At 40.8% G+C, this 144,179-nt stretch overlaps 1 protein-coding gene across 2 annotated transcripts; it reads left to right on the top strand.

Moving 5' to 3' along the window:
• The first annotated feature begins 42,766 nt into the window (after window positions 1-42,766).
• On the top strand, window positions 42,767-119,777 carry TOX3 (TOX high mobility group box family member 3). Of its 2 annotated transcripts, XM_087940686.1 has the most exons (8): window positions 43,092-43,382; window positions 57,230-57,268; window positions 96,186-96,245; window positions 104,664-104,921; window positions 112,118-112,387; window positions 114,195-114,422; window positions 116,270-116,350; window positions 117,859-119,777. In XM_087940686.1, exons 3-8 carry the CDS (start codon window positions 96,201-96,203, stop codon window positions 118,564-118,566), a joined length of 1,590 nt encoding a protein of 529 aa, XP_087796812.1. In that variant the 5' UTR covers window positions 43,092-43,382; window positions 57,230-57,268; window positions 96,186-96,200; the 3' UTR covers window positions 118,567-119,777. The 2 variants fall into 2 exon arrangements, with proteins under 2 accessions (XP_026569812.2, XP_087796812.1); XM_026714027.2 differs by lacking the exon at window positions 57,230-57,268 and having other exon boundaries at window positions 42,767-43,382.
• The last annotated feature ends 24,402 nt before the right edge of the window (window positions 119,778-144,179 follow it).

Genomic DNA, 144,179 nt, shown 5'->3' with positions numbered 1-144,179 from the left:
TGGATTTAGAATCCATATTTCTCTAAGGTCGGATCCTTTGTTCATTTCCTTGAATGGACACACGAGATGTGAACATTTATGACACCAAAAACTTAGCTATGAAGCAGGGGTCTCCAACCTTGGCAACTTTCAGACTTGTGGACTTTGGTTCCAGAATTCCTCAGCCAGCCATGCTAGCTGGGGAATTCTGGGAGTTGAAGTCCTTAAGTCTTAAATTTGCCAAGGTTGGACACCATGCTGGGAAGGGAATTCTGGGAGTTGAAGTCCACAAGTCCAGAGCCCTCTGCTTTAAAGCATCTCCACTAGTGGTTGTCCAGTCTCTCCTTAAATATATCCATCAAAGATAACTTTTTTTGAACTATTACCATCTGGCAGACGGTACAGAATAATAAAAACAAGGACAAATAGGCTGAAAAAAGGCTTCTATCCCAGGGCAGGAGCTCTTTTGAATTCTGCTGTATAGTGCAGTGTCGGTGCGGTGTCGGGGGTTTTCGGTTCAATAGGTGGAGGGTGAAGGATGTGTGTTTGTATTTATTTTCATGGTCATGGTCATGATGTGCACTGAAGATGGTGTTTGATTTCGTTGTACGAGGTGCAATGACAATAAAGTAAAGTAAAGTAAACTAGAGGGATGGATGTACCGCTTCCCATGATCCTTGATTCTTCTATTTAATTGCTGTTTTTTTTAGTTAGGAAGCTATTCCTACTGTTCAACTTGGATCTATCTTTCTGTAACTTAAGATTATTATTGTATATTCAGCATTCCAGTGTCTGAGAGGAGAATTGTTCAATGAATAATGAATGAAATAAATAATCAAATCCAATCTGAAGGCTTGAAACCACATAGAGATTTCTCCAATCTTGAAGACAAAGTCATTACACCGTAAAGTTTCAGAGTTAAGCATCAACTCCATTTGGCACGCCTTGTAGATTCAAATCTGATTATTCAGCATTCGCCCAGGCTGGACTGCTATGCCGAATACATTTTTTAAAGGCTGGCTTTCATTTGTATCTCCCTTTCTATCAAAGCCGTGCATTTTATGATTGGATTTTACAGAATTTGAAATTTCATACACGGAAAAGACCCTTGGTTTGGGAGGTGTTGGTCCATATCTTCAATATGTGTTTTTAAAATGCAGGGTGTCCATTGAAGAAAAGCATTTTTGGAGGGAGAGAGAGAGCGAGGGAGAGGGAGACAGAGGGGGAGAGAGAGGGAGACAGAGAGGGAGAAAGAGAGAGGGGGGAGAGGGAGTGGGAGGGAAGAGAGAGGAGAAAGAGAGGGGAGAAAGCGAGAGGGTGGAGGGAGAGAGGAGAGAAAGAGTGGGAGAGAGGAGAAAAAAGAGAGGGTGGAGAGAGGGGGAGAGGGAGAGAGAGGGAGACGGAGAGAGAGGCAGAGGGAAGAAAGAGAGAGAGGAGAAAGAGAGAGGGTGGAGAGGAAGAGGGAGAGGGAGAGAGAAAGATGGAGAGAGAGAGTGAAAGGGGAAAAAGAGAGAGAGTGGGATAGGGAGTGGGAGAGGAGAGAGAGGAGAAAGGGGAGAAAAAAAGAGGGTGGAGGGAGAGAAGAAGAGAGTGGGAGAGAGGAGAAAGAGAGAGGGGGAGTAGGAGAGAGTGGGAGATGGAGAGGGAGAGGGGAGAGAGAGAGGGAGAGAGGAGAGAGAGGGAGAGAGAGAGAGAGAGAGAGAGAGAAGGCAATTGTAAACCAAAGGACTTATGTTCCCCTATACTGTTCCATGGTAAAGATTTCCTCTGCTGGTATTTAATATTCTTCCTCTCTACCTGCTCCTAGATTTATATGTCAGATAACCAGTAAAAAGAGGCGCACAAATATATCATGCTAAAAATGCTATCAGACTGAAATTGTATCCGGAAGATCTTCTGACGGCTACAGTTAGCTTTAGTTCAGCCTAAAATACCCAGGAGGCCATCCAACTAAGATGAATGGTGCCTCTCCTAAAGCAGGAGAAAGAAATGGAACTTAATAACTTGGCTAGGCAAATTTGTCACAGGAGTCACTTGAAAGAGGGAGGGAGAGCAACGTCCCTCCGCGTCTCCAAAATATGTCCCAGTTCAGGGGGCGTGGGGGGGTAAATGTAGTGCTATTCTATGGCTTATGAAGCAGCTGCCAGTGTAGAAACAACATCCATGCTGCAGGAAGAAGGCATAGGGTTGCTGTCAGGCCATGAATCCTGATCATATCTTCTCTTGTGGTCACCACACTATAAAAAAAGATGTTGAGACTCTAGAAAGAGTGCAGAGAAGAGCAACCAGGATGATTAGAGGATGATTGGAGGCCAAAACATACAACAGGAACTGAGCCTGTCTAGTCTAGGGAAGAGAAGGACCAGGGGAGACGTGATAGCCGACTTCCAATATTTGAGGGGCTGCCACAGAGAGGAGGAAGGGGTCAAGCTATTCTCCAAAGCACCAGAAGGCCAGACAAGGAATAATGGATGGAAACGGACCAAGGAGAGATTCAACCTGGAAATAAGGAGGAATTTTCGGACAGCGAGAACAATCAACCCATGGAACAGAAGTTGCCTTCAGAAGTTGTGGGAGCTTCATCACTTGAGACTTTCAAGAAGAGACCGGACTGCCATCTGTCAGAAATGGTGTAGGGTCTCCCACTTGGGTGGGGGGGTTGGACTAGATGACCTATAAGGGTCCCTTCCAACTCTGTTAAACTGTAATTCTCTTTTGTTGGCTTTCCAATCTTGCTTGTGTTTCCTTTCTTCCAGGCAAAATATCCAAGCAATGGGTGGATAGATGGAAATCACTTTTTTTTTTTTTTGCCTTGCAGAGAATTATATCAGAAAATGATCAGCAGTTGCTCACGGGCTCCTTCGATATTAAATTTTGAACGAGGAAACCTGTAGTTTGTGATGTCCTATTTGTAGCTTGTATGGCTTGTCTTTCGTATCCAATATCCTTAATGTTGGGGTCAGTTTTACTGATGGTGAACTCTGCTGGTCTTTTGGAGGAGGAGGGCGTTGGAGAATAAAGACAATTAATGCCTTGTGTTTTCAATTCCATTTTGTGTGGAATCAGCAACTGACATATTAATTATAACAATCTGTTAAATGTATTTTACCTACCTGTTAATTACAGCAGGCCATTCTCATCCAGTTCTCTGGGTAGCTTATTAATTCCACCCAGATGGTTTGGCTTTGAGACTGCAGCACTGAGTGTTAAACGAATGAGTCACGTTGCCAAGCTACAGCAGCCCAAAGAAAAAGGAAGAGGGAAAGAAAAAGGAGAAAGAAAGAAGAAGAAAATAGAGAAGGAAGAGGAGGAGGAATGAAAACAAGTATCATAACTGAACGGGGCCAAAGGATGATTTATCGGTGAAGGAAGCCTTCCTATTGTTTGCACAACATAGTTATGTCTTCAAGCTCTGTCTATTTATTGCTTTTAGGAAATTATCATAATGTTGGAATTTGAGTTGTGTCATCAGTTCAATGGATAATTTTATTCTATCCTATCTCAGTACCATGGGACATGAGAGGTACAAAAATATTCATGACGTCTCATCCAATGTTATAATCTTAATTTAGTTTGGGTTGTTCTATGCTGGGTTGTTGCTCTTGAGTCTGATATATCACTCGTGATGAGAACATTGAGGTATTCATGCAAAATGACCAATAACCCAGATGTTTTGAAGGCAATAGGAAAATGTTTATTCAGACCCTTAGCGGATAGAAATCTTTTGGTGCCTCCAATGAAATGCTAACTTGCATTTCTTGGTTTTATATATGCATATAATATGATTTATGTATTCATTGATGGTGTGCTGTATTTTTGAATTCTGTGTCTTGGTCATGGACAATCAATAATCGATCTATATCTCCAGTCTAGTGTTTTCACTTTGGTGTGGAAGGAACTGGGCCAGTTTTGAACTCTGAGGCAGTCACTATCTCTTCGCTCTAAACTTAAAAGATGAGCCAACTTTTACCTATCAACCTATCTACCACGCAGAGCTGGCTGAAAGATGGGCAGCTATATAAATATTTTAAACAAGCAAACAAATAAATAAATAAACACTGGCCCACCGTGGTAGATTATGATCCTTCAGAGAACAGGCCCTTTATTCTATAGTAGGTTGGATCTGAATGATTATGCAACTATACCATTCGATGAAACACAAAACACTTTACATGACCCTAAAGTTCTTGTGTCAGATATAGAAGTTCCTGAACTAACCATTGAGACTCTCCTTTTTAAAACTCTTAACAGAATAACAGGGTTGGAAAAGACCTTGGAGGTCTTCTAATCGGATCATTTGCTCAGGCAGGAAACCCTATACCATTTCAGACAAATAGTTGTTCAATTTCTTCTCAAAAGTGTTGGAGCCCTCGCAACTTCTGGAGTTAAGTCATTCAGCTAATTCATTGTTCTCACTGTCAGGAAATTTCTCCTTAGTTCTAGGATGCTTCTTTCCAGGGGTGGGATTCAAATTTTTTAACAACCGGTTCTGTGGGTGTGGCTTAGGTGGTGGGCGTGGCTTGGTGGTCATGTGACTGGGTGGACGTGGCTTGGGGGTCCTGTTATTGGCTGGGCGTGGCCAACTCAATATCACTCACATAGAGGCACGCATCTCCTCGCCTGGCCTCTCATGACTGTGGGGAAGCTGCAACAGTCGTAAGTGTGAAAAATGGTCATAAGTCGCTTTTTTCAGTGCCATTGTAACTTTGAATGGTCCCTCCACACAAGCAAAGTACCAGCAAAGGAGGCAAAAAAAACTCTAGAGAAGTTCCCGAGACAGGAAGTCTAGTCCTGCCAAGAATGTAATAAGGGTTAACGGAGAGGCAGTTTCTGTAAGCAACACCAGAATGTTTCCTTCCTGCCTTCCTGACAGGATTAGTCCAGTAATTTCTTCTAACCACTGGTTCTCTGTACTGCTTAGAATGTTAACAACCGGTTCTAGCGAATAGGTGCGAACCGGTAGAATCCCACCCCTGCTTCTTTCCTTGATGAGTTTCCATCCGTTGCTTCTTGTCCTGCTTTCAGGTGCTTTGGAGAATAGCTTGACCCGCTCTTCTTTGGGGCAGCATCGGAACACTGCTGTCACCCCTAGTGCTCCTTTTCACTATAGACATATTCGGTTCCTGAAACTGTTCCTCATATGTTTTAGTCTCCACTCCCTTAATCGCCCTTGTTGTTCTTCACTGCACTCTTTAACAAAACCTCAGCCTCTTTTTTATATCTTGGTGACCAAAACTCAAATGAGTCTTCTTTGGACACAAATGAGATTTCATTAAATTCCCTTTTACCAACCCCAGTGAAGAGTGCCACAGATCTGTCAGGATGAAAGGAACAGGGAGCTGTCGGGTATTTTATACCCCGAAAAGCATGGTAGACCAAATAAAGATAATACATTCAGATTGTAGAGTGAATGAATTACAGCTCAGAGACATCCCTAAACCAACTCCTGAGTAAGTGCTCAACAAACACTACATGGTTAAGAAGAGACGGCTAGCTGGGGAATATAAAATCTTAAATGGTACTGGATGCGTCAGCCTGAGTTACCGTTTTTGGAATGACACAGATGTTAGGATAAGGAAGCGTAAATGGAAATTAAAGAGAAACAAATTTGGAACAGATGTGAGAAAGTGGTATGTTATTTATTTATTTCTTTAATCTATGCTGAGCACCACAATTGTGGGGAATGGCCTAAAAGAGGGAGGGCTGCAAAAAAAAACCCCTGTTAAGGCGAGGGGCGAAGGAATGATCAGATGGTATCATGAGGGAATTGAACAATGAGAGGGAAATGAGAGCCCATGAGGCAAATGGCTTGAATTTAATGTCTGTTATTGGGTATACAGAAAGAACTCTGCCGTTTTCCATTTACAAAATGGAATTGGTTTTTAGGGCTATCTAAGAAACTTTGTCACTACAAAAGGAAAAATGGAGTGAGATGGGATGGTTACCTAGGATCTGGTTAATCAAGGTAGTTTGGTCCATGTCACTTAATTTTCCAGAATAGTTTATGTACACACTTGTTAGAGGAATAATAACACGAGGGAGACCTCAATTCAGCCAGGCCTCTGTATTTCATTTCACCCCTTTAAATCACTGTCTTGTATTGTGGAATCTTCAGGCCACCAATAGTTCTGTCTGGAGCTTCTCCATGAATGGACTTCTTGGAAGGCCAAGGCAATTGGGCCTGAAGCCAGAGCCATAAACTCATGGTACAACCAACCAACCAAAGCAATTTGGACTGGAATTCCTGAAGTCGGTTGTTTAAAAAGTTGATAGCAGCAGCATAGTAGGGGGAAAAAAAACATTGGGTGCTCCGGAATTGGCCAAAGTCTTATTGTCTTATTATTACCAAGATTATTATTATTGTAGTCTTATTATTAGCAAGATTTGTGTGGAACCCTTCCTTTTCCTCTCTCCCTACCTCCCTTCCCTCCTCCTACCTACTGACTCACCCTATCTTCCTTCCTTCCTTCCTTCCTTCCTTCCTTCCTTCCTTCCTTCCTTCCTTCCTTCCTTCCTTCCTTCCTTCCTTCCTTCCTTCCTTCCTTCCTCCACCTGCTCATCCACTCTTCCTTCCTTCCTTCCTTCCTTCCTCCCTCCCTCCCTCCCTCCGTCTCTCTCTCCCTCGCTCCCTCCCTCCCCCCTCCCTCCCTCAACAAATTCAATTTAATTTCACTCATGGTCCTAAACAAGCCCAACAGCCCTGAGCATTGAGAAGCACATGGACCTATAAAGAACAGTACAATTGCACGTGATAACTGATATTTTTTTAAAAAAATGCATGTGTTTAGGTTTGGTTTATTTAATTTTACTAGAAAACCGTAGCCAATGGTGTTGAGCCAAATCTAGACCCAGATCGCCCCAAAATGAGCTCTCGATCCAGATGTCCCTGTTTTGAAGTTCTTGCACCTGGACAGTTTGGGTTTCCAACTTGACCTCTATGCCTGCCATCAAGGCTGCCTTCTTTCGTCCTGCCAAAAGGAGTTGAGGGGGGGGGAGCTTAAGTGGGCCCATATGGCGCTAAACAATTGGCAGCAAAGTCTCTTTGCCAGCCTTGTATTGGAACCCCGGTTGTATTTCAACGTTCACGGAATGGGTTGACTATTCACAGACTAGCCAAGTCCTGCCAGGAGCTGCTTAATCTATGAATTTACCTAATTATGTCCTGAAAGCGCCGGAAAAACTGCCGTGGGGTTTTCAGAGCGAGCCAAAATCCATATTTTGTCCAAAGTGGGACTCCATTCCCCCTTCTCAAATAGGAGGCATAGATCCTGCCTACAATGTACGTAAATTTCCTGGCTGGCTGTTTTGGTCTTACTTAGCTCGCTTACGCAGAAAAAAAGCCTTTGGTGTGCTAATAGGGACTTGCGTTGGAAGAACCCGCTTTGAAAAATGGTTGTGGCTCTGTTTTCCCTAATTTGGACTTATTCATGGAATGGCATGAGCATTAAGGTTCATTTGCCATAATGGTCTCAAAGCTTGAAGATCAAATGACATTCCTGTAAAATCCACCTAATCACCCGAGCCGTAATGGGGTGGTATTTTGAGCTCTGTTTGTTCTGTACTTGTTTCATTATGTATTTTTATTGGCTATTTCTACTTCCTTTTTTATTTTTTATTTTTTTTGCTTTTATCCCCTGTTGATAGAAGGCACTTAGCTATTTATGAGTCCTTCCAAGGGTGAGGTGTGTGATTTCCTGCTTGGAATGTTAAGCAAAAGATGGTTAATGACACATCTAACAAGGCAGATGGAGTAAAACTAAATGGGATGCTGTTAGAGAAATCGACGTGTCCTTTGCTTGACTGCGGGGAAAATGGCCCAAGGTTTGAGGCTACAACGTCTTGTTTTGGTAGGCAAGGAAGCCTGAATCACAACAGATCTGGCGTCATGCCTCTAACATGCGAAGTTTTCGGTCGTGTGGGCAACACCTTCTTTTGACATCACTGGTTTCAGAGTAACGTTAGATAAATAAACTTTCAAGTTCACGCAAAGTGACAGTACTGCTATATACAGATAGCCCTCGACATACAAGAGTTCATTTAGTTACAACAGTACTGGGGAAAAAAGGACTTATGGCCCTTTTCCACACTTATGACCCCATGATCATGTGTTAAACACTCAGATGCTTGATGGTTTTGTCCCACAATCAGGAGGCTGTGAGTTCAAACCTAGAGAAAGGCAGAGATTTCTCTCTCTGGGCTCTATGACAATTTATCTGCTGAATAAAACTCCGCATTGGCAACAGGAAAGTCATCCGGCCAATAAACATTCTGATCCATTCAGTTGCCCCAAGACTCCACCCCGAAAAGGATTATGGGGTCATTAAAAGGAGATGATGATGATTGACAACTGGCTCACATGTATGACGGTTGCAGAGTAATGGGTGCACAGTAACTTCTGACAAGCAAAATCAATGGGGAAGCCGGATTCACTTAACAGGCGTGTTACTAACTGGGCACCTGCAGTGATTCACTTAACGAACGTGCCAGGAAATGTTGTAAAACAGAGGGCTTAACCCATTTCTTGCTTAGCCACATAAATTTTGGGCTCAGTGATCGTCATAGGTTGAGCACTACCTCTGAGGCCACACTTGGAAAATTGCATCCAGTTCTGGTCACCACAATACCAAAGAGATGTTGAGAGAGGCTAGAAAGAGCGCAGAGAAGAACAACCAAGGTGATCAGAGGCCTGGAGGCTAAACTGTAGGATGGAAAAAAATGACAGAACTAGGTCTGTCTGATCCATGTTTGCTCTTTGCAGTTTACATCGGCATAAAAACACTGCACAGTCATGGCTTTTTAATAATTTCTTGTTGTCTGGTCCACTCTCTTAAATATGAGGACTGCTATTTATTTCTTTATTTATTGCTATTTATTTTAAACAGCATCTGTCTGAAACAACCATTCTGGCTGTCTGGGGGAAGCAGAAACCAATGGGCTTCTCTAGATAGAAAACCACAAGTTTGCAGGAAGAAGCACAAGGGAAGAAGATATCTCTAAAGAAATGAAAAGGTAATTGCAGGCTCAAATCTAGGCAGAGGAAGGGTAGGGAAGAGAGAGGCTGTAATCATGTCAGGCTGGATTTGCTGCTAATTAGCAGCCCTTGAAAAAATAAAATTAAAATGTGCCCATGAATAAAGATGACACACACACACACGTGTGTGTGTGTGTCTATGTGTGTAAAAGAGAGAATATGTGGGTACATACACGCAGATATATATACACTCAGTATGATGGGAAGATGATAGATAGATAGATAGATAGATAGATAGATAGATAGATAGATAGATATAGCAATAGCTAGATAGCTAGAAATAGCTAGATAAAGATGAAAGATAGACAGAAAGACAGATAGAAGATAGAGACAGCTAGATAAAGATGGATAAACAGATGATAGACAGACAGATTGATAGATGATAGATAGAAGTTAGAGATAGCAATAGCTAGATAGCTAGAGATAGATAAAGATGAAAGATAGATAGAAAGTCAGAGAGAATATAGAGACAGCTAGATAAAGATGGATAGATAGATGATAGACAGATAGATTGATAGATTATAGAAGATACAGATAGCAATAGCTAGCTAGCTAGAGAAAGAAAGATAAAGATGAAAGATAGATAGAAAGTTAGAGAGAAGATAGAGACAGCTAGATAAAGATGGATAGATAGATGATAGATAGACAGGCAGATAGATAGATAGTCAGAGAGAAGATAGAGATAGCTAGATATATATAGATAGATAGACAAACAGACAGACAGACAGATGCTCTTATGTAACATTACAAAAAGCAATTCATCTTAGGCAAGAGGCTAGCAGATTCAGCAAATCAGAATTTGTAAGGGAACAAATGTTAACATATAAAGCATTGTTTCTACAGTTTAGATCAAAATATACTGCAAATCAGCTGGAGAAAAAGAAGGAGAAAATTAGAAATCAATTATTTATCTATATTGTTTTTAAGGATATTTTTCTCTTCTTTTCACTCTCTTCTTTTTCCCTTTTCCTTTTAATATTTATAAACAATAACATAATGGAGGCTTTGTTGCTAAGCTGAAACATTCATATTTCCTTTCCCCCTTTTTAATATGATAAAAACAATTCAATGTATTTTGCTTGGTATCTTTTATTAATGTTATATTGAGCATCAGTTCTGCAATTGTAGTAACTATGCTTCTATAGGCATTATCTATTTTGGGAATATATTTCTGTTTTAAATTAAAACAGAAAACAAAAAACTGGAATTTGTATCTGAATATGCAGGATGCCTGCATGTTTTATTCAACACACAGCTTTTTTTAAGGGAATGCAATCACAATTTAAATATTATATCTATGTATTGCATATATAATGAACAAAGTGAGGCATTAGCTATCTCAAGCTCTCATTCCAAGGGAAAAAGAGAAGTTAAGAACTTCCTCCCTCCCTCCCTCTCATCTCTCTCCCCGCTCCTCCTCCTTTTCTTCCCTCTCTCGTCCCTCCCTCCCTTATCTCAAACTTCCTTCCTTCCTTCCTTCCTTCCTTCCTTCCTTCCTTCCTTCCTTCCTTCCTTCCTTCTTCTCATCTCCCTCCCCCTCCTCCTCCTTCTTTACCTCTCTCAATCCCTCCTTCCCTCCCTACCTCCCTTATCTCAATCTTCCTTCCTTCCTTCCTTCCTCTCATCTCTCCCCCTCCTCTCTTTTTCTTCCTCTCTCATCCCTCCTCCCTTATCTCAAACTTCCTTCTTCCTTCCTTCCTTCCTTCCTTCCTTCCTTCCTTCCTTCTTTCCTCTCTCTCTCCCCTCCTCCTCCTTCTTTACCTCTCTCAATCCCCTTCCCTCCCTACCTCCCTTATCTCAATCTTCCTTCCTTCCCTTCCTCTCATCTCTCTCCTCCTCCTTTTTCTCTGTCCCTTCCTTCAAACTTCCTTCCTTCCTTCCTTCCTTCCTTCCTTCCTTCCTTCCTTCCTTCCTTCCTTCCTTCCTTCCTTTCATCTCCCTACCTCCCCTCCTCCTCCTCCTTTACCTCTCTCAATCCCTCCTTCCCTCCCTACCTCCCTTATCTCAATCTTCCTTCCTTCCTTTCATCTCTCTCTCTCCCTTCCTTCCAGTTTATGTTTCATAAAACATATCTTCTGCTACTTTTATTGTTTTTCTTACTACCATGGTTACTAAGGGTAGTTTATTATCATTATGTAACCAAGCATATGTTCTCATTTTCAATGTAAAGCACAACACACTTTCATCTCTTTCTGTTTCATAGTTACTGAGCTAATAACAGGCAGTTAAAAAAATGAGTAAAAATGGATTCTGTTCTCATCTTGTTCCTGAAACTAATATTGATCTGCATTATACAAAGACATTTATAATAGAATAATCTCTCCTCAACTCTCCATGTTCTACCACAAAAGCTGTAGGGAAATCATTACTCTATATGCAGGTATATGCATGCATGAGACAATCTTTATTAAATTTATGTTTGTTTACCAGCCAGATCTGAGCGTATACAGAATTAACATCATTGCTCAATGAATACATGATAAAAGTTAGCTGAGAAAGTGGGAACTGTACATCGGAGAAGAAAAGAAATCATTTATTGGAAGTAGATTTATTGTGTTGAATACACGGCATTCACTTAAAGAAATATTTCTAGATTGGAGCCATGATGCATTCTTGAATTATGAAATTTATCTTCAGATAGTCTTTGACATACAAACAACCAACTGACTTGTACTACTGTAGTCCTTGAACTTGAGACTGTTGCAGCATCACCACAATCATATCAAAATTCATAGATAGACAGACAGACAGACAGATAATAGATAGATGGATGGTTAGATAGATAGATGATAGATGGATGATGGATGGATACATGATAGATAGATGGATAGGTGATAGATGTATAGTAGATAGATGAATAGATGGTAGATATATAGTTTGATAGATAGACAGATAGACAGATAGACAGACAGACAGACAGACAGATGATAGATAGATGATGGATGGATGGATAGATGATAGATGGATAGTAGATAGATGAATAGATGCATGATAGGTGATAGATAGATAGATAGATAGATAGATAGATAGATAGACAGACAGATGATAGATAGATGGATAGATAGATAAATAGATGATAGATAGACAGATGATAGATGGATGGATGGATAGATGTATAATAGATAGATAAATAGATACATGATAGATGATAGATAGATGATAGATAGATAGATAGATAGATAGATAGATAGATAGATAGATAGATAGATAGATAAGCTACACGGATGATAGGTTGGTGATAAATATATAAATAGATGATAGATGATGGATGGTTGGGTGGATAGATAGATGGATAGTAGATAGATAAATAGATGATAGATGGATAGTAGATAGATAAATAGATGATAGAAAGATAATAGATAGATGATGGATAGATGATAGATAAATAGATAGATGAACAGAGAGACAGATCTTGAAGCTCAGTTGAAGAAAACGCCAGGTTTATGAGTCTTCCTGGAGGAGTTATACTCCACAACCTCTCACTTTGCTGTAATTATAGGCAAAGATAATCACTTTAATTAGCTCTATGAGTAATCTTCATATCTTTCCTCTCCGATTTGGATCCTATATTAGCTGTACTACACCTTGTACTTGCAAAGCAGCTACGAGATTCCCTCCTATCTTGCTGTTTTAATTTTTCCCAGCTTTCCTTGCCTGCTGCCCACGATAAGCAGTTCAGAATCCATTCCTTTTGATACCTCAATAATTACTTGTATATTAATTGAGCGCTAATCCTTCCTTTCCAGTGTGCCTGCTAATTTGAAATGTACGTCTGTGTTATTATTGGTTTTCAGTTTTGCTGAGTGCTAAACAGAGCCAATAATGAAGCTTGTTTGCAGCCGTGCCATTATAAATGATGGCTTGTCAAAAACACACCTTCTAATGATGCAAAAAAGCCCAAACAACCCAGTATGTTTTCTTCCAGGATGTTTAATGAGTGTACAGTTTTCACGTGGTGGTGGAAGACTTTTAATGAACTCTGAGAAAATAAATATATCATCACAGCTCACTTGGCAAAGATTTCAGTCTCTGGTCCTACATAAGTTCTACTAGTTCTGTTTTAATTCAGTGGGACTTTTTCTTAGAAAGCGCTTTTCAGATTCATACATCTTACAATGTCTTCTATCTTTAATAGATTAACAGAGTTGGAAGGGACCTTGTAGGTCATCTAATCCAACCCCTAACCAAGCAGGAGACCCTACCTCATTTCTGACAAGGGGCAGTCCAGTCTCTGCTTGAAAGCTTCCAGTGATGAAGCTCCCACAACTTCTGAAGGCAACGTCTGCTCTCCCTGTCAGAAAATTTTTCCTTATTTCTAGGTTGAATCTCTTCTTGATCGGTTTCCATCCATTATTCCTCATCTGGCTTTTTGGTGCTTTGGAAAACGACCCTTTCCTCTCTGGGGCAGCCTTTCAAATATTGGAACACTCCTATCATGGCTTCCCCTGGTCCTTCTCTTCACTAGACTAGCCATGCCCAGGTCCTATCTTGTAGCTTACAAGATATAAGAAGATCTTCAATGTGAAAAAATAAATTGTTTCCCCAAACACCCCCCATTGCTATTTTGTTTTGCTATTTGTGGTCCTATCTGATTTTAAAAAATTGAGTTTGCAGGTAATCCTCGTTTAGTGACTGCCTCATTTAGTGAGATTTGCTATTACAAAAGTGACGGAAAAGTTACTTTGGGATCAGTGGTTGCTGTTACGACTTTCCCAGGTCTATCAAGCAAGGAAAAGATGAAGTCTGCTTACTTTTGAGTAGACCAAAATACAAACCTCTATCAAAATGTATGGAATAACGTCTCGATCCATTTGAATTGGCCAATTGATGTGATTTGAATAGAATCATTGATTCGGATCGGCCTGCTCCTTCATATGTACGCATACACTTGCATGCTCTAGCACACTACACATCGACACACAAAACAATCCCCCTTTTTGTGGGTTAGGAAACTCTGATAATGAGAACTTATTTGCTTATTCTTAATTTGTAGCTGGTGTAAGTAATTAAGAATGTGATTGTATTCCCCTCAGGCAAGAGCTAATGAAACTAAATACTCTTTCTTGCAGTACCTTTTCCAGATGAATTAGTTCAACTTATGTAGTCTTTATCTCTCTCTCTCTCTCACTTTCTCTTTCTCTCCCCTTCTCTCTCTCTCTCTCTCTCTCTCCCTCTCTCTCTCTCTTTCTTTGCATACACTCACATATTTGTGTTTGTCAGAGGTGGTATTCAGCAGGTTCTGACCAGTTCTGGAGAACTGATGGCAGAAATTTTGAGTAGTTTGGAGAACCGGCAAATACCACCTCTGGAGCTTTTTCAGTATCCTTCCCCTGCCACGCCCACCAAAGCCATGCCCACAGAACCGATAGTACAAAAAAAGTTGAATCCCACCACTGGTGTCTGTACATGTTTAATGATGTGTAGATTGTCAAATTGCTCTCAATTAATGCTGTAAAACTCCAAATTTTCCTTCTTCTCCAAATTTTCTGTATTCTTTGTTCCAATATTTGAGGGGCTGCCACAGAGAGGAAGGGATCAAGCTGTTTTCTAAAGCACCCGAAGGCCAGACAAGGAATAATGGATGGAAACTGAACAAGGAGAGATTCAACCTGGAAATAAGGAGAATTTTTCTGACAGTGACAACAATCAACAGAAATTGACTTTAGAAGTTGTGGGAGCTTCATCACTGGAAGCTTTCAAGAAGAGACTGGTCTGCCATTTGTCAGAAATGGTGTAGGGTTTCCTGCTTGGGCGAAGGGTTGGACTAGATGACCTACAAGATCCCTTCCAACTCTGTTAATCTGTTAAACATGTTTACAAATCTCATCTACAATACTGAAACTTCCCAAACCACCATCCTGAACCGAACAATGTTGCCTCTCAATCTCAATCATAGTTTTCCCATTCATTCCCATCCTTTAAGTATTTCTCTAGAAATTCTTCTATCACTATTTCCCACCATGCTTAAATTATATGTATTGGCTTGATTTAAAAAAAAAAACTAATTACAAAAGAGATATGCAAAATATTATATATAGTAGATCAAAATTAACTAAGGGTTATTAGACTAATTGAAGTCAATGAGTCTATTTCAGAAAAATTATTTTGAGGTTGGCAGCCTAAAGCAGTTAAGGGAACAAAGGAAATATTTAATAGTCTTTTCAGTTCCTGACTTGTGGATCTTTTACAGTTTAATTTACATTAAACACATTATTAAACAAAGAATTAAACCTGTGATTAATTCTGATTTATAATATGAAAAGTTGAACAGCGAATTGGAGAAAAATAAATGCCTTTTTAAAAACTTCTAGTATCCATCTATTTTAATGTGTCAGCTTCATGTCCAACTAAATATTATTAATAAGTCACCCTTTTTGTTAAAGTACCACACACCAGAACTGAAATGGACTTAGTCTTAGAAAGTAGCGGATAATGAAAAAAATCAGCTTTGAAATTCTCTGGCTTTTGTTTCTGAATTGACAATAGCATTTGTTTCTTCTGCTGGGTTTTTCTTGTTTCTAAGAGTTCCTCCTTATATCTTTGAGTCCCAGGAGCATCGATCTCAGAGTAAGAGAGGAAAGCTAGTCATTAGTAGTTACTCTTCCAAGAAAGAGTTGGATTTGCTCAACATCTGGAGATGCCACCATACCTGGAATCTGGAGCTAGCCCTGAATGTAGAGTTGCAAGGGACCTTGGAGGTCTCCTAGTCCAACTTCCTGCTCAAACAGGATGTCCAATATCATTCTGGACAATGGACTGTCCAGTCTCACCCATAACTTCCACAGGCAAGCTATTCCCTTAATTAATTGTTTACACTGTCGGGAAAGTTCTAGGTTGCTTCTCTCCTTGATTAGTTTCCATCCATTGCTTCTTGTCCTGCCTTCTGGGGCTCTTTGGAGAATAGCTGGACTGCCTCTTCTTTGGGGCAGCCCTTCAAGTACAGAAGCTATCATAGCACCCATAGTTCTTCTCTTCGTTAAACTAGACCGGTGATGGCGTACCTTTTTGTTGTGGTTTGTGAAAACCACATGCGTGTGTGTGCCAGCGCCCACAATGCAATGTGCCCCACCCCCTCGCACATACATGCGCAACACCCCGCCCCTTATTTGCATTGTGCATGCATGTGCCTCCCAGATGATTTTTGGCCTGTTTGCGGCCATTTTCTCCCTCCTAGAAGCTTAAGGGAAGCCTCTGCAGCCTCGGGAGGCCGAAAAATGGGCCTTCCGGAAATACTGGAAGAGCCCGTTTTCACCCTTCGGAGGGCCTCTGGAGCCTGGGGGAGGCCATTTTCTCTCTCCTGGAGGCTCGAGGGAAGCTTCTGGAGCCCCAGGAGGCTGAAAACAGGCCTGTTTCAGCACTTCTGGTATTTCCAGAAGGCCCATTTTTCAGCCTCCCGAGGCTGCAGAGGCTTGCCTTGAGCCTCTAGGAGGGAGAAAATGGCCGTAAACAGGCCAAAAATCATCTGGGAGGCTCACACATGCACAGTGCAGGTAAGTTTGGTTGCGGCTCGCATGCCCGCCCAAATGGCTCTGTGTGCCATCTGTGGCACGAGTGCTGTAGGTTCGCCATCACGGGACTAGACATGACTTAGTTGCCTCAATTGTTCATCATATGGTGTAGCCTCCAGACCCCTTATCAAATTTGTTGCCCTTGTCTGCACTCTTTCTAGAGTCTCAACATATTTTTAGTTGCGTGGCACCCTCATTCACTCTCCTACAGGCACTTTTACAATTATTATTTAGGCTTTGATCCCTTGGGTTCTGATCTAGGTCTATTGAAAATTGAGCACAATTCTCTTTGACTCATAACCAGATAAATAGAACTGGGCTTTCCTTTCATAGTCACAAAGCAGCGTAAGATCATCCTCCAGCCACAAGTTTAGAGAATCTGTGTATTAAAGATTAACTTGAATATTATGGAAGGGAGAAAAATTATAGCCACGAACATCTTAGCTTGAGAATGAATTACATTAACTTCATTTGTGGCTTAGAGGCATTCTCTTTGAAATGCTGAAATCTAATTCACGAACGATATGTTCCAGTATCATAATGATTTATATTCATCTTGGTAAGCTCTTCTATCCACAAGGAATTAAATTCCCAAGCCATCTCAAGGATTAAAACAATATCATCACTGTTAGGCCATTCTGATACCTTAATTGTTATTACAGTCTAACCTTAAATATTCAGCTGTCATTTTATAACCGTTTGAACGATGCTTTGAGGAAACAAGACGCCGGGCGGAATTTATTTTTTACGATCTTGTTTTTTGTGTGTGTGTTTTTTAAAAAAATATTATTATATTAGTGTTTTAAAAGCAGGGAAGCCAAAATGAGGTTTTTCGCCCCGGATTAAAAGCAAAACAGAAAGGGTGAAAACAAAAGAATTTATCTCCACTGATGTGGCTTGACACACGAACAAGAGACTGAACAGTTGCCATGGCAATAAATGTGCTGGACTTATATGCATGCATTTTCTGCTATAGGATTTTGATTAATGGCATTGACTAGGGAGCTGGAGAGGAGGAAGAAATGGAACACAATGGAAATGGACTGTAATGGATGGCCTCAGCCCTCTTAGTTGCATGGAGCATTTTGCAGCATTAAGGAAATGACATAAGAGTTGCTACTAGCCATATTCACACCGAGTTTGCAGAGAATGCCTTTGAACAAGTCGTCTACCAGATACGTCTCCCGAACCCACATTTTTCTCTTTTAAAAAATGCACTCCTTCAATCGGATGGATGAGAACCACTTTATAATGCCTCGGTAAGGCCACGCTTGGAATTGCATGCAGTTTTGGTCGCCATGATATAAAAAAAAGATGTTGAGACGCTAGAAAGAGTGCAGAGAAGAGCAATAAAGATGATTAGGGGACTGGAGGCTAAACCTATAAAGAACCATTGCTGGAATTGGGTAGGTCTGGTCTAGGGGAAAGAAGGACTAGGGGAGACATGATAGCAGTGCTCCAATATTTGAAGGGCTGCCCCAAAGAAGAAGCAGTCAAGCTACTCTCCAAAGCACCTGAAGGCAGGACAAGAAGCAACAGATGAAAACTAATCAAGGAGAGAAGCAACCTAGAACTAAGGAGGAATTTCCTGACAGTTAGAACAATTAATCAGTGGAACAACTTGCCTCCAGAAATTGTGGTTGCTCCAACACGGGAGGCTTTTAAGAAGAGATTGGATAGCCATTCATCTGATATGGAATCGGGTTTCCTGCTGGACTAGAAGATCTCCGAAGTCCCTTCCAACTCTGTTATTCTGTTCTAGAATTCTTTGGCTTGGCAGCCCACACCATTCAGTCTGAAAAGGCATCCCCTTGTGGATTTTCTCTTGGGATTTAAGAGAAATACCAATTATTGCAATTAGATTTATGTACCACTTTACAACACTCTCTGGGAGGTTTACAACAGGGTTTCCCACCTAAGCAGAGGATTGGAATAGAAGATCTCCAAGGTCCCCCTTCCAACTATGTTATTCAATTCTATTCTATCAGCAAGGGGGCCTGGCTTTGAACCACAACATTAGCACTGGACAACCCTGAATAGGATTCACACTGCGGGGACTCTCTGTGTAAATGGAGCATAGCATCCTCCCTTCCGTTTGACTGTAGGGTCCCATGTCAAGCACATCAATCCATCAATCAGAATAGAGCTGGAAGGGACCTTGGAGATCTTCTAGTCCAACCCCCTGCTCAAGCAGGAGACCCTGTACCATTTCAGACAATTTGTTGTCCAGTCTCTTCTTAAAAGCCTCCAGTGATGGCGCAACCACAATTTCTGAGGGGAAGTCATTCCACTGGTTAATTGTCTTCCCTGTTTGGAAGTTTCTCCTTCATTTCAGGTTGCTTTTTCTCCCTGATTAGTTTCCCTCCATTCTTTCTTCTCTTGCCTTCTGGTGCTTTGGAAAATAAATTTGGCCCCCTCTTCTTTGTGGCAGCCCCTCAAATTCTGGAATATTGCACATTGTGACCAGCTGTAAGCCGAGGGAATATACCAGTCCAGTATCTGATTTTTTAAAAATATAAATGATGTTTCCCTTCAATGGTTTGAGGGCTTAGATTTGAACATAGATCTTTTGAACATTTGTATTTTACTGTGTTCTAGTAATCTAGATGAAATGTTAGTATATATTGCTAACTCAATATATACTAACATATACATCATACTAACATATACTATATATGTTAGTATGATGTGCCGTATGCTAATTCCCCAAACTTGGCAACTTTAAGACTTGTGGACTTCAACTCGCAAAATTCTCCAGCCAGAGTTGGAGTCCACAAGCCTTAAAGTTTCCAAACTTGGAGACCTCTGTGTTAAATTAATAAACAAAGTACCATTTTCTCTTTAAGGTTTGATAGGATGTCCTGATATCCTATTTGGAAAGTATAGAACTTATTAAAACAACAGGTTTTAATGGGCTCCTATAAATGCCTTAATGGCACCATTCCAGCTGAGTTAATGAAGTTTGACTAATCATAACCAAATACATTTAAAGAAGAAAAAATGAACATGAATGCGCAGCTGCCATTTCGCTTACAAAACGTCCCTTCTTGATTTGCTAACAGGTATTTTACTCAGAAGTAACTATAGCTGGGATGCAAATATTTGTACTGGATGGGATTGGCAGCGCTTCAGTGTCAAAGGTACTTCCAAAATGGAGACATGAAGGTCTCACCTGGCCAGGTATAAGTTGCTTTCTGTAATGTAAACATCAGCGATGTAAAGATAAGCAATGTTTTTCTGTATCAAGGATAAACGAATCCAGGTATTTTTCAGAAAAAGCTGGCATTGAACTCATTCCCCATTGCTTAGAATTCATTAAAAAATGCTGGGTGTTTCAAAACAACAAGTAGTTTTACCATTATAATAAGCTCTTTAAGGAAATATTTCTCTCTTTTTCCCCACCTTTCTAAACAAAATAGTTTGGCCTTTCTTTCTTTCTTTCTTTCTTTCTTTCTTTCTTTCTTTCTTTCTTTCTTTCTTTCTTCCCTCCCTCCCTCCCTCCCTCCCTCCCTCCCTCCCTCCCTCCCATCTCCTTCCTTTTTCGCTCCCTCCCTCCTTCTCTCTCATGCCCTTCCTTCCTTCCTTCCTTCCTTCCTTCCTTCCTTCCTTCCTTCCTTCCTTCCTTCCTTCCTTCCTTCCTTCCTTCCTTCCTCTTTTTCACTCCTTCACTCCTTTCTTTCTTCTTTCCTTCCTTCCCCCAACAGCCTGTTTCATCTTATATTGGAAAAATACAATGTGACATCTGGAGAATAAATTGTTCAGTCAGCCAGAAATACGCCTTGTAAAAATTGCTTAGGTTTCTGTAACAAGATTATTTACTGCAACTGTTCACTGATAATACACTACATTTTTGAAATGGACCTTTTATGAATCACATCAAGGTCTGTGGAAATGTATTCAGTGCATTAATCTACAACAGTGCACATTTTATTCCTCTTCTGCGATGGAGTTGGAAAATCAAAACACTGAATGAGACATAGTTCTGTATAGCAAATATGGAGTACATGAGTTATAACTACTGTTTGCTTTTGCGTTTGTGATGTTTCATGCTAAATATTGTGGATATTTATTTAGCAAAATGTGACGGATTTGTTTCAGAAGCCTATAGAAGTCTGAGGTGTGACAGACACCGGCATTTATTTTGCCTAAATTAAAAGCGTGAGACTTCATACATATTCATATAAAAACAGAGGTTGAGACTCTGGAAAAAGTGCAGAGAAGAGCAACAAAGAAGATTAGGGGACTGGAGGCTAAAACCTATGAAGAATGGTTGCATGAATTGGGTAGGTCTAGTGAAAAGAAGGGGAGATATGACAGCAGTGTTATCCAATATTTGAGAGGCCACCACAAAGATGAAGAGGTCAACCTATTTTCCAAAGGCACCACAAGAAACAATGGATGGAAACTAGTCAAGGAAAGAAGCAACCTAGAACTAAGGAGAAATTTCCTAACGGTGAGAATAATCAACCAATGGAACAGCTTGCTTTCAGAAATTGCTTCGTCTTTGGAGGCTTTTAAGAAGAGATTGGACAGTCTCTTGCTTGAAAAGGAGTGTTGGGCTAGAAGACCTCTAAGGTCCCTTCCAACCCTGTTATTCAAATGTTATCCAAGTGTTTTTCGATGATCCTGATCCATCACAGCCACCAATGATGTCGACAATACATCAGATTTAAGAAGGAGATGCGACCACGTCAGTATTGACCTAGAGATCTTCAATCTCATTAAGATCTCTTCTGACAGTCTCAAAGACTGTGGAAAACCTAAACTTCTTCGTTTACTTCTTTATTTCTGGATCTCTTTGATATCTCAACAGATGAGATTGCTTAGAGATACTACCTCAATACACATCGGAAGTAACTGGATTACTGCAATGAACTCTACATGGGGCTACCCTTGAAGAGCAGTTAGAAACTGCAGGTGCGGGCAGCTTCAGATGGTGCAGAATGCATCTGTTCCAAATCGGCGTAGAGCTGGACTGCCAATTCTGGATCTCTAACTCCAGGGTCAACACTGTGCAATTTTTATTTTTTTTTAAATGCAGATGAAAGTTGGTCTTCTCTACTTGGAAAGGGAGACCTGCTCTGGATAACAATCCTGCCTATAGGAGGGGACTAGCTCTGAACTTTAAGTCTTTGAAGGCTTCAAAACAATTCTGGATTTTTCTGCAGAGGACACAAAGAAAGGTGGCCATTATTCTCCTGTTTCATTTTTGTTTGTTGTATTTTAGGATTTCTCTCCAGTGTTGGGAAAAGGTCTGGTTGGTTGCTTATGGCAGAGGCAAGAGGCAGGAGAAGAGAAGACCAGCAGCTGAGCATTCCGTACTTTTAGTACAATAAAATTGGTGTTCTTTTGGGGGGGAACTTTTGTTTTTATCCATCATGTTAGGGATTGTTGTGAGTGGATGTGATGATAGGGGGGAACATGGGGCCTTGGGAAATAAGAGGAAGAGATGCTGCCAAGGGAACGTTTGGATAAAAGGGGCAGGAGGAGCCACGGATGTTTAATGATCAGAGAAAGAAACCTAGAAAGGATCTGCCTCAACTTATCAGGCTGTAAAAAGTGATGGTGGGAGATTTGTACTTTCAGACTTGCAAAATTCTGTTAAGAGTAGCCCTTCAATGAAATAGAAGTAGCTCATCTTATCATATTAACAGAATAACAAGAATTGGAAGGGAACTTGTAGGTCATCTAGTCCAACCCCCCGCCCAAGCAGGAGACCCTACACCATTTCTGACAGATAGCTGTCGTGCTTCCTGTCTGATCGACTTGAGAGAATGACAGCTGCCTAGTGTCATTCTATGAGATAGGTTGCCATAAGTCAAGTAAGTAAGTAGGTAAGTAAGTAAGTAGATAAGTAAGTAAGTTAGTAAGTAACTAAGTAAGTAAATAAATTCTCTAGAGATTGCAAGATATTTTTTCATTGTTTAGTGGATCTGTCTGGGCTATTTGTGAATGCAATAGAAGAAAATGCAGATGTATTTTTAATGCTAGCATCATTTTCAGCACTTGGGAGCAATGTCTTAATTTGCCCTGAAATTGTGAAGAAACTCTTTTTTTTTAAAAAAAAAGGCATAAATATTAAACATACGCTTGTTACACATACGAAATGGCACTGACTGGAAAATTAGGAATAAACGTACAGAGAAAGTAAAAAGATTTGCTATTCAGGGCTTGACCACCTGAAACAATGCTACACACATCCAAAGTAATGAAATGAAATTTACTCTGAAATGAAATTTACGGGCTGTGAGAGATCGTCCTTTTGTTCTCTTCTTCCCCAAATATAGCTGAGCTGTTTTATCAGGTGCTCTTGAAGTCTGAAATTATGATAATAATAAAATCTGAAATTATAATAAATGGGAGACCTAGCAACTTGGAATTTGCTGCAAGAACAGAAAAGTGATTTTGCGTTGAAAAGGGCAATTTTTACAAGAGACATCAGAGGAATTAAATTTCATATTTTCTACCCAGGAGCTTGGGCTTCTATTCCTCTCTCAACCAAAGTTGGTACGTTCCCGATAGGAAATGCAAAATGTGGACTGTTAGCATGACTCACTTAAAGAAGGACATGCTATGAATTGCCAATGCAATGGATTAACATGGTGTCAGGATTCTGGCAGTTAACCCCATTTAAATCATGTGTCTCGAGCCAAACTTCCAAAACTTAAAAAGGATTTATTGGGAATTAAACTGTATGGCACTGCCTGGGAGTAGCCGACTCTGAGACACATCATTCATTGTCACCCTTGATCCTGGTTTTCCCCCACCCCCTAGGTGTATCGTATTCTCCAATGGGACACATCCATAGCCAAGAGTCATCAATCATACTCTCCAATTAGAATTTTGCGTGGCAGAAACTTCAGTGTGATGACCCGGAGCGTAACACCAACGTAACAAAACCCAAAATGTCAATAAATGTCCTTTAATCTCTCCAACTTGGCCCCACTGTTCAATAATTCTCAGTTGGAGTTAAAACTTACTCAAAAATAGTCTTCAAAAGAGAGCAATACAGTCCAAACTTAATGAGCAGATAGAGGTGAAATAAAAAACTAAAACAAACTACAGGGAAGGAATTTCCACAAGGGACCAGGATAAGTAATTACCAACTTCAAGGAGATAACAAGGCAAATTCCTTCATTGCAGTTCGTAAGCCAAGTTGTCTCCTTTTCTGTTCCTCCCTGCGTGTCCTAGGATGAAGAGGGGATGGCCCTGGTTCCTCCTCTGACTTCCCAGATGGCCTCTCCCCTTCCCCAGCCTCCTCCACAACCTCCAGAGCCACACATTCACTCCCTGTCGGCTGTTCTTCCTCTCCCTCAGAGTCTGATTCTAACAAGAGCATGACATTCAGTCACCTAGTTACTATCTTTGAAAACATTGATGGAAAGCACTTTTGGTTTGCCCTGCACTGCTCCCCCCTCCCTTTCTGTTGGCAACTCTAAAAGAACATAGAAATATTTTGACACATGGGTTATGAAACACAGGTAGTCCTCAAATTACAACCATTTGCTCAGCGACCCTGACTTATGATCATTTTTCACACTTATGACCGTTGCAGCATTCCCATGATCCCAAACCAAAATTCAGACCCTTGGCAAATGACTCGTGTTTATGATGGTTGCAGTGTCCTTCAGGTCATGCTGATCCCCTTTTGCAACCTTCTACACCCAGCAAAATCAACGAGGAAGCCAGATTTGCTGAATAGCTGTGTGGCTAACTTAAGAACTGCAGTGATTCACTTAACAACGGTGGCAAGAAAGGATGCAAAACGGGGCTAACATTCGCTTAACAAATGCCTCGCTTAGCAACAGACATTGCGGGCTCAATTGCTTTCGTAAGTTGAGGACTACAGGTATTAATGGTGGCAAGGTGTAGTGGTGTAGCACAGGGGTCTCCAATCTTGGCAACTTTAAACCTGGAGGACTTCAACTCCCAGAATTCCCCAGATAGCTTTGCTTTGGAACTCTGGGAGTTGAAGTCCTCCAGGTTTAAAGTTGCCAAGGTTGGAGACCCCTGGTGTAATAAGCTATCTCTGTCAGATTTTGGGAGGTAGAGAGAGAGACCCACAAAATGCAGAACTTTTAGAATGCAGAATTGTGTTAATTCAAGGAGCGGCTTGGAAAGGTGTTTTGCTCAAAATGTGATTGAACAAAGTGCTCCTTTGAAGCTTTGCATGCCCTTTGAATTTATTCTTCATGTCCTATATATTTTTATAGATATGTATATATTATATATTCCTGCCTGGGAAAATACATTCTCAAAGATTTTGCTGAGTTGTTTGACCCACCTTTGAGGTTTGGTTTTGAGAAAACAGCTGATGGTAACACATCCGGCTTTGAAAAATAATGTTTTTTTTTTGTTGTCGTTGTTTTGTTGTGTTGTGCTTCGTGTCACTTTGGATGCTGTTGTAGTATTATTATTTCCCTTTCTTATAGACCCCTTTGAAAGTTGCATGAGTGATAGAAATTTAAATATAAATAAAACACACAGTTGGCATTCACAGACCATTAGATCTTGGCTTCCCTTCCACCAGCCATCTGTCAAGATGGCATCCTGCCTTCTTGAGAAGGAGATGCCAACTTTAGGTGGGGAAACAATGGGGAGAGGAGGGGGACTCTCGTTTCAAGCTGGGGAGAAAGACGCATTTTGGGGGGTCAATATTCTCTCTGACCTTTCCTAGGTCCCAGGGAGGAAAAAGGTACACCACCACATACTTTTGCGTTTGGGCCGAACATTTACTGCGTCGCTTAAAAATAAGAGAGGTATAAAGCAGGGGTGGGCTTCAAAATTTTAGCTAAGTTGTCTGCTTGGTTGCTGGGTGGGCATGGCCATGGTGGGCGTGGCCTAGTTGGCCTCCTACACCACAGCGGAGGGGGTATTTTTGCTCTCTCTGGGCTCTGGAGGGTGAAAATTACCTCCTCGGGCTCCGGAGGCTCCCTGGAAGCCAGAAACAGGCCCATTTCCAGCCTTCCCAAACTTCTGGGTGGCCCATTTTTCACCCTCCCCAAGTGTCCATGCACACCCTGCACTTACCGGCATCCAAATTGGGCCACGTGGGGACTCCAGGGAGGGGTGGGTTGAGTTGGGTTGGGCGGGACCAGTTAGGAGTCGGATTTGGAGGTTTTTTTCTCTCCATACTGCACAGAATCTTAGCTAGGGAACTCTCCTGAACCCTGTGAACCCCCAGCGGTCCATCCCTGGTCTAAAGAAGTGCGAAGGATGAGGCTTCTGAGAGTCTGTAGGAAGACTGTGGTTGTCTTACTACAGGGAGCAAAAGTGAGCACCTCCGATGATTCGTCTTGCCCTGCCAAATTCACCATGAATTGGGACTGGGCCTTTGGAAGAGTCGGGCGTTGGTTTGAAAGGCAAGGGATCCAGATGGCCCTGGTCTTGGTACCTTTCTGGAAGGCCTTAAAAGCTTTTTTTCTAAGGCCTAGGGGCCAGGCAGGTAGTTGAGCCCAGCATCTGTGGGGTTTAGACGGTGAGACAATTTTTAGGGGTGAAAATATTATGAAATATTGTCTTTGGTGTTTTATGTACTCAGGGTGACAAAGTTGAGATGGGCAGTCATTTAAACTCTGTAAACTTTATAAACTATCTATCTATCTATCTATCTATCTATCTATCTATCTATCTATCTATCTATCTATCTATCGATCTATCTATCTATCTATCTATCTATCTATCTATCTATCTATCTATCTATCTATCCATCCATCCATCTATCTCTATCTATCTATCTATCTATCTATCTATCTATCCATCCATCCATCCATCCATCCATCCATCCATCCATCTATCTATCTATCTATCTATCTATCTATCTATCTATCTATCTATCATTCCATCTAATATACAGATAGTACATATTTATTTGTTCAATTTCTATAGCCACCCATCTCAATCAATGACTCTGCGTGGCTTACAATTCGAACAATATAGAATCATACACTCATTGAGTTGGAAGGCGTCTCGGAGGTCTTCTAGTCCAGCCCTCTGCTCAAGCAGAGACACTGTACCATTCCAGACAAATGGCCACCCAATATCTTCTTCAATACCTTCAGTGATGGAGCACCCACAACTTTTGGAGAGAAGCTTTTCTACTGATTGATTGTTCTCACTGTGAGGACATTTCTCTTTAGTACTAGGTTGGGTCTCTCCTTATTGATCTTCCATCTGTAACTTCTTGTCTTGCCCCCAGATGCTTTGGAGAGTAGGTTGACCCCCACTTCTCTGTGACAAGTCCCGGAAGACTGCTGTCATATCACCCCCGGTCCTTCTCTTTGTTAGACTAGACATGACCTGGAATCACCCTGATCTCAGGAAGGAAACCAGGGCTGGAAATGCCAGGATCTGAAGGCAGCGCCCCAACTACACCATCAACCATGGAGCTACAATTCCATCCTCTGTGTAACCCTCTGATATTGTCAGCAGAGAGCTTGCAATCCTTGTCATGTTCTTTCTTTGCACCCCCCTCCTGAATCCCTATCGAACCTGAAGCCAAGTAGATAAACAAATGAACAGCTGGCTCTTCAGGGTGTCACTCATCAATGAGAGCCGTGTGCCAATCGGGTACTGAAAAGGCCATCAACATAAACGAAGTAATATAAACCCTTGTTTTTCTCGATCTGCCTTCTGTTACTCTTAACTCTGCAGAGGATTGCTTCAGTTCCTCCCCTCTTTTGCCTACGCAAACTTGGTATTGCTCAGTATTATGACTTCATTCATCAGAGCTGGGAGGAAAAGAGATATCACAGTCCATTAAACCAATTTCTTTTCAGGGAGGAGCATTAATATCCCATAAACTGTATAGAAAAAGGGGTGGGAATGTTATGACTGGGGGGGCCGCACGTTTTATTTTATTTTTCTCCAAAGGTCTTAAGTCTTATACTTGTCCAACCACCTGGAATTTTTAGCTCAACGTATTTTGGGGAAGGGCCTGTCTTTGAGTAAAACAAAGGGCGTTGGATGAGGACTTGTTGGAGTGGAAAGGAGAAATCAATTAAATAAATATGTGAAGAAACAAGGCTGTAAGCAGCAGGAGGTGGGGCTATTGCATCTGCTTTGACTTTTCAAAGAGTAGTGAAGTGTATTCAAAAACCCTAAATTCATGTAATAGAATGATTGTACAAACAGCACATTGCTAAAGTTTGGCTATTTACTCTCAATATTTGTTAGTGTAATCTTGGAGGGATACCCTCCAAAAGAGAGATGGGGTGAGCATGTGGCCGTTGGGTAGAGTTACCAAGTCACCCTCTCCAGTTTAAAGTCTCTAATCCTCTGAAACTGATGTTGGAAATGTTTATATGATATTCTAAGGTAGGAGGTATCCAACCATGGCAATGGGAAGACTTGTGGACTTCAACTCCCAGAATTCCCCAGCTGGCATTGAATTCTGGAATTCATGGGAGTTGAACTCCACAAGCTTATAGATGGACACCCCTGTTCTAAAGTTTGAGATGGTGTAGTCCATGGGTGAACCTCAACATAGATCAAGAGTAGGTACTCCCGGATCTCTCAATTATTATTGTCAATCAAGAACATGGTTTCTATGCCATACTTTCTCCTGGCAGAGTCCAGGACACATTCCATACATTCACAATTTTCTTTTCTTTTTTTTCATCTTGTACCCATCAGTTGGACAATAATCGTCAGTTCCAGTCATCGAGGCCAATGAGAAGGTATTGCAGATTGAGGGCATGAGATGGCCTTTCCAAGATGCAGATTGTAAAATTTATTTAAAAATTACTATTTGCTGTAATGGTATTTCTCATTTACCTAACGGCATCTGAGAAGTTCTATGCTGCTTTCCAGTGGCTTGAACTGGTCGTAGTTCAGATGTAATTTCTAGCTACTTTCCATCCAAGATTCAATCACTCTGCATTTGAATTACTAATGTATAAAGCTTTTGTTTTTAGCTGATACAGAAGTAACTCTGTTAGTTCTAAAAAGTCTAGGTCAGAATAGTTTAAATATGGGTTTAATTAAATAAAAAAACTGTTTAAATATAGATGAAATCTGAAATTTAACTAACAGATTATTCCTGTGTTTTTTTCATTCTCAGAAGATACCTTAGCTCTCTTAAGAATCTTCTTTGTTGATTGTGCATCTTCTCGACTAATATCCAACCAGAAAACTGCCTCTTGTTTTTAGATTCAGGCATTTTCTTTAAAGTCAACATATTAGTTAGGCATATAAATCTGTTTATTGTAGCTTCAGAAATAGTGCCAGGGTATGAAGCATCTGGAGCTCCGGGGCAACTAAAAAACTAATTTGCAAATTTAAGAGATTTTGTTCTGCCTTTGTCAAATGTTTGCTAAATTTAACGGTTATCCATAAGATCATGTGTGGTGCTTTTTTAAAAGACCAATGTATGCAACACTGTTGGCTCCTGTTCTGCTAATCTAACCCTCCAATCTGCTACAAAGATTGATTTTGAAAAGCAGATAAAAAGACTGATGCAGTTCTGCTTAAGGGATCTGAACTAGTTACATGTAATTCAATTGAAGAATTCTAAGAATGTACATGAAAACAGAGTAGAATTTCTGCTGGAAGCAACTTTCTCTAGCTAAAAGAAAAGATAGTCCCCTTAACTCTTCAATATCCAACATGTAATTTACGTTATCTGCAGTGTTTCTCTGTAAACTATACCACAGGACCCAAGGGCTAACAGAGATATATTGCAATTCCAAAAATATATCTAATTGATATGTAGATGATGTCTGACATGACCCCACACTTAATTTAAATTAGAAATCATGTTAGTGTACGCATATACCCAACCATCTTAAATCTATTGTATTAACAGAATACGAGCTTGGCCACAGGTTATTTCTCTTCTGAACTATTTAAAGTTTGAAACCAAACCTGGAGAAAAGATATTTGGGAGAGCAGATAATATGGGAGGAGGTGTTCCCACATGCATCATGATGGCTTGTGTTGTGTATCTATGATCAGGATCGGAACAAACTGAGATTCCAAATTTCCAGAAACCTATTCATGTGCTTTCATAACCAAACATGGTCTTCGAAAGCTAGAGTAAATATGAACAGAAGGATGTCACCTAACACCAACTGCCATTATGACTAAATATATTCATTCATTAGCTTTAGGCCTTCGTGTCTGATTGGCAGGGAAATCTTGGTTATTTTTTTCCCCTTGTCACTTCTAGGGACGAATCCAACCAGTTGGTCTTTGTTGAAATGGAATGAGGATGGTGTTGGGCCAACACAAATGGGTGAGACTTTGCAACAGCCATTATTGAGCAGTAAGTGTGAAAGAGGAGTGAAAATGCAAAAAATAAAAATAATAAAAATGCAGAATTAGATGATTGAGACAGAGTCACCACGGGGAAGGGCTAGAATGATAATGTGATTCTCCACAACAGATTGTCATCCTGAACTTAGAAGGGTAGAAGTTTGATGTGTTGGTGTGAAGGAGAAGGCACTTTCAACCATATGAGCAGTCAAAGAAGCGAGTCTGAAGGAAATATTGTGAGAGTGTTGAGTGATAACAGTATAGCGTTGATAATAACTGGAGTAAAGATGGTTTCAATTTTTGCTTGCAAACAAACTACAATAACTTCTGTCTCTAAATGAATTTTCTTATTTTCTATTTTATTGGTGTAACATTTCATGTCAAAGATGAACTGTAGATAACCATTTTCCAGTCAGGCATTAAAAAAAAAAAAGTATTACTAGCCATTTTATTAAAAATTACAACTAAAGCTATTCGTCTATGGAGATTCTCAGTCCTCCAGGAGGTCATGGTTGTCCCAAAGGTGTTTTTTCAAGAGGCAACTGGACTTTCTGGGTGAGAAGCAAAATGTCTTCAAAGAAAAACTAGAAAGTCCACTTGCCTCTTGAAAAACCACCTTTGGGAGAACTACAGCCTTAAAAAAATAATAATAATAATACAAACTAAAAAAAAATAAAAGAAAAAAATTGATGGTACAGAGAAGAAAAAAGTAGAAAAGAAAAAAATGAGAATGTAGTAAAGAACAAGAAAAGAGATATATAATGAAATGATTTCTCTCTTCATTGCAACAAGAATGTATGATTTTAGTAAACTTACCAACTTCTCTTAAATGCAACAAATGATTTCTTCTTTGCACACCCCATCTCTTATCTATAAGCAAATCTTTAAAAACTTTATCAGTTCAATCCTGATAACCAAAAGTCCATTAAGAGTTCCCAGAGCTAACAACATATCTATTTTAACTTTGATCAAATAAACCAATTGTGTATTCCTTTCTTTTACTTTAAACAATCTTGATCCTAATCCTTTCCTTTAAATCTAGAACTTGATTCCTTTTCAATTTTTTTGCCTATTTTCACACACACACAAAAAATTTTAAAGCTTTAACAAGCCTCTTTTGTAAATCCAATATAGGAATGTTATCCAGGTCACGTTCTTGATTTGTAAATCCTTTGAACTATTAAGACATCAACACTTTTTTTCCTATCATAAATAGCTTGTCATTTTAAAATCCACTTTTAGATCCACCTCAAGTTTGTCTAGTAAAACATGTTCCTCTTCCATAGCAGAAAGAATATAGATTAAATACAACCCATCTATGGAGCCAGATATTCTTAAAATTAACATCTGGGTCCGTTGTTGTTTCTCTCAGTTCTATTCTCTTTGCATTTTTGCAATTATTTCTCTATGCCGCACCCTCAAGCTTTGTTGGTTACCTCTATCAATTTTTTTATGATACATTTCAAGTTTTTTGGAGTGGGGGGGAAATAGCTTTTAAATCTGTCTTAGTATTTTGCAAAGTCTGTGCCTGGAAAGAGACAGGGAGTTCAGACATTTTAAAATGAAAGGTTTTGAAAATGGAGTGGTCTCTTTCCAAATAGTCCTTCTGTGGTGCATCCATTTCTTTGGCTTTCCAATAAAAGCGAGATCTGTATGTGGTTTTTCCCCAAAGCAGAAATCAAGCAATTCCAGAGAATTTGTTCCAAGAATCTTAAACAGGCTACTTGAGGGGGGAAAACGGTCTTTTCTACCATTTTCCTTCAGTTTAGAAAGATTAGCAAGGGATAGCTGTGTCAAGTCCTCTTAAAAATAATATGCTTTCATGCTACATCTTAATGTAACACTATCTAACATAGCAGATGCTTGGGGAACAAATTCTCCCCTTACACAATAACTGAGGCATACCAATGTTCAGTGTGTGATTTGCCTTTTAGAACTGACAAGTATCAAGGAGACGCAGAGGCCAAAAATCTCTCTCTGTGTGTGTTTAAAACAGAGAAAGACAAATGAACAGTGTTGAAATGTACACATCAGAGAAATAGATTGAACATAGAGGAGGAGGAAGTGGAGATGGAGGAGGAGAAGAGGAGTAGAAGGAGATGAAGTAGTAGGAAAAGAAAGATTGCAGGAAGAGGAAGAAGAAAAGGAGAAGAAACAATAGGAAAAAAAAGTGGAGGAGGAGGAGGAGGAGGAGGAGGAGGAGGAGGAGGAGGAGGAGGAGGAGGAGGAGGAGGAGGAGGAGGAGGAGGAAATAAAATTTGTAGAAAGTGAAATCAGAAAATTGTATTCTGATGTTTAACATGGTCAGACTCTGCAAGCATTAGAAAAGCCTGCGAGTACTTATGGGATATGGTGATAAAGAAATTACATACTTATTTGAGAGGAACATAAATAAAGATTAATAGGTTAATGAGTTATTTTCCTTTCATTACTACACCATTGTACTTTATTATAATTGCTTTGCACTCCTTTAATTAAATTTGAACTGAGGCCAACACAAGATAATTTGTTTTCCCTGTACTAAACAATGAGTATGCAGATTGGAAGTAGTGGAACCATAATCAGCCCTCTGTTTTGCAACACTTTTCTACTCGGAGTAGACATTATAATTGATAATTTGATTGTTGCAGCCCTCTGCACAATATATTTTAAAGTAGCATTAACATAATGGGAATTATGTCGTGTGCCTAATCTGGGCTGTTTATTGTGCCATGGAATGAAGGAATGACTTTCGGGTTGGATTGAAGAAGAGATGTGTCTTCCCATACCATTTGCATATTTGTATAAATAGGATGAAACCAGGATTTATTTAATTACATTTGATTGAAGCAGCAATAAAGGGTCTGGGCTCATAAAAGAACATTAAATTATAAATCATGACACTGGAAATATTCTGTCCAGGTCTGGTCACCACAGTATAAAATATATATATAACTGTCTGGTTTGGTTCTGCAACCCAACAGGACAAACACAGACTTCAGAGAGTAATTAGGACTGCAGAAAAAACAATTACTGCCAACCTGCCTTCAATCGAGGACCTGTATTCTGCACGAGTCAAAAAGAGGGCTGTGAAAGTATTTACAGACCCCTCACATCCTGGACATAAACTGTTTCAACTCCTTCCCTCAAACGATGCTATAGGGCACTGCACACCAGTACAACTAGATACAAGGACAGTTTTTCCCCGAATGCCATCACTCTGCTAAACACATAATTCCCTCAACACTGTCCAACTATTTGCAAAGTCTGCATTACTATTAATCTTCTTATCACCCATCCCCTCCCACTTGTGACTGTATGACTGTAACTTTGTCACTTGTATCCTTACGATTTATATGGACTTTTTCCTAGTATGATTTGATGGCTTCTTGTACCCTATGACTGTTATTAAGTGTTGTACCTTATGATTCTTGACTCTTGACATTCGAATATATTTTTTCTTCTATGTACACTGAGAGCATTTGCACCAAGACAAATTCCTTGTGTGTCCAATCACACAAGAATTCTATTCTATTCTATTCTATTCTATTCTATTCTATTCTATTCTATTCTATTCTGTTCTGTTCTGTTCTGTTCTGTTCTGTTCTGTTCTGTTCTATTCTATTCTATTCTATTCTATTCTATTTTATTCTATTCTATTCTTTCACAAAAATAGATGGTAAACATCCCTTTAGGTGAATGCAGGAAGCATATTCAAGACACTGTAGGCTTGTCATTTTGAGTTGTAAGCAATGGAAAAGTCACTATAAAACTTAATCAGGAAGAGAATTGGACAGTTGTAAGAAATCCAACTTTAAGCAAAACTCAAGCAAAATTAAGCCGAGTCTTCATATAATTAGAGAAGTTGAGGATTGTGAAGGAGAAACGCTGAGCTGAAAAGTTTCAATCCAACCCATCAAACTGGAAGAAAAGGAATTGCTTTCAAATGCTTATTCAAGAGAGAGGAAATCTTCAATGAATTTCTGATGGTGGGATGTAAATTTTTGGGGAGTTGAAATCCAAATATCTTAAAGTGACCAAGTTTGAAAAACATGGATATATTTAATAATGCAATCATCTCTCCATCAACTTCCAAGAAGTGATGGAGCAGTGGTTAGAATGCAGTATTGCAGGCTAATTCTCTGCTGAATGCCAGCAGTTCGATCCTGACTGGCTCAAGATTGACTCAGCCTTTCATCCTTCTGAGGTCGGTAAAATGAGGACCCAGATTGTCAAGAGCAATAGACTGACTCTGTAAACCTCTTACAGAGGGCTGTAAAGCATTATGAAGCAGTATATAAGTCTATGTGCTATTGCTATTCCAAATTTTCTATAGGACAGAATTGGACCTTGTTCAACTTTGGGGGTCTGCAATTGGGAAGATGACTATTCCCTCCCCCAAAGAGCTGCATATTTTGTCCTTTTGTTACAGTACATTAAGTTCAGAAGTCGCACCGCAGAGCAAACATCCCGAGAATAAGGGAGAAAAATCAAAGCTTCTTTATATAGCACTATATAGACCTTAGACTTATATACCGCTTCACAGTGCTTGTACAGCCCTCTCTAAGCAGTTTACAGAGTCAGCCTCTTGCTTCCAACAAGTTGGGTTCTCATTTTACCGACCTCAGAAGGATGGAAGGCTGAGTCAACTTTGAGCCGTCAGGATCGAACTCCTGACAGTGGGCTGAGCTAGCTTGCAATATAGCATTCTAACCACCACGCCAGAGCTCTTTAGATAGATAAATTTTGGGCTCAATTGTGGTCGTAAGTTGAGGACTACCGATAGATACAGTAGATAGATGATAGATAGGTAGGTAGGTAAATGATAGAGAGAGAGAGAGAGAGAGAGAGACAGAGAGAGAGATAGGCAGGCAGGAAGGCAGCAATATTGTAGATAGACAGAAGATATAGAGATAGATGATAATTAGCCATAACATGACATTGCTAACTATCATCTATCTCTAGCCTGAAAAAAAGTGATTTGTGACAAATTTTATCTCTTACTACCATTGCAATAGCCCTTAGACTTATATACTACTTCACAATGCTTTACAGCCCCCTCAAAGTGATTTACAGAGTAAACCTATTGCCCCCAACAATCTGGGTCCTCATTTTACCCACCTCGGAAGGATGGAAGGCTGAGTCGACCTTGAGCCTGGTGGGATTTGCAGGCCAAATTGCAGGCAGCTGGCAGCCAGCAGAAGTAGCCTGCAGTACTGCACTCCAACCACTGCACCACCATGGCTCATATAGAAAGAAAACTTTCCAGAACTTAGAACACAGTTTTGGACATGGAATGACTAAAGTTAACTTTAGTATTGCTTTTAATGAAAAAAGAAAATGTAAAGCTATTGGAACGCAGAAGCCCAGCAACGCAGCTCCATCAGCGCCATATGACATCATTTTCTCGGCCCACAGAAAATGGTGATGAGGTTTTGGTTACCTTATTATGAATCAGACCTAGTTCAAACAGCAAAGGTGTTAATGGGGGCACCCAGCTAGCAGTGGTTGGGGCGGAAAGTTTGCTTAATTTAAGGATGCTGCAGAGCGCCCTGCATTCTTGAGAAAAGAGGAAATTAAGGGAAGCGCATCTTGCATCTCAGAGTTGTAGAAGACACCAAAGGGAATTGGAAAGATAAATGTTACAAGGCTGGTTGAGCTACCGGGCAGTAAATAAGAAAATGGATCGTGACCTGAGGAGACCTAGAAAATATATAAAAGATGACAGGGTGACGATGGAGAATGGAACAACTCCTTGAGAACGAATGTAATCTAAGATCACCCTGGTCTGAGGGGGAGTGAAGAAAAAACAAACATTTATGCCTGTCAATTCCGAATTAAATTTATTAGAAATAAATGTATTACATTAAATTCATATAGATTAAATTTCTATTCCTGAAACTGAGCTGGTCTACACACAGAACACACACATTGTGGTCATAAGTTGAGAACTACATGTGTCTGCCTACCTACCTACCTACCTACCTACCTATCGGTAGTCCTTAACCTATGACCACAATTGAGCCTAAAATTTAGGTTGCTAACAGTGGTGGGATTCAAAATGGGTTCTATGGGCGTGGCTTGGTGGGCGTGGCTTGGTGGGTGTGGCAGATACTGTAAAATCTCCATTCCCTCCCCACTCCTGGGGAAAGGTTACCATCGGTTCTCCAAACTACTCAAAATTTCCACTACTGGTTCTCCAGAACTGGTCAGAACCTGCTGAATCCCACCTCTGGTTGCTAAGTGAGAAATTTCTTAATTGAATTTCGCCCCATTTTATGACTTTTTGGGGGTAAGTGAATCACTGCAGTTGTTAAATTAGTAACACGGTCGTGAAGTCAATCTGGTTTTTCCCATTGACTTTGCTTGTTCGGAGGTCACAAAAGGGGATCATTAGGTGAGCCCAGGACACTGCAACTGTCATAAACGTGAGTCGCTTGCCAGGCCTCTGAATTTTTATCACATGACCATGGGATGATGCAACGGTCATAAGGGTGAAAAATGGTCATAAGTCACTTCTTCAGTGCTGTTGTAACTTCGATCCGTCACAGCATGAACTATTGTGAGTCGAAGATCACCTGTATATATATAATTTATCAAATTTAGGAACTACCCCATCTCCCAGACAGAGGGACTCTCAGCGTTGTACAAATAAAACGTTAAAAATAAATAAATCTAAAAAATGGAATAGACAAATTTAAAAGAGAGGCAAGGATTGTTCAAATTCAACATTAACATTTAATTCAAAGGGAGGGGGAGAAGGGGTCCTAAGTAACCCCATGGTTATTATATTGACATTGACACCCAATCCATAACTCAATGAAATATCCCTTCCAACAAGTAATTTGTTCTGATTCCATTCACTTTCAATACCTTGTTAACAGCCAAAGAGGAAAAAAAGCAAAGTTTATTTGTGGCACGTTCTGCACAGCCAAGAGAGAAAGATAAATAGCTAGTAAGAGTCCATTACAGATCAACATCATTGTCCTTTTGCACAACCCTACTTGGGAGTTAGCCTAATTGAACTGTACGGGGATTATGTCTGAGTCAATGGGCCTGGGATGGTTCTGCAATGAACCAAACAAATAATTAAATGGACAATATCATCATGACCAATCCTTACACTGGATCAATTGGCCCAGTACAGTTGGACAGAAGAGCAAATAATCCAGATGGATAATTTTGCCTTCCTCTCTCTCCCTCTCTCTCCTTCTCCCTCTCTCCCCCCCCCTCTCTTTCTCTCTCTCTCTCTCTCACACACACACACAGAGTCCTTCCTCCACCTGCCCCATCTCATTAGGAGAGATTATCAAATTTAACCAACAGGAAAAGCATCAACAAGTCCAAAGCAAAGCTCAAAAAAAAAGAAAGAAAGAAAAAGAAACCAACACCCAACCCAGCCCTAATGCAGATCAAGGGTTGTCTTTATTTTTGAAGTTATTCTTGATGCTTTCCCGCTGCGCGGATTTTGTAATGAACCCCCGTTCTAGCTCTGCCTAGATATCTTTGCTTTCATGCAAATTCTCTGACCTCCCTTGTTCAATATTTAATATTTCGAATATCCTCCTCAAATATCCATAATATAGAGGCAGAATTGCTTGATAACGTTTTGCTTTTTTTTTTTTAACAGCTTGGGTGTGTGTGTGTGTGTGTGTGTGTGTGTGTGTGTGTGTGTGTAATGTATTGTGCATTTATTACCAGGGAAGAGGTTTCCCCCTCCTCTCCTGAGGTTATAAGGTCAAGCTTTGCTGGATTAATTTTGCACAGTCCCTTTGTTGCAAACAACAAACAAGGTCATTTATTTTCATTTCCTTGTTCCTAATTGCATGGATCTCCTTTGGAGTATGAATTCACCAAACAGGTGGTGAAATGCTGAGAAGGTGGGGGCGGAGGGAAGATTTGAAACAGTTCCAGAAAACAGGGGTAGGCCCCATTCCAGTCCAGCACAATGGATAAGTTACAGGTTTAAGTCTACAAAATACATCTGCTTTAAAACAAAAAGACACAATACCCGAGGTTATAAGGTTCGTGCAAGATTCTGAAGAAGGTGATGAAAATATGTTCGTTGGTGGATTTCATTGCTGCTAATGCTAGCCTTCCCTCTACACAAATATATGTAGAAAGCCCACCAGTCTTATTTTATTTTCTGGTACGATTATATAGCTGTACATTTACAGTTTACTGTTCTGCTCTCCGAAGTAAAGAACAAATGAACACTGTGATTCTCAGAGGAGATTGGGACAAGGAAACAGGTGTGAGCAGATGTCAGATGTGGTCTCCCATCTCTTATGGCATTGTCCAGTCAAGAAAACAAACAAACGGGTTACAAAACAAGGAAAGGAAAATGAGACACAAATAACCAGGATTGATGATATGATGATCTGTTCAGTTGAACCCAATTCTTGGTGATTCTATGGGCCAAGTTGCTCCACAACTTCCAATCTTGCACTACTTCTTTGAGTTGTTCTACACCAGAGGTTTCCAAAATTGGCAACTTTAAGACTTGTGGAATTCTGGGAGTTGGAAGTCCACAAGTCTTAAAGTTGCCAAGTTTGGGGATCCCTGTTATGCACTCTGGCTGGTGACAGCTTTGATGGTGTCCAGCCACCTGGTTCTTTGATGGCCTTTGACCGCTCTCTTCCAAACAAAATTAGATCTAGCACTCTAGGAAGTGACTGTAATATTGGGAAAGGTGACAGAAAAGAGGATGACTAGCAACAAGGTGGAGGAACTTACATTGGTGATGGGAAGATCTGAAGGAGCAGATGGTCTTGGAGAAAAACCTAACTACAATCAGTGATATTGTCACGTTCTGAAATTTTCCACTGTGCTATATTCCACTGTATGCCATTTAGGAAAACAGGAAGGGTTGAATTGTGTTAGTTCAGACCAAAAGCCATCTAATTTTATATTTGGTTGTCACAGTGACTAGTGAGATTTCTATGTAGTACACAAGCAGTGGACTTCACATTACACCATGCAAGGTGGAAGTTACATGTTACATCACACAATGGTGCTTCTCCATTTGAGATCTTTCTCGCTCCTTCAAATGAATGGATCCCACAACAAGTCAAAAGTTCTGAGGCACAAACGGCCCAGTTCCGATTACCATGTTTTGGACACGTGGCACAAACACTCAGGTTCCTTGAAAAGGCCAATAATGTTGGGAAGGATGGAAGGAAAGATGACCTACCAGTAAGATGGACTAATTTACAGCGGTGATGGATGCACCATTGAAAGACCTAAAGGGTCAGGCTTGGGGTAGATTATGCTGGAGCAGCTCTTATCTGTGTGGTTGCTGAGATTTGACACTGACTTGGTGGTACATGATTAACCATATCAGCCCATTTACAGGTGAACTCAAAAAGGGGGTCTTTAGTGCTTGGTTGTTTTCTTGCAGACATTTCATTACTCAAACTAGGTAACCTCATCAGTCCTAGTGCCTTGATACTCACAGGCTTTCTAGTTCAAGAACACAGCTAGTTTTCTAGAAAAAAGTACTTAGAGCATAGAAGCAGGAACTGCCAACTCCTTATCTTTAAAAGTCCAAAGGTTCAAACCATATGCCTCTTTTCCCTATCTGGGCACACCAGTGAACTGCAAACTAGTTCTTTCCCAGTGGGAAGGGCAGTTGGTATTTGTGCCAAAGGATCAAAATCTGAAAGGGTTGAGAATGCTCTGGTCATGCACACCTTGCCTTTTTTTATATACGCATATAAGAGCTTGCTGAATGAAGCTTGGATGCAAGGCTATGGTTTGTGTTGTGTTATCGTAATGGCCTTGCCTGTTCTGACAAAGATACGATTTCCTTCTATACTTTTAAAGTTTGCTTAATTTAGGATCTCAACCAACCAGGTTGTAATTAATAATTTTTTTCTATTCTTAATGTTCAGATCCAAACTATTGGAAAACTTGATGCCTAAGTTACTTGAGGCTGCATAAAAATTTACTTGTAAGAATGGAATCAGAACAACTCACTGAGTCACCTTAGCTTGCTAATCATTATTCAAACATACTTTGCTGAATAAACCAAACTCTGGTTTAGAAAGCACAATTCATACAACTAGAAAGGCCAAAATCGAATCACTTTAGGGCTTAGTGTGCAAATCTCATCACTGTTCTACCTCATGCTTGCTATTTCAGTGCCAATCTCTTTCTTACACCCAACTATGGTTTGTTTTTCCTCCTAATGACAATTCATAGATGTGAACAGGATTCTCCATGGGAGGGTTCCCCCCCAAATCAAGATGGCAGCAATCTGAGCCCTGCCCCTTTCTACAAACATGAGATATGACTGTATCTACCATTTCCTCTGGAGGCAATGCTTTCTGTATGCTAGTTTCACTAAGGGCAAAGAGAGGAAACTTCAAAAATTAAGCTTAAAAGATAAATAACACAATCTGGTGTTCTACATTAAAACAGAATTCTACCATCTATGCATGTAGTTCCTAATCCCTCTTATGCTTCTGTCATTCCCCTACTGTTAACACTCCTTTGTCTTATGTCCCATATCTAATTTAGACCTCAAGTGTTTTTCTTAAATACCTTTGAAGGAAAAGATTTTAAAGTGGTCTACAGTAGATGTTTGAAATCCTGTTTGGATGCTAGAAAGAAAGAATGGTATACTCACCTCTAAACTGAGGCAGCGTGACAGTAGGAATCAATAAAATCCATTACAAGTGGTGGAGTAATGGCAATTTATTTATTTATTTCAAGGGAATGAAGTGTTGGAAAGCACATCCTGGAACATTTTGCAAATAATGATGCTAGCGATGGAACTATAGTGGGTGGAGGTTTGCTTAAATCCCAGGTCAGATGCAGATTTTGCATATGAGTAAATATGAAAAAAAAACCACCAGATTAAAGTTGTTGTGAAGGAAAATAATACAATACCAGCTGAAAACTCCCAACTTCTAGTCCTGCCTTCTTAGAGGCAGAAGCTGGGTTTGCCTCAGCCCCTGGAAGGAGGCCAAGGCAAACTATTTCTGAAAATGTTGGCAAAATGGCAACAACTTGTCCAAGCGAGGACTGTTTTAAAGTCACAAAACAAACAAACAAAACAATAGGTTTTTCTACTGTAGGAACCCGAAGGTGATCAGGAGCATCATGATGTTATAACCCTTTAACACAATTTTGGGGGGGCCGATTTCTGAAATAAGGTCATTTATCCATGACAATCTCTCACCTGACCTGTAAACCTGTGTTGTGGTGGCTTAAAATCCTTGTGCCAACTCAGGGCATTTTGTTATTTGATGTGTCACTGCATGAAGTGAACCTCAGAAGTGTGTTAATTTAGATATTGAATTACACAGGTGATGCCTGTCTGGTTGTGCCAGCCGGTTCTCTTCAAAACAATGTTCCCGTTTCACAGATGCAGCTCACAATAAGAACTGGGCAGACATCAACGGAGAAAACTTTCCATGTTAACACCTTGCCTCCCAGAATTGTGGGTGCCTCCATCATTGGAAGTTTAAAAAAAGACTGAGCAACCATTTGTCATTTGTCCGGCTTGTGTAGCGGGTTGGTCTAGAAGACCTCTAAGGTCCGTTCCGGCCTGACGATTCTATGTCCTATTTATAATTCAAGGGTGCCCTTGTTTTATCTTTTCTCCTGGGCTCTTGCTTGGAGGGTGGGGAATGATTTCTCTGGATTTCCCCGCCATCCAGTCAGAGCTGAAGAAGCTTCTTGGATGAGAAGCGAAACCTCTTCAGAGACAAAAACAAGAAAAGTCCAGTTGCCTTTTGGAAAAAAAGCACCTTTGGGACACAGCCGTGATCTGGAGGACTGAGAATCTCTACAGACTTTTAGCTATACCATTTTGGATGGACACCCTTGGAATGGTGGTGGTGGTGGTGGGTTTAGCAATGGATTTCGGGGGACGGGACGGGACTGCAGACTACAGGGACCATTTGCGCTATTCAGGTGACCCTGAAGGCACAGATAAACCTCCAAGTGGCCTCAACAACCCTCTAAAAGGATGCAAACGACCAGAGGTCTGCAAGGAATATCAATCCTCCCATTCCCCACGAGACTGAAGAAGCTTCTTGGATGAGAAGCGAAACCTCTTCAAAGACAAAGCAAGAAAAGTGCAATTGCCTCTTGGGGTGGTGGGGAAGAAAAGTATCTTTGGGACTACAGAATAGGGTTCCTGCCTGAGCAGGGGGTTGGACTAGAAGGCCTCCAAGGCCCCTTCCAAGGGGGTTATTCTATCCTATCCTATCCTATCCCTTCTCGCCCCGACCAGACCGCCTCCACACGTCCAATTAATCTCGCGTCGTCCAAGTTTCCCGCTCTTCCCACCACACTAATCGCGGACTGACCCTCGCTCGAAAGTTTTGCCCCTTCCCACAGGCAGCCCAGAAAACTCGGGACAGCCGAGCCGAGCCGTCCGGAGCAAGGAGGCTCGAAGGCGAGCGCGCCATCCTCCTGAGGCGAAGTTGGCGGGAAGGCGAAGCGGGGTATATAAACCTCCCCCCCAACACACACACGCCTCGCTCCCGGGGCTGCTCTCCCCACTTTTCCGTCTTCTCTCGGCCTTTCGAGGAGACCCTTCCCGGGGCTGAGGGGATATGAGAGACCTCCACCCCAAGAACGGTCTCCCCGCTTGGCCGGGGCCCCTTTGAGGAAGGAAAAGCTTCGCCTCCTCCTCCTCCTCCTCCTCACAAGAGTCCCAAGGGGAGGGAAAGTGGGGGGGAAGAGGGCCGGGAAAGGGGGCTGCGCGCACCCCGCTCTTCCCCCTTCGCCCCCTTCCCTCCCCAGTCGGCGTCCCACCCAGAGCTGATTTTCGGAGGGGGGGGTGGGGGGAAAGAGGTGGGGTGGATGGAAGAGCCGCTGTTGCCGCTGTTGCTCTCGGGCGCGTGGCTCCTTTGTGTGGCAGCGCACCTGGGAAGGCGACCCCCGGGCTCCTTGCCTGCCATTGGAAGGGGTGGGTGGAGCCGAAGGGAAGAGAAGGGAAGGGGGCGAGGACGCGCGCTCTGCCCACCCCACGCCCCCTTTCAGCCGCGGCAACAGCGGCCGCCTCCGTCTCGGTGGCTCCCCCTTTCCTCCCTCCCCCTAGAGCGTCCCCTCACCTGTCCCTTCCGGCTCACCTGCCGCTCTCCCCCTCTCTATCATCCCGCCTCCTCCTCCTCCTCCTCCTCCTCCTCTTTCCCTCCCTCCTGCCTCGCAGAGCCCGGCAACTTGCTCCGTGGTTGCCTGCTCGGAGTGCGGACCTTTCTCTCTCTCTCTCTCTCTCTCTCTGTGTGTGCTGCGCCCGCGCGCGCCTGTTTTTGTGGGTGTGCTGGGGAAGGAGGAGGAGGAGGAGGAGGAAGAAGGGGGGCAGCCCTTTGGAAGGTGGATCTAGTCCAAGCTTCTCCAGAACTTCGCCCCTTTGGATCAAGCCGATCTCCGACTCTTCCTCTGCCCTCCACCCCACCCCCCCACCCCCTACCCCGCCACACACGCTCCCCCCCTCCAACCTGACCGCCCCTCTGGCTGCCCCCCAACCCCCCACTGCGCCCTGCTGCACCCCAAGATATCAACCCTGCGAAATGGATGTAAGGTTTTATCCCGCTGCCTCGGGGAGCTCCCTTCCCGGAGACCCTTCCAGTCTGGACTTTACCCAGTGTTTGGGTTACTACAGCTATAACAAGGTGGGTATTTTTCATTATTCTTCCTCCTCCCCTCTCTCCTTCCCTCTCTCTCCCCCCCTCTTTCTCTCCTTCCCTCTCTTCTCCTTCTCTCTCTCCTTCCCTCCCTCTCTTCTCTTTCTCCTTCCCTCCTTCCCTCTTCCTTTTTCCCTCCTTCCCTCCTTCCCTTTTCTCTCTCTCTCTCTCCTTTCCTCTTCTCCCTTTCTCTCCCTTGCTCTTCCCCCTCCCTCTCTCTCTTCTCTCTCCTTCCCCCTCTCTTTCTCTCCTTCCCTCCTTTCCTCTCTCTTCCTCTTCTCTCTCTCTTCTCCTTTCCTCTTCTTCCTCTCTCTTCCTCCGTCTTCCTCCTCCCTCCCTCCCTCCCTCCCTCTCCTTCTCTCTCCTTCCCTCCTTCTCTCCCTCTCTCTTTCTCTCCTTCCCTCCCTTCTTCTCTCTCTCCCTGTTCTCTCTCTCTTCTCTTTCCTTTCCTCTTCTTCCTCTCCCTCTTTCTCCTCCCTCCCTTTCTCCCTCCCTGCCCCCTTTCTCTCCCTCTCTCTCTATTTCTCTCTCTCTCTGCCGCCCCCCCCTTTAATCTTTTGTTCCAGAGGGTGCCTAACTGTGTTATAGTTTTTGGCTTTGCATTGGATGATGTTGTGGTTTTGGTCATAGTTTGGTTTGACTTCTAGAGATGGTGGGTGGCAGCTCTGGTTTGGTGGTATGTAACTCCAGGGGAGGCAGGAGAAAGTGGGGAAAAGAGATGGTCTCGATCTTACAACTTCGACCGATGCGCCGGTTTTAAAACTAGTTTTTTGTTTTTGTTTTATAATCAGAACTTTCCAAGTTTTTGTTTTCCTCGCCAGAACTTTCCTCCTCCCGTCCTTTCTCAGTTATTTCCAAATCATCCTTGCTTGTTGTTGTTTGTTTGCTGTTTTCCATTTCCCCCTGTCCCCTTTGCAAATACAATCCCTTGTAACTTCCTCCCAGCTCGTTTGGCGCTTACCGAGTGGGCTCCTTTCAGGATAGGGTGGTTTTCATTGGTTGTGGGGGGACCTGCTGGCGAAGAAAACATCCCCGTGCATGCTGTATCCAAGTCCCCCCACCTCCAAATAATGCATTTTTAAAGATGTGTTTTTCTGTCTTTTGGGGAGAACAATAAACAGTTTTTTGCTGGTTCTGCTTTGGGTGCAGGAGTTTGGAAGCAGCTGCTGGCTTTGCTTCCTTTTTATTTGGTGGTTCTGAAATCAGACTTGTGTGTGTGTGTGTATGTTTAAGGCTGGGTATTTAGATTGCATTACACTCGTATGGATTACTAGTGGTTGTGTGTTTGCCTCCTGCCATTTCTCTGCCCTTCTTCTCACAATAGTCCCAGCCCTTTTCCACATTCCTCCACATTTCTTCCTGGTTCAGGATGTTTAAAGCAAGGATTTGATTCTACTAACCGAGCATGTTTTTTTTGGGAGAAACTTGATGGGAATCTCGTGAGCCTTGCATCTAAAATAAAGCCATGCCAGCCAGCCCGAGCAACTCAGATCCACCCCAACGGAGAAAGAGGTGGCTACCACATCTTCAGCTCCTGTCTTCATCAAGAGAAGAACCTTTTTAACGGTGTCTCATTGAGCCAGCTGGAAAAGTTGTAGCCGCTGCTTAGTTCTATGTCTTATTGATATCTCCCTTTCTTGTCAAGAGATTACAGATGACAGAATACATGTAATAGCCAGAAGGGATGGATATTCCCTGCGGCTAAATGCATTACACAAAATATGTTTCAAACCGTATCTGGTTTGTTTTCACCAGCTGCCAGACAAGGAAAGGGAAAATTTCAAACTTAAGAAGGTGACTCATGTTACTCCATAAAGGACTTGGCTATTTGCACTATGCTTGTGTCAATAGCACGCCAAGTTATTAGCACTGGGCCTTCGTCCATGTCTTATAAAGATCCCTTTCACGGTGAACTCGTCCCCTTTTGACTCTGTTTGTGCAACCTAGGGGCCCTCTCATGTGAGATGCTGCTGCCTTAAGATACTGAGAAATTGCAGTGCCGTGCAGAGAACTTCACCGATATCTGGTTTTATTGTTAGTGTCACTTGATAAAAGTTTGGAAAAATGGAAAGCCAGCAGGGAAGGAAAATATTATTTAAAAAAATGTTGGGAAGTGTTTTCAGAAGTTTATTGTTGGAACCATTTAATCCTTGGTGGATGGATGTCACCAAAATGACGCCCCCACCTCAATTAAGACAGCTTTAATTTCAGATATATGCGTGGTGGGAAGGAATATCTACATTAGCTTTCCGTGGAGTGAAGGGCTTGAGAATTATATAAATTAGAAGCCGGTAGTTAATTTCATATGTTTAGTAAATGCAGTGTAACCAAATGCAGGGTGTGTTTGTGTGTGTGTATGTGCCTTTTCACCAGTCAAAATTGGAACAGTCTTTGAACAAAGCCTTAAGTGTATATTCTCCTTGGCAAATGCAACATGGAAAATACCAGCTTGCTGATGTGTTGATGATATGAAAAGAAAGGAGAGAGACATTGTTACGAATTAGAGGTTGCAGAATCACTCTTTAAAAAAAAAAAAACAGTTTTAATAAGCCCTAAACAACCTTGCACTGCCATTTGGTGGTCAGCAAATGTATAATGCTGCAAATTTAGTTGAGCATGAATTCTCTCTGCTGTTTGCATTCAAGAACTGTTTCTATGATACATTACTTTTTTAAAAAAAATTATAGTTTGTGTATTGTCTGGATGCCTAATAGCTAATGAATAAAACAACACTGCAGGGTGTTTTTTTTTTTTGTTGTTGTTGTTTTATTTGCAACTTTAATATCTGTACAATTTTTAAATTAGATGCTTGTGGAAAAGAACCAGTTGTAATCATATTTGAAATAAAATACTGTACAGCCTTGTTTCTAGAAGGAAGGTAGAGGGCAGCTGATGAATGATGTTGTTTCTTAGAATACCCACCTCCCATTTGATCGGCTAGAAACTATTAACTCCTATATTTCTCCCCCCACCTCCCGCTTAATGAAGAATATAACTTGGACTGGGTTTCTACAAAAGGACGAAGAGGGACTGTTGAAATGGACAGGATATAAGAACTTGTTTCCAAATATTGGATAATCCTTACAGCTAGAACAAGTCCAGTAATCTTAGTGATTTCTGTAGAGTAAAATGCCTGAAGACTGTGATTATAGATTTTAAACTTTATTTATGCAGCTTTAAACCACTGTTAGCAAAAGATTGTTTTAGATATAGCTTGCTTTTTCAATTATAACTTCATTCAAACAGCTTCTGATGGTTACTCATCTAAAATTGCTTCTGTCTATCTGCTGTCATATCTATCTATCTATCTATCTATCTATCTATCTATCTATCACCATCTGTCTATCTAATCTTTACATATAGGCTGTAAACTCAAACTTAGCAACAATAGGTAGGCAGTGTGAATTTGTGAGTGTTGAATCAGTGTCTAATGTCTATATGAGTGTATGTTACGTGATGTATAAATTGGCCAGCATGGATTGCTATACCTGATGTTCTCTTATAATACAATGATCTGTAATGCATAACACATGATTGGTGTTACATGACTAATAATTATTGCTCATAGAACATAGCATTTTGTCAATTCAGACTATCATGAATTCAGTGGGTCTGTGTGGAGTGAATGGTTAGAGGTTCTATAATTGCCTCTTTTATCAAGTTGAACCAAGCCATGATTTCAGCAAGGTATCACGGCATGATCGAAGGATCATGCTAAATCCATGGTTTGCAAAACATGGTGGTTGGATTTCATATTATGGCAACCTAAGTCACAAAGGTGCTGTAGACAAAATCCAATCCAACCCCATTCTGGCTTACTGGGATGTGTAAAACAGGACAATATCATACCCATCTTTTTAATACAAAACAAGAACTCCCATTGCAAAACAGTCAGGATAATATTCAAAAGTACTTACAAATTTATGTCATGCAACCTATGCACGAGAATCTGATCTACTAATGATCAAGATGAATGGGTGCTAGATTCTTACACTCTCTCTGTGTGTGTAGAGACTCCAAACTGATGATGCATTTGACCCCACTCTTGGGCTCAGGCTGGTCTTCTCCTACACAAACAAGATCTTAATCAGAATAGAGCTGGAGGGGGCCTTGGAGGTCTTCTAGTCCAAACCCTGCTCAAGCAGGAGACCCTATACCATTTCAGACAAGTGCCTGTCCAGTCTCTTCTAAAACGCCCCCAGGGATGAAGCACCCACAACTTCTGGTGGCAAGCTGTTCCACTGGTTAATTGTCCTCACTGTTAGGAAGTTTCTCCTTAATTCCAGGTTGCATCTCTCCTTGATTAGTTTCCATCCATTGTTTCTTGTCTTGCCTTCTGGTGCTTTGGACAATAATTTGACCCCCTCCTTTTTGTGGCAACCTCTCAAATACTGGAATCCTGCTATCATGTCCCCCCCAGTCCTTCTTTTCCCTTGACTAGCCAAACCCAAATCCTGCAACCATTCATCATATGTTTTAGTCTCCAGGCCTTGAATCATCTTAGTTGCTCTTCTCTGCACTTTTCCCAAAGTCTCAACATCTTTTTTTGTAATGCGGTGACCAAAACTTGGATGTAGTATTCCAGGTGTGGCCTTACTAAGGATTTATAAAGCGGTACTAATACTCCATGTGATTTTGATTCTTGGTTTATAAAACCAAGGATTGTATTAACTTTTTTGGCTGCCGCCACGCACTGCTGGCTCATGTTTAAGGGATCATCCACTAGGACTCCAAGGTCCATCTCACAGTTATTGTTTTCAAGCTTCTCCCTGCTTTATGAGAGACTCAACTCTATAGTCTAAGGGCCTTCAAATTTGGCAATCAACCCAGAAGTTGCCTTCGGAAGTTGTGGGAGCTTCATCACTGGAGGCTTTCAAAAAGAGACTGGACTGCCATTTGTCAGAGATGGTATAGGGTTTCCTGCTTGGGTGGGTGGGGGGTTGCACTAGATGACCCACAAGATCCCTTCCAACTTTGTTAATTCCTGAGCTAACATGTCTAGAGGAGGAATTCTGGGAGTTGAAGTCCACAAGTCTTAAACTTGCCAAGTTTGAAGATCCCCTGCTATAGTCCATAGTATGAATTAGTTCGTGGTGGATAGATCATAGTAAACAGGTAGTCCTTGACTTAATTTAGTGACTGTTCAAAGTTACAGAAGTGATTAAAAGAGCCTCGGTGGCGCAGTAGTTAGAATACAGTACTTCAGGCTACTTCTGCTGACTGCTGACTGCCTGCAATTTGGCAGTTCAAATCCCACCAGGCTCAAGGTTGACTCAGCCTTCCATCCTTCCAAGGTGGGTCAAATGAGGACCCAGATTGTTGGGGGCAATTGGCTGACTCTATAAAACTGCTTAGAGAGGGCTGTAAAGCAGTGTGAAGCGGTATATAAGTCTTAAGTGCGATTGCTATAACCAGTCCTGGCATCACCAACTGTTGCAACGTCCTTGCAGTCGTGTGATCAAAATTCAGACAGTTGGCAACCAGTATGTATTTATTATCGTGGTTGTAGCATCCCGAGATCACGTGATATCTATGTGCGAATTTCCCACCCAACCTCTGAGAAGCAAAACCAATGGGAAAAGCCGGATTCGTTTAACTGTGGCAAAAAGGTTGCAAAAGTGGGCAGAACTCTTTTTTTTAACAGCCACCTTGCTTAGCAACAGGAATTCTGGTGCCCTTCGTGGTCGTAAATCAAGAACTTCCCATAAGTGAATGAAGGTAGAGGAAAGATATTCGGCTGGTAAGCAGCAGGAGGTTTTAAAGGATGCGATTGTTCCTTTTGGGGCGCCCTTCATTTTATGACTGTGCCTGCAACTGTATTGCCATGCAAAAGACTGCCTCCGCCATGAGCTAAATTGTATGCTAGGGCATGTTTCATCTGTCAATAGACCTGTTTCAGAGAAGGGGAAAAAGTAATATAGTTGATGATGGTTCACAAAAGGAGGCATAGCAAATGAGTTTTGCAGCTGCATCATTTAAAACATTCATTGCACAAACACTGGAGTTGGGTAAATAGATGGTTGAGATAAAAGGAGCAGATGGCCAACGGGTTTTTGCAGATCTTGGAGAGTAAAGGTTGGCTGCCTAGTTGTCCCTTACTCACAACTTTAATATGACTAGGAAAAGAAACTTACATTCCTCCCCTTTCCTTGGCTGCCTTCGGGTCCCCTTTAAGAAATCCAGTAACGTTTGCTTGGATAAGGTCTCGTTCATGCCATCTTACCTGGTTCGGCTCTTCCTGAATCCATAACTCGAAGTATTTTTTTTTTTTTTTTAAAGTGGGAAATATTTTCTAGAAATGGATTTTTAGGGAGTGGGAAGGGACTTTTAAAAATCCTTTCTCTCTGCATTTTCAGTTCGATAGATTTGGATTTTGTGGAATGGAAGTGTCACCATCGTGGAGTTATCCGAAATGGTTGAATTCACTTTTTAGAATGGAATGGAATAGCAGAGTTGGAAGGGACCTTGGAGGTCTTCTAGTCCAACCCCCAGCTTAGGCAGGAAACCCTACACCACTTCAGACAAATGGATGTCCAATCTCTTCTTAAGAACTTCCAGTGTTGGAGCATTCACAGCTTCTGGAGGCAAATTGTTCCACTGGTTAATTGTTCTCACCCTGCCTTCAGGTGCTTTGGAGAATAGCCTGACCCCTTCCTCCTCTCTGTGGCAGCCCCTCAAATATTGGAAGACTTGTTCTCCTGTCTCCCCTGGTCCTTCTCTTCCCTAGACTAGCCATGCCCAGTTCCTGTAACCGTTCTTCATATGTTTTAGTCTCCAGTCCCCTCATCATCCTGGTTGCTCTTCTCTGCTCTCTTTCTAGAGTCTCAACCTCTTTTTATAGTGTGGTGACCAAAACTGGATGCGGTACTCTAGGTGTGGTCTTACTAAGGTGTTACAGAGTAGTATTAGTACCTCCTTTAATCTTGATTGTATCCCTCTGTTAATGCAATTTAGGATTGCATTGGCTTTTTGGGCTGCTGCTGCACACGGCTGGCTCCTCTCTAAATGGGGATGCCGCATAAGGGTCACAAGGGAGAAAAACGATCATAAGTTAATTTTTTCAGGACTGTCTGTAATGGGAGGGCTGAGTTTGGTTGGTCACTCTTGTTAAGTTTCCAGTTCTCTACAGGTTAAAGTCCTCAACTTTTATCTACCCTGCCTATCCTTGGAAGAATCATGGAATCACCCTGAAGATTGTTTTGAGAGGTGGATATAGTTTTGGGTCTTCAGGATAATGCACTAATGCCACAAACGATGAAATATATTCCACGTTTCCTTGTATTCGGGAGGCCCAAAACAAATGGATTTTTTATCATTTAATGTAAATTTTGAATCTAAGGAATTACAGTTTATATTTTCAGATCCACAGTGGACGGTCAGGGAGAATGCAACTTCGGAAGAGCATTTTGCAAGAGGTTATCATAGCATTTTTTCCTCAGGGAATTAGAAATGAGGGCCACGTGCCCCTCTCCCCCTTCTCTCCCCCCCTCCCCGCTTAAAAAGAATGTAATGTCATTTGAGTGATGCTCAGCATTTCTTCCTGCACTTTGAGCTTATCCCAGTAAGATCAACTGTTAACTAAGAAGAACACCTACAAGTTTTAATACAATAAAGTAACAGTTATATTAGATTAATTTAGAAATACCCTAGGGAAATTGCCAGAAATACTTTGTAAACAAGCCATATGGGATTATAGCAAAGTGTTATATAGTTGGCAACTAGAGGTTGGTAACTACGGATGTCTTAATATATTTGAGTTGGATAAGCACAGTAGCTACAGATAGTTGGCTTTGTTAAATCAGCAGAACACCAGCATAAAACCCAGCATTTGTGGGTTTTTCCAGCTGGGATCCTGGTTTCCAGCTGTATTCAAGAGATACATTTCTATAGTACAGGTAATTCTTGACAAGGGCTGATACTGTGGTGTAAAGAAAATAATCTTACACTTAACACACAAAAAAACCCCTAAAGAACTTATAATTGACTTCAGGAGGAAAAGAAATGTACATTTACCATTATACATAAATGGCGAAGAGGTAGAGAGGGTTGGTAGTTTCTGGCACTTATATATAGGAGGACCTCTCATGGATTATGAATGCTAACATGCTTGTGATGAAGCCACAGAAGAGGCTGTACTTCCTGAGAATGCTAAGAAAGATAAATCTATCTCACCATCTACTTCTGTCCTATTACCACAGCACCATTGAGAGTGTCCTGACATACGACATATTTGCAAGGTATGGGAGCAGCTCTGTAGCAGACAAAATGATAATCTACAGAGAATCATTAAAACTGCCCAGAAGATCATTGGGCTCCAGCTACCAGCCCTAGATGGCATCTTCACATCTTGCTGTTTGAGGAGCTCGCAGAACATTCTCAGAGACTCTTCCCATGCTGCTCACAATCTTTGTGAACTGTTGCCTTCTGGCAGAAGATACAGAACAATTAAACAATCGGACCACACATTTTTCTGAATAGTTTTTATCCTAGAGCTATCATTGCACTTAACAATGAACTTAAGGACCACCATCAGTGAGCCATTGGACAGTATGACTTGGTCTGTTGTGTGGATGCTTGTGCGTTTTTAGGGGGCATGGAATTGTGTATATATGTACAATGACAAATTACTTAAAGATTTACAGACTTAGAACCATTCATTTAGCAACTATTCAGACTTACAGCAGCACTGGTGATTATGAAAAGTTCTGAATCCACATATACAGTAGTATATGTGTTATTTTCTCACATGAAGAATGAGTATTCTAAGATGGCCAACGAAGCTAGGGTCTTCCACAGTTGTCAACACTGCTAAGAAATCAGGGTATCGGTGTTCATTGACCTACAGTTTCCATTGAGCCAAACATTGCTTGTTAACAAGGCAGTTCCTCAGTGAGTTTTACCCCATCTTACGACCTTCCTTGCCACTGTTATTAAGCGAATCATTGCAGTGGTTCATTCAGTCACAGGGTTGTTCAGCGAATCTGGCTTCCCCATCAACTTTGCTTGTTGGAAGGTCGTGATCCAGCTGTCATAACTATGAGTCATATGCCAAGCACCTGAATTTTGTTCATCTGACCATGGGGAGATGTGCAAACGGCCGTAAAGGTGAAAAATGGTCATAAGGCGCTTTCGTCCCCTAGTGCTGTTGTAACTTTGAATGAACAGTAGCTGTGTTTTCATAGCGGAGAATTACCAGTCCAGATTACATAATGGCGGTTAATGATGGTCCAAGTATGGCTTCTCATCTTTGAATGAATTCCCCCCTAATTACAAAGTGGATAGTGGCTTAGAAAGGAAATAATAATTGATCTCAGGAGCCGGAAGTAATTCTACTCACCAGTCTGAGCTGTGTGATTGTGGGTTCTATAGGTGTCTGTTTTCAATGAATCTAAGTCCTCCTTTGGCTAATTGGGCAAACGGATCCTAATATACTTCCCTGTACTTTAAGCTCAGTTCTGATTTACAGGAGGATCGAATTGGCTGGAGTAAGGGTCATTTTGGTTTTGCCGACTTCTAACAAAGCTTTGTTTTTGTGAAGGAAACCCACATTGGGGGAAAATAAATAGAATGAAGCTCTATTTGAAAGAGGCCAGCTGTTCAGCATTCTGCTGCTATCTTGAGTCCTTTTATGGTTTTGGCTGATGGAGAACTAATTTGGGGCATTGGCTTTAGTCTAGTAGTTTTAAAAATAAACAACCCTTTCCCTTCTTTCTAGTGATTGAACCGATTGCATGTCTTTTGAAAAATATTCACTGGGCAGGAAAGTCCTCCAAGAAAGATATTAGTTAGGCTGCCTCACTTCACAAGCCTTGTTGTGTGAGTGGTTTTCCCCCTTTGCAACATGCACTAAAGTCCCCTGCCTCATCAGGTGGCCCGTTTATGAGTAAAGAATTTAGAAACCACATGCAGTAAGTTCTCAACAGTTGGGAGCAGAATATTCATTGCTAATATCCATTGTGGCAGTATTTCAGGGGCTGGCACAAAGAAGAAGGGGTTAACTTTATTTTCCAAAGCACCTAAAGGCAAGACGAGAAGCAGTGGATGGAAATGTCTATGGCAGATTCTCAGTCATGGCTGTCCCAAAAGTACTTTTTCCAAGAAGCAACAGGACTGACTTTGTCTTTCCTTGAAGATGTTTCACTGAACTGAAGAAGCTTCTTGGATGAAGTGAAACGTCTTCATGGAAAAACAAAGACAGTCTTGAAAAAGCACCTTCGGGACAACGGCTAGAAACGAATCAAGGAGAGAGGCAATCTGGAATTAGGGAGAAACTTCTTAACAGTGAGAACAATTAACGAGTGGAAGAGGCTTGTCTTCAGAGGTTATAAGGGCTTCATCGCTGGGGTTTTTAAAGAAGAGACTGGACAGCTACTTGTCTGAAATGGTCAACCCTGAAGCTGGCTTGGTTGAAACCATGTTGGAGCTTCAGTGCTGCTGCAATGGAGCTCAGGGATAGGGAGGAGGGCTTGAGAGATAGCTGAGGCTGTGTAGTCAAAGCAAAATACTTTCTCCTGGGAACCAAGGTCATTCTCAGACCTGGCCGGAGGAAGGAGGAGTGATGTCACTGGACCAGCAGATGCTGCCTTGATTGAGCCGTGTGACTGATTGTTTGGGATTGGGGGGGGGGAAACTTTCACTTTTAATTAGGTGAAAACCAGAGTTGTTTTTCACCAGATCTGTGCCAATATGATATTTCCAATAAAGCTATTGTCAGTGTTCCAGAAAACCTCCATTCCAACCAATAACACCAAGACAGACATCTTCTCAAAAGTTCTGTTTTAATTGGATAGTAAACCGGCACAACTGGGGAATCCCGAATCTGAAAGTTCTGGGCTTCCTTGCAATAAGTTAAAAACTACAAAATCCATCCCCTGCACCCATCATCATCGCATCACATGCCCCGATCACCACCCGCCCCAACTTAAGACTTCCCCTCACTTACGTGCAAACTAACACGACCTTGAATTAGAAAAAAAGAATTTCGTGTCTAACTACGTACACTCCCAAGAAATTCCCCCCTCTCATTTTCCCGGCCTCAAAATATGGCAGCGTGGGAGCATCTGGTCTCAGTTACGGCTTCCAAAGCTGACACTTTTCTTGGAGGAATCCTTGCGATGGATCTATTACTCGGAACCCTGACAGTAGGTTCTCCTGCTTGAGCAAGGGTTGGACTGGAGGACCTCCAAAGTCCCTTCCAGCTCTATTCCTTTTCCCCATGGCTGTTAAGCCAAGTTGTGGAGTGAGTCACTCAGTCATTAAGGGAATCTGGATTTCGCCAATGGAAATGAAAATTTGCCTGCGGAATATTTGCCTCCCCAATAGATTCAAAATTTGCCTGCGGAAAGCTGGCTGGGAAGGATACAGACGGCCATCATATGACCCTGGAATCCCGCAACTCTAGTATACACATTGCTGGTTGCTACAACCAAATTTTGATCATGTGACCATGGTGAGGCTGCCTCGGTCATAAGTGCAAGGATATTGGTCGTAAGTCCCTTATTCCGGTGCTCTGAGTGGCCATTAAATGAACGGCTCTAAGTCAAGGATTTTCACTGCAAAGCTTTCTCTGTTTGCACCCTGGCAAGGGAGCTTCTCCCTGTACGGGAGCTGTTTGGTAAAGATATATGGGGCTTTTTACCAGCATGAAAGCTTAAGTTATTCATCTGTTTGAAAGAGAATAGCCCACAGGTTTCTCAGAAACAGAAACCATTAGATTCAAAATTTGAGTTAGCACCTACTCCTCATGTAGAAATTACGCTTCTCCTTTTGGGGGCTTGATGTTTTGAAGCTTTTTTTCTGAGGTCTGAATATTTTAAAGGTGTTTTTTTCCTTGCCTCAACTAAATGTTTAGGTGTTCGTGTCCTATGTGGGTTCTCTATTTTTCTTTGTAGTTAGAAGAGGTTGTAATAATAAAAAAATGTGGATACTGAGTTGGATCAACAAAAGATACCCACTGATTTGGATCATTACCTGCCTGCCTGCTTGCCTATATGTATTATTGTCTGTCTGTCTGTCTAATATCTCTGTCCCCTATCCATCTACCCTGAAGCGAGCCTAGCTAGGGCTATCTTTGAGGCTTCAGGGTTGCCACTAGATGGGAGGGGGAGGGAAATAGCTGGGGCTTTGCAGTCAAAATAAAACAATTTTTCCTGTGGGAACCAAGGTCATTCCAACAGGTGGCTGGGAGAGGACGAGCGAAGTAACCAAGCAACTGACCAGCACCTAGATTGGACCATGTGACTTGGGGAAAACTTTCTGTTTTAATTAGGTGAAAACCACAGGAACATTCAGTCTTATTTTCACCAGTTGTGCCAATATGATGTATCCAATAAAATAGTTCTTTGAGAAATTTACTTGCCTTGGAGTTCTGTTTCCTAGAGGTGCATTACTTGGAACATGGATACCATCCATCCATCCATCCATCCATCCATCCATCCATCCTTGAACCTCTATGTTTTTCTGGCTCTGGTGTAGCCATTTGGAGATGCAGGGACCAAAATGGTCTCGAGGATGTATAGAAAGGCATCAATCCCTTAATTAATGGGATTCTTAATTAGCTTCCTTGCTAATAAACTCAATGGCCACATATTTTCCTTGACCCTCTTTCTAATAACCTAGCCTTAGACAGAATTGATCAACAGATGTACATTAACCTTTGGGAATCCAACTGTTTACATTCTCTTGTTGCTTATTCCCACTCTTGTTATTAATTCTCTTCTCTTAGTCCAAGCTCCTTAAATCTGTTAAGGAATTTTTGGGGAATGACTGCATCAGAAACCTTCTGGTTTCTAGATAAATTGCTCAAATATTTCTACTAAGATTCTTGCTGGCACAAAGAATGCCAGCTTAGCCAGACTTCCTTTCCCAAGGTAAAATCTGTTCTTCTTCCAAAATATTTGTCCTTCAATATGTTGGATAGTTTTCTCTTTAATCTCTAGCAGTTTAACAAGGAAATAAGTTGACCTGTTTTTGCAGACCTTTGATAAGATTTGTGCTACATACTTGTTAGCCTCTTTTAATGCATATTGCAGGCCTCACTCAATATATCTGTAAAATGGATTGTTCACATTTTCCTTCCATAGCTGAAAGTAAGTTTGAATCTGGATTATCAGCCTTGGTCCCTTAAACACTACACAATGCCTGGCTTTATTTAGCCATTAACCACATGGTTGGCTGTTAACTGCAGTTTGTACAATTCTGTGGTAAGATTGGGGTTTTTTTAATTATTAAAAAAATTATTAAAATCTAATGTCAGAATATTTTCATTGCTTCTATTGAACAGGGTGTGAGATATATCTGGCCTATTAAAGGATTAGAGGAGACATGATAGCTGTCTTCCATTACTTGAGGGGCTGTCATAGAAATTAGGGGATCGACTTATTCTCCAAAACACCAGAGAGTTGGAGAAGAAATAAGCTTGTTAAAGAGAGATCCATCCTAGAAGAAAAGAGAAAATTTTCTTGACACTGAGAATAATTAAATCAGTAATCTCCAGAAGTTATGAGTGCTCCATCACTGGAGATTTTCAAGAAGAGACTGGACAGCCATTTGACATAAGGCCGCCTCCTGCCTTGAGCATGGGTTGGACTAGAAGACCTTCAAGATCCCTTTCAGCCGTATGATTCTGTGTTCTATGACTTTGAGATCATGGACAATGCTGGGGATACTTTTTGATGATAAAGCCTAGGGCTTAACCAATTCACAGATTAAATTCGTTGAACATGTCCATTATAGCCAGAAGCCTCCCGTTTCTATACATGGATTAAACAATGGCAGCCAAAATATTTGCTTGGAGCACTGAATTCATTCAAGGTTTTTATTTTTATTTTTTACAGCAACATCACAAAATGAGCAAACTCTCTGGAGGCTTTTAAGTAAGTTTTTGAAGCTTTTATCAATCCCCAGTGCTCTAAGAAAAAAATTAAATAGCTTTTTTAAAAATATGCAGTAGTTTTTCAGCATGTTTTATGTCTTCACACTGTTAACCTTTTCATAAAGTTTGAGGAGCACTCAGAAGTGTTTGCAAGGAAGCTATGATGAACTATTCAAATATCCCCATAATGGTATATCAATGGGAGGCTCCATATTTCTCCGTTGTCATCTTGCTAAAATATTTGATTTTCCTTATATTGGGTAGAGATATAGTCTACTGCAAGGAAGGGCTTACAAAATCCCACTTGAGTTTTATTATTAAAACATTGAAATCCATAGTGAGATAGAGCTCAGTGTGAGATGTATGCAATTAGGATTAAAGAAATTCTGAGCTCAGAAATGCATTTTCAGTTTGAAGACTTCGTTTTTTTAAAAAAAAAAAACAATAACTCACCTGTTGTTATCTCGAACTTTCTTCGCATTCTGTTCAATGGTATAATTTAGGGGAGGAAAAAAATGACATATTTCTGATTACAGGTCAGAATTAAATCTGTTGGTAAGTGAAGATCCACCTTCTGTCTAATTCTGGAGCAATGAGAAAGTTTTTGACAACGTTTCAGAGTTTCTTTGAAGTGAATGAACAGCTGCAAAAATTGGTGGAGTTAGCAGAGATAACTGCTAACAGAGATAACTGCTATTGGCTGCTTGGAGTAAAGAAAAGAATACAATTAATTTTTTTCCTACTTGGGAACTCTTTGAACTCTGTGCTGGAGGTAGAAAAAATGAAACTTTGATTTACTGCTTAGATAAGTTAGTTGTTACAGACAAGGCTATACAGTATACAGTATATTATGTAAAAATAAAAGTCAAGGTTTTATGATATTGCCCTAATCTACTGTGCCAAAAGGAGCTGGAAGTTGATGTTTTTTCTTTTCCTTTTCCCCTTTCTCCTACATTTTTTCCTTCTCCCCTTTTTCTCCTCTGTTTTCCCACTTCCTTCATTTTTCTTCGTTATTTCTGTGTTTTATACTTTAATAAATGAAAATATTCAAACATGACCATGTTTCCAGAGTTCCTTGGCATTCATTTTCCCTCAATTTGAGCAGAAATAAGTTGCAGTACTAACCTTGGCTGATCTGGAAAAAAAAAAACTAAGGAGAGTCCAGTATGATACGTACTTGAATTAGACAAGCAGGAAATAGCAAAACTGCAAACTAGACTGGAAAGTAAAAAAAACCAACAACACCCTGAAGGAAGACCACAGCAATTGGTTCCCATGTTGTGACCAACAAGACTTCAGGGTCATGTCCGTGGAATTGCCAAGATTCACATTCAGCTCAAAGGAGACATGGCTTTTACTTAAACCAACTTTCCTGCATGTGAAGCGCATGGAGCATCTTAATGACCTTTCATCTGGGTTCACGTCTTATTCTAAGCCATGGTTTGTTAAACACATGACATTAAGCAATAACTTGGGAGTTTGGAAATGTCAGCAGCATGGGACAGGTGCATCTTGCCACGGCACAATGTATGTTAACCGAGTGGAGCAGCTGAGAATCCTTTCAATATTATATACTACCTAGTTCAGTTTGGTGTACTGTGATTAAGGTGCTAGCTTATTTTGGAAGAATTGGGTTCTGAGTTCAGTTCCTTCTGGGTTCAGTTCCAAGTGGGGAAAAAGACACAGGAATCATGGAGGCTATTTGGAAGGATGGCTTAATGGTGGACAGGATCTCATGCCTTGGCGCTCCAAAGCGAAAAGGACGATCACATGCTTCAATTTGTTGAGCGCTTCTGCTTCTGAGTTTCTACTTCTCTTTTTAGGGGAAATATTCTGCCTTTTTAGTATATCCTAAAATATTTCATTTTCCTAGGAGAGGGGTGGCTTTTAACTTCCAACACTTATAAACCAGGAGAAGGCGAGTTCTAGTCCCGCCTTAGGCATGAAAGCCAGCTGAGTGAGTGACTTTGGACCAAGGGGCAGGGATGGTGAGTTCTAATCCCACTTTAGGCATGACAGCCGGATGAGTGACTTTGGGCCAATCACCTGGAGACAGTAAGTTCTAGTGCTGCCTTCGGCATGAAAGTTGGCTAGGTGACTTTGGGGCAGTCACTAGGAGACAGTGAGTTATAGTGCATAAAAGCCAGCTGGGTGACTTTAGGCCAATCACCTGGAGAAAATGAGTTCTAGTCCTGCCTTAGGCAGGAAAAGTCACCGGGTGACTTTGGGCCAATCACCAGGAGACGGTCAGTTCTGGTGTCATCTTAGACATCAAAGTCAGCTGGAGGACTGTAGGTCAGCCATGTTTCTTCGACCTAACCCACCTCATAATATTGTGGGGAAAAATAAGAGAAAGGAATATTATGAACGTTTACTACCTTGAGTTCCTCAAAAAGTAATAAAGACGGGATAAAAAGTTTCCAGCAAATGAACCCATAGAATTCTGTGTATTAAAAATGTGAAATGTATAACGCATGTATACATAATGTCTCTCTATAGCTTTTCACTACATGGGGAAATAGCTTCCATTAAAAAGGATTCCTCTTGATAGGCTGATATTTTTGCTGTGCAGCTTTTAGCAAACATCTGTGTTGTTTACATGACACGTTTCTCCGTTCTAGTGCAATCTTTAACATTTCAGGCTGTTTTGCTTTCTCATCCAGAATGAAGCCATGGAACCAGGTCAAAAGAATCTTCATGTTTATTTTCTCCCCTTTCTTCTCCATCGTTTTCTGGAAGGTTTTGTGATGGTTTCATTCTTGTTTCATTCTTCCGATAGTCAGGAAATTAGTTAGGCTGAGGGCAGTGAATAGCACAAAGTCACCCTGTGAATCTTCACATCAATGGGGATTTAAATTTCTTTTGTTCCTCCTCTGGTCCTCTTAAGCACCCCATTACTTATAAATGGAAAGCTGAATGCAGGAAGGGGGTTTATGAAGCATGTCAGCTGGGAAATGTAAACCGAGGGCTGGATAAAATAATCAGTAAATAATGTTTATGGAAAAAGACTTCTGCTGGATTCTCAACTCAGTCATATATATATAAAATGGGTTGGATGTTGCAGTGAGGATGAATTGGACGCACACAAGGCTTAGGTTACCTACATTTGCTGATACCTTGCTCCCAGTTGTCTTCTGTCTCTGCCATTTCAATCGTGTGGCCAAAAATAAGAGAGAAAAAGAACTAGTAAAAGAACCCCTTGAGGGAGTCGAGATTCTGCTTATTTTGAAAACTAGCTACGGTATGACTAAGCTCTTTTTTTAAAAAAATTACTTTATTGTGTTGCAATCACAGAACTTCAATAAAAAAGCCTTCATTTTAAACAGGCTTCAATTACCTTATCAAAACAGACTCTGAGAACTGCAAGGGTGTTTTATGAATTTAGTTCGTCTCAAAATAACATTTTCACTGCAAGCCTGTTCCTCGCCTTTTAAGGAACTTAAGTATTTGACACAGGACAGTGTGTCTTTGAAAAGGTGGTTTTTACACATTTCAACAAAGCTTGCGTGGCGTAACATGAAGAAGCTTGTAATTTTCAGAGGTGGTTTCTTCGAAAATCCTTTGCGGTTACAGTTTCTTACCCCAACATAAAAACAACCATTTTTCTTCAGCACTGTTGCATGTAATTAGATGTTCATACTAGTTCTGCAACTGAAATTCAAATCATTTTTGGTGAGTGGGTGGGTGCCATCCTATAGTTCTTCAATAGTTACATTTCAGACTTCAGCCTGTTATGTTTGTAAAACAGTCGGGGTCTCAATAGCAAAACTACAGTTTTTGTTATGAGTACAAGCTGGAGTAAAATCTGTTTGCATACAGTGGTTGCAAATTACGGTTTAAAGTAAACAAATGCAGTGCTGATTTGTTAAGCACTAGTAGGGCTCTTACATCAAGAAATAAGGGAGGAGGGCCTATCCAAAACATTTCCCCCCCCTCCATACAGCTGGGATTTTTTTGGGGGGGGCGGGGAGGAGTCAATTCAAATTGCAGATCATTTGCATTTTTTTTTTGCAACTTTTTGAAAACTTGGTTGGAATTTTTTTAAAAAAAATTGGAACACTTATGCCTCTAGGGCATCACTATGTTATCTGTTTATCTCAACTTTTAAAGGTTAACTCAAGTAAAAACAAGCTAGGAAACACAAATAGTTTGAAAATAAAACTTTCTAGTTAAATGTGAACGGTTTAAGGGGTTAAGCTTTACAGCGTAGAAATGTTTTATAGAAAAAGTGGTTTTTCTGTTAGGGCTTGAGGGAAGGAGATAGAATACACCTTAGATTTATATATTCCTTTATAAAATAATAGAAGTCATTTGAAACACCAAACACACCAAGAAAGTAGAAACATAGTTGTCTGAGATAAATTTAATCAATGAAAATAACTCCTAGATTATAAACCTGAGGGTAGGACCTATTTTACCATTGATTGTCGTAAACCATTTTAATGGATTGATTGGTTTGACTGATCAAGTGGATTTTGACTCTTGGCAACCACTTCAATTTTCTCCATGACAATCTATCCCTAATACGATCTTCCAATGGTGGCTTCATCACTGCTGTAACAAAGTCCATTTATTTTTGCTATTGATCTTCTCTTTTCCTTCCACCTTTCTTGGCATCACAGCCTTCTCCAGGGCATTGGGTCTTTGCATAATATGTCTGAAGTGGGACACCAATCAAGGAGAATATTTGTAGCTCAGGGTTGAAATGAGGGGAATCCTTGGTTTTCTCTGTGCTTGGTTGCTTTCTTGCTGATGTTTCATGACCCAACTAGGTAATATCAGTGCTAGAAGGGAGTGGGGTTTGAAAAGAGGAGGAGGAGGAGGAGGAGGAGGAGGAAGAGGAAGAGGAAGAGGAAGAGGGAAGAGGAAGAAGGAAGAAGAAGAAGAAGAAGAAGAAGAAGAAGAAGAAGAAGAAGAAGAAGAAGAAGAAGAAGAAGAAGAAGAAGAAGAAGAAAGAAGAAGAAGAAGAAGAAGAAGAAGAAGAAGAAGAAGAAGAAGAAGAAGAAGAAGAAGAAGAAGAAGAAGAAGAAGAAGAAGAAGAAGAAGAAGAAGAAGAAGAAGAAGAAGAAGAAGAAAGACTGTTGGGTCCTTGGTACTCTCTGAACTTGGTGGTTTTCCTGCAGACATTTCATTATCCAAACTAGGAACATCATCAGTGCGAATAAAGAGTGGGGTTTGCTCTCAGTTTATATTCTAGTGCAGAGGTGTCAAACTCAATTTCATTGAGGTCGGCATCAGGGTTGTATTTGTTCTTGGAGGACCAGAGTGGGGGCATGACCATGGTGAGCATGGCAATGGTGGCCATGACATGGGACTCATGTTGGGGGCACCTGTGGTGGCCAAGTGCTAAGGTGGGACTTCCCTAAGACCCTCCCTCACTCTCATTATAACCAACCAACCTTCCTTCCTTCCTTCCTTCCTTCCTTCCTTCCTTCCTTCCGCCTTGAGTTTGACACCCCTGTTCTAGTGGCTTGTCCTTGTCAGTGTTGGTGGGAGATTCTTTGGTTGGACTGTATACTGTTGGCTTGTTTGGCAGTTCCTCGATTGGGATATTGTTTACTTCTTGATTGTTGATCTGCTGCTAAACTTGGAGTCAATCTGTGTTCATCTGGGTATTGATTACTGGTGGGTAATTATTTTGGTCTTTTTCTTCCCTTTTTGGCCTCTTGATTGTGTCTTTTGCATAGTATGAAGATATGGTTTTATTTATGCCTATGTGTCTATTGATGGCCAATTTACCAGAGCCCCAGGCTTCTAGAAATTCCCTAGCATTTTTTGAACTTGGCTTGGTCTAGGATGGTTATAGTTTTTCATTTGATGGCCACGGTTTTGAAGTGGGACAGTTTAAGCCTGGTCATGAGTAAGAACTCTGGTTGATTGGTTTGGTGATCCATCAATTTGTTTTCTTGGCTGTCTGTGGTATTTTCAAGAGTCTTTTCCATCACCATCTTCAAAAATGTCAATGCTCTTTCTAATCTATTTCTTCAAAGTCCAACTTTGCTTCCATTGTGTGTCATAAAACCCCCCCAGAAAGTACAGTTGCCTCTTGAAAAAGCACCTTTGGGACAACCAGGATCTGGATGACTAAGAATCTCCATAGACATTTTGCCTTTATTGTATTTTTTGTTACATTCAAAATATTTTTCTACCTCTTCTGCTAGGAAGTTTTAGGATATGCTTTTAAAATTTGATTTAGCCAAAGTTAAAAAGCAGTATCTCTACAGAAGCAATAATAATTCTTCCATCTGTGTAGTTTTTTTTCCAGAAATTACAAAATTCTAGGAAAATCAAGGTCAAAAGGATATTTTTATATGTTGCAAGAAAACAGCAGATCTGATTCATATATATTACTTGTATCATTGACTCCATTACTGAAAAGGTGTAGCTATTATCATAGTTATGAATCAGTCTTTCTGATTCATCGTTAGTGCTGGTTTCTGCTTGTTATAACAAAACTTGGGTACTGTATTTGGTTACTTGACTAGCTTTTGGTATCTGACCAAAAAAAAAAAAAGTTCTTTATTTAATGTGATGTGTGAACCCAACCAGTTTTGGCTTATTCAGCAGGTGAACAATAACTTGGCCTATCATATGAATCCTATCTAAATCAAAATCCAACTTCTGTAATGCCTTCAACTTACAGCCATGATGGAGTCTGTTGTTTCCACGGCTGTTGTTAAGCCGCCACTATGGCTGTTGAGCAAACCAATGGGGGTAGTTTTGATTAAACTGCCAGCTTTCAGCAAAACCGTTGTAAACAGGGTCACGTGACCGTGGGATTTTGCAACCAGGTATAAATACTACCCATTTGCCAACTGCTCTGAAGTCTAGTTCTGTGACTGCAGGCAGAGGTGGCTGTTGGATCTACAAATCTGGGTTGTAAGTAGTCCCCATTTATGTCAATTGGAACTTTGAACGGTTTGCTAAAGAACGTCATAAATCAAGGAGTACCTATATTCCCATTTGGGCATCAGGACCTGTAGGATGTGCCCCTTATGCATAAGATATGTAGGAAGATTAAAGATGCTGGATCAGAGTGTATTGTAGGAAGTTAGTACTCGCCCCACTCCTAGAAAAATGAAATATCCTAGGAAACATTTAAAAAGGCAGAATATTTCCCCTAAAAAAGAGTAGAAACTCAGAAGCAGAAACTCACCTCAGAAGCAGAAACTCAGCCCCCCCCTCCTTTACTAATGGGCCATTACTCTGGCCTAGGCCAGCCTGTTTTACATAACAAAGATCTCCAGGTAGAGCTATAGGAATTGCCCAAAGCTCTTTTATTACTTCATCATCCAGCAAGGCTCAACCAAGCCTGGGACTCAGGACAGCCTACAGAGTTGCCCCTGCATGGCCCCATGGGAGTCTGACAACCAATCAGAATACAAGCTCAAATTCAAATCCCAAGAGTCGGTATAAAACCAAGGGACTCTCAGCATTTCGGCCCTTCCTTCTTTTCCTTTTCCTTTTGAAGCATGTGATCGTCCCTTCCTTCTTTGGAGCTCTGTGGGATCCTCTCCACCATTAAACCATCTTTCCAAACAGCCTCCATGTTTCCAATGTCTTTTTCCCCACTTGGAACTGAACCCAGAAGGATAATCCTTCCAACAGTATCAACGCACCAACTTCAAGATTCTCTTCCATAGGAGAATCCTACTGTTCGAATTAGAAAAATTACATTGATTGACTGCGTGCTGTCAAGTTGGTGACAGCTTTCAATGACAACTAGATAGACCTTCTCCAGGATATAATTATTGTATGGTTGATGTGATTGACCTCTGAACGTAAGGATAACACACTAATTTAAAAATCCATATCAAATCTTGAATGCTAATTCTGTGAATGACAGACAAAAAGGCATGCTAAATTTAATATTTACGTCTTGGTTAATAGCTATACCCCATTTCTTCAGGATGAGGAAAAATAAAATACAATCTCTATGCTATAAATGAATTTAATGAACTGGAAAGACTGACATTTTCACAGTAACTGTCACACTTCAAGTAGTTAAATATTGAGGATGTATTAAAATGCTAGTTCGACTGTAAATGGCAGAATAGTTTACAAAATAAGGATTTTGGAGATCTCTTCCCCCTTTCTTCATGCTAAAAGATTGATGAAATAAGACGATAATAAGGCATGAGTGATCCTTTCATATATCCAAAGTACTGTGTTGAAATAACATTGTAGTTGGCAGACAAATTCTGAAAATTAAGTAAAATCACTTAAGACGTGCCAAAGGAATTTTTAATGTTAAATTGATAATACTTAAAGTAATAAACATTTTCACAGTTGGTTTCCTTCATGATGATTATGCAATGTTGACCTTTGATATTAGGGTGGGGGCTTTGAGATTATATTATCCAGTGAAGAAATTTCCTACGTAATCCCCATGAAAGTGATGGAAAAGAACATAACGTAATAATAATAAATCTGTTCTGATTTTAGCAAAATATTAACAGTTACAAGAAGAAATGTTATATCCCTGTTTTGAGAGCTGTGTAAACCGTGTTAAGGCTACAAGAGAAAAAAAATACAGGCTACGGTCCACTGGAAACATCTGCAAAATTAATTGAAATCAAGACAGATAGACGTTGTTTATTCAGATTTCACTTAAATCAGATGCAAGCATACATTGGAGATAGGATAGAATAGAATAGAATAAGATAGAATAAAATTCTTTATTGGCCAAGTGTGATTGGACACAGAAGGAATTTGTTTTGATGCAAATGCTCTCAGTTCATAAAAAGAAAAAAAACATTCATCAAGAATCACAGGTAGAACACTTAAATAGTAGTCAAAGAATACAAATAAACGATCAAATCATACTAGGAAACAAATAAGCAATCAAATCAAATTAATAAACAGTCATTAAAAAAAATCACAAGGATACAAGCAACAAAGTTACATTCTACCGTGACCCCCCAAATCTATTTTTTAACAACCTGCCACTGAGTTCCCACTGATTAAAAATTATTATTTAGGATTGTGCACAGATCTCAATTCAGAGAGGAAAATGGACGGTTTGTGGAGATACGCTCATGAGGAATACCTTAAAGCAAAAATACCGCAATGTTCAAACCAGACCGAAAAACCCCACAAGCTTGTAACTTTTTCCCCATTGATTCTTTCAGCAGCTGGTCTTTAAGTCATTCTGTCCATGATTATTCGGTGGTAGAGGAACTGCATTTGTATGCACAAGTTCCCAGGTTAAGCCCATGGCATTCACAGTTGAAAGAATCTTAAGTACAATGTCTGGGAAGATTTCAGTCTTGAGACCAGAGGTTGTATTGGAAGGACAAAACACCCAATCCTTTTATTACCCAAGACAATGACATCAGCCGTATATGGTATTTGTGTGTATTTTCCCAGCAACCATCTATTGTTGTGAAGTAGCCTTGCTTAATAAAGCCAGCATTTCGAGGTGGCTGGATCTTGAATGAACCATTCGCCCATTACATGTCTATGGAGATTCTCTGTCCTCCAGGTCATGGTTGTCCCAAAGGTGCTTTTTCAAGAGGCAACTGGACTTTCTGGTTTGTTTTTTTCTTGAAAAGATGCTTCACTTTCATCCAAGAAGCTTCTTCACCTCTGGAGACCTTAAGAAATAAAAATAGAATTCTTTATTGGCCAAGTGGGATTGGACACACAAGGAATTTGTCTTGGTGCAAATACTCTCAGTGTACATAAAAGAAAAAATACATCCGTCAAGAGTCAAGAATCATCAGATACAACACTTAATAATAGTCATAGGGTACAGTAAGCAATCAAACCATACTAGGAAACGGTCGATATAAATCATTAGGATACAAGCGACAAAGTTACAGTCATATAGTCACAAGTGGGAGGGGATGGGTGATAAGGAGTGATGAGAAGATTAACAGTAATAGTAGTGCAGTCTTTGTAAATAGTTGGACAGTGTTGAGGAAATTATACGTTTAGCAGAGTGATGGCATTTGGGGAAAAACTGTCCTTGTGTCTAGTTGTTCTGGTGTGCAGTGCTCTGTAGTGTCGTTTTGAGGGAAGGAGTTGAAACAGTTTATATCCAGGATGTGAGGGCTCTGTAGATATTTTCACAGCCGTCTTTTTGACTCGTGCAGTATGCAGGTCCTTGATGGAAGGCAGGTTGGTAGTAATTGTTTTTTCTGCAGTCTTAATTATCCTCTGAAGTCTGTGGTCTGTCCTGTTGGGTTAGTGAGCTCAGCACTGAATTAGATAAGCTCATGAATTGATTTGTAGAAGATAGTTCCACATGTTCCAGTGGATTGATAGAAAAGGTAAAGATAAAGGTAAGAGTTTCCCTATCAAGTCATGTCTAGGGCACAGTGCTTATCTCCAATTCTTGGCCAAGGGAACCAGCATTGTCCGAAGACAATTTCCATGGTCATGTGGCCAGGATGACTATACGCCAAAGTGCAGGGAACATTGTTACCTTCTCACTTGCATTTGCATGCTTTCAAACTACTAGGTGGGCTGGAGCTAGACCAAAGGACAGGAATTCACCCCACTGCGTGGCGCTGGGTCTCGAACCCGGGCTGTCGGCTTTCCAGCTGACAAGCTCAGCGTCTTTAACCTCTGAACCATCACCCCTCTTGGATTGATATACAGTAATGTAATTTCCAGTGAGGGTGAGAACAACGTTCTAACTGCTGAGAAGTTATAGCAAGAACAAGAAAACAGAGTAAGCAGCGACCTCAAGCTCAAATGACACCTCTGCGGGAGCAAGCTGTCCTTCTTATATGCGTGTGTATGTGTGTGTGTGTGTGTGTGTGTGTGTGTGCATAGACAGAGAAGAAATTTTGTACATATCACTCTTCGTTATATAATTAAGGAGAATTGGAGCTGACCTGTCACGGATACCATGTTTTTTTCTGACCCTGTGTGGGACATTTGCCAGTTAAATTTGGTCGTTTGAAGAAGAAATCTTGGCTAGGATTCAAAGTGAAAAACATTGATTGTTTTGAGATTCAACTCATGTAGATGTGCCTTCTTTTTCAAAACTTCTGAGCTGATGTTTAAAAACTGCTAAACTAGTAGTCTGTTTTTCCCCGCTGAGCCCAGCATAAACATGCAACTTTTTATCAACCCCAGAACTTCTGGAAATTTGCACATTTGTTTGAGAAGATAATTAGTCAGTCTCTCTCTCTCCCTCCCTTTCTCTCTCTCTCTCTCTCATCGGCTTACAGTATTCAGAATTAGTTCTTTGTTTAATTAGATTGCATCCTGCTAAACTGAAATTATTTTCTCCAATAAGGTGATTCCACAGCCTTTTGGGGGAAGGGAGAAGGGGAAATGAGCCTTGCTCTGTTCCTTAAAGCATAATGCACACAACAGCTATTAAGCACTATTTCACATTGTTATTGAAAGAGCTGGCTTTAATACAACATTTTCCTTGTTTAACTTAGATCTGATGATCTGCATTTGATATGCTCAAAGTATACATTGCTCAGAAGTAACCGTCAGTAAATTCAATAGGAGTTACTCTTATATATATTTGTATAAGATTATGTTGCTTGAATGGTGGTTTCATATTTATGCAAAATAGTTCTTTCTCTCACAGATATTTTTGCTTTGTTCTATTCTGATCCATATTGCTTATTCTGAAAAAAAGATTTATTCTTATCTACTAACTGGGCAGCTTGTGAAGCTGCAATGATCTTTAAAAACATATGCCTTATGCCGGGAGAATTGCAATTATTCTGTAGGGAATCTGTAGGGAGTTAAACATAACAAAAGAAAAACAACTATAATTATGTGGAATGGAATAAAAATAGGACATATGTTACTGCGGCGTTTCTCAGCCTCACCAATTTGAAGATGCAGACTTCAACTCCCAGAATTCCTCAGTTCATCTTCCAGCTGATAAGATTAACAAACATTGCATTACTATAATGTAACTAGTTCGATCCCTGTGTTTCCCTACGAAACTATGTGGTCAGGCTTAGTTTTGGGGGAGGAAAATAAGGGGGGAAAATTCTGCCTCTGCCTACCAGCATCCATAGGTATTCATCTGGCTAGTGCCCTGTCAGTGTGTGAGAGAATTGAGGGCTGTTTGGAAAGTGAAGCAGTATTTGCTGTGTGAGTAAGAAGGAGACAGCAAGGAGCCTGGACCTGGCTTAGCTCAACTGTTCTGTACTAAAGCTGCTTGGTGCTGTGAAACTAAAACTGAAATTGAAACTCTTCTCCTCTGCTTGTATTTTGCATTTGGAACAGGTTTCTTTTCAGGTGGGGAGGGGGAGTAGAACTCCTTAGCATCAGAGCATGTTCATAATAATAATATAGAAAATACTAATGCTCTGATGATCATTTCGAAAAATCCTTTCTTAGTGAGCACCTAGAAGCCAAAAGGAACATATATGCCCAATTTCAAGTTTGTAGGCTTTACATTTCTGGAGATTTTGCGATGATGCGTGGAGTGGTTTTTCGCTTTTATATACATATATAGATTCTAATGTCACCCTTACATGTATCTGTCAACAATTTCATATTCCATAATTTACTTAAAACTAGTTTTCTGTTGGAATCTATATTTGGAACAAAATTACTTTTCATGACCATATAAGAGTCCCTTTAAGATGGGCAGCAAACAAATGTAATAAATAAATAAGTAAATAATAAATTGAGCAGGGGGTTGGACTAGAAGATCTCCAAGGTCCCTTCCAACTCTGTTCTTCTGTTAAATAAGCAAGGGTTACGTTTTAACTTCCTTTATGGTGCACGCTGTAGGATGATTTCATTTTAAGATCAGATTCTCTGGTACTCAAATCAAGTTGGGTACAGGTAGTCCTCAAACCTACAGCAGCTCGTTACGATGACACTGAAAAAAGTGATTTACGGCTGTTTTTTCACACTTAATGACCACTGCAGCATCCCCACGATCATGCGATCAACATTCAGATGCTTGTCAACTGGTTCGTATTTATGACAGTGGGCGTGTCCCAGGGTCACGCGATTAGCAAAGTCCTTGAGAAAGTCAGATTCACTTAACAACTGGGTTTCTAACTTAACAGCTGCAATGATTCACTTAACGATGGGGGCAAGAAAACTTGTAAAGTGGGACAAAGCTCCATTGCAGTGTGATTACCCAAAAGGGGCGTGGCACAAAGGCAACACAGTCAGATAATCAGCAGGAGACGTTTTATTAGCTCCACCTTTGCCCCCCAATGTCCTGGTTACCTTCTGACTGGAGAAAAACTCTCCCAGGAACAGCCTTGGGCTGCAGAGAATCAAATCCAAAACATGGTCAACACAACTGTAACTTTAAGTCCAATCGAGCCAAACTGAGGTAATTAGTTTGGCAGGGCAGGAGCAAGAATTCTGGATGTGAAGCCACGGCAATTACTCAACACGGTTGCGAAGACAACACAGGATAAAGTCACATTTGCTCCCAGCAGCTGCCGCAGTCAGCATTCAGTTCTTTTAAACTCTCTTCCCATCTGTGACAATGAAAGGAATCAGGGCCCTTTCCTCCCCCGTAAGCCACGCAACCCATGTTGCTCCCTTCTCTTTTCTTCCCTGCGTGCCCTAGGATGAAGAGGGGGTGGGCCTGGGTCTTCCTCTGAATTCCTTCTCTCCTGCTCTGCCCAGCCGGACTTTGCCCTTCCCCAGCCTCCTCCACAGCCAACAGAGTCACCACTCCCACTCCCTGTCAGCTGTTTGTCTTCCTCCTCGAATTCAGTCTCTGACAGGAGCATGACATGCAGTGTTAAAGACTGATAGAAACTTTTATGATTTATTGAAGACTTGAAAGGGAACTGCACCATCACAGAAAAGAAGGGCTGTGTTCACATCCCATATCCGACTTTAGATTGGGGACGTATCATAGCTTGCTTGGTCCACATTGCAGCCTGAGAAGAAATTTTGTAGCACCATCGTGTCTGCCCTTGAGAAAGTCTTTTGGATGTGTTGGATCTTCCATTATTGGTGCAAAGCAATAGAAAACTTGAGGGAAAAAAAAGCAGGAATCCAGCACAGGGGAAGATAGTGTCCTTGCTTGGAATGTAATAACTTTGTTTAAGAGGTCAAGACAGTCCAATAACTTTTGAACATGCCGGTTCTCGGTTCTCTTTGATCACACCATAATTAAGATTTGAAATCTTCAGACAGTTACTTTTCTGTTCTTGCTAGTTTGTTTGTTTTGGTTTTTTTTTTAAACGGGAAGTTGAAGGTTACAAGTTAGGGAACAAGCTGAACTTCAAATCAGCTAAAGATTTGATTCGAGGGCAGTGGGAAATTGTGTGAAAGTAGACATTTCTGCTTTCATTGCAAAAATCAGATAAAACATAAGAGACAGAATGGAAAAACAAAACGCTCATTAAGAATGCTGAGCTGGAATAATGAATCCAAAGAAGTAGCCATTTCTAGCCCATCTGGAATGCCTTTCTTACTAATTATCCTTAACTGTTAGTAGCTCAGATTCTCTTAGAGAGCTTAATACCAATAGCCCTTAGACTTATATACCGCTTCACAGTGCTTTCCAGCCCTCTCTAAGTGGTTTACAGAATCAACCTCTTGCCCCAATAAGCTGGATTATCATTTTACTGACCTCGGATGGATAGAAGGCTGAGTCAACCTTGAGCTGGTCAAGATTGAATTGCTGGCAGTCGGCGGAATTAGTCTGCAATACTGCATTCTAACCACTGGGCCACCATGGCTTGCAATAAATCTTTATACTCATTCGAACTGCCTGGATCTCCTCATTTCCCTGGTGCTTGACATGCGTACCAAGTCCCAATTTTTTAATCAGGGTTGATCACTAAATGATGATTGGCTTGGTTCCAGAAAATGCTAACTACATTCCCACAACCATGGTATCCCGTTAGGGCTGAGTTCCCATAATATATTAAGCCAGAAAGAAATTGATTCCATTGTGACTTAAAATCAACGTACGTATCCATGTTTAAATACTGTTAAAAAAAATAGGATAGAATAGAATTCTTTGTTGGCCAAGTGTGATTGGATACACAAGGAATTTGTCTTGGTGCAAATGCTCTCAGTGTACATAAAAGATACATTCGACAAGAGTCAAGAATCATCAAGAATTAATTATTCAGTTATAATCCCATCGGTTTAGCTATCCAGACTGATCAACAAATTGTTTTAGGCTGGTTCTGAAACTCAACATATACAGACACATTTTAGAGGTTTAGTAATTCTATCCCAAAGCCCTTTTTTTAATGAATTGACTATTAATAATTAAATCGAATTGAACTCAACTTAACTCTGTTTAATTTGCACACAGTTGCATCTAAACTTAATCAATATATAATGAACAAGACCATAGGAAGTAAGTTAGTTATGGGATCTGATTTAAAGGAAACGTTGCAGCTTCCGACAACTCAGAGTAGGGGTACTTTAGCCTGAATGGAGCATCTGAATTCTTCTGATATGAGAGAGAGCCTTAGGCATTGCTCATTGTATTGGTGTAATGCGAATTGATTATTGCACTAATCATTTGTAGCTAAATCTGTCAGCATTGTTTTGTTTGTAGCTAAATCTGTCATTTCAAATGGTGAATGAGAAGAAAATATTTCTGCCATCTCGAGCGAATATTTTAGTACACATAGTTGGAAATTCTTCAAGCACATGGTAGGAAAACACATCTTCGTTTACCTGTTTAGGCAAGAGTTTATGAAGCATGTGGTATCCCATGCTCTCTTCCCATCTGATACACCTAGCCTGTCAGCCTGTTAACATGGAAAAAGTGCACCGATTCGTCACCAAAAAAATGTAGATAGTACCAATCAAATTAAAGGCTGCAATAATGCTATTTGCTATGTGTTTACATCGTTTAAAATGTTTTTATGCTGTTCAGGTAATACAATGAATGGAATGCATAATGTGACATGAATGGGGCATGTTGTGTTGCTTCTTTGAGATTTACAAATTTAGTATACAGCGACTTATGTTGTTTTTGGGCCGTGAATCTGTATGATATTATATTTGTGCAATATAGGGCTAGTTTGATGGAGTGGTTAAGGCAATAAGCTAGAAAGCGGGAGATTGGGAATTGAAGTTCCGCCTTAGCCATGAAAGTCAGCCGGGTGATATTGGGCCAATCACCAGGAGATGGTGAGCTGGGTGACCTTGGGCCAGTCACTCTTGGTCAGGGGTCTTCAAACTTGACAGCTTTAAGACTTGTGGGCTTCAACTCCCAGATTTCTTCCTCCAGTCATGTTAGCTCAGGAATTCTGGGAGTTGAAGTCCACAAGTCTTAAACTTGTCAAGTTTGAAGACCCTTGCTCTCGGTCAACCCAACCCACCTCATAGGGTTGTAATTGTGGGGAAAATAGGAGGGGGAGAAGGTGTATTTGATGCATTCTACTCCTTGAGTCATTTGTAAAAATAAAGGTGGGATACAGATAAATAACAATAGATATCCTTTTGAGTTTCCCTTGCGAGTAATGGAAGTAGTTCTTTGCCAATAAAAAGAAAACTTGGATGGTAGAAGGAACCAGATTAGGTTAACTGATTGGAGATGGTTTTAAGTCAAGGACTATCTGTAAGTAGGAGCTATGGCCTGAAGTTCTAAGTTCATCTCTCCTTTCGGGTACTTGAATTACTTTGAACAGATCTGTCTGCCATTTTGGGCTGAACAAACCACTGTAAAGGTTTAGGAATAAAAATAGCATTTAATTGTATTTTGGAGATGAGTTGGGGGTGGTTCTTGGTGGGTTCAGGGTAGCGGCAGTAGGACCTTCCCCTGACCCTCCTCATCACTCATAGAGACCTCTTGAGACAGGCCATGATAGCAGTTGTAAGAATTACAGGACCGATGTTCCTCCTAGTTCTCCAGACGCTCTTACAAGCTTGTTGGTTAATTAATGCAGCTTAGATAGTTACACTTTTTAATTTGAAGATAACATATGAGTGACAAGGTATTAATTGCACCAAAGATAACATGCTAATTAAAAGGTTTTCTTCACAGTTGTCTAAGGTTAACTGTGCCTTGAAGTATTGGAAATGAATGCATAATTATAGCATCTGAATGCTGTGTGCATGTGTGTGTGTGTGTGTGTGTGTGTGTGTGTGTGTGTGTGTGTGTGCATGCATCCGTGTGTGTGTGTGTCTTAATAAATCTGTCCCTCCTTTTTTGGTAGCTTCTTTCCTTTTGAAGGGGTGATAGTAACAGTGGCTGTTTTTCCCTCCCATGTTAATTCTTTTGAAGTGAGAGCATTTGTCAAGTTCCATCTGTAAATATTTATAGATTTTAGAGAACAAGAAAACATTTTCCTGGATTACTGTTTATATAACTTCAGTGAACAGGGCTGGATTCACAGATTACTCTTAAGATGTGGTTTATTTACCTATTATTGATTGCTATAAAGCCATGACTTTAAAACCATTAGTGATTTTAAAAATTACACAATCGCGTGACAGTGAAGTTTACAGAGTAAAGTTAGACAAACCAGCAGAAAGATAGAGAACAAGGAAATTTAACCAACAAGAGATATCCATGGGCTAATATAGGTACCTTATTTTCTCTCAATTGTAGCCTTCAAAACGTGCTGGGATTGCAATTCTTAGGGATTCATGTGTGCGTAAGATCACAACAGCACAAACTTCAGGGACTGAAATAATGTTCATTTAATGTTAATTTGAGTTCAGTCTGGTTCATGTAATATAGACAAAGAAGTAACGGAGGGAAACTTATCGAAGAGAGAACCAATCTAGAACTAAGGAGAAATTTCCTGAGGATGAAAACAATTAACCAGTGGAACGGCTGGCCTTCAGAAGTTGTGGATGGAGGTTTCCAAGAAGAGACTGGACAGCCATTTGTCTGAATTGATGTAGGGTTTGAGCAGGGGCAGACAGAGTAGAAGACTTCCAAGATTCCTCGCAAACTCTTCTTTTATTCTCTGGTTAACGTCAGTGATGATTTGAGCTCGGTCAGCTCTGACTGTGTCTGCTTGTGAGTGTATAAGTGTGTGTTTATAAGCCAATTTACTCTCTATAGTTTGCTGGCACCTCTGTGGATAAGAAATAACACCCACTGCCCACATAATTATAGGTTAGATCCTCAGGTCGTGTTTCTCTAGCTGAACGCTTTCTTTCCATTGGAAAAAGTATCTTGTAAAATGTATTTAGACTTGCCTGACACTGCTATAAGATTCAGAAGAAAACAAATATTGATATCCCAGAGTCTTTTTCAGACCCTGTTATTCTTGTTTTCATCCTTGCTCTATTTTCACACCTGGTCTTTGTAAACAGTAGTTTAAATCCTTTATAATGAAAAAATATGGAAGATAATATAACATGAATGCAGAATTCCATTTATCAATTGGGCTCATACTGGCTTCAGAAATAACAGACTTGTAAAGATCTGCAACATCTTTTTATATTTTTTAACATTTTTTTTTTAGGAGAATAGGATGTTCCTATTTTTTATTGGACTTGAGTCTTTTCAAGAAACCTGACTGCACAATGTATAGCATTTATACATCATTTCTACCTGTGAAATTATGAAGGTGGTAAACACCAAATTGAGTGTGTTGAGAATAAAAGGCTCCATCTCTTTATTGTGATAGTGATAATGATCAGGTTGTTATGTTTTGTGCTGTATAATGTGGAATACAGGTCACGGTGGATAACCTTATTTTAATCGGGGCTTTTTTCTAACATAAACCTATTAACCTGTAGTGATAACCTCACTTTAGTATTCTGGGATAAACCACTCTACATTATAAAAAGGATAGAGATTCCATGAAATAACGCTTTGGAAAGACACTGAAAATAAAGAAGAAAAAGTTAATAGGAGCTTCTTCATAAATGATTTTAGAAGGCAGATCATTGACAAGATAGGCCTGACTTTGACTTGAAAACCTATAAAGGAGAACATTTGCAGCTAAGGATGGAAATAAGGGATTGTTAATGTTCCCTAGTTTGGACAATGAAATGTCTTCCACAAAACAATCAAGCTCAGAGAGCATCAAATAACTCTCCTTTAATGACCTTTTGGATGTTGAGCATGGATGTCTTCAACTCCTATTCCAAATCTTAATCTCCACGCTATATGTGTTGTTGCAGAGGTGGCATTCAGCAGGTTCTGATCAGTTCTGGAGAACCGGTAGCGGAAACTTTGAGTAGTTTGGAGAACCAGCAAATACCACCTCTGACTGGCCCCGCTCCCATCTATTTTCTGCCTCCTGAGTCCCAGCTAATCGGCTGGGTCTTCTTTGGTTGCCCTGCACAGGAGAACGAAGCCGGAAAGAGTTCTGTTACCAGCAAGAAAATCTCAAACAAATGTAGCAACTCAAACCTTCACCGCTTTAATCTACAAATAAACTCCTTTGTAGATAAAAGATGGCTTGCAGCCAATTAGTCCAACCAGAAAAGCCTTGACAGAATTCTTCAGATAAGCCGGGAGTCTCTACACACAACGCTGAGTCCATAGAGCGTTTTTGCCTTCTGCAAAAGCAAAAACCTTTTGAAACCAGGCTTATATTCCCTGAAGGGAGGGGCCATTATGTTGCATCCTTACTCCTGAGTCGCCTGTGCTGTTCCAGCTGTTCTCTTCTATGAATGATCCTGCACTCACACGCACTTGGCACAGGCTCCTCGGGAACCTCCTCATCACTGCTGCCAGCCTTCACAATCCCCGAAGGCAGCAGTCCACTCCCTGATGGTCCTGGCCCCTCATCCGAGTCCTCGCTCTCCTCCACCGTCCACACCTGCTGCCGGCTAACCACAACAGAAAGCAAGTTAGTGGGGTGGGGAGAGAATGGAGATTTTGCAGTATCCATCCCTGCCATGCTCACCAAGCCATGCCACGCCCACCAAGCCACGCCCACCGAACCGGTAATCCCACCACTGTGTTATTCCCACATTCCTGGTAGCACAATAATGATAAGCTGATAGTCTACAGAAGAACTTCAGAGGACTGGGGAGAAAATTAGGTCTCTCTGTACAGATGGTCCTTGACTTATAAGTGGTGGGATTCAAATTGTTTTATTACTGGTTCTGTGGGTGTGGCTTGATGAGCATGGCAGGGGAAGGTTACTGCAAAACCCCCATTCCCTCCCCACCCCACTAACCTGCTTTCCAGCTCTGTTCTCCTGTGCAGGGCAACCAAAGAAGACCCAGCCGATCAGCTGTGGGCATGGCTTGATGGGCGTGGCATTCTGTGGACATGGCTTGGTGGCTTGGTGGGCGTAGCTTGGTTTGGTGGGCATGGCTTGGTGGGCGTGGTAGGGGAAGGTTACTGCAAAATCTCCATCCCCTCCCCACCCCACTAACCTGCTTTCCAGCTCTGTTCTCCTGTGCAGGGCAACCAAAGAAGACCCAACCGATCAGCTGGGACTCAATGGGAGGCAGAGAAGAGATGGGGTTGGCGGGGCCAGTCAGAGGTGGGATTTGCTGGTTCTCCAAACTACTCAAAATCTCCACTACTGGTTCTCCAGAACTGGTCAGAACCGGCTGAATACCAGCTCTGCTTATCACCCCTTCATTTAGTGACTGTTTGAAGGTATAAAGGCACTGGGAAATGTGACTTACAATCGGTACTCCACTTAGAACTGTTGAAGTATTCCTACGGTCACGCGATCAGAATGTGGGCACTTGTGATTGCAGGATCCTGGGGCCATGTGATCATCATTTGTGGCCACAGCCGTCTTCCCACAGAACAAGTCAATGAGGGCACCTGATTCACATGTTATTCACTTAACAACTGCCGGCGATTTGCTTCATTAACCATCAGGGCTCAAAAGGCCATAAAATTGGATGTGACTTGCTATCTTGCTTAACAAACGTTATATTCTCCTTTATAGTTGTAAGCCGAGGAATACCTGCACATGCCTTCTTAATAGTAGGTCTGTGTGTTTGCAGCCATGCATCCATACATGGTTGCAGTTTTTATTTTAAGCCAAAATCCATGTGGTTCAATAACTTGTTTCCCACGCGACCATCCTGATATGATCTATTAGCCTGTTATGCGACAATAGGACTTTGCCATGTAGAATTCTCCAATTTGTCCCTGAGAAACCAACCGTCTCAAGTTCTGAAGATACAATAATGATGAACAAACATCATTGAGAGCCTGGTTTTTCAGTAAATTTAAATTCTTTGGGGTTTATCTTAAGGGGGTGAACTCCACAGGGTACCGTGTGCTGATAGACAAAGTCCCCTTTTTCAGCTGACCTCAAATTTCTCTTTGTTGGGTAATGCAAACTTTAATATTATGAAGGAGAACAGCAACACTCTTCCTTGCATTAGCTGAAATCTGATTTTAAGATGGAGCTTTCCCTCTTTCTTGCTTTTTTTGTGAAAATCTAGATGTGGACTCAAGGTTGTATGCTTCCCCCCCGCCCCAATAATTTTCAGGGAGGGAATACAATTCCCTATGATAATCAAGTTAAAATTGCGGTTCTCGGAGGTCGCTGCAAATCCTCTTTGAATACTTCCCTTCTTCCATCCCATCTCCTCAAAATATAATAGCTATTTCATAACAAAATAATACTCATCTCGGTTAATGTAGAATAATCAAGGCACCTGCCATTATTGCTGTCGTGTTGAGGAAAAAAGGCGAAGGAAAATAATGAAGATACGACGTCAGTCTCTTAATGTAATGAAACTCATTGAATTTGATTTAAGGAAGCTGAACTGCCCAGTTCAAACTCACTCGAAATGGTGAATGAACAGGAAGCAATTTCATTATTGCTTTATTCATTTGAATACAGAGCTGGATTTTCAAGACCCCAGATAGGAAAAATTTTGCTTCTGGATAGGTTTAGGGGATCTTACGGAAGAGATGCCGGAAGGTTGGGATGTCAATCTCAAGAGGCAGAGTTAGGACTCATTTAAAGAACAGCAAATTACTACTTAATTTGCATATGGGCAAAGCAATGGTGATTTTCTTTTTCTTCCTGACAGAAACCTCCACAATTGTCATCCCCAGTATTTGGAAAGAGGGGTGGTAGAACTAAGCTGTCTTAGCTGATTCGAATTCTTCAAATCAGAACAAGAGAACAAGAGATTGAAGGAACCTTGGAGGTCTTCTAGTCCAACCCCCTGCTCAAGTAGGAGGCCCTACACCATTTCAGACAAATGGCGGTTCTGTTGTTGTTTACCAGCAGCAGGTGCAGATGGCTGAGGACTCAGATGAGGGGCCTGCGTGGGAGGCAGGGATGGGGCCAGGACCATCAGGGAGTGGAGTGCTGCCTTCGGAGATTGTGGAGGTTGGCAGCAGTGATGAAGAGGTCGCCGAGGAGCCTGTGCCCAGTGCGCATGCACACAGGACTGCTCAAAGGAAAGAGCAGCTGCAGCAGCACGGGTGACTTGGGAGTAAGGCTGCAAGGTAATGGCCCCTCCCTGAGAAGATAAAAGCCAGCTGAGAAACTGGAGTTCTTTGCAGGAAGCAAAGAAGTTTTTGCACTCAAGCCCTGTGGACGTTCAGGGTATCTTGTTTGATGTTTGGAGACTCTTTGTGTTTGAAATATTTCTTAGTAACTTTATCTAGTGTTCTTGGCAGCCTTGCACAACCTTGGCAAGGCTTGTTCTTATCAGAGACAATTAGTCTGAAACAGCCTTGAAGGAACCAAATTTGTAAAGAATCATTAAAAGGTTTTGCTGTTACCTCTATTTCGTGTTTGTTTCCTTGGAGCAAGGTTTGGGTCAGATCAGGTTCAATCTTTTCTTGAAGACCTCCAGCAATGCAGCACCCACAGCTTCTGGAGGCAAGTTGTTCCACTGATTAATTGTCCTCACTGTCAGGGAATTTCTCCTTAGTTCTAGGTTGCTCCTGTCTCTGATTTAGTTTCCATCCGTCGTTCCAGAGGGATAACTTTTACAGATGCTTTCAACCGATTGGCAGGTTCGTGTCTCATTTTCCATGGTTTACTTCTCAACATGGAAGGAAATGGCTGCCAGAGGTTCATTCTGGATGGGTCTGGAAGTTGCAAAATAATAATAATAATAATATTTTTTTTTTTCTACCTCCTTGAGGTGATGTTCACATTTATTGCTTCAGGCAGGAAAGAGAGAAACGCATTTAGGCCTGAGGCAGAAAACCCAAACAGGGGAACTCCAACCCAATTTATTATTTTGTGGTTACTATTCTTTAGCTCTCGGTGTATGGGAGCCTCCATTAATTAATACAAATATACCAGCCGTTGGCCTGAGTAGAGCCCAGTTTGCTTGTGGATAATAATCGCTGAGCAGAATCCATGCGCCTCACTATCCATTCTGACCTTAGGCTACACATGCCCACCAGCTACTTTACAATAAATATTAAAATGCAGAACGAAACCACAATAATATCCCAACGACATTACCAAAGGGGCCAAGGGACTGAAATATGGAGCCACGCTCCTTTTACAACAATAAGAAAAAGGAACTCGGTAGGTCGTGACGGAACAGGTAGCACGACGTACCACCACAACCGAGCCCAATGCAGCTGTTGCTAAGCAGGGACAGGCAGTTGTTAAGTGAGTTTCGTCCCATTTTATGATCTTTCTCACTGGGGTTGCTAAGTGAACCACCTCAGTTGTTAACTTAGGATCGTGGTTGCAAAAGGGGATCATCGCACCATGCGGAGAAGAGCAACAAAGATTGTTAGGGGACTGGAAGCTAAAACATATACAGAATAGAGTATCTCTAGTTTGATGAAAAGAAGGACTAGGGGTGACATGATAGCAGCCTTCTAATATTTGAGGGGCTGCACAAAGAAGAGGGAATCAAATTATTCTCCAAAGCACCTGAAGGCAGGACAAGAAGCAATGGATGGAAACTAACTAAGGAGAGAAGCAACCTACAACTAAGGAGACATTTTCTGACAGTGAGAACAACTTGCGTCCAGAAGTTGTAACTACTCCAATGCTGGAGGTTTTCAAGAAGAGATCAGACAACCATTTGTCTGAAGCGGTGTAGGGTTTCCTGCCTAGGCAGGGGGTTGGACTAGAAGACCTCCAAAGGTCCCTTCCAATTCTGTTATTCTATCCTATCCTATCCCTGGGATGCTGCAACCATCATAAATACGAGCCAGCTGCCAAGCTTCCGAATTTGGATCGTGTGACCGTTGGGATACTGCAATGGTTGTATGTGTGAAAAATGGCCATCAGTCCCTTTTTTCCCCCGTGCCGATGTTCACTTCCAACGGTCCTTAAACGAGTCAAGAACTGCTTGTATTTAGAAACTCCCGACTTCCCGCCCCCAAAATAAGAAGAAGGCTCAAATTTGACAGGAAGGTCCAGGAGTTGACATGGTCGACTTAATGAAGATGAATGGAGAAATTTGGCCAGGAAAGGATCACAAACTGGGCACCCAGCTTAGGTTACCGAAGGGATGTGGTGGAACCTCCTGTTTCCAATTTATCAGTGTCGTATTTTGGACCGAAAGTGAGTGGTTTTCTCCCCTGCTCCTTAGATGAATAGGTCAGTTTTAATATATATGGCTCTTGTAGAACATTTGTTTGATGTATTTCCATTAGCCGGAGAATCATCAAAAAGCAGCGAAGAGAAACACAAAAACCCCCATTTCCAACACCTCCCCCCGCCAAACCCGGCGTATACTAATGATTAATACGGCCAGCCTTGTCATTGATTTTTCTTTAATGTTTTCTCACTTATATACTTTCTGCAAAATAATGGGGAAAGCAACAAACATCAAGGGGGTAAAACAGATATCAATACTGGTGCACAGGAAGGAAGGAGAGGAAAAAAAAAAGCAAAATAAGATTTTTCTGAGCGTTTCCAGGGAACTGCTTCCATATGCTGTGTTTCTCGGCTGAAACCGAAAACTGATTTTATATAAATCTTGCAGAAGGGCAAGTTAAAATTCTGAGACTGTGAGAGAACAACAACAAAAAAAAGAGTTGCTTCATTTAAAATGCACACACAATTTAGGATTTGTTCGCTGAGGCATAACGTATTTTCTTTTCTTTTCCCCCCAGCAATATCCCAATTATGCAAATGAAACATTTTCATCTTTATTTAGTAGAAAGAAACCAAATTAATCATAACTGTGTTGTCGTCTTCTTCTTCTTCTTCTTCTTCTTCTTCTTCTTCTTCTTCTTCTTCTTCTTCTTCTTCTTCTTCTTCTTCTTCTTCTTCTTCTTCTTCTTCTCCTTCTCCTCCTCCTCCTCCTCCTCCTCCTCCTCCTCCTCCTCCTCCTCCTCCTCCTCCTCCCTTTCTCTCCCTCTCCCTCTCCTTCTCTCTTTAAAGGACAAAACCATTTCATTCTTACAGGCTTCCAAAATAGTGGTTTGCAAAGCCCTTTTGCAAAATATTACAATTTTCCCCTTCCCCCTCTCCCTTCCTCCCTCCCTCCCTCCTCTCTCTCTCTCTCTCTCTCTAGAAAATTTAGCAGAGGAGTAAAAGTCTCGAAGCACAATGGCGATGCAGGACCTTGTTTTCACAAATGTGGGTGTTGAAGCAGGTATTTTAAAATGTAACACAAGCCTTCCACCCATATGTTTCCATAATTTAAATTAATTTTGGTACAGTCGTATTGTTAATCTTTGGTGAGTTGTTGATTGGCACTTCGCAGACATATTTCTGGAAAGCTCCCAACACTATTTTCTTGCAGGCTTTTTGGCAGCAGCAGAGAGCAACCGTTTTTTCCCACAAATTGGAGTCTTGTAGAGGCCTGGGAAGCCAGCCAAGATTTAAATTACACAATAACCTCTGCTCTTTATATAGCTTGTATTCCTCAATGGTACGGAGAGTGATTTGTTTAATACAGTCAGTCCTGCAGCAAATAATAGACTGATAGATGAGTAATTCTCTGGCAATGCATGTTCCTTAAATTCGTATAGATTGTACAACTTGGGCCATAGTGCTCTCTTCTAGGTGTGCAAACAGTAACTATTAACAGGGAGTTAAAAAGGTTCTGATGGGATAATGTTTTGGTTTGAATGTTTGGTGGGACCAATGTTTTGCCTTTGCATTTTATTTTCTCGGACGTGATTTCATAGAACCCTTTCTGTTTGCATTTTTCACTTAGTGTCTATAAATATTGATTCTGGCATTTGGCGTTTGGCTGAAATTAAATTTAGTATCCCTCTGCAATTGTGCCCATGTAATTAGGCTCTTCTTCTTCTTCTTCTTCTTCTTCTTCTTCTTCTTCTTCTTCTTCTTCTTCTTCTTCTTCTTCTTCTTCTTCTTCTTCTTCTTCTTCTTCTTCTTCTTCTTCTTCTTCTTCTTCTTCTTCTTCTTCTTCTTCTTCTTCTTCTTCTTTCAGTTGTGTTGTGTTTGACTTGTTCTTTGTTTCTTCTTTTCTCTGCTCCTTGTTAAAAATGTGTCCCTGACAATGGATATCTGTGGAAGCAAACAACCAGAACTCCTTTTCTTCAAAGCCAAGGTGGACCTCTTCATATTGTGGAGTTCATGTTTATTTAAAAGCTTAAAATCACGACGCCAAATCTCATTTATTTATTTTATTTTTGTCTCGGGCAAAATTGATTTTGCTCACCAAAAATGCGGGGGTTGTGTGTGAAAGAGAATATTCAGAAATATGCAAATCTCTCTGAGATATAAATCTGTTTGAGCAGCTGCACCAAAGCAATCAGAGGTTGCTCTCCCCTCTCTTTCTCTCTCTTAACCTTGAGAGATTATTTAGCCGTGGTGTGAACATTTTAAAACAAAATTGTCACCTGCTTGTAGGGACTGGAAAAATAGCATTATTTTGTGGGGGGAAGAGAAGGGCCTAGTTTGGTGATCCAAATCTTTTAAAGCTAAACAGCTTAAATGCTTTCTCCTTACAGCAGAGAAAGCCCAGGCTGTGCAAATGCTGAATTATACAAAGAGATTTCTTTTCCTTCTTCTTTTCATAACAGTGTCCGGCTCCTTTCTCTGGAGAGATGCCAAACGGTAGTTAGAAGGAATGACATGCCAATCAGAAATTATTATCGAAACTATAACCTGTCTTGCTTCCATATCTTATCTGGAAGTATCAAGCTGATATAAGTCAGATGCTTTACTTTAAAACTTGTAACTCTTTCTGTATATAATTCTGTTTGTCGCAAGCTAATCCTGTGGGTGACAGGACCTCTCAAACAACTCTGTTCAGATTTCTGTGAGAGGAATGAAGGGTTTGTGTGTTGTGTTTAAAGAAGAGAGGCTGCATACACTAAACTTGGAGTTTCCTGTGCTTTCAAACAAAGTTGTTCTGACCCAAACCTTGTTCCGAGGAAACAAACACAAAACAGAGGTAACAACAAAATCTTTTAATGATTCTTTACGAATTCCGTTCCTTCATGGATAAAAGGCAGTTTCAAACTAATTGTCTCTGATAAGAAAGAGCCTAGCCAAGGTGGTGCAAGGCTGCCAAGATCACTAGATAAAGTTACTAAGAAATATTTCAAACACAAAGAGTCTCCAAACATCAGATAAGATATCCCGAACGTCCACAAGGCTTGAGTGCAAAAACTTCTTTGCTTCCTGCAAAGAACTCCAGTTTCTCAGCTGGCTTTTATCTCTTAAGGGAGGGGCCATTACCTTGCAGCCTTACTCCCGAGTCGCCCTTGCTGCAGCTACAGCTGCTCTTTCCTTCGAGCAGCCCTGCACCCACACGCACAGGGTACAGGCTCCTCGGGGGACTCTTCCTCGTTGCTGCCAGCCTCCACAATCTCCAAAGACAGCATTCCACTCCCTGATGGTCCTGGCCCCATCCCTGCATCCTCATCTGAGTCCTCGCTCTCCAAGACCTCACCCATCCGCACCTGCTGCTGGCAAACCACAACAGAAGTTTGGCCAACATGGCTGTGGATTATGGTCACTGAACTCACAATGCACCTTACATTATAGATCAGGAAAAAGTTTCTGTTAACCCACAGGTGGTATCACCTGTATTGTTTGCTGTAGGCATGCGCTGAAATTCACCTCGATCTTGACTTATGACCACCGTTGAGCCCAAAACCTTGGAGACCGTTTTTCACCATTTTTGCTCCATTTTACGACCTTTTGTGCCACCGTTGTTAAGTGAATCTCTGCACTTGTTTAGGAACACGGTTGTTAAGCGAATCTGGCTTCCACGTTGACTTTGCTCATCAGGAGGTCACAAAAGGAGAATCACGGGACCTAGGACGCTGCAACAGTCATAAATACCAGCCAGTTGCCAAGCGTCTGAATTTTGATCCCGTGACTGTGGGGATGCTGCAGTGGTCCTAAATGTGAAAAATGGGCACAAGCCCCCTTTTTCCCCATGGTCATTGTAACTTTGAACGTCCCTAAATGAATGGCGGTTACATTTGGAGCAAAATTCAAAATTCGCTTAACGAGTTTCTCGCTTAGCCATGGAAATTTGGGGGTTCAGTTGTCTCAGTTCTCAGTTGCAGAGAAGAACCACAAAGATGATTAGGGGGCTGGAGGCTAAAACATGCAAAGAACGGTTACAGGATTTGGGTATGTCTAGTTTAAGGGAAAGAAGGGCCAGGGATGACATGATAGCAAGGTTCCAATGTTTGAGGGGCTTCTAAAAAGATGAGAGGGAAGCAAGGGGTGTCAAGGACAAGAAGCAACAAATGGAAACTCATCAAGGAGAAGAGCAACCTAGAACTAAGGAGGAATTTCATGACACTTAGAACCATTCATGAGTGGAATGACTTACCTTCAGAAGCTGTGGGTGCTCTAACACTGGAGGTTTTTAAGAAGAGACTGGACAACCATTTGTCTGAAATGGTCTAGGGTCTTCTGCTCAAGAAGGGGGTCAGACTAGAAGATCTCCAAGAGCCCTTCCAACTGTATTATTCTATTTTCTAAGTTGAGGTCTACCTGCTGGTGTTGGTTTCCTCACCTTTGAGTACATTATTTAGGCATCCCAGCTCTACATATGTTTTTTTTTAAAAATTAACCTCCAGAACATGGAAGGGCATGTTCTACTCCCATCTATGTTAGTCACAGGAGGAGTTGAAATGTTTTCATGTCAAGTGCTATGAGTGAATCTTAATAACTGCATGTTGGGAGTCATTGGGGTTTAAGGAAATCAACGTCCTGCTAAAACAGTGACTGACTAAATAGGAGAAAGTATTGATTTAACCAACATCAAGTTTCCAAGTTAAACTTTCATCCATAAGGAAATGCTGTCTGACATCAAGTTACAACGGATGGGTTGATTTTGTGTTTTTGTTTTGAACTGATACACATTTTCATTTGTTTTGGTTTTCTGTTCAGAATGGCAGTCTTCAAAAAGTATTTTTTATACAAAGGGGTGTGAGGCATCTGAGTAATATTCTGGGAGTATTAAGAAAGTTACTTTAATATGATGTGACAAAACCAAGGAAGTACTATAGTGGATGAACGTCCCGTTGTATTATTAATCATCTATTATTTAATTGAAATGTTTTGTCCAAAAATAGTATTGCCACTATTCCTGCCAAATCAGTTTCATAAGAGGAAATTTATTATCAGGTGGTTATTACATATCTAGCAATTAAGTTCCGAATCTCTGCAGATTCTGTTTCTTTGAAGGGGAATGCTGTGACTATATCAAAGAAGATCTTGCATGTTCACTGCTGTGTTTAACTAAAAATATCTCAGCTAACCTTTCATTATTCTTATTATAACATATTTCCATCTGTTTTCTACATTATTTTTCCTCATTCCTCATTCACCAGCATGTGAGATACTGCAATAGAACCCAATAACGTTCCAGATTAGAATGTGAAGTTTTCACTTCCGTAAGTGAAATTTGAAAGAAGAATCGCAAGAAAAGCTACTTAAGAGACCAATGGCCATATAATTAGCTGTGGTTGAAATTGGTTGGAGGAAATATTGTAGGCGCGTCCAACAGTGGCATAAAACCAGCTTTTGGGATTTGAAGAATAAAAGGCTTTCAGATTTAAATTCAGTGCCTAGATTTCATATTGTGTACGACTTCTCTACTAACCATTATGGAACAGATTCATTCAACAGGAAAACATTCCAAAAATGATAAGAAAAATATGTAGACTGCTATAGCCCTTTAAAGAAATGCAGTGTTACTCACTGGGAGGTACTAAAAAGTCTGTTTTACATAAATAAAGGTAGTCCTTGATTTATGACTAGAATTGAGCCCAAAATTTCTGTTGCTAAGTGAGACGGTTAAGTGAATCATTATGGTTGTTGAGTAAGTTCCACGGTTCTTAAGTGAATCTGGCTTCCCTATTGACTTTGCTTGTCAGAAGGTCACGAAAGGGGATCCCTGGACACAGCAACCGTCATAACTGTGAACCAGTTGCCAAGTGTCTGGATTTGGATCATGTGTCCATGAGGATGCTGCAACGGTTGTGTGAAAAATGGTCATAAGTTATTTCTATCTATATTGTTTTGATATGGTTGTAAGACAAATCAATTATCTGTCTATCCATCCATCATCCATCCATCCATCCATCCAACCCATCACCCATTATCTATCTATCTATCTATCTATCTATCTATCTATCTATCTATCTACCTATCTACCGTATCTATCTATTTATCTAATATTTATCCTCCCCTTTATTGTTTTATAAGGAACTCAAAACTAAACTCATGAATAAAACAAATACAACCAATTCTTCTACCCATGTATGTATCATATCAGAAAATTATTCTCCCAACTTCTTGATGGGAGCATAACTATTGTTCAACAGTTATCAGATCTTCATAGACAGAAGGACACCAAGCCATGTGTTCTTACATCCTGGTATATCATAGTTTTTTTTTTTAATCATGGGAAAGCTGACTAGGGGTTGCTGTCTCTTTTAAAATCTTGGAGAGTGAGATGTTGGAAAAGAAAATAGAAATTACATCGCCCAATGTATTTTAATTCATTATCTGAGAAATCTGTAATGACAAACTTGATTGGCCAAAGCTGATTTTCTGTATTTCTTTGTGTTGTTGATGCTGTTAAGAGAAAGGACTGCTCTACATTCTAGTGTTTGGAGTAATCCTCATGAATGAACGAAAACTTAAATTTCTCTATTCACTTCAGTTGGCATTTGAGTCAGTCAAAGAAACTGGGAATACGATGAATTAAAAAAATGCCTCTTCCCTCCCTTTCCAAACACTTAATTTTTAATTCCTGCCTTTATCCAACATTTTATTTGCTAGACAGTTCTGATTATTAATCCTGGAAAGCAATCAAATCCCTTCCAAATGCAGAGAAGATGTTATCTGGTAAAGTGATTAAGATACAGTAGTTAAGCCTGTAAAATAATTAAGTTTTGGTTCTTAATTGCATCTTTGGGAATCAGTTCACTCCTTCCTTTCTTGCCAGAAATGCAAAGCAAAGAGTGGGATGCTAAATGTGGCAATTTAACTAAACCTCTACATCTGTAATGTTGATTTCTAATTCTCCACACTCCTCCGAACACAATTGATTCCAATTTCAATTTTTTAGCAATAGAAAATTGCTTCGCCCTGAATGACAAAGAACCAAGAGGAAAACAGAAGCCAAGAAAAGTTAAAAGAAGAGAGAAAAACTCTTATTGATCTCTTTATTGAATGAATCACCTGACTTACCATGCATCAAGAAAATGAGTGTAAATGGAGTTAATGATGGTCTCAAACTAGTTTATTTTTCTTTATCGTATCTTCGTAGCAAAAGTATATCTTATTCTTATTTATATATTTATTTATCTACAACCACAAGCAGAATGCTTAAATTGCCTTGGATTTTTACAGAAAGTACATGTAGTTCTAACTTATGTCCACAATGTCAGGATTCCAAATACTAGATCCATCGCAAGCAAAAATTCAGAGGCAGGTGAATTCCTCAAAGAATAGCTTTTTGGGAAATACCATATCAGCACAGATCTGGTGAAAACCAACTCTAGTTTTCACCTAATTAAAAGTGAAAGTTTTTCCCCTCCCGAGTCCCAAACAATCAGTCACATGGCCCAATCAAGGCAGCATCCACTGGTCCTGTGAAATCACTCCTTCCTCCAGCCAGGTGTGAGAATGACCTTGGTTCCCAGGAGAAAGTATTTTGTTTTGACTACACAGCTCCAGCTATCTCTAATCCCTCCTCCCTATCCCTCAGCTCCAGTGTGGCAGCACTGAAGCTCCAACATGGTTTCAACCAGGCCATCTTCAGGGTTGACACACAGTGGAGCCCAACATTTATTTTGCTAAGTGAGAATATTTGTTAAGTGGGTTTCACCCCATTTTATGACTTTTGTGTGTGTGTGTGTGTGTGCGTGTGCGTGCATGTGCCAGATTTGTTAAGTGAATCGCTGCAGTTGTAAAATGAGTCACATGGTGGGGAAGTGAATCTGGCCTGCTCCATGGGCTTGGCTTTCAGAAGTTCTCGAAAGATGATCAAATGACCCCGGGGCACTTCGACCGTCATAAATATGAACCAGTTGTCAAATCATCCAAATTTTGATCATCTGGGGATGCTGCAATGGTCAAAAATGAAAAATGGGGGTGAAAAATCAGTCCTTGTTCTGACCCAGGCTTCGTCAAACATAATTAAACCCAAACTTGTTTTAAAAGCAAAACCTATTTTAATGCAACACTGGGAATTATTTTCATTCACAGCCAGAACTAATCTTAAGCAGTTCCCCAAGATAAGCACATGCCTGTTGGTGCTGTGGAATGCTGCCAAAACCAGAAGTATCCAAATTAATTATAACAGTACCAGAAAAAAAAGCCAACAACAGGAGTTCACAGAGCTTTAAGAAGGACTCGGAATCTATTGAACTGCTTTGCTTCCTGAAAAGCTTTCATCATTGAGGGCTGACTTTTATCCCTTATGGGAGGGGCAATCACCTCCCAGCCTTACTCTCCAGTTGCCCTTTTTGTTTCAGCTGCTCTCACCTTCTAGCAGCTCTGCGCACATGCGCACAGGGGACAGGCTCCCCTGGGTCCTCTTCCTCACTGCTTCCAGACTCCGGAGGCTCCAGAGGCAGCACCCCACTCCCAGATGGTCCTGGCCCCATCTCTGCATCGGATGTAGGACCCTCATCTGAGTCTTCTCCAGGCTCCCTGACTGGTCCCCTTTCTTCCTCACTGTCCGATTCCGCTGCTGTCTGCACCGGCTGCCAGCGAACCACAACAGTCCTAAGGCCCTTTTTTTCAGTGCTGTTGTAACTTAGAGTCATCTCTAAATGAACTGTTGCAAATCAAGGACTACCGGGTCCCTTGTGAAATGGGAATTGTAGCCGTAAAGAGCCCCGAAGGCAGATCCTTTTGAACTGCCTCTCCAAAATTAAATTTTTGACTGCGGGGAGAGAAGCGGGAAACTCTTTGTTCTGTTGAGTCTGATTTATAGCATTTCCCAGCTGATCACCCAAGAATTTGCTAAATTAAAAACCATTCATAATAAGCCTTCTAGAGATACACAAAAGATTGGGAGAGAAAGCTTTGTGTCTCCAGTTCTCCAGACCTCAGGTGAAAGATTCTTAAATTGCTTGACCGGCTAGTTGCCAGCTGCTTGATTTCTGATGCCAGCAGAGCTATGTTTCATCAGGAGTTGGCACATTTTAGTGCTAATGTTTTTACTGATTCAACCCCCCCCCCTCCCCAATTTCTCCAGGGCCAGTGCTAATTAATGGATACAATTCGTAGCTGATTAGTTGTAGATCTTACATTAATTACATGCACATGTTCACTGTTCAGAGGATTATTTCTATCGCAGCCTTTTCCCCCCCTCTGTCTAGAATTATTAGATTTTTTTTTTTTTACACTGCATTGATGTAAAATCGGCGGAGACTCTAGAAAGAGTGCAGAGAAGAGCAACAAAGATGATTAGGGGCCTGGAAGCTAAAACATAGGAAGAACAGTTGCCAGAATTGGTTAGGTCTAATTTCATGAAAAGAAGGACTAGGAGAGACATGATAGCAGTGTTCCAGTATCTCAGGCCTGTGGTGGTGCAGTGGTTAGAATGAAGTATTGCAGGCTAATTCTCATCCTGGACATTCCTATTTCAAACTGTTACCATCAGGGAGGCGTTATAGGTGTCTCAAAATGAGGACTAATAGATTGAGAAACAGTTTATTTTCCAAGGCAGTAATGGTCTTGAATCAAATAGTGCATTTGTGATTCAGTCCTGTTGTTGTTGTTATTTTAATGTTTAAATACTCTGTAGTGTGATTGTGATGTGGTGTTTGGGCTGTGCTGGACTAGCTTTCAAATTTCATTGTATTCGTGGAATGCAATGACAATAAAGCTATTCTATTCTATTCTATTCTATTCTATTCTATTCTATTCTATTCTACGCTACTCAATTCTACTCTAGTCTACTCTACTCTAGTCTACTCTACTCTAGTCTACTCTATACTATACTATACTATACTATACTATACTATACTATACTACACTACACTACACTACACTACTCAATTCTACTCTACTCTACCCTATTCTACTCTACTCAACCTAGAACTAAGGAGAAATTTCCTGATATTTAGAACAATATCAATCAATTAGTGGAACAGCTCCCCTCCAGGATTTGTGGGTGCTCCAGCACTGGAGGTTTTAAAGAAGAGATTGGACAACCATTTTTCCAAAATGGGGTTGGACTAGAAGACCTCCAAGGTCTTTTCCAACTCTATTATTCTGTTCTGTTATTCTGTATTAGAAGTAAGCTCCCTCTACATTATGGAGTTAAAAAAAATAGAAATAGAACAAACAGGGTTTTTTTGGTCACTGTTTCAGTAGAGAATCAAAACATTTGCTGTCTTCAATGTTTGATCTGATATACATCTGGTACTTACTGTAATCTTTAATTCTGATTACATCTGCATCAAGAACATGGAGTAGAAATGGTAATGAACTGTCCATGCAGTACATATTAAAGTTCCTCAAAAAAAAAACTGGGAAGGGGAAGGCATGTAAATAGTGTGAAAATGAATGGAAGGGTACGTCCTCAAGCCTCGGCTCCAAACTTTGATTAAAATTCCTCGCATGCTTCCCATTAACAAAAGTCTTTACATTTTTGTGGCCCTTTCAACTTCTTACGTTTGGCACGTTTTTCTCCCCTTGAAATACTGAGATAAAATGAATCCAGGCAGGCTGTGTTTGTCTTTCAGCTTTTGCTATTTTGTTTTTAAAAAAAGAGGTAGAGTTACTGTGGGAGAGAGAAGTTGAAGTTAAGATGTAGGGCTAAGGATGATAAAAGGGTTAGGACTGAATTATCGACATCACAAAACAAATTCCACCTTTTTGCATTTGTGTCCCGATACTTGACAAGAGTTGCAAAAGTCTTTTAGATTTTTTTTAAAAAGAGATATTACATTTTTATGTAAAAAAAGAGTCTTTTACATTTTTTTTATGTACACAGAGAGCTTATGCACTGAAGACAAATTCCTTGTGTGTCCAATCACACTTGGCCAATAAAGAATTTTGCTCTGCTTCTATTCTATTCTATTCTATTCTATTCTATTCTATTCTATTCTATTCTATTCCTATTCCTATTCCTATTCCTATTCCTATTCCTATTTCTATTCTATTCTATTCTCCATCACTCTACTCCACTCCACTCCACTCTGTATTCTATTCTATCTCATAATATCCATTTTGTTATCAACCCTCTTCTTTCCTGCCTATACAGGTAACCCTCAATTTATGGCCACAACTGAGCCCAAAATTTCTGTTGCTAAGTGAGACATTTGTTAAGTAGGTTTACCCCCATTTTACCGCCTTTCTTGCCACAGTTGTTATCAAGCAAATCATTGCAGTTGTTAAGTTAGTCGCACAGTTCTTCGGCGAATTGTTCTGTGAATCCGGCATCCCCATTGGCTTTGATTGTCAGAAGGACACAGTAGGGGATTGCATGACCCTGGGACGTGACCATGGAGATGCTGCAGCAGTCATTAAGTGTGAAAAACAGACAGAAATAACATTTTTTTACAGTGCCATGGTAATTACCTGTAGACCAAGGGTCTTCGAACTTGGCAAGTTTAAGACTTGTGGACTTCAACTCCCAGAATTCCTGAGCTAAGATGATTGGAGGAAGAATTCTGGGAGTTGGAAGTCCACAGGCCTTAAAACTGGCAAGTTGAAAGTCCCCTGCTGTAGATTCTTGAATCAGAAATTTCGATCCCAGCCACATGCAAGCAGAATCCTTTGATTAAAAACAGGAACAGTATGTAGTAATATTTTCTTTACAACAGCTAGTGAGAAACAACAGCTAGTGAGAGATTCTGTCAATCCAAAGATGGTAAAATGATCATCTCTCTTTGATTGTAGTTGAGTTGTTTACTCTCTTCTAACTCACCACATTTTTTTTCTACAGTTCTTAAATTTTCTCTGCATCATTATATGTTAGTTCCTGCTTATAGTCGCTTGGTTCTCTGTTAGGCTCCTTTCCAATTGCCTTCAATTTTTCTAAGCATCCAGTGATTCTTGCCTTTGCACTTTACGCAATATTTAACATTTAATATTGTGAATATGAATACAAATATCAATAACATTCATGTGTTTATTCTCATCGTGTCTCTTTGTCGTTGTTTATTGTACTATTATTTTCCTGAAAGTTCCATTTACACATCTTTTATTTTTATGCTTTTTTATTACTGCAAGCTACCTAGAGTAGCTCCATGGTGAACTAGGCGGCAAATAAATGTTAACAATTAATTATGATTTGGCTTCATTCGTAGTGTTTATAATGAGAAGTCTGGTTGTAACACGATAGTTGTCTTAAAGAAGGGCTGCCATGGAGAAGATGAGATAGATTTAGAGGTGTTTCAGAAGATAGGATAAGAAACAATCCATTTAATCAACATAGAGCTGGAAGGGACTTTGGAGGTCTTCTAGCCCAACCCTCTGCCCAAGCAGGTGATCCTATACCATTTAAGACGAATGCTGTCCAGTCTTTGCTTAAAAACCTCCAGTGTTGAAGCACCGACAACTTCTGAAGAAAAGCTGTCTCACCGGTTAATTGTTCTCACTGTTAGGAAGTTTCTCCTTAATTAACAATGAGCTTACATTGAAAGGAAATTGATTTAGGTTATAAACCCAGAAATCGAATGGCCTGAAGCCATTTCCCAACGGGACAGATTGCGTTGGACAGTCATAGGACCATCTGCCAGGATTGTGGTTATACTGGATTGCTTCACTAGGTCGAGGATTGAATGGGATGATCTCCAGGCCTTGCCTTCTATGATATTATGATTTTTAAGATCTCAGAACTTTATTAGCACAGATTTTATGGAGCTAAAATGACTAATGATGTGTTGGGACACAGTTCTACCTTTTGTCGATATACCGCTCCCTTATACAAACCAAAGTTAACCCTGATGTAATGAGAAAAATCACCAGTTGCATTCTTTATAGCCCCTGGCGCTGACCTTCCCTGGGCTTGTGAATGATCTGCTGCCTGAATTGATAGGAGTTAGTTTTCTGCCGTGAAAGTTGGCAGCTGAAAAAAACATTATGCAAGAAGCTTCCACGCGAGGAATTTGATCTGAAAATTTACCTTGGCCGCCGAATACATTCCACTTAACATGAGGGTATAAGATAGAATCCTCAGTTCAAACAAACATTGCGCTTGTAATTGATTGATCAGTTGAATTGTTCTTTAACTGAGATTCCCGACATTGGTTATGCTGTATGAGTAAGATTAAGCAGTCTCTTGTAGGTAGTGAATTGCTGCAAGTAGGGATATTGGTGATATATCTTGCACCAGCTCAATACCCGTGCTTCGCTACAAAACTATGTGGTTGGGCTTAGTTTTGGTGGAGGAAAATAAGGGGGGCGGGGAATTGTGCCTCTGCCTATCAACATCCACTGGTATTCATCTGGCTAGCATCCTGTCAGTGTGTGAGAGAGTTGAGGGCTGTTTGGAAAGTGAAAGGGTATTTTTTGTGCGGGCAAGAAGGAGACAACAAGGAGCCTGGGCGTGGCTTAGCTCAACTGTTTTGTACTAAAGGTGCTGGGTGCTGTGAAACTAGAACTGAAACTGAAAACTCTCCTCTCCTCTGCCTGTGTTTTGCATTTGGAACAGATTTCTTTTTAGGTGGTGAGGGGGAGTAGAACTCCTCAGCATCAGAGCGTGTTAATATTAATATTTGAAATATTGATGCTGTGATGGTCATTTTGAAAAATCCTTTCTTAGTGAGCACCTAGAAGCCAAGAGGAACATACATGCCCAATTTCAAGTTTGTAGGCTTTACGGTTCTGGAGATTTTGTAATGATATTTTGCTTTTATATATATAGATTCATAGCCCAGAATGCACAATAATTCCCTGCTGGTTGTCAAAACTTTATGCTTGTTAGGAATCATTGTTCTTTTCACAACTCTGAAAAGTTTCGTAAGGAGTTGTTTGTGGCTTCCTCAGCACCTACTGCAGTGATACAGTATAACAAACATTGTAAATGGATGTGTCTTTCTGGTAACTTTGGAGTAAAATGTAACTTTCTAACAAAATTTAGCAATTTAAAGCCAAACAATAAGTTGAATAGAGTAGAGTAGAGTAGAGTAGAATAGAATAGAATAGAATAGAATAGAATAGAATAGAATAGAATAGAATAGAATAGCTTTATTGTCATTGCATTCCATGAGTACAATGAAATTTGAAAGCTAGTCCAGCACAGCCCCAAACACCACATTACAATCACACTACAGAATATTTAAACAACAACAAACAACAACAACAACAACAACAACAATAATAGTAATAATAATAATAAACAAAATAACAAAAATAAAACCAGGTAGTTGAAGTTTTGAGATTTAGCAGTGTTGGGATCACTGTCTTTCTTCAGGGTTAAATTGAGGAAGTAAAAAGTTATTCTAAAAGAAAATGGTAACAATATATTGGGATTCAGTGGTTCTAGAAGGAACAGTTAAAACAAGAGTTTTTAAGAAAAACCAACCAAGGCCTGTCAATTCTCAGAATTTCCACTGAACATTTGATTAAGAGTTGTTGAACTGTGCCAAATTAATTCTTTACACTACCCATTCCTATAGCATTAGTATCAAAGTTGTTCTTACAACACTTACATTGTCCAGGGTGCGTTACATGGTATAAATATAGCGTAATGCGATATCATGCAATATACTAATAGCATGCTTTTCCTTCCAGTTTGGCAACAACTATATGAATATGGCAGAAGCAAATAACGCATTTTTTGCAGCGAATGAGGTAAGAATCTTCTCTTCTCTCCCGTCAAACTCTTCACTCCTCTTTGCTTTACACTGTAATTCTGTTGTTCGCTTTTATAATGTTTGCAGCCTTTCGATAGATGATGGGTGACGTGCTACATTTTCTGTGTTTTATGGAGCACAAAATAAAGTCTTTAATGAGAGAGAAAATAACCTGACACTTTACCATTGCTGGTCAATTTAGTTGTCTGTAAGAGCGTTACTTATGTAGCATGTCGATAAAAACAAATCTGCGCAAAATGTGTATGTGTGTCTTTGTGTGTATCCGTGCGTGTGTGCATGTGCGCATGTGTTTTCATCAGGCACAAAAGATCAGGTGCACACGTGAGGGGTCCAGTTCAACTGATTTTTGCTAAAACGTCTATGTAAAGGAATCTTCTCACTGAACGGTCATTACCTATTTGGATTTAAATAAGGGTCCACAGAATTCAAGGGAGGGTGGATTTAGACTGCTTGTGGCTATGTAAGGATTCTAGGAGGATCCCCTATTTTAGTGTCTCCCACAGGTTCTGCCACTCCTTCTCGTGCAATTTGTTGCATAGACCAGGGGCGGGCTGCTGGGGGTTCGTGGGGGTTTAGGAGAACCCTTAGATAAGATTCTGCACAGTTTGGAGAGACCCCAAATCCAGGGGTGCGATTCTACCAGTTCGCACCTATTCGCTAGAACCGGTTGTTAACATTCTAAGCAGTTTGGAGAAATGGTTGTTAGAAGAAATTACTGGTCTAATCCTGTAAGGAAGGCAGGAAGGAAACATTCTGGTGTTGCTTTACAGAAACTGCCTCTCCATTAACCCTTATTATATTCTCGGCAGGACTAGACTTCCTGTCTCTGGAACTTCTCTGGAGTTTTTTCCCCTCCTTTGCTGGTACTTTGCTTGTGTGGAGTGACCATTCAAAGTTATAATGGCACTAAAAAAAATGACTTATGACCCCTTTTCACACTTACGACTGTTGCAGCATCCCCACAGTCATGAGAGGCCTGTTGAGGAGATGAGTCCCTCGATGTGACTGATATTGAGTTGGCCACACCCAGCCAATAACATGACCACCAAGCCATGTCCACCCAGTCACATGACCACCTAAGCCACGCCCACCACCTAAGCCACGCCCACAGAACCGGTTGTTAAAAAAATTGAATCCTACCCCTACCCAAATCCCACTCCTGGCCGGCCCTGCCTACCCCTCCCCTCTCAAGAGTCCCCACGTGGCCCGTTTTGGATGCAGGTAAGTGCAGGACACACAAAGGTTCTGGGAGGGTAGAAAACAGGCCTCCTGGAAGTTTGGAAAAGCCAGAAATGGGCCTATTTCCGGCTTCCAGAGAGCCTCCGGAGCCCGGGGAGGCCATTTTCGCCCTCCTGGAAGCTCGAGGAAAGCCTCCGGAGCCTATGGAGGGCAAAAATCGCCCAGGCCACACCCAGCATAGCCACGCCCACACAGCAACTGGGCAGAGAACCCATTGCTAAAATTTTTGAAGCCCATCCCTGACATAGACAGATAATTATTGTCCCATTTGAGGGAGATAGGGGATTCAGAAATGTGTGTGTGTGCACGTGCACACCTACAACACACACACAAAGGCAACCAGAAGGAAGCAGATTTAAAGCACAGCAGGCATACATTTTAAAGCAAATTCACTGAGCTCTAATCAACTAATTAGGGCCATAGATACAAACACTTTATTTTATTTTTTTTAATTTAGGTTTTTAGGAAAACATGCGGTGCGTAGCTCCTTTGTAAGATTATTTGATTTCTGGAGATAATAAGGAAGAGGCTCTCCATAGAGACTCGTGGTGGTTTGGTTCAATGGAAGCATTATATCTGGATTGATATAGTCTGACTTGGTCATGTCTTGGAAAGATGGCAGAGGGGCATTTGCCAGTCCAACGTTCCTATAGTTTGGTCCGGTCTGTTGGTTCTTCTCCTTGACAATCTTCTAAAGAACATCAGGGTAGCAAAAGTGACTCTGGTTCCAACATGAGCTGGTTTTTTTGGCCAACATACACGCTTGCCTCCAATTCAGAGAACGGGCGAATCCCGCCTCTGACTGGCCCCGCCAACCCCATCTATTCTCTGCCTCCCATTGAGTCCCAGCTGATCAGCTGGGTCTCCTTGGGTTGCCCTGCACAGGAGAACGGAGCTGGAAAGCAGGTTAGTGGAGTGGGGAGGGAATGGAGACTTTGCAGTATCCTTTGTCTACCACGTCCATCAAGACAGGCCCACCAAGCCACGTCATTCCCACCGAGCCACGCCCACAGAACCAGAATTTTAAAAAATTTGAATCCCACTGTTGCTCCAATTGGATAGAAATGGAAGCCTTGGCATTACCTGCTAAATTTGTCTGGCTTTATTTTTATTTCTCTTGATGGTTCATTGTATTCATAGAGGACTAGAGGTGACAGCAAAGCAGTGTCCAATATCTAAGAAGCTGCCACAAAGAAGAAGGAGTCAAGCTATTCTCCAAAGCACCTGAGGAAACAATGGGTGGAAACTAATCAAGGAGTGAAGCAACCTAGAACTATGGAGAAATACCCTGACAGTGAGAACAATTAACCCGTGGAACAACTTGCCTCAAGAAGTTGTGAATGCTCCAACACTGCAGATTTTTAAGAAGACAATGATTGTCTGAAATGGTATAAGGTGTCCTGCCTGAACAGGGGGTTGGACTAGATGACCTATCAGGCCTCCTCCAACTCTTGTTATTCTGAGGGAATGAAAATTGCAGCGAACTCCTCCAAGCATCTGAGTTGGACTTAAGAGTGGGCCTGGCAAACAGAAGCGTCTAAGATCAGTAGAAATATGCTCAGCAATCAAGCTTTTCTGCCTCTGAGCCAGAAATATTTTTTTCCCCTATATCCTTGTACGGTAGAGAAAAACAAAAACAAAAACAAAAATTATAGCGGAGAAAAATCGTTGGGAGAGCCGTGATAACTGTGGCTATATGTAATGCGGTATTTTTACGAGCATAGTTTTAAAACAATGCCTCCCTCTCCCTCTCTTCTTTCTTCCCTTCCAACAAGATCGCTTAGATAAGGGAAGATTGCTTGGCACCGGCTTGTTTCAGCGTTGGTTGTGGTAATGAACAAACACCCACCCCCACCCCCCCGAAATCTGTAATGACAACATGATGTTTCATTCTGTAGAATTTCATTCCTCCATTTGAATCAAACATTGATGAAGGCTCTACTGCCAGCAGCTGTTCAGAGACAATTTAATTCCAGCTGTGATAATTCACCGTGTCAGACATTGGCTGTTATATGTTGATACAACAGCTCTCCAAATTTGCATTTTTATCAAAAGGAACAAATGTTTTGAACATTTCGGTGCAGATGGCATTTAAACACACACACCGGGGTTTGTTGTTGTTGTTATTGTTAATGTTAAGGATTGGGGGATTTTTCTCTCTCTTTCTGAAAGTAATCTAAGAGAGAAAAGCATGACAAAAGTGAACAGCTCTTAGAATCACGATGGGCAACACAACCTTCTTAAAAACATCGCATAGTCCTGTCCGGATCCTAAAGAGGGCTTTTCTCCAGAATCAAATTGCACAACATGAAGATACTTTCCAGAATAGGAGCAAGTCAAATCATTTAGAATAAGACTATTTTCAGCACTAGCCCTTCTCTTCACTTAGATTAGGTTCATCTTATCCGCTTAGGTACACATTACTTACAGCAATCATCTCATGAGATAGTTTTGATTCTTCTTCCTTTTCTTTTTTAGTTAACCCCTAGGTATACATCCAGAAAACATGACAAAATACAACCATCGTTGAAAAACGAGCCGCAGAATAAAATAGTTGCGTTGCAGGGAAGCATATAGCTAACCCAACTATTGGAGTTTATTTTTTTTTCATAGAATACTCCCATTTTGCAAAGTGAATTCTACTGCCATGCCTGACTTAATTTATACTTACAGATCTATCTATCTATCTATCTATCTATCTATCTATCTATCTATCCATCTATCCATCTATCCATCTATCCATCCCATATTCTGCTAAAGCAGTCATCCACATTTATGGGTAAATTTAGTTACCAAGTCCACAATATTAGGTAACATTTTCAGTCTGTGCTTGTCACATCTTAAAGCTTATATTGCATTTCAGTCTGACACTTGCCTGTTCGTTTGTGCCGTTAGCCCTTACAAAAAACAACCCAGCCTGAGAAATTAAAGTGGCTTGTTTGTTTTTGCTAAAAAAGCGAGCCTCTTTTCATAAAAATTGTCACCCCGTTTTGTTTCCTTTAAAAAAAAAAAACACACACCATCCTGGAGCACCTTAAATATTTATTGAAATAATATTTCAAATGATAATTATGATAGTAATGAAGACAGTCAAATGCCAGATATCAGGAATGAGTGTTTATCCATATTGTTAATGCGATATGTTAGATTTCATTAAGCCGTAATGGGGTAGTAAATGAGTCACAAATTATCACTGCATCTGTTACCAGGCAGCTTTTGTGCCAACCCCAACTGTAAAATGTAGCCACGGGGTTATTTTTATTAGCCCAAATAAAATAGCCAGGCCCGATGCATCTTTCTGTGTTGGTGAACCTCAAGTCTGTAGGTTATGAATCTCTCCTCTTCCTCCTCCCATTTTTTTAAAATATTGAATAAATATCTCCACGGATGCAAAGCAGGAGCTTTCGGGACTGAGATTAAGTTGCAATATTTGTACCCATGTGCTTTGAGTGTGTGCGTGTGTGTTTGTTTGTGAGCCTGCTTGATTTTCTCGAGATGGTTTTATTTCTGTAGACGTCTGTCTGCTGCCTTTTCCTTCCTGACGGGAGAGCAGTAACGAGAGCTGACAGTTTTTCGTAGGAAAGCAAAGGGAGTCCCCTTTTTCTCTTCCTCCCGTTTCAGCTTCCATCTTCTCTCAAGCAGTTATTAATTTATATCATCATTAACGGTTTGAAGGATGACAATTTCTAGTCCCTTAATGAGAAATTTCACCGAACGTATCATTTTTAAATTAACTGGCATTAAGTCGCTCTTTCGGACAATGTAAATAATGCATGAAGCAAAATTGTGGGCCTCCCGTGGAAGCAAAAATTGTAGGCTGAGCAGAAATAAAACGAACCCAACCTATCATCATCATAATCATAATATGTAAGGTAAAGTCTTTTAATTCAAGCTCAGCTCCCGGGAACTAGATGAAGAGGGCCGTGGATTTTTCTGGGCAGCAGTTTTCCTGGGCGCCAAAAGAGCTGGCCATGCAGTTTTTTGGGCGATGCCATCTGTTGTGACCATACACTTTGGCATTTCCCCCAAACAACACAATATCTGGAATTGTTAATATTTTCATTAAAGCTCTGGGTTTGGGCTCAATTGTAGGTTTTGAACTCAATTTTCCTCGGCAACAATTGCTCAAACTCTAAGTGGTTTGCGGTGTAGCAGTTGGAAAACAATCGAAGGGGTTCTGTGATGCAGAAGCCAGAAAAAGAATACAAGTGGTTCTAACAATAGGCAATAGAATAGTTGTGAAGTAGCAATGCTGTTTATGTATAGTGCCAAATGGGACATTTTTCACCCTAATGAAGGCTGCGTAACTCAAATACTGATGGGCTCATTCATAATCAAAAGAATTTACTGGCCATCGTTGGGTAAAAACTCTACTTTGGGCTGAGAAAGGATCCCTTATATTTGTGTGTTTATTTATTGACTTATTAATCAAATATATAGGGCGCCCAGCTCAAAATGAACCTGTACTCAATGTACTAGATAACAGACGAAGGCACTAACCCAGAGATTGATATACCAACATATTAATAAAATTCCTATGTGGACACACTTCCTAACCAAACACTGTTAGGGGAAACAAATCAGGCCTATAAAGGATAGAAGATTTGGGATACCTTGAGCTTGGGGATACTATTCCAGAGGGCAGGAGCTGGAGTAGAGTAGAGTAGAGTAGAGTACAGTAGAGTAGAGTAGAATAGACTAGCATAGACTAGACTAGACTAGACTAGACTAGACTAGACTAGAATAGAATAGAATAGAATAGAATAGAATAGAATAGAATAGAATAGAATAGAATAGAAAGAGTTGAAGGTACCTTGGAGGTCTTCTAGTCCAGCCCCTGCTCAAGCAGGAGACCCTATACTATTTCAGACAAGTGACTGTCCAGTCTCTTCTTAAAAACCTACAGTGATGAAGCATCTACAACATCTGAAGGCAAGCTATTCCACTGGTTAATTGGCCTCACTATTAGGAAGTTTCTCCTTAGTTCCAGGTTGTTCCTCTCCTTGATTAGTTTCCACCCATGGCTTCTTGTCCTGCCTTCAGGTGCTGTTTGGAGAATAGCTTGACTCCCTCTTCTTTGTGGCAGGCCCTCAAATATTGGAAGACTGCTATCATGTCACCCCTAGTCCTTCTTTTCATTAAACTAGACACACCCAGTTCCGGCAACCATTCTTTAACAACAAGGTACAGGTAGTCCTTGACTTATGATTGGTCAAAGTTATGACTTACCAGAAGCTCTGACATTTGCGTGCCCAACCCCCGCAGTCACTGCACTTTGGATGCTTGGTATCCCTTAACGGCCGCATCACTTAATGATGGATGTTCCACCAGCTGTAAATTGAGGAGTGTAAATTTGACTGTGTAAATTTACACGTGGATATTGGGCCAGAAGAGATGTATTTTTCCGCCATTTTTTCAGAAGAGACCTTATCATTAACATTCACATACAGGTAGGCTGTCAGGGCTCTGGCATCCACCTCCATTCAAAACATGAATATCTAGCCACATCTCTCAGAGTTTAAAAAAATCATTTATTAGGAGTGAACATGCCGGTGCTACCAGGGAGCAGCCGACTCTGAGACACATCATTCATTTCACCCTTGACCCTGGTCTTCCCCCAGCCCCTGGATGTATATTCTCCAATGGGACACATCCATAGCCAAGAGTCATCAGTCATGCTCTCCAGTAATAATCTTGCGCACCAGAAGTTTCGGCTGCCTAGCAATTATCTATGAAAATATTTAAGGAATGCAGTACTTCCCCACTCCCTTTCTGCTGACAACTCTAAAAGACCAGAGAAATATTTTTGAATTGACATTCGGCTCCCCTCACTTCTTGAAGGTGACCTGTACAACACAAAAAGAAAATAAATTTATTGGAGATAGAGAATGTAGGGTTGCGAACCCCCCACCGGTTTGATTTACAACCACAGTTCAGTTCACAGTTTCTGTGGTTAAGCAAGAGAGTGATTCAGTGCACTTTGCCCCATTTTACAATCTTTCTTGCCACGGTTCTTAAGCGAATCACTGCCATTGTTATGTCGGTAAGAAAGTTGCTCAGTGAAACCAGCTTCCCACCTGGCTTGTCTGAAGAAGGTCACCAAATTATTCTGGGACACTAGAACCATCATAAATACATGCCAGTTGCCCAGCGTTTGAATTTTGATCACATGATTGTGGGGATGGTGCAACGGTGGTGTGGGAAACCGGTCGTAAGTCTCTTTTTGAAAGTACCATTGCAACTTCAGTCACTAAACCAATTGATGTAAGTCAAGGACTTCCTATATCTTGTTCCATGTAAACAAAACCAAGACCATTGTAATAAATAAACCTTTCGTCTACTGCAATGATCAATCCCCTTAGTATGATACAACCTGCTATTGTATATCAATGGAATAAGAAGGAATTTGAAATAGGATTCTAAACTTTTCGTGTGTTTGAGCTATAAGAGTTTACTGCCATTACGTATGTGCACTGCCAAAATTGGGAGCATTTAATGGTAGTGTCAGAACAATTTGTAAGCTGCTTGGGCTGTTTTGCTTTTCCTAACATATCGGTAAACTGGCAATTTGTTCTCCAGCTAAAAAAACAACAACCCAGCCCAGGCTAGCTGATGTTCCCTCCAATAACAGAGACAGATGTTGCTAATTAAGTGTGCATTAAAAAACAGTTAATACTGATACATCATTAAAGCCATCTGATAATGAGAGTTCAATCTTTAATCTGATGGATCTGAAGAGCTGGGCAGATGTGAAACATGTTGCACGCTTGTGACTTACCATTAGAAAAAAAGAGCTTGCGAGTCGGATTGTGAGTAGTGTAAAAGAATTCTTTGGTTTTTTTTTTTTTTAAAAGAATGATGTCCCAAAGGTACTTTTTCCAAGAGGTGCTTGGGCTGTCTTTGCTTTTCCTTGAAGACCTTTCCCTTCTCATCCAAGGAGCTTCTTCAGTTCTGAAGAAGTGGAAGCTGAACCTGAAGAAGATTCTTGGATGAGAAGCGAAACGTTTTCAAAGAAAAACAAAGCAAGCCCAGGTGCTTTTTGAAAAAAGCTCCTGGATGACTGAGAATCTCCATAGACATTTTTGTAAAATGATGTTTGTTGTTGTATGATCCTAACAAATGATTTACTTATTTTATTTACTTATTTTTCTTCCAGCAAACATTCCATACGCCAAGCCTTGGCGATGAAGAGTTTGAGATTCCGCCAATTACGCCACCCCCTGAACTGGATCCCACGAATTTAGGGATGGCTGACATCCTCCTGCCTTTTCAAGGCCTCAGTGATCAGTTGGGAGCCCAAGGAAATGAATTCACACCTCAGTTTCCACCCCAGAGTTTGGATCTGCCTTCTATTACAGTATCTCGAAACTTGGTGGAACAAGATGGCATCATCCAAAGCAATGGATTACATATGGTAGGAACAGATATATTGTTGTTTTTTTCCCCATTCTTCTGACTATCTAACTATTTTATTGCAATGTGGATGATGTAAAACTAGCATTAAAATTTGCACTGATGATGTTACCTCCTTTTGCAATCAAACTTCTGCAAGAAAAACAACCAAGCTCAGAGAGCACCAAGGACCCTCCACAGTTGTCATCTCCTCCTCCTTCCTCCTCCATTCCACAAACCCCATCTCCTTGTGGGACTGATGATGTCGCCTAGTTTGGTAATGAAACGTTTGCAAGGAAAGCAACCGAGTCAGAGAGCATCAAGGACCCCACAGTTCAGCCCCGAGCTACAAATATTTCCTTCTTGCAGCAATCTTAAGCAAGAAAAACGGTCCACTTAAAACTAACCAGATTTTCTACGGAGTTCCTTTGCCTCTTTACGATTAACCTCATCCCGAATATTAAATTTATATTTCAAAGCCGTGTTGATACATGCCTGTCATTACTTATTGAAAATATGCACTTTATTAAAGTGATAAATATTTATTAATAATAAAATTCCTTTATTTAAATTGTATATTTTATGAATGATCTTTCCTTGGAGCCCCCTTTTTTATTACCGCAATAAAAAAAACATAAAAGAGGCATTTTAACTATGAAATTTCATTTCATGGTCAATTGGGTTTGCTGTATCTGAAAGAACTAACTATGGGGCCATAAAATAATTATGATATTAATCTACATTCGTACAATGGCTGCATGCAGCAGAGCTTCTCAATTTTTTATTGCATCTTTGTTGTCAAGTTGTTAAATTGGTACTGATAGTTAAATCACAGACTTTACAGATTCTACAGATACAGCTTCAATATTGGGTAAGATATATTGAAACTGGAATAATTCTTGAAATCTGCAGGTGACATCTATGAGCAACAGTGTCCATCTGGACATCTCTCTTGCTGAACCGCCTGTCCTAATAAAGATAAATATTGCTTTTTAAAAAATATTTAAAAGGAAGCCTGGTATGTTACAAAGAACAGAGAATTCTGTATTAAGAGAAAAGTTATTGGATTCCCCATATATTCATTGTGACAAAATAAAAACAACGAATGGCTACCAACAGAGTAAAAATGGCAGGCAGGGAGATTAAGAGTAAATAACCCAAGGAGCTATAGAACATTAGGCAAGTGATGGTTGCCATACCCATTGTGTTGCTCACAACATGTTCTCCTCATGTTTAGCTCAGATGTATTTATCCAATTTATCTGCTGTTTATATACTGTTCAACCCAACAGTGCCTGTAGCATATTCCAGAATAAAACAAAAACCTCCAAGAATAATTGTCCAAGAATAGACAAGGAGAGAAGGAGAGAAGCAACCTAGAACTAAGGAGAAATTTCTTGATAGTTAGAACAATTCATCAGTGGATCAACTTGCCTCCAGAAGTTGTGGATGCTCCAACACTGGAAGTTTTTAAGAAGAGATTGGACAACCGTTTTTCTGAAATGGAATACGGTCTCCTACTTGAGGATTAGAAGTCATCCAAGATCCCTTCCATTCTGTGATCTCAAGCTTCTAGGAGAAGCGTTCTGGTCATCACCAATCTATGCGTGAAAACCAGGCTTTGATGGAATTCTAAAAAAATAACAGCATGGAACCAATCTATTTTCTGGAAAAACATTGTTCTAAAGAAGATTTCAGCTACATAGAAACTTCATCCTTGTGGTCCCTGAAGATGACAAAATGACTGCCAAAGAGCCTACCATCCTGATTTTTTTGAGCAGAGAGGAAGCTACTGGGAAAAGACCATCTCATGCATATCCAGGCCTTAGCCTTGTTGAATTGTTCTCTGAGAACACAACTTTTTATATACCACATGCAATCATGGATGTTTTTGGAAACATCTCCATTCCAGGCAGTTTTATACAGCCACAGATCGTTCCTTTAATTGGATTTATGGATTGACCCTGTTGAGATGTCCAGCAGAGTGTCACCTTGAAGAAATGTCATGAAATTTTCAAGTGTCAACGGCAAAGAAATGAAATGTACTTGGGCAAAAGCTATGATTAATACACCTTGTCTCCAGATTTATTCTGAATACTGCCTGACATGTGCACCTACAAACTTGAATATAAAACTGCCAGAGGCGTGAGTAAAAATAGGTTATGCCAAGGTTCACCAATGTTTCCCTCAGGGCCTTGAGTTGACTAGCTACAAACAGTACTTTTACAGGCTTCTCTTAGATTTGCTGCCAGAAGACAATTGGAATAATAAATAATGCTTTACATTCCATTAGTAAGTTTAGATAGCTGTATTTTAAGCGCAAGTAAGCAGTTTTGTCAAATGCAACGGTCTCCCCAATTATTAAAGATGGCTATTGATAGATTAACATTTTCGTACCTCTTTCAAGAAAAGATTAATAAGACAGCTCAGGATGCATTCTCTTACATTCCCTACCTAGCCTGTCTTTTTTTGTGTGTGTGTATGTGTTTGTAAACAAGAGAGGGATAATTTTTCATATTGCTGATTAGTTTATGATTATGGACAGGAAATAAAGCAGCATTTAATCTTCATTTAAATGCATTCTGTTAGGTTGAGATTTCTTTTCCCTGAAAGAGAGAGATATATATATAAAAGGCATACAGTATCATTAGTATTGGCATTTTAATAATATGGCAATGCAAAATATCAACATTCTTAAATGAATTACTGGAGGGAAGAATTGGATAAAGTACCATTTGTGTTCAGAAAAGCACCCAGGGCGCATAACATAATATGGGGAAAAATATACATCTAGATGTAAACAGATGGAAACCCGTTAGCAAACACCATCACAAGTCATTACTTACTAAAGCATCACTGACTATGGACGATCACCTGAGAAATTATTTTAATTTGCAAAGGATGCTACAAAACTGTTCCTTGGGCTCTGTGGGGTTCTCTCTTCTTCTTTTTATTATTTTTATTCTCGCCTCCATTCCCCTCACCCACCTTTAAACATCTCTCTATAAGCTGCCCAACCCACTGAGTAGCACTGACATCAGTAGTACATCAATTTCAGAAAGTGGATTATTTTTACCAGACAGCTATTGTGACATATTGGGTCAGTCATAAATGAAAGATATTCATGCAAGCATGCAATACTTGTAATGAAGTCTCACTCTGACCTTCTGTATGATTGATTCTGTAATTTAGTTTTCTCAGGCACTGCCTGAAATGAAATGAAATCATGTTGAACAAGTTTTGAATACCCACAGTGCACCAGGAGAGGGAAAATCTGCAGCCCTAGAGGCTTGGGAGAGAGCAGCTGAACAATTTATCTCCATGCTATTATAGCCTTTGCCAACATTCAAGATTTTCTTCCCTCCCTCTCTCTCCCTCTATCTTTCTCTCTCACTCTCTCTCTCTCTTTTCTTATTTGGCTTAAATACTTAATTCTGCAGGTAGCTGTAAATGGGAAAATAAAATGCTGTTCAGATTTAAAACGACAGCACCGGAGTACATGTAAGGGACTGATAAAATATCTTGAATAGAACTGACCTTTTATGTTGCCGAAAGTTACTGAGGGATTCATCCTAATAATTACCATATAGATTATTTTTTATTTCTTTCCTGCAATGAAACATTTCAGGGAGCAATGGTGCTGATTGAATGAAAATCGAACTTGTTACCATTCTCTCAGCTTAGCCTGTTGTACATAAGAGAAGGTTAGCTTTGATGAATTTTGAAATTCTTTTTTTTTTTTTTTGCTTCAGATATCTAAGAAACAGGCAGGGAAATAATTGCCTTTTTTTTCAGCCCACATTTTTATTTTCTTCTTTTTTCTTTTATGAAAAATAAATTACCTCTGGTTTTTACAAAAATATATACATCATTCTTGTAATATAGGTGTTGGTGGGTGTAATTTTTTTTTTCCTATGAAAATGTTGAGGTTTTGGAAGATTTTAAAAATATCACAGTGTTTTGGGGGGCGCACTCTTACTTAGATGAAATTAGATGTTGTGAGGAAACTATGGAGAATAATGTGTGCTTTTCTATAACATTTCTATAACATTTATCAAAGAAGAATCAAATCCACCAGGAAGTATTTTTGATCAAGCTAAGACATCTAGAGATAGGAAAACCATTTGCTTGAAATGATATAGGGTCTCCTGAAAAAACAGGGTTAGACTAGAAGACCTCAAAGGCCCCCTCTAATTTTGACATCTAAGCTAATGTAAGCATTAGCTTCATTAATAAAACAATATCCAACATTGTGATATATAACACGCAGGGAGGTTTTATCTTCCTTACCATGATTTACAAATCAGTATTATCCTCTTATTCTTTTAAGAATCGGTGATGGGCTATGTGAAAATTATTAAATAAAAGCATGATTTAGGTCACTGGACATTCTTGTTAACCCATGTAGGTTAAGAAACTGCTGAAGTTCGTTTCAGCTTAATCTTTGTATGTTGGTCTGTTTATTTTAATTTTAACTCTTATGGCACAAAAGAAATGAGCCATTGCAGATGGTTGGTTTTTTTAAAAAAAATATATCAAGAACTTGCGTTTCTCAAAGAAACAAATCAAGATAACTTGAAATTTTATGAAGACAATACTCCAAATCTAAACTTATATCAGTTTCCAAATTCTTCTCCCCCCTTTTTTTTTTTTTACTAAAAAGACAAATTGAGAATGCTCTTTAGGTTATTGCAAATCTGCGTAGGCATGTTTTCAGCTTACTCCCTTTGTCAAATGTATGCTTCCAATTTTGTTGTATATTTGTTTTAATATATAGTTCCTTTTTAATATAAACTTTATGATCTGGATATGGATAAGATGAATGACTGTGGTTGTAATTAGGACAATGTTACATTAGTGTTATTTCATACATTACAACTAAAATGCTTCATTAGTATGTTTAGTGATTGGTAAAAGACGTCTTTGTTATGTCAAACATGTTGTCAATATTGTTGCTATCATATTGTCATTGCTAAGGGAGGAAAATTATGGAACACAATTTTCTAGCCTAAGTGTGCAACATTGACTCAGACCAGTCCAAGATGCTTTCTAAAAAGGAATTGTACAGCCAAGTCAACCTTCATTTACTACTTATGTTTGCCATCTACCTGACATTAAGTATCTTAACATGGATTTCCTCATGTATTTAATAAATTTCCTCTTCTCTAGTATGAAAAAGGGTTGTGAAGAATCTGAGGATGGCTTGCGCTAAACCTTGCTGGCAACCAAATCCAAAATATACTGATAGCAGTATAACAAGCTATTTTCCCCCCAAACAGTGGAAGGGTATAATTGCAGCCTTTTTGCAAACAACTGCAGGAGGAGTTGCTAGAGAGAAAGAAGGATATCTTCCAAAACATTTGAAGTTAATTTCATTGCAAATTTGGAAATCCTACCTACCTGATTCCAACAACTAGCATGTTTCTGGTCTGTAAAATAGTATTGATTTTAAAAAAAAATCTTTTATACAAGCCTTGGTGGTGCAGTGGTCAGAATGCAGTATTGCAAGCAAATTCTGCCCACAGACTAGAGTTCGATCCTGATAGGGCTCAAGGTTGACTTAGCCTTCCATCCTTCTGTGGTCGGTAAAATGAGGACCCAGATTATTGAGGGCAAGATGTTGACTTTGTAAATCTACCAAAGAGTCCTGTAATAGGGTGGTATATAAGTCTAATTCTGATTGTAACCTATGACTATCATTAAGTGTTGTACGTTATTCTTGATTCTTAACAAATGTATCTTTTCTTTTATGTATACTGGGAATATTTACACCAAGACAAATTCCTTGTGTGTCCAATTACCCTTGGCCAATAAAGTATTCTATTCTATTCTATTCTATTCTATTCTATTCTATTCTATTCTATTCTATTCTATTCTATTCTACTCCTATATTATCCTATATTCTGTTCTATTCTGTTCTATTCTGTTCTATTCTATTCTACTCTACTCTACTCTACTCTACTCTACTCTACTCCTATATTATCCTATATTCTACTCTATTCCTATTCTATTCTACTCTACTCTACTCCTATATTATCCTATATTCTATTCTATTCTATTCTATTCTATTCTATTCTATTCTATTCTATTCTATTCTGTTCTGTTCTGTTCTATTCTATTCTACTCTACTCTACTCTACTCTACTCTACTCTACTCTACTCTACTCTACTCCTATATTATCCTATATTCTACTCTATTCCTATTCTATTCTACTCTACTCTACTCCTATATTATCCTATATTCTATTCTATTCTATTCTATTCTATTCTATTCTATTCTATTCTATTCTACTCCTATATTATCCTATATTCTGTTCTATTCTGTTCTATTCTGTTCTATTCTATTCTATTCTACTCTACTCTACTCTACTCTACTCTACTCTACTCCTATATTATCCTATATTCTACTCTATTCCTATTCTATTCTACTCTACTCTACTCCTATATTATCCTATATTCTATTCTATTCTATTCTATTCTATTCTATTCTATTCTATTCTATTCTATTCTATTCTATTCTATTCTCTGTGTTATTGCTATTTCTCAGCCAAATTTGGGGGTCAATCAAGAAATCAGGAAGCCAAGGAAAAAAGCATCCATCTACTGACTAGCATAACCACTCCACTTAGGGCCGGGAAGTAAAGCCAAATCTTTAAGGCTCGTTTAAGGGGCAACAGGCTTTTGGGCTACTCAGAAGATGGAGGTGATAACTATTCCAGAGACCAAGAGCTATAACAGAGAACGCTCATCTCTTGGAACCTATCATATGACACTGCTTTAATAACAGGACCTGTTGGATGGTCCCTCAGACAGCCAAGTCCCAAATCACAGCCAGAATCTTGACTGGTACCCAGAAGCTTACGGATAACCTGTGCAGCTCACCCAACAGATGTGTTACATAGACCTACCCAAGTGCTCTCATCACTCTCCACATAGCTACAGTATAGTCTTGAAGGGCAGCCCCACGCAGAAGGGGAGCATTCCAGCCATTTTCAGAGAACTGGGTGTTTGCGTAAAGTAGGCCTGGTCGTTTGGGCCCAAACCAGCTCTGAGTTGATTTATTCCATGTTCCATCAGTTTGTTTTCTTGGCGCTCTCTCTGTGGTTTCTCAGATGTCTTCCCACCACCAAAGTTCAAAAGTGTCAGTTACTCTTCCTATCCCGTCTCTGTTAATGTTCAAAATTCCATTTAATAAGTCCTCTGTTCTTTCTCTCTTTCAGGATCACACCCATACAGGGATGCCTCAGTACCGTCAGGACCATTCTTTGATCATGAGATCTGTTGTCCACATGACGGAAGCTGCTCGTTCAGGAATTATGACTCCTAACCAGCTTACTACTATTAACCAGTCCCAGCTAAGTGCTCAACTGGGATTAAATCTAGGGAGTTCCAACTTGCCACACACATCTCCTTCCCCTCCTGCAAGCAAATCAGCAACTCCTTCTCCGTCCAGTTCTATCAATGAGGAAGATGCAGATGATCCCAATAGAGTAAGTTACAGCACTTGCCAATCAATCAATCAATCAATCAATAAACAATCAATCCAAAGGTCTTTCTGCATAAACTTTTGATGTTTTTGCTCCGGAAAGATTTCAGAATCCTTGCCCCAAATAATAGATTTTCAGTTAATTTGGAGGAGTTGCCTATCTGTGGATATGATGGCTAACCTAGGGCCTGTATATGTTCTACTACAACACCATACAAGACAAAATAAGTAGATAGTAGCAAGATAGTAACGGATGAGTAGGTGGATGCTTTGGTTGGTTGGAAGGCTGGCTGGCTTAGTTGACTGGGGTTTTTTTGTAAAAAAGAGTTAAATATATAGGTGGGCACCATGTTTATCCAGCTTTATTGCATAGAGATCCTTTGTGACATTTTCAAAAGAAGGAAGTTCCCTGAGTAAGGGTCATCATGAATAGATTCCTGCCTTATAAACGCAGTCCTCTTGTTTGCCATCTCTGGCTGCAATGCTTTTGACATTTTCACATGCCACTTTGTAGGGTATTCATGCTAAAAAAACAACAACACCCTAACCTGTGCATCTCTTTCTAAAAAGCAACCTTCACCTTTTCATAAGTGGTGCCCTCCAGTTTGTTTTCATCTTGAGAATAAATGACCATCCGAAAGAAAGATGGCAGGTGGTGAAATACATCTGAACTCTCAGGCATCCATTTTGGAAATAAATAGCAGGATTTTACACGTGTTTCTAGCACAGCATCTTATTTTTCTTTGCTTTGCTTTTCCCTGGGGGTGGTGGTGGAGAAAATCTTTGCCATTACTTAAACTTTAACCAAACGATTATGGCAAATTACAGCTAGAGATTGGTAGGCCAGTTCATGGTGGAAACTGGGAGATTTGCACATGTGGAAGGTGTGGATCTATCAAGTAGCGTTTTGAGCAGAATTCCACCTACGAGCTATGCAGGGCATAGATAGATAGATAGATAGATAGATAGATAGATAGATAGATAGATAGATAGATAGAGACTGACTGACTGACTGACTGACTGACTGACTGACTCACTGGCACTGAGAAAGGATTAAAAAACAACTCAGCTTATTGTTCTTTGACCTGGAAGAATTAACAGAGACATTAGCAACAGCGTGAACAAAAGGGCTAGAAAAGTAGAAAGAGTTGATTCCACTTTTTTTTCAGGCAGAGTAATATCTTGTTTCTCAAATGTTAGTGGGGTACGTCCTGCGCCAAAGAAAGTTTTAATGCTGAAGATGTTCTAGTCTTAGAATTTAATGTGGCAAGCTGTCCAGAGACAGACAGACAGACAGACTGACTGACTGACTAGGGTGACTTTGAGCCAATCACCAGGATTCTGTGAGTTCTAGTCCCGCCTTAGCCATGAAAGCCAGCTGGGTGACTTTGGGCCAATCACCAAGAGTCTGTGAGTTCTAGTCCCGCCTTAGCCATGAAGGGCTGACTTTGGCCCAGTCCCTCCCACTCAGCCCAACTCACCTCACAGGGTGGCGGTCGTTGGAAAATAAGAGAAGGAAGCCGTCGTTGGCAAAGTCTGCTGCCTTGATTTATTTGCAAAAATAACAAAGGGATACCAATAAATAAAGATCATAAAATCAGGCATCACCAACCACCTTGCTTTGCAACAGAAATTCTGGCGCCCCCTGTGTTCGTAAATTGAGGACTGCCGATAGTTTCAGGAAGTTGCAGACAGGTCCTGGGCTCCCTTTCAAACACCTGTTTCCCTTCATATCCAAAGCCTGCTATTTGGAATCACATCTGGCCCCTGAATAGACAAGGCTGATGTGCCTGGTTTTCTTGCTCTTGCAGGCTGCCGGAGAAAAGCGGGCTGCCCCGGATCCTGGCAAGAAGCCCAAAACGCCGAAGAAAAAGAAAAAGAAAGATCCTAACGAACCACAGAAGCCCGTTTCCGCGTATGCCTTGTTCTTCAGGGACACGCAAGCTGCAATTAAAGGCCAGAACCCCAACGCTACCTTTGGCGAGGTTTCGAAAATCGTGGCCTCTATGTGGGACAGTTTAGGAGAAGAGCAAAAACAGGTAAAGCGGAGTGGAGCGGCCTTGCTGTTCGGAGGGAGGTTCAGGCCCGCCAAGGATCACAATCCCATCTCATTAAAAACAGCGGAGGGCTAATCCTTTGGCGGGGGCTTGGCTAATGAGGAAGCGAGCCCAGACTGGGGGAGAGGTGGGTAAACAGGACCAGACTGCCTTTAGTCTTGCCTGAGAAACTCAAGAGTCAAGAGCAGTGGTGGTATTGGACCGGTTTGGCCTGGTTCTGGCAAGCCGGTAGCAGCGATGAGCAGCGGAGACCAAACCAATTCTCTCTGCTGCTTTGCTGTTGGATCCACCCATAGGTGGGATTCTACCGGTTCACACCTATTTGCTAGAACCGGCTGTTAACATTCTAAGCAGTTCGGAGAACCGGTTGTTAGAAAAAATTACTGGTCTAATCCTGTAAGGAAGGCAGGAAGGAAACATTCTGGTGTTGCTTACAGAAACTGCCTCTCCGTTAACCCTTATTACATTCTTGGAGGGACTAGACTTCCTGTCTCTGGAACTTCTCTGGAGTTTTTTCCCCCTCCTTTGCTGGTACTTTGCTTATATGGAGTGACCATTCAAAGTTACAATGGCACTGAAAAAAGTGACTTATGACCATTTTTCACACTTAACGACTGTTGCAGTATCCCCACAGTCATGAGAGGCCAGGCGAGGAGATGCGTGCCTCGATGTGAGTGATATTAAGTTGGCCACGCCCAGCCAATAACATGACCACCAAGCCATGTCCACCCAGTCACATGATCACCAAGCCACACCCACCAACTAAGCCACAACCACAGAACCAGTTGTTAAAAATGTTGAATCCTACCCCTGGGTCCACCCATCTGCCCGCCTGGGCTCCCATACTTACTTTTATCCGCCGAAGTTGAAGCGCAGCTGCTTTGCGGGGCACAGAATAGCACCTCACGGCAGCTGCTGAAATGACCGGGAGATTGTGCAGGCTTGCAGGAGGCGAGTGAGAACGCCTCTGCAAAGTGAGCGTTTGGCATGCACAGGCACACAAAGTGTGTGTATGAGTGCAAAGTGCGCCCACAAAGCCATGCCCCCTGCATTGGTGGCAACAATATTTGAATCCCACCACTGGTCAAGATCTACCAAGGGGTTTTGGATGGGTGGGGGTATGATTTTAATGGAGCGGTGGATGTACCGATTTAGAAACATTTATTTTTCCACCGAGAGGAAGTTTACGGATTATGGGGCGATGTACTCTGCTCCTGGCGGGGTGTGTGCTTGTGTTTCCCACAAGCCCACACACAAACATAGAAACAAACACACATATACAAAATACACACACTTGTACAAAATATAGGTTTTCTTGGAAAGTCCCCCCCCCTTCTATCTCACAAGAGGACTGTGGTTATTTTTGTTTTGTTTCCCTTTAAAATATTTTTTTAAAGGAGTTGCAATGTAGATAATGATAGTAATTGTCCTACTACTATTACCTCCTCCTTCCTCTCCTTCTTCTCCTCCTTCTCTTCCTCTTTTTCTCCTTCTCTTCCTCTTCTTCCCTCTCCTCCTCCTCCTTCCCCTCCACCTTTTCTTCCTCCTCCTCCTCTCCTCCTTCTTCTTCACTTCCTCCTTCTCTTCCTCTTCTTCCCTTTCCCTCTTCTCTTTTTCCTCCTCTCCCTCTCCTCCTCCCCTCCCTCTTTCTCCTCCTCCTTTCCCTCCTCTTCTCTTTCTCCTCCTCTTCCTCCTTCTTCTTCCTCCTCCCTCTCCTCCTCCTTACTCCCCCTCTTCTCTTTCTCCTCCCCCCACAACCACTCCTCTTCAGCCAAAAACTGCTGCATTTGGTGAAGTTTCTGGGTTTAACACTGTATCATTTTTAACAGGTATATAAAAGAAAAACAGAAGCTGCCAAGAAGGAATACCTTAAAGCCCTTGCAGCCTACAGAGCTAGTTTGGTGTCCAAGGTGAGCTTACTGCCGATTTCAGTTCAACATAGAGGAACAGTTTTCAATGCAGATTAATTTCCTTTTTCAATCATTTGGTTAGAAGGCTTTTTAAAATTAGTAACAAACTCACTGCTTGAGGTGTGAAATGGGGTCCCTGTTCCTTCTAAAATTACCAGCAAACACAGAATGAAACCTGTGGGAAAAGAAGGGGTGAATTAAACAGTTAAGAACTTTTGAAAAGCGCTATATAATAGGTCCAACAGGGTTAGCTTCTTCAACAAATAAGATCAAGGGAATGTGATGTAAAGCACTGCAGCATCACAGAAGGTCCTTTTTTCTTTCTTTCAGTGACTCTGTAATCCCTTGCATTGGGGTGGGGTCAGGGCAACTGAATGGAGCTGGGAGTTTACTGGCCGGATGGCCTTCCTGACACCTACACGGTGTTCAAGCAGACAATTACTCATTAGGCCCAAAGAGAGAAATAATTGCAGCTTCTTAGGATCGAACTCACACTCATGTAAGAGGGGCTATGTGCGTGCATGCATCAGCCGGCAACTCATGCAGCCCCGTGGCGAACAGACTGCAGACCGGTAGTGGGCCGCGGCCCCCAGCTTGGGGACCCTGGCCTAGACTGCATAAATAACCCTAACTCAGATGAGTTGACTTATTGTTGTTGCATGAGCCACGGTGGCACAGTGGTTAGAGTGCAGTACTGCAGGCTACTTCTGTTGACTGCCGGTTGCCTGCAGTTTGGCCATTTGAATCAAGGTTGACTCAGCCGTCCATCCTTCCGAGGTGGGTAAAATGAGGACCCAGATTGTTGGGGAAAAGAGGCTGGCTCTGTAAACAGCTTAAGGAGGGCTGGAAAGCATGGTGTATAAGTCTAAGGGCTATTGCTCTTCCTTCCTTCCTTCCTTCCTTCCTTCCTTCCTTCCTTCCTTCCTTCCTTCCTTCCTTCCTTCCTTCCTTCCTTCCTTCCTTCCTTCCTTCCTTCCCTCCCTCCCTCCCTCCTCCTTCTCCTCCCTCTCTCCCTCCTCCCTTCCTTCCTTCCTTCCTTCCTTCCTTCCTTCCTTCCTTCCTTCCTTCCTTCCTTCCTTCTTTCCTTCTCCTCCCTCCCTTCCTTCCTTCCTTCCTTCCTTCCCTCCATCCCTCCCTCCTTCCTTCCCCTCTCTCCCTCCCTCCTTCCTTCCTTCTTCCTTCCTTCCTTCCTTCCTTCCTTCCTTCCTTCCTTCCTTCCTTCCTTCCTTCCTTCCTTCCTTCCTTCCTTCCTTCCTTCCTTCCTTCCTTCCCCATGGTGGCACAGTGGCTAGAATGCAGCATTGCAAGCTAACTCTGCCCACTGCCAGGAGTTTGATCCTGACTGGCTGAAAGGTTGACTCAGCCTTCCATTCTTCCGAGGTGGGTAAAATGGGGACGCAGGTTGTTGGGGAGGCCATAGGCTGACTCCGTCAACCGCTTAGAGAGGTCTGGAAAGCCCCGTGAAGCGGTATAGAAGTGCTATTGCTATTTTCTTTTTTGGCCCCCAGGCTGCTGCTGAGTCAGCGGAAGCCCAGACCATCCGGTCTGTCCAGCAGACTCTGGCCTCCACGAATTTGTCTTCTTCCTTGCTTCTGAATAGCCCTCTTTCGCAACACGCCACGGCCGTCGCCTCCCCGCAGACTCTCCAGCAACCCCTCCCCAGGGCCATTGCCCCCAAGCCTTTAACCATGCGGCTGCCCGGGAATCCCGCCGTGGCCCCCGCCTCCATCACCCCGACAAACATTTCCCCCTCGCTGATCAGCTCCATGGCCGGCAGCCTGGCCGCCACCCCAGCCTCGGCCCCCTCCCAGGCCAGCCCTTCCTTGCAAAGCCAGCCGCAGCACCAGCTCCAACAGCTCCAGCAGCTGCAGCTCCAGCAAATGCAGCAGCAGCAGCTGCACCAGCAGCAGCTGCACCAGCAGATCCAGCAGCAGATGCAGCAGCAGCATTTCCAGCACCACATGCAGCAGCAGATGCAGCAGCAGCTGCAGCAGATCCAGCTCCAGCAGTTGCACCAGCAGCAGTTGCAACAGATGCAGCAGCAGCAGCAGCAGCACCCGCCGCAGCCTTCCCCGCAGCAACTTTCCCCGGCTTCCTCGCAGATCACCTCGCCGATAGCGGCCATTGGCAGCCCACCCCCAGCCAGCCAGCCGCACCCATCCCAAATACAAGGCCAGACACAGACTCAGCTCTTATCGCAGGCCGGTATTTTCTGAAGACGCACCGAGTCGCCCAGGCTTTGCGTCCCGGAGGAAGCGAAGCGGTGAATCGGGCAGAAACTGCGTAGGGTCAACGGAGAGTTTATGCAGGAACGCATAACACATAAAAGAGACTTCTAAGCTGTCTATTAGATAGGCAATAAAAGAACTACAGTGTAGCTGGGTATAATCCTTTAGCTGAATTATAAATATTTTTTTTTCCAGCGTTCCCTTCCCCCTTCTCTTCCTCCTTCCCTTCCCTTCCTCCATTCCCCTTCCTCTTCTCTCTTCCCTTCCCTTCTTTCCCCCCTTCCATTCCTCCTCCCCCTTCTCTTCCCCCTTATCCCTCTTCCCCTTCCTTCTCTTCTTTTCCCGTTTCCACCTTATCCTTCTTCCCTTCCCTTTCCCTTCCTTTTCTCTTTTGTTTTTTAGGCAAATAAGCTGTGCTCTTTTTTCCCACTTCTTTTTTTAATGTGGCCCATTTAAAAAAATATATATATTCCAAGCTTTACTGACAATATGCGAACTGAATAGTCTTAAATGCCCAGGCAAGAAGACTGAGAGATAAAAAAAAAATGGCCTTTTTACAGTTTTCCAATTAAAACTGTTTCTTCTTCCTGCAAAATTGGCAGACCAGTTAGGTTTTGGAATTAATTTGAACCCACGAAGCTCTTAAAAGCACAGTTGTAACTACCTGTAAAATGTTGATTGGATTTCATACAATCATGCTTCTACGACATGAGTAGCTGACGGTGTTTTTCTATCATGGATAATAATGATGTAAAAGAAATATCACAGACTTTTGCCAAAGCTTTTTTTTTTTTTCCTTTTTAATAATGTCTTCTGAAGTTCATCAACATCGAAAGCCATCTTCTCATTTTACTATGTTTGTTTTTTTTCAATTTCTCCAATACTTTGGAATAAAACACACAGTTCAGTTCTGCTCATAACCACCCATGAAAAAGAAACTGAATATTCTATCCTGTGTTTGGGTGAACTTTCAGATTTAATACACTGTATTTTTTTAAAAAAGGAAATGCACTTAAATAAACTGTTATTACAAAAAAAAGTAAGAAAAATGTTGAGTTTTTAAAATATGATGTAATATTGGTAGATTATTTAAAGGGGATTGCCACATCTGAATAATCAGTGTAAATATTTTCTTTAAAAGGTTGTAAGTTTTCAGATCATGTGTTGTAAAGTTTTCATAAATGAGGCTTTAATGTAAACACTGGTAACATGAATGATTTAATTGCGGCATTGCTTATTGTGTTTTTATGCTGTTTTATACTTTTTTATGAGTTACGATAGCAATTAAGTTGTTTGTATTTTGTTTATCTAAACAAATGCTTTTATCTTGCTATAGAATAAACACATTTCAGGAAAAAAAAACAACTGCCACCACCAACCAGCTTTGCAAAATTTTAATTAGCACTGAATATGGAATATGGATGGAACATTTTATGGGCCCATCTGGTGACAACATTGGCCTCCCAGAAGGTTACAGAAGAATAGAATAGAATAGAATAGAATAGAATGGAATGGAATGGAATGGAATGGAATAGAATAGAATAGAATAGAATAGAATAGAATAGAATAGAATAGAATAGAATAGAATAGAATAACAGAAAACAGTGGAATGGAATGGAACAGAGCAGAACAGGATGCAGAATATGAATGGAATAGACTAGAATAATAGAATAGAATAACAGGAAAGAATGGCATGGAATAGAATTTGAATAGAATAGAATTCTTTATTGGCCAAGTGTGATCGGACACACAGGGAATTTGTCTTCAGTGCATAAGCTGTCATTGTATATAAAAGCTGTAAGTGATAAATTACGATCATAGTCATAAATCATAAGATACAACACTTAGTGATAGATAATACTGAAGTATTGGCTCATGAAGACAACATTGAAAAATACCCCCCCCCCCAAATTATGAGAAGGTGGCATCTGATGGAGAAAAGTCTAAATCCATCTTTGCCCGTTTGGTCAATAAATGCAATTATTTCCCCTTATGTACCAACAAAACAATACCTATATTGCAATTAGGATAATGCTCAGCATAAGCCTTTTTTTTTTTGCATAGATCTGCATCTGTGTATTTAGTTCAGAATTCATTGATTTTAAAAAAAGTGTTTTATCTAGGTTGACCTTAAAAATCATAGTGTCTGTCCAATGAAAAAGGAAATCCGGAGCCCTGTTGTACTCACTGTTGTACATCCCCCCCACCTCTCTTCTCCATACAAGGAAAACAGTTTGACCACTATCCCCAGTTGTCTTGCATGATTAATTACAGCATCTGTCCTGTCAGTAGCTATAATGAAGAGGTCTTGATAAAAATTGCAAATTACCACTGGCAAACCATCTTAAACTGCTTACGATGAAATGGAAAAACAGCAAATCAGGAACCTGAGTCGAATCCTAATCTGGAGGAAAATAACATCAGAGAGGTTGCAGCGTCCAGGACTCTCGCCATATAAACAGGATCAAAATGAAATTCACAAAAGATGTTGTGGCTTTAAAGCTGCTATCCGTCCAGAAATATTACACCGTGTCCCCCAGTGTGACTTCTCTGGAGCTTTTAAATAATGTTGGGAGGAAGAACATAAAAGAGTGCAGGAAATTTCTGTTACGTGCATTACGAGCCTCGGATGCCAGGGTGGTTTACAGATTTAAGTTGATTGCATTTTATTCCCAGTGAAATCAATAGGCTAAAAGCAGAATGGAATAGGGATAGGATAGAATAGGATGGGATAGGATAGGATAAGATAGAATTAGAATTAGAATAGAATAGAATAGAATAGAATAGAATAGAATAGAATAGAATAGAATAGAATAGAATAGAATAGAATAGAATAGAACGACTGGATACCTTTTTTGGTCAGGTGATGCCAGAAGTGGTATTCAGCAGGTTCTGACCAATTCTGGAGAACAGATAGTGGTCATTTTGAGTAGTTTGGAGAACCGGCCAGTCCCACCTCTGACTGGCCCCGCCAACCCCATCTATTCTCTGCCTCCCATTGAGTCCCAGCTGATCGGCTGGGTCTTCTTTGGTTGCCCTGCACCAAGGAGAACAGAGCTGGAAAGCAGGTTAGTGGAGTGGAGAGGGAAGGGGGATTTTGCAGTAGCCTTCCCCTGCCATGCCCACCAAGCCAAGCCACACCCCACAGAACCAGTAGTAAAAAAAATTGAATCCCACCACTGGATGACATCATTCATCTTCATCATCTCTCCATTCTTAAGGCTCCCAAGGCTGATAGGATGGGATAAAATCTCCATCCCTCCTAACAAATTCACATCAAGAAGAATAGAAATGATAATAGCCAGCTCTGAGGCATCATATGTGGTCCAGACCTTAAGTTCTCAGCTAATCCAAGCTTTCCTTATACCTGTTATTTTCTCCCTGGTTCTGCTTAACTTTTGGAATGTGCCTTAAAAGTCATGGGTAGCTAAAGGAAAAATTATTAGCAAAGAAATAAAGTTTTTAACTTCTTCTGAGGCTATTAATCTAATTTAGCAATTGCAGGACAAGCCATAAGGTACCCATTTCTTTATCCTGATAAGCGACAAGATGGTAGGGATTAAGAATCCTGCTTCAGCAGCTGCTGTTTGAGATAGCTGCTTCATTAAATTAAATGTTTGTGTTGACCCTATTAATTCATGGGTTGTGTTTCTTTTACTTATTCACGTATTTATTTCTCACATTTCCATAGGGCCAGATTTCAAAGACTCCGGGTGTAATAACAGTAAAAGGATAAAACAATATAGATAGGGAAGCAATGCAAAGAATGATCTTTACATCTCAAGTAGGTTTTTCCACTCTGCACTTAACAGGGAGCTTCAAACAATCAAGCTTTATTTGGGAATAAACATTCTTTTGTTTCAGGAACGAAGCCATTTTTCAAGTCAAAATAATGAACTAATTATGTGCATGCCTAGCTCATCCCTTGAACATGTCAACTTTAATCAAAAGTGAGACAAAATAGATAGTTGGAAGATTTTCACCATCAGCAACAGATTGAATAGAAAATGAGCGCGTGAGAGAGATGAGAGGAGATAGATGATAGATAGACAGACAGGCGGATGGGTGATAGGTAGATATAGATAGACGATAGGTGGATGATAGATAATAGATGATAAGTTGGCAGGTGGGCAATGAAATGGATGGATAAAGATTAGATAGATAGATAGAACTAGAGATAAGAGGATAGATAAGAAAACGAGATGAGAACTAGTGTGTGTGTGTGTGCGTGTGTGTGTGTGTGTGTGTGTGTGTGTGTGAGCATTCAGCTTTGTTCGGTATTTTCCCACGTCATAGTAGTTGTGCTTTTAAAGTTACGACTTTAAAAGCACAACTACTATGATGTGGGAAAATACCCGAACAAAGCTGAATGCCATACATGTAAGTACCTGTGAAAACTTAAGAATGAATATATATCAATTTATCTTATGACCATATCAAAACAAAATACAGGATCTAATCCCAGGTAAAATAATTAAAAGAAAATGTGATAATAAAATAAATAGGTGATAAATACAAAGAATCAACTTTCAAGTGAATACATAACATTTTTAAATTTTATATTTAAATCTAGATCAAGTAAACACTTGATCTAGACGTTGCTCAGGATGTCTATAAATCAAGACAATTTTCAATTGCAGACCAGCTTGGTCACAGAAAAGTACCAGCCATCTGATCACAGCGCAGCCCATTCTATCAACTTGATCCAGAAATAAGTCCCACTGGGCAAATAGGCTCCATTGCGGTAAATAGATTTTGCAGCTTTTCTAAGATACCTAATACATTAGAAGTAGGTGTATATTTGAATTGAACCTTTTGACTGAGCAAGGCAAAAAGCCTTAAGACCCACTGAAATGATGGAGGTTCACCTTTTTGTCTTTGCGTGGTTACCATTCAGTTAAATGGACCTTATGTGGGGAAAAAAAACCCAAGCATACGCGCGCACACACACACACACACACACACACACACGCATACACAAAAAAAACCCACCCACCTCAATTACAGCTAATTGAATATAGCAATTGACACTCTTGAAAGCTCCTGAAATTCTTACCCTCAACAAATGAAACCTAAACCATATATGACAGTAATTGTATATATGGCCTGTAATTGCAGGCTTGCATTGCTAGGAAAATGTCACGCGTGATAAGAGTTTATGACAAAGCAAGTCTGTTTCCCTTCATGTGGGAAGAGAAGCAGGTACAATCCCACCCATTAACCAATTTCATCTAGCCTGCATTTTATCAGATGAGATGAAGGGCTGAAAAACTCATTGATGATCAGTCTTGCCAGGAAATGGGCAACCATAAAGTCATTGAGGGTATCCTGCAATCCAAATTTAGTTGCAAGGAAGGAAGATCTGTTAAACGCAGTATCTGATTCTTGGGTCAGTTTTATGCTGCTAAAAAAATATATGAAAACAACAAAATATGTTTATGACTAGCTGGATACCCGTGCTTCGCAATGAAACTTAGTGATTGGGCTATGCAGGAGAAATTCTGTTCACAATCCATTGGTTAGTGGGGGTCAGTGATTGAAAGACATAAGGGAATATCCCTCCCTCCGCCTTGAGTCCGGAAGCAGTTCCATAGGTGGAAGGCGTCGACATTTTAGGTGAGGCACCGATGTTTGGTACTGTAAGGAGCCCCAGGCCACTCCTGAGTGAAGGAGTGGAACGTCTGCCGGTTTGAACTGAGGTAACGGAATGTGGGGCAACTGGCAGTTGGAACAGAGTTCTCTTCAGGTGGGGAGGGGGAGTAGAACTCCTTAGCATCAGAGCGTGTTAATTGCTGTATAAGAAATACTAATGCTCTGATGGTCATTTCGATAAATCCTTTCTTAGCGAGCACCTAGAAGCCAAGGGGAACATAGGTGACAAATTTCAAGTTTGTAGGCTTTATGGTTCTAGAGATTTCATGATGAGTGAGTGTTACTTGGCTTATATAGATAGATAGATAGATAGATAGATAGATAGATAGATAGATAGATAGATATAGATATAGATATAGATATGTTTTCTGAGGTTCTCGCGGGTATTTGTATGTGGATCTTTGGTTGTTCGGGTTTTCTCCCGCGTAAGATTCGAAGTATCTAGGCAACATCCATCCATCACTCTGAGAAGCAAGAGCCGAAGACAGAAGCACACATACATACATACATATATATATATATAGATTGAAGTAGATTTGATATCTTCCTCCCTCTCACCTTCCTTCCTTCTTTCCTTCCTTCCTTCCACCCACCCATCTGCCAGTGTTCCAGAAAATCTCCACTCCAACTAATAACTTCAAGACAGACATCTTCACAAAAATTTATTTTGGATAGTAAACGGACACAACCGGGTAATCCTGAATCTGAAAATTCCAGGCTTCCTTGCAATAAGTAAAAACTACCAATCCATCCGCTGTACCCATCATTGCATCACATGCCCCAATATCCATCCGACCCAGCTTAAGACTTCCCCTCACTTATGCGCAAAATAACATGACCTTGAATTAGGAAAAGAACGTTATGTTTAACTACATACGCTCCAAGAAATTCCTCCCTCCCACTTTCCCAGGCTCAGAATTTTGGCAGCATGGGAGCATCTGGTCTCAATATGGCTTCCAAAGCTGACACCATCCATCTTAGCTAAATATATGTGTGCCTTCTAAATAGCAGAGCTTCAGTTCACAGAATAGGGCAGACTTTCACGCGGCGACGTGATCAAAATTCAGTCGTTTGGCTCACATTTATGATGGTTGCGTTGTCCCAGGGTTGTGGGATCCCCTTCTGCAACTTCCTGAACAAGCCATGTCGATGGGGAAGCCAGATTCACTTAATAACCATGTTACTAATTTAACAGCTGCTGGGATTCACTTAACAACTGTGGCAAGGAAAGCCGTAAAACGGAACAAAATTCACTTCACAAATGTCTCGCTTAACAACAGAAATTTTGGGCTCGATTGTGGTTGTAAGTTGAGGACCACCTGTAGTTATGCCAGGGTGGGTCATACAAATATATGTGTCATTTTTGGGGTACTGTAGTACTTTGAGCAAATACTTTGGCCACCTAATGAGAAGGAAGGACTCACTGGAGAAGAGCCTAATGCTGAGAATGATTGAGGGCAAAGGAAGAAGAAGGGAACGGCAGAGGAGGAGGTGGATGGATGGAGTCACTGAAGCAGTCGGTGTGAGCTTCAATGGACTCCAGAAGATGGAAGAGGACAGGAAGGTCTGGAGGAACATGGTCCATGGGGTTGCAATGGATCGGACACAACTTCACAACTAACAACAACAACAACAAAGTATCCTGATGTTTGAATCTTTGCAATAGAGCAATGAAGTAGAGGAACATAGTCTCTGTTTCCGCCAGATACCCTCAAAACTCTGAAAAGCGAAGAGGGAAAAACATGTCACCTGTAAAGCAGGAGAAACGTTGGATTTTTCCTTGACTTGTTTGTGTGTGTGTGTGTGTCTGTGTGTTTAGAGTTAGGCTAATTTTCCACCTGGTATGAAATCCTGTCTTCGCATAGCTAGAGAAGCTTGGAAATACCACCAGCAAATAACCTGAGAACCTTCCAATGTGCAGAACATGGTCGTCCTGTTAATAGAAATTTGCCAAAATGCTCCTACAGTCATATTCATTTTGAATCGGTTCCGGGAAGTGTGATGAGTACCAAAAATGATGACTACCGAACCAATTTTTTTCCCATAAGGAATAATGTAGTGAGTCACAAGGCAACCGACACCAACGTTCTGGCTTGTGTGTTGATTTACTAAACAAACAATGAGTACTGGCACAAAATTTTCTCACCCAAATGTGCAAATTTGATGAGTTAAATTCACAGCAGTTAAGTGGATACTAAGATATCACTGTTAAGACTCAGAGACAGCAGGTATGCTGTTCATGATTTGCCTTTGAATTGTCCCTATCCCTAAGTGTTTATCGCACCCTTGCAAGGCCACCACATACCCTTAAACTGTATTCCTGTAGAACTGGTGCTGGATTGGCGTTGTGGGTTAAGAGATTCCCACTCTCTCCCATCTGACACCTGTGAGATAATGTTTTTTTTCCTCCTACCATTAATAAGTCCTCTCCTCCCTCCGCTTTTTCCCAAGGTCCTTCCACTTATCACCCCCGTTAACTACATTCTACTTTCACATTAACCGAGGCTGACATATGATGAAGGAACATAAGGAGTTTTAATTTTTTCTTTTTTTTTTGCCGAAACAGGTTCATTATTTTTCAAACACGAATAAACCCTTTAAATGTTTCCATGATATATGATCACTTGCCCATTATGGCTTGAAGGGTATTCTCACACACCCTCTTCCCCTTTCTTTTTTTCCCCCTTTTTCTTGTTTTGAAACAGATGGATGAAATATTTCAAGCTTAACCAGAGGAAATTCCATACAAGTGTTGCCTTAAAAAAGGAGAAAAAGAGGGAGGAGGAAGACGAGGAAAGAAGAAAGGAAGAAGAGGATAAGAAGAAGGAGGAGGGAAGGATATTTCGAGTTTAACCAGAGGAAATTCCATTCAAGTGTTGCCTTAAAAAAGGAGCAAGAGGATAAGGAGGAAGAGGAGGAAGAAGAAGGAAGAAGAGAGAAAGAAGAGAAGGAGAAGGAAGAAGGAGGGAAGGATGAAATATTTCAAGCTTAACCAGAGGAAATTCCATACAAGTGTTGCCTTAAAAAAGAAGAAAGAGAAGGAGGAGGAAGAGGAGGAAGAAGAAAGAAGGAGGAGGAGAAGAAGGAGGGAAGGAAATAAGGAAGGAAAAGGAAGATAAGAAGGATGGAGGAGGAGGAGGAGAAGAAGAAGAAGAAGAAGAAGAAGAAGAAGAAGAAGAAGAAGAAGAAGAAGAAGAAGAAGAAGAAGAAGAAGAAGAAGAAGAGAGGGAGGAGGAGAAGAGGAGGAGGAGGAGGAAGCTGAAACTAAACTAAAAGTAAAATAAGACATATGAAGAGCTCCCTCTCTCTCTCTCTTTCTCTCTCCCCTATTTCTCACTTCATGGAGTATTCATGGAGTATTTTGCAGCCCTGGATTTCATCCTAACCTTTCCCTCCTTGCTTTGTTTGTCTTTTGTTTCGCAACAGCTGTTATTATCGTTTTTTGGTCAGCTGTGATTGCTGGAGGCGAAAGAGGACCAGATGGTGTTTTGCGATGCATGAATGGCGAGTTAGAAAAGCCGGGGTTGAATAGGCCAACTTTGAATGGTGTCTATAAACCACCTGCCCCTTCAGCTGCGGATCAGGCCTTCCCGATCTCCCTCCGACCAACCTGCAGCCGGAGAGGAACGAAGAGACCCGTGGTGGATTTCCACCCTACATATTGATCTCCCCTTGCACTCACCGCATAATGTGAGTGTACAGTCAATTTGAATTAATTGGATATGACACAGCAAGTACAAGTAATCTATCACAGTAGTTGTCTGGTGTGCTATGGGAATTCCTCCCCTCCCAGTGTCCCAGGAACACATGAATCTGTAACAATATACATTAATTAACTGTGTAGTAAGGAACAAGCGTGGGGGAATGCTGGCTTTTTTTGGGGGGTGGGGGAATGCCTTGTGGGGCTCACACACACACAAAACCTTGCACCTCTATTTATGTGACTTTGTCTTTGTGTAAAATCCACTCACCTCTTCTCACCCTAAAGGACCTTTGCAGCAAAGGTCGTGCAAACAAACAATAACATTAAGGATGGGGAAAGGGCAGCAAAATAGTAATAAATGTATAACACGAGGATATCATTAAACAGTAAAGAATTAAGAACGCCTATAGAATGCATCATGCCGGTAACAAACTGTACAGGAAAATGAAATGCGTTTTATTTAAATGTGCGTACGGGGTCTATTTTTACGCCTCAGAATTAACGTCAAAGAGTTAGCAAGATTTATATTTTTATTTCATTTAGTAAGCTATTAGTTTTATTACACAAAGGGCTGCCCAGCTCACATATATCATAAATCCCATTGAAAAGCACCCCACCCCAACACAGCAACAACACAATCAAATCAGACACTTGATAGACTATGTCACAATTTGGGGTCCCCGGGACGGTGGACAAAGCCACATTTTTAGGGTCTTTTGTTAAAGTAGCAGGTTGGGGGACAACCATACTTTGGAGGGAATTATGTTCCATAAATTATGTTCCACCAGTGAGCCATGGTGGCACAGTGATTAGAATGCAGGATTGCAGGCTAATACTGCCCACTGTCAGCAGTTCAATCCTAGCCGGTTCAAGTTTGACTCGGCCTTCCATTCTTCCATTTGTCGGTAAAATAAGGACCCGGATTGTTGGGGGCAATAAGCTGACTCTGTAAGTGGCTAAGAGTGTGCTATTAAGCACTATAAAGCAGTATATAAGTCTAAGTGCTGTTGCTATAAAGAAGGGGCCACCACCGAAAAAGGCCTCTTTTTGTAATCCTGTCAAATGGAAATCTCCATTCAATGCAACCTGTAACCAACCCTGCCTTCTCGTCCTGATGGAGGACAGAGGTGATCCTTCCAATAATCTGGCCCCAAGCCATTTCTAGAGGAGAATCACCAAGATGAGTAGGGTTGTCAGAAGAAATGTTAGTGCATCGCCTTCAATGTTTATTTATTCAAAAGGTTAATGTAGCCACCTATTTATAGAGATTCTCTGTCATCCAGATCATAGTTGTCCCAAAGGTGCCTTTTCAAGAGGCAACTGCACTTCACTTCTCATCCAGGAAGTTCAGTTTTCTTCAGTCAGAACTAAAGAAGCTTCTTGGATGAGAAGTGAAACGTCTTCAAGGAAAAACCAAGAAAATCCAGTTTGCCTCTGGAAAAAGCACCTTTGGGATAGCCATTTTTTTAACCAATACTGGGCAGTTCCCAATCCAAATCAACAATTCTCTCCATTTCGTTCAAACTTTTATGTAAGAACAAAAATCTACACGTGCTTGATCTTCACAAGAAGCCTCCCTACTGAAAGAAGAGCTATAGGATTCATAATTCTCAGCTGGAAAATAGTCATTTCTTCACCACATTAGCATATGAAGAGTTTGCGAGACAGGCGAACAAAGATTCAAGTGCAAATTAAGACAGTTCAGTGTAGGGTTGGGTTCAGTGGTGGGATTCATTTTTTTTTTACTACCGGTTCTGTGGTTGTGGCTTGGTGGGCATGGCTTGGTGGGCAGGGCAGGGGAAGGATACTGCAAAATGCCCATTCCCTCCCCACCCCACTAACCTGCTTTCCAGCTCCGTTCTCCTGTGCAGGGCAACCAAAGAAGACCCAGCCAATCAGCTGGGACTCAATGGGAGGCAGAGAAGAGATGGGGTTGGCGGGGCCAGTCAGAGGTGGGATTGGCCGGTTCTCCGAACTACTCAAAATTTCCACTACTGGTTCTCCAGAACTGCTCAGAACCTGATGAATACCACCTCTGGGTTGGGTCAAGGCACTGGATGCATCTAAGGAACTGTTGCAAGGAACTAGGCTATAGGTTCCTGATGATGAGTAGCACCCAGTTTGCTTTGGGTCCACTAATAAAGGAGAAATGTAAATGCCGCTGAGTAATTCATTCACTTAATAGCAGGGACTGGAAGAGAACGGAGAGAAAAAATAATATGTAACTGTTTATCTACTTTCTCTCTTCAGAATCTCTATCATCACACAGAAATGGGAAGGTTGTATGCTTTCTACAGATGGTGTTTAGTTAGCGTGCAGGAACAGAGGGCGAGAGAGCGATTAAAAAAAAAACCAACAAATTATTTGCAGTTCCTACTGCATAATTGGAGGATTTCAGCTGTTATATTAAACATTTTATGGAATTAGAGTTGTAGTTGCACTTAGACTAATTTATTAACAATGAGTGGGATGTTGTAAACAACCACATGGCTGATTTTATTGGATTTACCCTCCGATGCTCTGGAAGGAAACGCGAGAAGGAAAAAAAGATTGTCCCTTCCATTACAATGTTGTGATTTAGCGTCAAATGGAAGGATGCTGGCGAAGATCTACTTTAGATCTACTGGGTTTCAAAGGAGTTGATTCAACTTCAGGCCTTCGGGAAAATAAACGTTGAGGGGAGAACGCTGGCGGGAGAGGTGATGTTGTGCATTTAAGGGAGGTGGGACAAGGAAATGATAAAACACAACACGCAAATCAGGAGAGTTGTGTATAGTACCTATATGTGAATTTGGAACATGTGACTTTGGATCGTAGGTCACAATGGGGACATCAACATTTTGCTTTCCTTCCATCACCACAAAAGGCTGATTATTTTAGATCTGCTTTTTTTTTTCTGGACATGGCATGTTGGACAAATGAACAATATACATATATTTGCCATATTAGAAATACATTCCATATTTCTAATGTGACAAATATATTTGAGGGGCTGTCAAACAGAGAGGACTAAGGAGTGACATGGTAGCAGTCTTCCAATATCTAAGGGGCTGCCCCAAAGAAGAGGTGGTCAACCCATTCTCCAAAGCACCTGAAGGCAGGAGAAGAAGCAATGGATGGAAACTAATCGAGGACGGAAGCAACTTAGAACTAAGGAGACATTTCCTGAGAGTTAGTACAATTAATTGGAGGAACAAACTTGCCTTCGGAAGTTGTAGGTGCTCCAACAATGGAAGTTTTTAAGAAGAGATTGGCCAACCATTTGTCTGGAATGGTATAGGGTTTCCTGCTTGAGCAAGATCCCTTCCAACTTTGTCCTTTGGTATTCTCCTGAATGCATAGTACTGGCTGAACCTGATCAGCTGGATCAGGGGTGTGTTTCGAACATTTTTACCACCAGTTTGGTGGGTGTGGCTTGGTGGGCACGCTTTGTCTGGTGCGCGCACTTTGCACAGGTGCAGCGGCTTTCCGATTCACTTCCTGTACAATCCTGTATGCAGAACCAGACCGAACCAGTAGAATACCATCACTAAGCTGGATGATTTGGAAATTGTACAGGACTGTTGCTTTAATGGTGTAGTTTCTCCCTTTTTTTAAAAAAAAATGTGTGAGATGAGTAGGTTTCATAGTTAATATGGACCATCTTGTGCCAGTCAAATGCTCACAAGCTGGCATCGTAAGATTTATCTTTAAGTATCAATAATTAAAGAGGGGGTTAGCAAGACCCTCTTTGCTGTTCATTTGATGTTATAATAAAATGAATCTCAAATTAGTTCATTTGATATTCCAATAGCTCTGCCTAAGTGCTCCTACAAAATGTTCACTAATGTTGCATTAATTAAAACGAACCTCATTATTTTAAAGTGCTATCAAAGCCTCTTATAGAAGGATAGAAAATGATCATAAAATTTAGCTTAAAAAGTTTAGAAAGCAAAAAAAAAAAAAAAAACAACCCCAAACCCTAGTTGTATATTTAATGGCAAAATATGCTTAAACTTGGCTTAGCATATCTGCTAGGGCTTTGTTCAGTTTTTCTGTTTAGAGTTTGGGATGAAAACCATGGTTTTCTGGAGATTATCAGGAAGTTGGAAGACATTTCTTGCAAAACTCACCAACTCGAAAGTCTATGGAGATTCTCGGTCATGTGGGTCATAGTTGTCCCAAAGACACTTTTTCAAGAAGCAACTGGACTTACTGGTTTTTCTTTGAAGAGGTTTTGCTTCTCATCCAAGAAGCTTCTTTGGTTCTGACTGAATGGTGGAGAATGGAAGGAAGAACATCCAGACACAAAAGGGAAAGATAGCTGAAAAAGATAGCGGGAGAAGCTTCTTGGATGAGAAGTCAAACGTCTTCAAAGAAAAATCACCAAGTCCAGTTGCTTCTTGAAAAAGCATCTTTGGGACTCATAAATTCAATTCACTTTTGATCCTTATTTTGATTTCTTCTGTACTTGGAATTTTGATCATCTGTTAAGACATGGGACATTCTTACACATCCACTTATCTCATTCTTCCACCCTCACTTATTTGAGGGCAGAACAAGGAAGAACTTTCTGTCAGTGTCCTTCAACTTCAGAGGGAATGGAGGTTCCTGAACAAGTCCATCTTTTGGCTCCTCACTCTATAGGTAGTCCTCAAATTATGACCACAATTCAGCCCAAAAAGTATGTTGCTAAGTGAGAAATTTGTGAAGTGAATTTTGCCTCATTTTAGGACTTTTCTTGCCACATTCGTTAGCCAAATCGCTGGCATCATGGTTGTCGAGTTTTGGGTTGGTTCCATTGTAACTTTGAACAGCCACTCCATGAGCTGTTGTAAGTCAAGAACTACCTTTATTGCTACCGGCAAATGCCTGAAGGATGGAAGTCAACCTCATCTTTCAAACTTCAACTCCTGCCAATCTTTGCTATGGGATCTGTAGTTATTATGGTTGGGCTTTGATGAGACTTGAACTCTAGCACACCTTGAAAATGCTAATTTGTCCTATTTCATTCTGGGCGACTCAGTAACCCCAGTGGTGGGATTCAAATTTTTTTACTACCGGTTCGGGGGAGTGGGGCTTGGTGGGCATGGCAGGGGAAGGATACTGCAAAATCCCATTCCCTTCCCCTGCCACTAACCTGCTTTCCAGCTCCGTTCTCCTGTGCAGGGCAATCAAAGAAGACTCAGCTGATCAGCTGGGACTCGGGAGGCGGAGAATAGATGGGGTTGGTGGGGGCCAGTCAGAGCTGGTATTTGCCGGTTCTCCGAACTACTCAAAATTTCCTCTACCGGTTCTCCAGAACTGGTCAGAACCTGCTGAATGCCACCTCTGAGTAACCCAGTCAAATCTGATTGGGAGGTGGTGTGTGTGTGTGAGCTTTACAATGGAGGATTAAATTGTAGCAACCTCGTGCCACAATTCCAGGCTTTGTATAGTCCCAACCTCTATGCCTGACTTCATATCTTCGGGGAGTTTGAGACTTGTAAGAGCACAAAACTGTCCAGGGAATCCATACCGTGAAGAATTCCTCTGAGAAGAGAACAACAATTGCGCCAAACAACAAATTCTTTTCTGAGGCTAACGCTTGGATGTTCTAGACAATTAGAGGGTCAGGGATTAGATAAACACCAAAGCTATCTTTATCTCTTGCAAGCCAGCAGGTAAATGAGCTTGCCAAGTTATTCACCATCGGTCAAGCATTGATAGGCTCAAGGCTTCCTGACCCAGCGATGACATGAAGTTGAAAAGATAGCATTGACTGAAAAGCAGATGTTGCTTACGACAAACCAGACAGGGTCTCTCTCTCTCTCTCTCTCTCTGTATATATATGTATATATATTCTGTGTCTCCTTTTTGTAATTTGATTACTTTTCAAGGCCATCAAGCCAAAAGTGCACTCAGAAAGAGACTGTTTTCAGCTTAATTGGAATGGACCCTTCTCTATTTACAAAAGAAGAAACAGAGGCTGCAGTCAAAGATTATACATTTGATGTGAAGACACGGAATATTATTTCTTCCTAATCACTACAGCAGATTTGAACGAAGCAATGTTAGCTATGAATATGTTTCTGAGATTTAATCATGTACCGGATATTGGATTTTAGAAATCATTTTATTTCTTTATTTCTTTCTATGTATCTTGGCTTAGATATACACATATTTTTTTTAAGAGAGGGAAGAAAGACGCTGCTTAGGTATATGTTTATTTCTCCACTCAAATCATTTTTACTGGCCTTCTTGCGTTTGTAAAATGCCCAAAGTGGTTTTCAACATAACAAATATACTTTAATTAAAAGTAAAAACAGCCATACAATGAAAGCGAACTCACATCAGAGAAAAGAAAAATAATTCAGATGAAAAGGTTGGTCTGTAGATAATGTTGTATAGAATAATGTTTTTTAAAAATAAATAAATAAATATAACAAAAATGTTTTTTTAAAAAAAAACAATGTGGATGATATAATAACACTAGCTGTATAGCCCTACTTTGCTACGAAACTGTGTGGTTGGGCTTAGTTTTTTGGGGAGGAAAATAAGGGGGAGGGGGGAATTGTGTCTCTGCCTACCAGTATCCATCAGTATTCATCTGGCTAGTATCCTGTCAGTGCGTGAGAGAGTTGAGGGCTGTTTGGAAACTGAAGCAGTATTTGCTGTGTGAGCAAGAAAGAGACAGCAAGGAGCCTGGGCGTGGCTTAGCTCAACTGTTCTGTACTAAAGCTGTTTGGTGCTGTGAGACTAAAACTGAAACTGAAAACTCCTCTCCTCTGCTTGTGTTTTGCATTTGGAAGAGATTTCTTTTCAGGTGGGGAGGGGGAGTAGAACTCCTTAGCACCAGAGCGTGTTAATAATAATATACAAAATACTAATGCTCTGATGGTCATTTCAAAAAATCCTTCCTTAGTGAGCACCTAGATGCCAAGAGGAACATACATGCCCAATTTCAAGTTTGTAGGCTTTACGGTTCTGGTGCTGTTGTGATGATGTGTGAGTGGTATTTTGCTTTTATATATATAGAGATTAATATCGGTTTGGCTTAGGTAGGGTAATATGAACTCAGTCCCATTTCGGTTGAGTTCAATGCCCTTCGAGTTTATTCCGTGTTATCTATAAACAAGAACCTGATCTACTAGCAGTCAAGGCGAATTGGCAGCAATAAGAGGACAATGGACTTCAAGGGGAGGCTGGATTTAAGCCTTTTGTAGGAATGTAGTGATTCCAAACTGGTGACACATTTGACTCCACCCTGGCCATCTCCTGCAGTCTCCAAGTTGAGAATAGGGGCATCGGTGAGATAACACAATAAATTTAATTCTTGTGAGGTGGGGGAAGGGATCTTTACAAGCTCCCTATCCCCCATGAACGATGGAGATGAAAGGGTAGAAAAGAGTTGTAAAGACTCTCAAGAGCGAAAATGCAAATTTCCGCTGTCCGCACAATCTTAAAAGGCCTGTCTTGTTTACCCTGATCGGCTGTTACTCTGTTCATAATTTCCTGCTCCGTCATCAATCATTGTCAATTTTGAAAAAGTACCATACTTAGGGTCATTTATCCAGGCCCAGTGGAGTTTAAAATTATGCAGCTTCAGTTAAATATATATGAATAAAGGCTGTCATTTCTGATTAATAGTTGGTGACTTGAGGGTGTGTGTTTGTGTGTGTGCGATAGACTCATCTTCCCAGCAAATCTTGCAAAAAAAAAAAAAAAAGTTGTTTTATGAGGATAGTTATTTTGAGTTTCTCCAAGAATTCAAGCAGGAGTCTTAATTCTCTCATTGAATAAAAAACAGAAACGCTCTCAGTGTTCTAATTTATTAACAGTGCAATATCTGAGTTCTTATGACGCACTAAACCAGAGATGTCCAACCTTGGCAACGTTAAGACTTGTGGACTTCAACTCCCAGAATTCCCCAGCCAGCATTACATGACCCAGGAACTGCAACCATGTCAATGTAAATACATGTAAGTTGCCTGAATTATGATCATAACTAACCCTAACTCCATAATCTTTACTCCAACCTGGTTGTTCATCACATCTCTTTCTCAATCTCTCTCTCCTTTGTTTTGCCATGTCAACAAGAAAGAAAGAAAGAAAGAAGAGAGAGAGAGAGAGAGAAGAAAGAAAGAAAGAAAGAAAGAAAAAGGGAGGGAGGGAAGGAAGGAAGAAGAAAGGAAGGGAGGGAGGGAAGGATGGAAGAGAGAGGGAAGGAAGGAGGGAGGAAAGGAAAGGAAGGAAGGAAGGAGGAGAGAGAAGAAAGGAAGGAAAGGAAGGAAGGAAAGAGAAAGGGAGGAGAAGGAGAGGGAGGGAGGAGAGGGAGGGAGAGAAGGAAGGAAGTGGAATGGAAGGGAGGAGAGAGGGAGAGAGAGGAGAAGGAGAGGATGGAGAGGAAGAAAAGAAAGAAAGAAAGAAAGAAAAGGATGGAAAGAGCGAGAGGGAAGGAAGGAAAGGAATGGAAGGAAGGAGAGAGAAAGAAAGAAAGAAAGAAAGAAAGAAAGAAAGAAAGAAAGAAAGAAAGAAAGAAAGGGAGGGAGAGAAGGAAGGAAGGAGAGGAAGGGGAGGGAGGGAGGAAATGAATGGAAGGAAGGAGAGAGAAAGAAAGAAAGAAAGAAAGAAAGAAAGAAAGAAAGAAAGAAAGGGGTAGTTTCTGATTTGCAGATGTCTTAACCTTTACACTGAGTTTGGTTACACGAGTTGATGCAAGATGGGCTGCATTAGGAAGTAAATAGATTGGCTTTAAGGAAAAGGTCAAGACATATGTTCAGCTAAAATCTAATTTCGCTCTATTGCCCCGTAACCTATTGCTCGCTCCCATCCAAGGGAATAGAATGGTCAGAAGATGGCATTAATTATGCCTCTGATCAAAAGCTTTTACCTCCCCGGAGAATAGGCAAGGAAATGAGAAAAGATGTATTCAGGAATATTGCTTTTGGTTAAGAGAAATGTTTTATTTTTTCCCCCTCTTCTCCATTTCTCTCTTGCCTGGGAAACAGCCTGAATCTCTTACTTTTCCATTTTGAATGACATTCTGAGAAAACCACTTTTCTTTTTCTTTCTTTTTTTGCTCATCACCTGGGGCATTCACTATTGATCTTCCCGTTCTTTATATAAGATGAATCACATCCTGATAAGGAAGCTTAATAATATATATTTTCCCCCATGTTTTCTTGATTTATGTTTTTTTAAAAGAGCTCTTATTAGCATGAAAGATATCTGTCACCGTCTTTGTATCAACAACCAGGGCTGGAATCAAAGGTGGCAACGCGGCATCAGCAATAAAAGAATAATTAAGCAGAGTGGAGGCACATTGGAACAGATGTGCTTGATGCAAAACCTCCATTGAGATGACATTTTTACAGAAAAGACGCAATCAGGCTGTATGTGGGAGCTGGGATGGCATCCTGGTTAAAAGGTCTTATTAAGATTGGAGAGACCCAGGTTCAAATCATCATCATCATCATCATCATCATCTCTTAATGACCCCATAATCCCTTGCGGGGTGGAGTCTGAGCAACTGAATGGAGCTAAGTGTTTACTGGCCAGATGCCTTTCCTGTCACCAATGCAGAGTTTTGTTCAGCAGATAATACTCATTGTGCCCAGAGAGAGAAATATCTCAGCTAAAACTATCGTATTGTGTGCCATCTTAAACTACTAAAATAGTATTTTTCAGTCTTGGCAACTTGAAGATGTGTGGACTTCAACTCTCAGAATTTCCTGTGGCCCTGAGGACACAGATAAACCTCCAAGTGGCCTCAACGGCCCTCTAAAAGGATGCAAATGACCAGCTGTCTGCAAGGAGTATAAATGCTTCCATTCCCTGCAATCCAGTCAGAGATGAAGAAGCTTCTTGGATGAGAAGTGAAACATCTTCAAATAAAAACCAGAAAGTCCAGTTATCTCTTGAAAAAGCACCTTTGGGATAAGAATGCATGAGAGAAAGGTGTGTGTGTGTGTTACTATATATTTACTGAATCTGTGAAATAATTGCGCCCTTTGGTTGTGCTTCCTATCTAAACTTAGTCCCATCACTTTGCTAGGGTTTACTCTGAGAAGGAGACAGACGGAGTGAAAGCTGCACGCAACATCTTTTGGCATTTCATTGTGAAGCAGTTACAGAGCTCCTATTATGATCAGGTTCAAATCCTGATTGGTGTAGATCTATGTATCCTAAAAGTAACATAGCTGTCACATATACTGTAAAGCCGCTTAAAAATAGCAGTGAAAAACCTGACTGTCATTTGAACAGGATAATGCTATCAAACCTTCCAACATCCAGAGAGATTTTTTTTTTTTTTTAAAAAGGCCAGAGCTTTTGTAAAAAGAAAAGGGTTCGCTGGTGCAGTCTTTCACAGATGGTCAAAATGGCAACCTAGCCAATTGGAGGGCCTCCTTATGACTACAATTCCCATATACCCTTGCCACTCTACCTCTGAAGAGGTCAGCCAAAGCTGGCATGGAGACGTCAAGTAATCTATTCTCCACTCCATTGTCATTAAACGTTGAAGGCCAAAATGTCCCAAGAAGTGGTTGCTTAAATGGCTGAAGATGACCAGATAGGTGGATTACAAAACCTTGAAAATGAATTTAGAAAAGAGTGAAGACAAGGGCAACAAAGGTGATAAAGAACTTGGAGACAAAAACACAAAGAACAATTGCATGAATTGGATATGACTCGTCTAGAGAAAAGAAGGTCTAGGGGTGATGTGATAGCAGTCTTCCAATATTTGAGGGGCTGCCCCAAAGAAGAAGCAGTCAAGCTATTCTCCAAAGCAGCTGAGGGCAAGACAAGAAGCGATGGATTGAAACCAAACAAGAAGAGAAGCAACCTAGAACTAAGGAGAAATTTTCTGACAGGGAGAACAATTAATCAGTAAAATATTTGCCTCCAAAATAGGCAAATTCCAGTGTGGTTGCTCCATCACTGGAGGATTTTAAGAAGAGATTGGATAACCATTTGTCTGAAATGGTGTAGGGTCTCCTGCTTGAGGGGGTTGGACTCGAAAACCTCCAAGGTCCTTTCCAATTCTATTATCCTGCATTCTGAACAAAACTGCCGCCAATTTTCAAACATCTGACCTGCTGCCATTACTCTTCTTCTTGGGCTGTTAGTTGTATTCCAACCTGTCATGCTGCATATACAACAGAGGTGGTATTCAGCAGGTTCTAACCAGTTCTGGAGAACCGGTAGCGGAAATTTTGAGTAGTTCGGAGAACTGGCAAATCCCACCTCTGACTGGCCCCGCCCCCATCTATTCTCCACCTCCCGAGTCCCAGCTGATTGGCTGGGTCTTCTTAGATTGCCCTGCATAGGAGAACGGAGCTGGAAAGCAGGTTAGTGGGGTCGGGAGGGAAGGGGTTTTTTGCAGTAACCTTCCCCTGCCATGCCCACCAAGCCATGCCCACCAAGCCATGCCCACCAAGCCACGCCCACCAAGCCACACCCACAGAACCAATAGTAAAATATTTTGAATCCCACCACTGATATACAATATTATACAATTCTGTGATATGAATAATCAGCATTACTAAACCATTGGTGGCAAATTTATGAGATCAGTAGAGAGGGGATTATAACTGTAGGACTGAAAGGCAGCTGATTAGTCTTCAGGTCTGGAAATAACAGAATGCCATGAATTAGATTTAAGCTAAATTTTAGCATTTCTTGGTACATATTGTCCAGATAAACCTCTTTTTTTTTTTTTTACTTTCAATCATTTTCTGTTAAAAGAGGTACAACAATTGAGAACTCATAAGCTATGGCCCTCTGTTTCTGCAAAATTAATTGTAATTACAAAGACTGATGGGTTCACCACTCGCTATTCTTACCTTAAAAAAAAAACACCTACACCCTGAAATGAATATTTTTTTTCCCTCTACTGTAACTGATCATTTTAATTTCCCCAGCTTTGTCTGTAATAAAAATTGATGTTAAAGGATGCCTGAGGCAGTATAATGAGAAAATGAAATTAGTTTTTCAGTTGGCTGATCAAAAGCATTTTATGTGTGATAATAAACAGTTTATTTTACTCTTTTTTGCCGGTGACACAATAAATGACAAAATGTTTCCCTGAAACACATATTGTCCATTTGGGTTAAATGAAATAAAATAAAATACTGATGTGTTAGATTTTGGAAGTGTTTTTAATATTTTCAGTCTGAAAAAAAAAGAGAGACTTAAACAGTTGCAAAATTATTCTCCATCCTCTTCAAATGTATTTGTATTCATGCCCATTTCTCTTTCTGTTGTAATTTTATTTTTTTAAGGTCCTTTTCCAGCTGCTGATATTCAGTCTGTCAAGGGCCACACAACCAACAGGATATTTTATATTTAGAATATCAATCAAGATGGATTGTATTCCTGTTGCTTGTGATGCAGGAGCAAGAAAATTAGCTTGGAGGTCTAATATTATCATTTAAGCTCATATTAGAAAGACAAGTATAATTGAAAACAATGGTGATCCATTTCACACTTCTGCAGGTTTGTGCATTATTATTATTAATTTTTTACTCAAGCAGCATTTAAACAGTGCACTAAATTGTCCACATACACAAATGGGTTGACCTTGTAATTAAAATTGTGTTGTTGATGGTTCTCGCAAGTAAGATGGATCTTCTCCTAAGTTTTTGGCCCTGGGGTGGAGAAATTTTAGACCTATAAATGTTACTGATGGTCATTCTTAACTTCTATTCTCTGATGCATGCCAAGCATTTTCAATGGCTGGCTTCCATTCTATGTAAAAATCAATTCAGAAGAATTGTAACCAGAAGGAGCTTTGAAATATAGCAGTAGTAGACTTCAACTTACAACTCATTCATTTAGCAACCATTGATATCTGGCCTTATATTGTGCAACATGTAGCAGAAGAGCAGAGTTGGAAGGGACCTTGGAGGTCATCTAGTCCAACCCCCCCTCCAATCTCTTCTTTAAAACCTCCAATGTTGGACCAAAGGTGCTTTTTTCAAGAGGCAACCGGACTTTCTGATTTTTCTTTGAAGATATTTCATTTCTCATCCAAGAAGCAGAGGTGGCATTCAGCAGGTTCTGACCAGTTCTGGAGAACCGGTAGCAGAAATTTTGAGTAGTTCAGAGAACTGGCAAATCCCGCCTCTGACTGGCCCAGCCAACCCCATCTCTTCTCTGCCTCCCATTAAGTCCTAGCTGATCGGCTGGGTCTTCTTGGGTTGCCCTGCCCAGGAGAAGGGAGCTGGAAAGCAGGTTAGTGGGGTGGGGGATTTTACAGCATGCTTTCCTTGCCACGCCCACCAAGCCACACTCACCAAGCCATGCCCACCAAGCCTCCCAAGCCACGCCCACAGGAAAAAAAATTGAATCCCACCACTGACAAGAAATTTCTTCAGCTTCTTCTTGGATGAGAAGTGAAATGTCTTCAAAGAAAAACCAGGAAGTCCAGTTACCTCTTGAAAAAGCCCCTTTGGGACAACCATGACCCGGAGGACTGAGAATCTCCATAGAGTAGAGATTGGAAGTGGCTGTCCAGTCTGTTCTTAAAAGCCTCCAGTGTTGGAGCACCCAAAACATTTGGAGACAAGCTGTTCTAACTGTCAGGAAATTCCTCCTTAGTTCTAGGTTGCTTCTCTCCTTGATTAGTTTCCATCCATTTTTTTTAATTGTCTTGCCTTTTGGGACCTTTGGACAAGCCAAGTCAAGGGGGAAATCTAACAACTGCGACGATCCACTTAACAAATATGGCAAGAAAACTTGTAAAATGGGGGCAAAACTCACTTAACAGCTGTCTCGCTTAGCAACATAAATTCTAATCTCAGTTGTGGTCATAGGTCGAGGCCTACATGAAGAGCATAACTTTCCCTTATGTGGCATCTCCCACAGGGATTGGAGTGCAGTACCCATCATCCACAACTGGATAGATCTGAAAAACAACTCTCATGAAATCCCCCAAGAAATTTAACTCCTGGGAGACAATGGGTACAACCGATGTTAATATTTGCCTTTCTTTGCTATGGGACTAAAACCATTACATTTTTTTTTTCAACAACCTAAGTATTAAATATGCAAGATATAAAGCACATTCAATTAAATGATAGCAAAGGTACTGTAGCGAACTTGATTAAATTGGTGTGTTATTAAGATTATGCATGCAACACCCAGAGAATAAGGATGGTGCACGCTTGTAAAATTTAAGTACGATTGCTCAGCCACAACGCCGAATTTTCTTTTAAAGAATCTCCCTCGATTCTTAAGACCTCATTATTAGAAAATAACGATAATGTCTGCCAACATATTCATTTAACAAAAGGATGCGGTTTAAAGCTGTCATTAGACTGTATTAAGAAGACCAAACTTTCCATTATTCTAATCAGTTTTCTTTAAATGTTGTATAGCATGTTTAAAAGAAGTTGGGGATTCATAGAAGGGATTGTATGAAGGTTCTATTTAACATCAGAAATTATTTCTCCAGAAACTTCTGGTCTTTGCCCACCAGATACGTGATGAGAAAATCTCTCCAGGAATTAATGTGTAATTAGATCGAGCAGAATGATAAAGCAGAAGGGGATAGGTGAAGGGATTGCAAGATAATAAAGGAGGATTCCTCCCTCCCCGTCTTTTGATTAATTGAATCTTTGGCTCTTCCGGTCATTTTTGTCCATATCTTGGAGTCAGGCTTTATAATGCTCCAGTGATGGCTTCAGATGAGGACATAGCTACTTTAAAGAGTTGTAGACAAGGTGTTTCAATCATGTCTCTCATGGTTCAAAGCATCTCTGTGGAGTCAAATGTAGCAACTGTAGGAGAAGAGAAGGCAGAGCTGGTGGACGGAGTTAAACATGCCATCAGCTTAGATAAAGGCTCCCCTCGCACATATGTGCTTAGTCATTTCCGGCTCTAGGGGGTGGTGCTCATCTCCGTTACAAAGCTGAAGAGCCAGCACTGTCCAAAGACGTCTCCGTGGTCATGTGGCTGGCATGACTAAATGCCGAAGGCGCACGGACCTTCCTACCAAAGGGGTCCCTATTTTTCTACTTGCATTTTTCCGTGCTTTCGAACTGCTAGGTTGGCAGAAGCTGGGACAAGGAATGGGAGCTCACTCCGTTACGCGGTGCTAGGGATTCAAACCACCGAACTGCTGACTTTTCTGATCGACAAGCTCAGCATCTTAACCACTGAGCCACCACGTCCCTTTAGAATCCTTACAGTTACAATGTACAACTACAATGTTAGAATCCTTATATTGCCATAAACAATTCAATTAGATTAGAAGACTTCCAAGGTCCCTTCGAGCCCTATGAGTCTATGATTCAGGGCTCCCTTGAATTCTTTCTCTGTTGCCAATTTATTGCTGACCGTTAGTCAACCAGATTCTTGTGCATAGACTTGAATAAATCTTCTATGCTAACATAACGTCTTGGTTTTTTGGTGCCAGACGGTAACAGAATCCCATCAAACGGAATAAAAGCAAATGAAATCCCATAGGCTTTCTTTTGTAATCAGTTTGTAGAATAAAGGCATTAATGGTGGCCCCGGTATTTGTCTTTTTATGGTAAATTTCATTAAAAAAAAATCAAATGAAAATAGCAACCAAGCATATCAAAAGATTCAATTAAATAAATAAATAAAAATTCTGGGGGTTTTGTTAGCTGCTTTGAAGTCTCCCACATGCAACGACGAAGCTCTATGTAGCAGGAGATAGCATGTTATAATGGAAAGAGATATTTTCTTAATTGAAAGAATAAATTTGATTATAGTCTTTTGACTGGATCATGACGCGGATAACAAAACAACACGAGAAAAGGTAGGTGAAAAAGAAAAACAAGGTATGCAGGTGCGCTTATTTTTTAAAAAAACAGCCGTAGCTTCGGAGTTAACGATTATACATCAGCTGTTGAGATGCTAAAGGGACTTGTATCAACATACTTAATTGCCACCATTTATTTCTGGAAACGGAGGAAAAAAAAAAAGAACACTTCAAGCTAACCCAATAATTATCTTAAAGCAGAGCCATCAGGTTAGCGATGTGACAGGATTCTTCCCAAGAAGCAAAACGGAATGTGTAAGTCAAAAAATAAAATAAAATAAAAATTGATTGACTATGTTATCTTCAAGTCACTGTTGACTTTTAGCAATCAGATGGATAGATTTAATCAAGTCATCAAGAAATGAATGGGGAGAAATTTGGAGCGCAGAGTCAGAATGCTGTTATAGTCAACAAAAGAAAGACTTAAGAAAGTATCTATTAAATTTGGGGGAACCTTGGTCTAAAAGAGGATGAACTCTCATGGCTCATGATGAG

The sequence above is a fragment of the Pseudonaja textilis genome, chromosome 11 (genome assembly GCF_049901715.1).
Source record: "Pseudonaja textilis isolate UNSWEBS1 chromosome 11, rPseTex1.2, whole genome shotgun sequence".
Taxonomy (NCBI): Eukaryota; Metazoa; Chordata; class Lepidosauria; order Squamata; family Elapidae; genus Pseudonaja; species Pseudonaja textilis.
This window is presented reverse-complemented; position numbering and strand designations above follow the sequence as displayed.

Excerpts from the sequence above, each read along its gene's own strand:
- TOX3 (XM_026714027.2), top strand. The coding sequence starts at position 43,281 with ATGGATGTAAGGTTTTATCCCGCTGCCTCGGGGAGCTCCCTTCCCGGA. Across the intron at positions 43,383-96,185 it reads GTTACTACAGCTATAACAAG|TTTGGCAACAACTATATGAA; the intron begins GTGGGTATTTTT and ends TTTTCCTTCCAG. Across the intron at positions 96,246-104,663 it reads CATTTTTTGCAGCGAATGAG|CAAACATTCCATACGCCAAG; the intron begins GTAAGAATCTTC and ends TTTTTCTTCCAG.